General features: G+C 39.5%; 2 protein-coding genes and 1 pseudogene across 3 annotated transcripts; 1 reads left to right on the top strand and 2 right to left on the bottom strand.

The window, feature by feature from the left end:
- Positions 1–18,903: 18,903 nt before the first annotated feature.
- Positions 18,904–20,532, bottom strand: Cartpt (CART prepropeptide). Its single transcript, XM_077109392.1, has 3 exons — positions 20,374–20,532; positions 19,865–19,948; positions 18,904–19,011 (listed from the first exon to the last, which is right to left on the bottom strand). The coding sequence occupies exons 1-3, from the start codon at positions 20,530–20,532 to the stop codon at positions 18,904–18,906; spliced, it is 351 nt and encodes a 116-aa protein (XP_076965507.1).
- Positions 20,533–28,652: 8,120 nt separating this feature from the next.
- Positions 28,653–29,229, top strand: LOC143641677 (large ribosomal subunit protein eL19 pseudogene; annotated as a pseudogene).
- A 31,041-nt stretch (positions 29,230–60,270) lies between these two features.
- Mccc2 (methylcrotonyl-CoA carboxylase subunit 2) lies at positions 60,271–143,906 on the bottom strand. 2 transcript variants are annotated; one of them, XM_076857129.2, is made up of 17 exons: positions 143,641–143,906; positions 132,811–132,877; positions 124,551–124,635; positions 123,220–123,321; positions 117,950–118,077; positions 116,080–116,192; positions 100,336–100,449; positions 93,608–93,672; positions 90,364–90,463; positions 90,174–90,269; positions 78,193–78,265; positions 75,184–75,260; positions 73,085–73,151; positions 70,454–70,610; positions 69,443–69,557; positions 65,260–65,345; positions 60,271–62,431 (listed from the first exon to the last, which is right to left on the bottom strand). In XM_076857129.2, the coding sequence occupies exons 1-17, from the start codon at positions 143,767–143,769 to the stop codon at positions 62,314–62,316; spliced, it is 1,692 nt and encodes a 563-aa protein (XP_076713244.1). In that variant the 5' UTR covers positions 143,770–143,906; the 3' UTR covers positions 60,271–62,313. The 2 variants fall into 2 exon arrangements, with proteins under 2 accessions (XP_076713244.1, XP_076713245.1); XM_076857130.2 differs by lacking the exon at positions 60,271–62,431 and adding an exon at positions 63,699–63,762.
- Positions 143,907–144,179: the final 273 nt, after the last annotated feature.

Raw genomic sequence — 144,179 nt, 5'->3', positions numbered from 1 at the left:
AAAACTTGTATAATTTACGGGCAGCATAAAAAGAGCAAATGTTCCAGTGTGTGGAATTAAAAAGATAGATGAAATAATAAAGGGGTAAAAAGCTTATTGAGGGCTGGGGATGTGGCTCAAGCAGTAACGTGCTTGCCTGGCATGCGCTGGGCACTGGGTTCCATCCCCAGCAACACATAAAATAAAATAAATATGTTGTGTCCACTGAAAACTAAAAATAAATATTTAATAATTCCCTCTCCCTCTCTCCCTCTCTCTCTCTCTCTCTCTCTCTCTCTCTCTCTCTCTCTCCCCCCGCAATCAATCTTAAAAAAAAAAAAAAAAAGCTTATTGAAACAAATAATAGCAGAATTTTTTCCAAAACCTCAAGAAAGATATAAATACACAAATATGGGAAGATCAAATGTCTCCAGTCAAACTCAATGTAAATAAGACTACCCCAAGACATAGTCTAATCAAACTGTCAAAAATAAAAGACAAAGAGAAGATACTGGAAATAGCAAGAGAAACAAAATAACATATAAAAGAGCTTCAATTCACCTAACGGCAGACTTCTCCATAGAAACCCTGCAGGCCAGCAGAGTGGGATGGCATATTCAATACACAGAAGGAAAAATACTGCCAATCAAGAATAGGGTACCCAGCAAAGCCATCCCTCAGAACTGAAGGAGAGATAAAGACGTTCGCAGACAGATAAAAGCTGAGGGAATTAATCAGTACCAGGCCTGTCTTACAAAAAATGCTAATGGGAATTCTTCAAGCTGAAAGAAAGGGACAGTAAGAAGTAAACAAAATTTCTGAAAGTATAAAACTTATCGGTAAAATTAAGTACACAGTCAAATATACAAAACTGTAATGTTGTAATGGTAGTGAATAAATTACTCACATCTTTAGTATGAAGATTAAAGGACAAAACTACATTTAAAATTATAATAATTTTTAAAATAATATATAATATAAAAAGATGTAAATTGTAACCATTCAAAATGGGGGGAGTGGAGTAAAAGTGAAGAGGATTTTTTTGTATAGGGGATCAAAGTTAAGTTCACATCAACTTAAAATAACCAATTATAAATGATTTTTGTAAGCCTCACAGTAATGGCAAAGCCTATAAATATCTATTGTAGATACACACACAAAAAAAGGAATCACAACATGCCAACAGAGAAAATAGCCTTAATGAAGAAGAAAATAATAAGAGAGAAGGAAAGGAACAAATGATCAAGAGAATAACTAGAAAACTATGAGCAAAACAGCAGTAATAGCTGGCCTTTAGGTAGGGATTGAGTATACTCAATTCCCAGGTGGACCCAATGTAATCACAAAGGTCATCAAAAGCAGAAGAGAAACTGAAAGGGGTAACCAGAGACATGGCAGCATGAGACAGATTCTGCCTGATGTTGCTGGCTTTAAAGATGGAAGAAGGAGACCATGAGCCAAAAAAAAAAAAAAAAAGTGGATAGCTTCTAGAAGCTGGAAAGGTAAGGAAACATCCTCCACACAGCCTCCAGAAGGGGAACCAGCCTGCCAACACTTTCTTCTTAGCACAGTGAAACCCATTTCAGAATTCTGATTTTCAGAACTGTAACTTGTTTTGGTTTTGTCACTAAGTTTTTGTTAATTTTATGGCAGAATAGAAAACTAATGTGTAGGGCTGGGGATGTGGCTCAAGTGGTAGCGCGCTCACCTGACATGCGTGCAGCCCGGGTTCGATTCTCAGCACCACGTACAAAGAAAGATGTTGTGTCCGCCAATAACTAAAAAATAAATATTAAAATTCTCTCTCTCTCTCTCTCTCTCTCTCTTCTCTCACTCTCTCTTTAAAAAAAAAAAAAAAAAGAAAACTAATGTGTAGACCTAATTGTAAGAACTAAAATATAAAACTCTTAGAAGAAAACGGAGTAATATTTTTGTGGTTATAAATTATGATTTTTTTAAAATATGACACTAAAAGCATAAACAATAAAAACACAGACAAATAAAAACTTTGATGCTACAAAGATACCACCCAGGAACCCAAATGACACAAAAGTACTTGCTAATTATGTATATGATAAAGAACTAGTATCCAGAATTTTTAAAAAAAATCCTTCCCACTTGACAATAAAATCAAATATATCACAGTGAACCTCACCATCATATAAATCCACACAGAATTATTTTTTAAAAAATAATCATGGATAAATAGCAAAAAGATCAATAGGGAGCCGGAAGTGGGAAGAGGGAAGGAGAAAGGGAAGGAGAGGTACTGGGACCTGAATTGGAAAAAAACATATCCCGTGCGTGTACAATGATGTCAAGATGAGTTCCACTGGGCGGTGGCCGTGGCTCATCGGTCGAGCACTTGCCTAGCATGTGTGAGGCCCTGGGTGCAATCTCCAGTACCACAAACACAAAATGAATAAACAAGACAAATGATCTAATTTTAAAATGAAAAAAGAATCTTAATAGATGTTTCTCAAAAAAAAGATACACAACCAATCAGCATATAAAAGATGTTCAACATCACTAGTCATTGAGAAGACACAAACCAAAGCCACAATGGGATACCACTCACACTCACTAGGATAGCTATAGTTAAAAAAAAAAAAAAAAAAAAAAAGATAGACAATAAGAAGTTTTGACAAAGATATGGAGAAATTGGAAACCTCGTACATGGCTGGTGGGATTTAAAAGAGTGCAGCCACTTTGGAAAACTGGCAATTCCTCAAGAAAGTTACACACACACATATGACCCAGAACTTCCACTCTAATTCTACATCCACAAAAACTCGTATGAATATTCACAGCAGCACTTTTCATAGTAGCCAAAATGGAAACAACACAAGTGTTTGTTAACTGAAGAATAAATTATACATGGTAATAGCCACATAATGGAATATTATTCAGCAATAAAAGTAATAAAGTATCAATACATGAGAGGACACGGGTTAACCTTAAAACCATTATACTAAGTGAAAGAAACCAGAAAAAAAGAACCACATATTATATGATTCCATTTATACATGAAATATTCAGAACAGGCAAATCTGTAGACCCTGAAAGTAGAAAGTTGTTGCCTAAGGCTGGGGAGCAGGAATGGGGAGTGACTGCTAATGGGTATAAGTTGTTGTTTTTTTTGGAGGTGATAAAATCTTTCTTTGGGGATGATAAAAATTGATCATGGTGATGGTTGCGCAGATCTGTGATTATTCTAAAAACCATTGAATTTTGCACTTCAAATGTGAATTGCATAGTGCTACAGTCAGCCTGAATGTGTCCCCCAAAATTCGTGTGTTGAAACTTATTTGACAATGCAACAGAATTAAGTGAGGCTTTTAGGAGATGACTAAGTCACAAGGGCCCCGTCCTCATGAATGGGAACAGTGCCCTTACAAAAGGGTGGAGGGCACTAGCCAGGTTCATTTCCACTTAGACCTTTCTGCCACATTAGGACAGAGCAGTCATCCCCTCCAGAGGACACAACAGTAAGCTGCCATCTCGGAAACAGAAACCAAGGCTCTCATCAGACACTGAGCTTGCTGGTGCCTTGATCTTAGACTACCTCCAAAATAGTGAGAAATAAGTTTCTATTGTTTATAAATTACTCAGTCTCAGTTATTTTTTAATTGTACCAAAACACTCTAAGATACATAGTATTTGAATTATCTCTCAAAGGTGTTTGAAAATTAAACTTACCAAAGAAATATCTCTTCACCTATTTTCTTCTAATTCAGCCCACTTTATGCCCAAATGAACATCAGATGCCTGGTCCTTTCTTTAGAAGTTACAACCCAAGGTATCTTCCCAAATGTAGTTCATTTTGCTCTGCCCAAGCCAGGTTACTCTAAACCTCAGCCTTTCTTGAATCTATTTTTTCTAAATTTCCCAATAATGGCCAGATTCAGCCTGTTATTCATGGGATTTGGCAAAGAAGGCAATTCATGAACCAGTACACAGTTTAAAACCCAAGGATACTTTTCCCAGAATAATGTTCTCCAGTAACCATTTGTATGCTACTGTCTAGAGTCTAGACCCACATGACTGTCACCATGTTCTGGAACAGAGAATTAATGTTGCCTAGAGGAAGAGTGTGGATAAATAAAATGTGGGGGTGTGGGGGATGAGTCAGAGAGAATCATTCTCTGGAATATCAGTTAATCCATGCTTACTGTCTGGAGTCCAGCAGGTGCAATCAAAAAGCTCCCTTGGGAGACATTGCTGACAAATTTTGTGACACTACGATTCCCAGGGGTGGAAAGATCCATTCTTCATATAGGCAGTGTGCTCCCTGAGGGAGCCATCCTAACCAGTCCAGTAAAAATGTATAAGGATGATGCCTCCGTTCCTGAGGTCCCTTGTTTCCTGTATGCCCATCTCATTTATTCAAAGTCTCCAGTGTCATTTCCATTTCCCTCTAAAACTTTATTTTGTAAATTGTCAGACTCTGCCTAGAAACATAACACATTCTCTAGTAAGCCCTGCGCACAGCCACTCATAACAAGAATCTCCCACAATTTCATTTCCTGTGCTTTTCTGCTTTTCTATTTCTCCAAACAGAGCAGAACACAAAGGCATGGTTGTGGTGGTTGGTACATTCCAAACTTGTCCCTCAGGGACTGACGCACACCTTATCCTGAGTCAGGGCTTAACTCCAACCCCTGCACTTCCTAACTACGTGTTTTATTCCTCTAACTTTGAAGAACATTGAGCCACTTAAAAGTATTCTGTCATGCAACAAATATCTATTTCACTTCTGTTATGTTCCAGGCATTGTATAGATGTTGTCCTTGTCCTTGAGAAGCTATTGAGGGAACGAAGCATAAACCATCAGTAAAGTATCCTTGACATAAATGTTTCATTTTCCAAAAAATCCTAAAGGTTATTATTTATATCTCAGTTTTATAGACGAGGAAAATTAAGCTCTGAAGGGTTTTATATAACTTGGCCAAGGTCACCTACCTAAATTATAATGAAGCTAGGATTCAAGTCATCAGGTACCAGATTTTGTGTTATCAGCCTTTTCAATGTATTATAGAGATAATATGAACACAGATATTTTTGGTACTGTGCTTTTTTTTATTTTTCAGTATTAGAGATGGAACTCAGGACTTCATACATGCTAGGCAAGTGCTCTATCACTGTGCTACATCTCCAGCCTTGTACTCTGCATTTTTATTTTGAAGAAACAATCATTTTATCTAGAGTAATTGACCATAAGGAAAATTGCTGAAAAACAGGACAAAGAAAAAAAAATTCAACTGAATCAATTCCCTGGCACCAAGCTCAGTCTAGATTCAGACTGAGTGGTAGTTCTAGAAATGAATAGCAGCATTATAGCCCACTAATCAGAGATAGTCCTAAAAACCCTCTACCATTTTCCATGGTCTTGTCCCAAGGAAGGGTACTTGACCTGTAGAGTACAGATCTAGATACATCTACTCTGGTTCTCAAATGGATCCCTGTTTTTGCCTAAACCAGATCCCAGATACCACCTATGTCATTTTCTGCTAGCATAAGAGCTTTGATCTCTATGACTTTACCTACAAGGAAATGCAACTACACAAAATCATTAATAACCCACACCTAGAAACCTTATCATCTTCTCTCAAAACCCAGATGTGACCAGCTCTATGTTGGGCTTTGCCCAACAACCATCCAGCTCCAGGTATGGCTTGAAATGTCACCATGAGAAGTCTCTCCCAGTGTAATCCTTGTGTAGCACTTTTTTTCCTGAGGATATTCCCAGCTCAGTCCATAGAGGGATACTTGTGTATGTCTAAGAAAGAAATAGATTAGGTTCTTTAGAACTTGCCTACTGAGGCCTATAGGGAACCAGGTCCCTGTGAGAGAAAGGAATGGTAAGATAAAGTCCAAGCACTATTACTAGAGCTTTGGTTCCAAACTTCTCCGAGGAAACCTGGATGAGTAGACCGAGTCAGATTCCAGAAGGTCTTACTTTGGCTGGTCTCCTGAGTCAAAAACTATTTGACTAGCTTTCTTGTTTCCCTGTTTCTATTCCTACAGTCCTCAATATCTCTCCTGATGAAAGGAGAAAAGGAAAAATAAATCTGTGGGAAAACATCAACAAAGAAAAGAGTCTAAGGTTCTCAGTATCCGTCTAGAGTGACCTACTCTGAGATCTTCCTCAAGATGAGAAGAGGGGGGAGCCTCCTAAAAGACAAAGGGTCCCAGCCTATCTCAATGCATTTTGGGAAGAAAGCTACCAACAAGGCTACTGTAGCAAGAATATAAAGAAGGACATGGATTCTTAGCAGTATTATTCACAATAGCCAACAGATGGAAACAAGTGTCTATACACAAATGGGTGAATAACCAATTATGATACATACACCACACACACACACACACACACACACACACACACACACACACCCATAGGAATGTGTATGTATAGACAGATATTGTATAATTCTTCTTGCATGAAGTATATGGAATAAGCAAATCTATAAAGACAAAGTACAATAGCGGTTAGAGGATGGGGAAGACAGGCAGGGAGTCATTTTTTAAAGTGTACAGAGGTTTTGTTGAGCTGATAAAAGTTTTGAGTGGAGATAATGGTGATGAAGCACAACACTGTGATATATTTGATATCACTGAATTATACACTTATAAATGATAAATATTACATACATTTTACTACAATAAAAAGGAGGGAGGGTAGGTTGTGGCTGAGTGGTAGGGCACCTGCCTAGCATGTGTGAGGCACTGGGTTCGATTTTCAGCACTACATATAAATAAATTAATTAAATAAAAGTTCATCAACAACTAAAAATATATATTAAAAAAAAGATGTGTGCATGCCTTTAAAAAAAGGGGACCAAGGAGGCTGGGGCTGTAGCTCAGTGGTAGAGCACTTGCCTCGCATGTGTGAGGTACACAAAAAAATAAAGAAAGATACTGTGTCCATCTATAACTAAAAAATATTTTTAAAAAAGGGGGGGATCAATCCTCAGCACCAAATAGGTGGGGTTGGGGGGAAAACATACAGGGAACACCCAAGATTCCCCCTCATACAGGAAATTTAGGAAGGAAAAATCTCCCCCAAGACCTGACCAGTGAACAGAAGTAATGATTTTCTTCTCATTTTCTCTTTTATTTAATTTTTGTGAAAACAGTCATAAAGTTACGACTGAACTAAACAGGGAAGAAATTTTCAGCATCTAGGACAATGATTTTTACTCAAATATTCATTGAATGCATACTTCTCTCTCACTACCTACTAAAACTGTCAGACTTCCTGAACAAATTTAGGACCAATAATAACTACAGAGCAGAACCAAGGCCCGGTAACACTTTCTGTGCACTTAGCGTCAAGCTCCTGCCTATCTCTATGTGGACCCTCCCATTTGGGCATCTACCCTACACCTCTCTGCTTCTTCTTCGGAAGAGAGTGGGAACAGTCAAAGAGTTGCTCAGATGTGTTAGTAAAACCCTCTGTTCCAACCCACAATGTCTGCAAGAGACAAAACGAATCCCATACAAGCCGTTCACAAACACAGCCCAGAAAATGCTGCAGAACATTCCTTTATGTGGGGGGATGACTCACTTTTATTGAGTACTTACGGTGCTCAGGTACTGTTCATGAGTATCAACCCAGTCCTGAGTCAACAAGATCAGATCAAATGGAGAAAAATCTGCCCCCTTAGGTAAGAAGTGCAGTGATTTGAGCAAAGCATCAGTCTTGTTTTAGGGGACTGACTAGACCTCAGTGCCACATTTTAAGGAAGTCTCTGCCTCTACTGAGAATGCATTCCAGTAAGGGTGACCCCCTCCCCTAGCTGAAAGAATAGCCAAACTAAATGGCAGCCGCAGCAGTAGCCCACTGACACTAATAGTTTAAGCACTTTTCCAGCTTCATTCAGTCCCATTATCACCTCCTTGAACTCTGCAAAGGAAGAATTCAAAGGAATTCAAGGCAAAACACCCACACCTGATTAATTATGAAATATGATCTGTCTCCACAGAGCTGGCATGGGTGGGGGACTTATATTTTTTCCTTTTCCTCAGGGACATCATTAACATAGTGATAGTTAATGAAAGGCAGCAGCTGGAGTTGGGTAAAATATTAATGGTTTCAATCATCCAGAGAGCAGACTGTACTGTGTGGGGTTGTCCTTGGTGACAGTGGAAGTGCTCTGGGGAAATGGGGATGGCGGACAGAGCAGCAGAATCAGGTGTGTGTGTGTGTGTGTGTGTGTGTGTGTGTGTGTGTGTAGCTCTGCCTTCTGGAGTCTGCATACACAAGTTCACCCATTCTCATCCAAATGAATTTGGTTTTCATGCAGAAGTGCTGATAGATTAAACCTGGCAGCGGATCCCTCTTTCAAAGAGTAGATCCCATCAGATTTTCCCATAGAATGGTCATGTGGGAATCAGGATGATTTCAAGGACTTGTAGGTACATTGAGGGCAGGACTGGTCTCTTAAAGTAACCCCAGAGTTTAGAAACCAGAGGATAAATTTGAGAACTGCATCGGGAGATCAATGCTGAAGTAGCTGGAAAGTATATCCCAAATTAATTTTCAAAGGTTTGGAAACAAATATCAAAGGCTGATATACTCAAAGGAATCGCAGGCAAGCTGGGAAAATGGAAGTGAATAGTGTCTTGTCACAGGAACAGGTAAAAGAAGCAATGAACTGGACAAATTCCCAGGGAAGAGAGATCAATGGCACAGCAGGACTCTTTCGCCCTCCCTGGGTTTATCTTCATGTATTACACCTAAGCAGAGCCTTCTTGTTGTGCAAGATCACAAGCACCTTGAGGGTGGAAGCTTAACTGATTTCCTCTCTGCTGTACCCCTGGAGCCTACCTCAGTACCAGACACAAGTTAGCACTCTGAAATCTTTGTTGAATAGTGAAAAAAAAAGGGATGAATGAATGGATAGAGCCATCTTACCATCCTGGATATTGGCCTAAGGAATAAAATCATATCAAGGGTATGAGGTAGAGTGCTTGCCTCACATGCACAAGGCGCTGGGTTCAATCCCCAGCACCACACATACACACACACACAATTATATCAATTTCTACTTACAGTTACAAAGAAATTACCAAAGAATTCATTGGAGAACATGAAAAGAATTTATCAATGTACAGCACACAGCAAATAACTGAATGAATGCTCATTAGGAGTTTATATTTTCCCCCAATTTCCTTCTCTACATGCAACCTATCTCAACATGCAACCCAGGCTCATGCTCTATCTCCATTTCTCCCTCCTCCTCCTCCTCCTCCTCCTCCTCCTCCTCCTCCTCCTCCTTCTCCTCGTTCTCTTCCTCCTCCTCCTTCTCCCCCTCCTCCTCCTCCTCCTCTGCTCTCTCCCCCTTTCCCTTGCTCAATAAGTGTAAAGTAAAAAGAGAAAAAACAAATAATACCGCTCTTCTAACCATGATGTGATTCCCACTTGCCATCTCAGAGCTCTTGGCACCATTATCTCCCATTGGGGGCCTATGCTGAGCCTTTGAGAGCTCCAGCCAGAGACAGACCTTAGCAAAGTGTGAAGCAGGTAAAGCTGGTCCCAGTGTTTCCCTGTGCATCCTGGTACCCCATCTTCTCTGCAGTCCCTGAAAAAGAGGCTGTGGAAAACTCTCCCTAACTGAAGTCTGAATGAGTTATCTGTGCCTCTCAGAGGTATTTGCTTTCTGACTCTAGAACTACAAGAAAAGGGGGTTTGAGGAAACAATTACGGGGACTATTCCAGTGAGTGGGAGATTAGGTGCCAAATAAAACCAAGTCTATAAGTTAGAGAATAATTTCAAGATTTCCCCTCTGGACAGGAAAAAAGTTTGAGATAAAAAAAAGGAAAAAACATAGTTCACATGGAGTGTCTATGATTAAATGAATCACATATATGATTCATGGAATCTCTGTGGAATATCTATGATAAGGTGAATCTCAGAAAAAGAACCAAACATACAGAAGAGAAATAATAATAAAAAATGAGGGAAATATCTTCTGCTTAAATCTTGAATCTTTCCATTGAATGACTCAATAATACATAGGCAAGATTTATAGAGCCAGAGCTACATAAAGATACTTTGAGCAACGTTTCTGAAGTTCAAATACAGGGGGAAAAAAGCAACTACTCAGAGACTATATAGAGAGACAAGATACTTGCACAAAAAAAGGTAATTACAGTGAAAGATTTTCCTTACCTCAATGCCAGAAAACAGTGGACCAACAATGTGGAAAGAGGTTTCTAGATATCCATCTTAAAAAATGTGTTGTTTAAAAGAGCAAAACAAATATAAAGTAAAGCACACAAGGACTCAGAAACATAATACCCAAGTAGCAGTCTCAAAAAAAAATCACTTGAAGAAAGATGCTAATGAATTAGAATAAAGAACTCAAGAATTGAGATATTGTTTCAGAAGAATCAATGGTGCACAATAAATCACTAAAACTTAAAGTCAATAAAATTGTTGTTGTGTTGTTGAGAAGTTTGTGTTGTTGAGAAGATGAATGTTCAAACATTCATCCAAAAGGGAAACTTTAAATACTATATTAAGGGGCTGGGGATGTGGCTCAAGCGGTAGCGTGCTTGCCTGGCATGCGTGCGGCCCGGGTTCGATCCTCAGCACCACATACAAACAAAGATGTTGTGTCCACCGAAAACTGAAAAATAAATATATTAAAAATCTGGATATGAACTACCAAATTATTTTAAAAGGGAATAGAAAGTAAAGAGAAGTTACAAGTTTCAAGATTCTTTCTACAGGGCTGGGGACAAAGCTCAGTAGTAGATCACTCACATAGCATGCTCCAAGCCTGGGTTTGATCCCCAGCAACACACACACACAAACACACACACACACACACACACACAATTCCTGCTGCACATCCACTCAGAGCTGCCATAAGGAGTCAAGGAGAAGAATTAGTCAGGCACAGTGAAGAAAAATCTTAAGATAGTAACAAAACATATTTCAAGAAATAGGAAATGATCGATCAACTATGTTCAATGTTTCCGATAAGCAAAATTATAGGAGAATAGAAATATATCCACTTGACTTATATGCATGAATTTGGTTCAGACCATGATAAAAAGAAAATTTTAATGGAATGTTAGAAGTTAAATTGTAGTGAGTGTGAGAGTAAATAGCAGCAAGCACTTCTAATCTTGCTGATGTACTACGTAATTTCATCACAAGGACAGAAGAAAACATTAAAAATAGAAAACTCAAAATATGTAAACAGCCTTGAAAGATAAATGTTCCAGTGGACCAGAAACTCAATGTCAAGAACATACTGAAGCAGAGGGGTTGCAGGATTCTGGGTTCAGTGATGGGCAGTGGCAGTTAAGAGTCTGGCTCTCATGGAGTACAGAGGTCTCAACCGCTCCAAAATGGTTGGAGTGGGCCTCTTCCAGAAAGAATATAAACAAGTTTAAATTTGTTTTAACTTCTATAGACAACTCTCTGGGCTACTGCTTATAAATGACAGTACACCCAAGGAAGGAGAAAGACAGTTCCAGGGTGCTGGAACCAGGTGCTGAACATGACACACACTGACTGACCTGAGTGGTCAGTTGGCAAAAAAGTCAACCAACCATCTGACTGTCCCTGACATTCTGTGATCAGTCCCCAAATGAGAAAGTTGATGAACTAAGTAGGAAACTACACAGCAAGAACCACAGCAAACTCCTCCTAAACCCACAAACATCAACTCTTCAGAACCTTCGTGTAGAGACTGTAAATTGAGAAAGGCCACAGAATATGCCAAGAAGGGCCTGAACACCCAAAACTGCTGTGGAGACATAGGACTTCATTCCATCAGAAGTGTGGCTTTAGGACCTCAGGGCCATAAAAAGCATTTTCTAGTATAAAATTTTCCAGGCTAGAAACACTCCCTAGTTTTATCTTCACAGAGTTTTTCAGTCCTTAAGAAGTGAGTTCACCTACCTAGGTGAGCTCTACATGACAATCAACAACAATTAGGAGACGGGAATACAAAAGGAAATTAATTACATTGTATGTAGAAGCAATTTATATATATATATATATATATATATATATATATATATATATGTAATACATTATATATGTAATAAATTATATATGTATATAGATTTTATATATACATATATACACACATATATATAAAATGTATATATATAATGTATTACATGCATAATATATATAATTTATATATATCTAATTTATAACAAATAATCATATTTATATAAATAAGATATATCTTAAATATAAGAAATCATATAGAATATTATAAGTTTTTTAAAATTTTCTTCAAGTTCCAAATGCCTAAAACGATTCACAAGATTATTTAGCATTTGAAAACCCAAACTTACGAATTGAGGTGATTTGAGGTTCATTCTTTCGTTTTCAAGCCTGCAGTTCAAATAAAGTCAAAACCAATTTAGGCCAGGGCTTATTTGCTTGATTTCCCGGGTGCTCAAACATAGGATATTAGATATGATCAAACAAAGTCAAATACAGACTTGAAATATTTCAGCCAGAAAGAGAACCTAAGATATCTGCCTGTCTGAGGCTGAGGCCCTGCAAAACCATGAGCCTTGCTGGAGGTCACCCAGCTAATGAGTGGCAGAGCCGTGACTGGAAACCAGGATTCCTGCTTCCAGGACAGGCCTGCCCTATGCTCAAGACAACATCAAGATGGAAATCCAGATATGCGGGTCCCTCAGAAATTCAAAACTTCGGGTCTCTCCTCACTCTAAGTGTCCCCTCCTGAATCTCATTTCTTCAACATAAATCATCCTTCCAGTCATCCAGACTCCTTGTTTTCTAAGTCTGCATGAAGTCTAATCTCCTGATTTTTAAATGTCTGGATTTACACATTTGGAGGGGGCAGTACCAGGGATTGAACTCAGGGGCACTCAGCTACTGAGCCACATCCCCAGCCCTATTTTGTATTTTATTTAGAGACAGGGTCTCACTGAGTTGCTCAGCACCTCACTGTTACTGAGGCTGGCTTTGAACTCCCAATCCTCCTGTCTCAGCCTCCTGGGCTGATGGGATTATAGGCGTGGGCCACCACACCCGGCTGGATCAGCAAATTTTCCCTCCAGATTTTGGCATCACAAAACAGAGATGCCAAGAATTTTTTTGTTGTTAGTAGAAACATTAGGAAAATATCTCCTAATTTCACTGGCATTTCATCCAAAAGGATATTTAACACTGAAAATGTAGGGAGTACGCACTTCAAAAGGATGGATTTTATTAAATATAAATTATATTTCAGTAAACTTGACTTTTAAAATGTAGGTTTGTTTGGGCTGGGCATGTGGCTCAAGCGGTAACGTGATCGCCTGGCATGCGTGGGGCACTGGGTTTGATCCTCAGCACCACATAAAAATAAAATAAAGATGTTGTGTTCACCAAAACCTAAAAAATAAATATTAAAAATTCTCTCTCTCTCCAAAAAAAAAAAATGTAGGTTTAAAATTGGATGTATCTAGCTTTGCTTCCCACCCTAACCCCATGCCATTTTATTACAGACAAGGGGAAACACCACACAGACCAGAGGGCTTTGGGAATCCTCTGCTGGACAATGTCCCCTATGTCTCTGTCCACCCTCACTTTCCTCATCCATGAAACCCTCCAAAAACATTTTACACCCTATGGGCTCAACCAGCACTCAAGTTATTTCCAACAGCAACCTCTTTCCTCTGTGGCTTTAATTCACACTGTTTCCCACACCTTAAAGAAATTTTCCGCAACCTTTACATTTTGAAATATTATACATCCTTCAAAAATACTCAATTACTTTGTCTCTAAGCCTTGATAATTTATCACCTATACCTCCAAATTTCTGTCTAGTACTTCATGTCTGCTTTAGTCAGCTTTTTTGCTGCTGTGATTAAATGACCTGACCAGAACAATTATAGAGGAGGAAAAGTTTATTTGAGGGCTCATGGTTTCAGAGGTCTTAGTCCACAGAAGGCCAACTTCATTCCTCAGGACTCCAGGTGAGGCTGAACATCATGGCAGAAGAGTGTGGCAGAGGGAAGCAGCTCACATGATGATCAGAGAGCAGAGAGAAAGATCTCCACTTGCCAGATACAAATATATACTCCAAAGCCACACCTTAATTCCCACTCCTCCTGCCACACCCTAGCACTTCAGTTACTACTCAGTTCATCCCTATCAGGGGATTAATCACTGATTGGGTTAAGACTCTCATAACCCAATCATTTCTCCTCTGAACCTTCTTGCATTGTCTCACAGGTGAGCTTTTGGGAGACACCTCACATCCAAACTATAACAATGTCTTTAAATGGTAAATCTGTCATTCTGTGGTAGAAACTTGGCTGTGATCAACATTTATATTGTATATAATAACGAGTAAATGGATAATTTGCTCTGTCTCCTTCTCAGCAAATTTTATATCCTATTTTTCTGGGAAACCAGAAGTCATAAAATGATTACCCCCATTTCTTTCCACCCACCTACAAAGTACTTATATCTCTACATATCATGTACCTCCCTGACTCCCCGAAATGAATCTCTTTCTAACTCTGAAACTCCTCTCACCCCTGACAAAAGCCCTACTCCATCAATCACCTCCTTTCTTCTAAATTGGTAACCTCTGGATTTCTGCTGATTTCTCAGATCAGGGAAGGTCCGTGAGAAATATCAACATCGATTATCCTCAAGCTGAGGCCCTAACGGTTGTGCTGATAACTCCTCAAGAGAAGAAACGCTGAGGAGCCCAAGCATGCTTTGGAAGGGAAATAAGTCACAAACACATTAATCAGGTAACAGAGAATCCTACCCACCCGTCAGTGAGACACAGAGGGCTGAAAGTTGACTCCAAGGCAGCCACCCTGCTCACTGTCGGTGGCTCCCCCTGGAGATGCTCCTGACCTATGAACACCTGCTCATTCCACCTGGCCTCTGGTCAAGGCAACAGTGTACACCTGAGCGGGGGCTGAAGACCAAGCCACGTGTACCTCGCCCAACGTGGTATTCCTTTTCTGAGTCCAGGTCATCTTTCAGTTCCTTCAGCTCATCAGCCTCTCCCCGGCCTTTGAGCTGTCTGCAGCCCTCTCCCTGTCTTCCCGCTCCCTCCAATCCTCTCCTCATCATGGCTGGCTCCTGCTTCTTCACCTTCCATCAACACTTGTTTCTACAGGGTCCTTCAAAAAATTTCTCAAGTCTCATTGTTTTCACTTGTTTGTTCTTATTGTCTATTCTCCCCACTGCGTTCGGAACTCCATGAGGACCATGATCATGGATCTTATTTGCTATTAGGTTCTCAACATCTGGTACATGGAAAGCACTCAGAAAAGTGTGGAATGAATGAATGAAATACACACACACACACACACACACACACACACACACACACACACTAGCTCAGTGTTCCAGAGGCTCTGAGAGAAGAAGCTTAACAGAACCACCCAAGGGTCTTATTTAAATACCCCAATCCTAAACCCCTTCCCTAACTACATTTTCCATATTCAAATTCAGATGCACCATTGTCAAGATTGCAAGGGGATGTAGATACATGGGCCTATCATGTGCCCCTCACAGCCCTCCAGACTCTGGCCTAGGGTGAAAGGCATGATATCAGTAATTACTGTGAGAGAGGCGTGGTCATGAGTAATTGAGAGAAGTCATCAAGTAACTGTCATACATCATCTCCAGGCTGCTATGAGAATCACTGCTCTAGGTACATCATTCTCAAGCCTTATGATATTCCTCAGATCTTTAGATATAGCTGCTTGTCAGCTCTCAGAGCCCTGACCGTTCAGCCAATCTCAAATAGTCTTACCCTACTATTTAATGAGACTACTTTTCTCATTAAAACTTTCTTAATCTTTAACAATCTTTTCCCTTAGCACAGGGACCTTTCATCATTAAGCATAGCGAAGCATTCCATTTGAAGAAGAGCTCTAATAACGATAAAATGAAAAGCAAAGCTATTAAATGTCGTCATCATTAGTGTAAAATATCATTCAAACCATTCACTTAAAATCTGAAACGTGTCAGAGTAGATTGGGTAGAAAGAGGTGATGGGAGGAGAGGGGAGGGGAGGGGGGATAGGAAAGGCAGCAGAATACAATAGACACTGGTATGGCCCTGTGTATAAACATGTCTGTATAGCTAATGTGATCCAGCAATCTGTACACGTGGAAAAATAAGATTACGCACCCCATTTGAATCAAATGTATGATATGTCAAGATCATTGTAATGTTTTAAGCAACTAATAAAAAATTTTAAAAAATTAAAAAAATAAAATCTAAGCCCCCAGATAAAATTTTTGGGAAAAGCCTTTTTATACCCATTCCACAGATTCCCCATCATAAATCTCCCATAACTAGTTTTCCACACTCTTCAGTGTTATTAAACAAGAAAGGAAGGATGATATAGTACAGGTAGAGGTGAGGGGGACAAGTCCAGAGGGGTTAAAGCAGGGTTTGTATTATTTTCTTTGAATTATAAATTTTTCCAATAGCTTAATTTGGGGGAAACATTCCAGGTCGAGATAGGGAACAGTTATCCCCGAGGGTCCTGCCTGTGCACTAATGGATGACTAAAGCAATTTCCTGGTCTTGTCTATTTAGGACCAACACAGATAGGAAAAAAATAAGAGGTTCAATACGTTTATGATTTTTAACTGAAATGATTTCTGGAAAAGTAGCACACAGTTAAAATATTAAATAATTCTGTACAGTTTTTCAAAACTGAAACAACATTTTAATCACAAATAAATCTATCATGATCCCCTCCCTCTGTCCCAGAAAAAAAAAAAATGCATATTAGTCTCCACTGAGCTAATTTTTTATTAAAGAAAGAAGTTCTTTCCTGGGAATCAACAGCCTGTTGACATGGAGAGTAAAGACAAAGAGAGTAAAGGATTAACACTGAAACCATGATTAGGACTGGGTGATTTAAGCAAATTGCATAATCTCCCCTGGCTTCTGTTTCCTATTTAGAAAAATGGAAATAATATCTATCTTGCAAGATCAGAAAGAGTAAGTGTGCTAATAGTAATAATAAGAATACTGCAACTGGTTCTGGTGTGTGAAGTGTTTTCGATCAGCACGCTCCCTCTCCCCATGAATCAGTGAGGGGCTTTATTTTTGAATCTACTGTTATTCAGGTGCCTCTTGTGTTTGGATTAGGAAGCCATCAGCATCTGTTCCTCTCATGATGCTGCTTCTTAAATGTTACTTAATCTGGTTTAAGCCTTTGGAAATGTGACCTCAGGTGAGCATCCAGAAACACTTAAAAGTATAACTAAACATTGAATGTATTTTTATTTCTTGGATTGAATTCACCCCCACCAATTTTTGTTTGTTCCTTTCAAAATTATTATTTTGAGAAAGTTACATGACTGTTTTTCCTGGGATAGAGAAATTCTTCAAGATTGTGTATTTGCTAGTGGAAACAAACAGGTCTCATACTCTTAAAGCACCTGATAAAACAATTTTCCTTTCTTTGTACAGACAACCCCCAAAGAGTCTATCTTTAAAATCAATGTATATCTTCTTACTAAGGGCTTGACTTGAGTACTGATTCTTCAAATTGCTCTTAATGTGGCTAAAATATGAAACAATTGACCTTTTATTGGCCTGATCTGCTAAAGTTCTCCAGAGAAGCCACATCTATTTTAAAGCTCCTGCAGTTTTTTGACTTCAGTTGTATAGAATCATGTGATTGTGGAGAAACGAAATGTTCCATTTTCAAAGTCAAAATTATCTTGGACTATCTTAAGCCCTTTAGAAAAATGCCTTTTACTGTTAACCTTTGTGCCTGACCTAATATTATCATGATTATTAGGTAACCTCCCAGAATGCATTGTTAGGCTTAGAAGACCTCTAACCTCCACGAACCTTAAGGCTAAGAAGGCTGTAAGATAAAATCTAAAACTTCTAGAAAATATTTCACCATTTTATTGTAGCCAAGCTACCTGATGCCCCCACTGATTTATTTGTTTGTTGAATGTATTGATTTATGTCTTTCTTTGTTTTATGGCTAAAAAAGTTCAAATAACCTCTTCCACTTCAGAGCATCTCATTCAAGGCAACTTGAATCGATTTTCCCAGGACATGGACACTCATGTTTGGTGTAGAATAAACCATTTTTTGTTTCCTTTAAAGCAGAGTTGTTATTTTATATTGGCAGACCTTAAGGCTAAAATTAAGGAATCTAGCTAAAGATTTCAGTAAACAAAATAATATCACCTCAAGTTCAGCCATCTCCATCTTATAGTCTCTCCTTTCACACACACGTCTCTCTCTCTCTCTCTCTCTCTCTCACACACACACACGCACACACACACACAGCTCAAACCACAGCAATCAAAGAACACTGGAGTACACTAAAGCTGGTGTGGCAAACTCCTAATTAATGATCAAAACTCCTTGGAGCTAAGGTGCCTTTCTCCCAATAGACTGCTATTTTTAAAATATTTCTCTTTGAAAACAACAGCATGATTGATCTCATCATTCCTACTTAAATTACTAACATAGAAGAAACAAAAATGCACTGTGCACAATTATTAAAAACACTTTATTATGTATAATTTGTACATGCTTAAATTCATGTTGCTTAGAGTGATTTATTTTCCAGGTTTTGAGGTTCTCTACCAAGATTAACTAGATCTAATTTTCATTCTGCCATGCCACTTACAAAAATACAATTTTCAAAGCAAAGTTCCTCTTCTTTACACAAAGGTACACAAGAGTTTGTCAGACAAAAAAAAAAAATGAGAGAAGAATACTTTGCACACATGTCAACACCATACAAGGCATTATCCTTCACACAGTAACATCAAATGTGTTCTTTTATTTTGGAATAGCAGGAAAAGAGCCCCTTCACCCTCAGAGGGGAATGCAAACTTTATGGATGAAGGCATGATCCTCTTGGGGACAGTAGGGGAAAGGAGACATATGGTGAAGGATGGACACTCCTTCATAAGCACTTCAAGAGGAAGGAATTGCAGGAGGTTCCTCGGGGGCAGTCACACAGCTTCCCGATCCTGGCTCCTTTTCGAACTGCACACTGCTCTCCAGCGTCACACTGCAAACAACACAAATGTGGTCATTGGGGTCCCAACAGGCAAGTGCATGTGGGACCCAACCAGCAAGTCTCCCAGTCAACGCAATTTCTGCCTCTAGAGAGGACTGACTGAACCCCCATCTCCATCACCAGAGGTTTAAGTATAGTCAGGCCTGAAACACAGGGAAACTTGTTCTTAGAATTTCAATGAGAGGAAGGAAATTTCTTTTAAAGAAGTTTAAATGATTGGTCCCCTCCTACTTTCTTCCACCTTTTAAAGGGATCCCATTTCCTGGCCCTTTTTCTTGTTTATTCAGAGGAAGAAACAATCAGACCATTTTCTTTTCTGAGAAATAAACAATAAACCTGTAATTTCTCACAACCTTTATTCCTTCCCCCCCCCATTTCCTTATCCCAAAAAGGAAGACAGTAGGAGGGTGGGGTTACCCTGAGCTATCCATGGGAGATGACCAGCTTGAGTGTTTGACCCCAGAACTTAAATTTTAAAAGAAAAACTGCTTGTGCTCTGGAAGACAAGAAGAAATTAGGGTAGCAGGAACTGGGTAGATTCAAGGGCTCTTCCAACTCAGGGAATTCTTCTCTAGGTGAAGAGTTCATCTTCAGTTAATACTCCTTCCCACACAGATTATTGGACTGTTCCTGCCAACACTGTTCCCTTTCTGTAATAGCCTACCTTTGCCCTTAAAGACCAAGGGACAAGGGCTGGTGGGGAAACCAAAGGGGACCTCACAGAATAATGCACACCCATTACCTGTGTTATTCGGCCACATCCTCCTGTGAGGTTGTGATTAAGATTCAAGGCGCTGTGTTTTCTCTTGGAAAAACATGGGGAGGGGTGACCCCAGAGCCTTACCATAGGGACTTGCCCGTACTTCTTCTCATAGATGGGAATACGTTTACTCTTCAGCTTCTTCAAGACTTCCTGCAGCGCTTCAATCTGCAACACACCGCCCCAGAGCCCAAAGTTGTCGCCTTGGCTGTGAGCCCAGCCCAGGTGCTCACTTTCAGCCCCGGTTACAAGGAGCCCGGGACCCACGAATACTCTGTGGGTTGGGACTCTGGGGACAAAAGGATCTTCTGGGGCGGGAGCTGAGTGGGCGCTGTCTTAGGTACTGACCTCAGGTCCCGGAGCCGCCGGGGCTCGCGTTGCTCTAAGAGACAACGAGGGGTTCGCTCGACAGATTGCCTACAGCCTGTGAGCTCGAGACGATGTTCGGATGGCAGAGGGCGCCCGGGCTTTGCGCCCAGATCTCGGTGCTCTGACTCTGGGAATGGGACTGAGAGGTCCGAAGAGGAGGGATGCGTGCAAAAGAAGGGACCTCGCGGCAGCCCAAGGGGGTCCGGGGCGAGGGGAATACTGACCAGCTCCTTCTCGTGGGAGGCATCCTCCACGGCGGAGTAGATGTCCAGGGCTCGGGGCTGGAGCTCAGCGTCCTCCTGGGCACGGGCGCCCAGCAGAGGTAGCATCAGTAGCAGGGCGGCGCCCAGGAGGGACAGCAGCCGCAGGCGGGGGCTCTCCATGGTGCTGAAACTCTCCGCTGCTGGGGCACCCCGCGCTCCCGCCTTTTATAGCGAGCCAGAGCCCGGGTGCAGGGGAAAGGGAGGGGGCGAGGAAGGAAGGGGGTGTGGAGGAGGACCCGGGTCAACCGTCTGTCGGCAGCGCTCCGCCACCGCTTGACGTCAATGCCCGCCGGGCTCCAGGCTCCCGGGAACGAGGCTCTGCGCTCAGATGGGCTAGAGCAGAGAACAAGACCCCGTGCCCTCAAACGCTGTCTGCTCAGTGGCAAGGAACGCTCCCCAAGGGGACTGAGCTGCCGCTAAGGGGAAAGGGGTAAAAGATGGAGAGCGGGAGGGACCTGGGTAATAGAAAAAGCCTTCGGGGCAATGCACAGGAAGAAGAGTCCCTTCTGGTCACCTGGTCACCTAGCACTGGTGGAAGCTGAACAATCCACCTTGTCAGCCCTGCCTTGCCTCTCACCTGACCCTTAGTGTGGCAGCAAGAAGCAGGTGTTGCTCCACACAGGCATGTTGGCTGGGCAACTGACTGGGCACTCTGTGTGGCAGAAGAGGCAAACCGTGCATAAAAGAAAGAGAAATGGTGCCCTCCCCCACGATGTGTTCTTTGATGGAATCTGTGCAGTAATAATGAAAACAAGAGAGAGAAACAGACTAACTCCAATTCACCAACAGTGTGAGTAGTTCAGACAATAAGGCTCTGGTTCCAGTCCCCTCCTCTACGACTTATAAATTCCATGACTTGGAACAGAATAAAGAACCTCTCTGAGATTTTTCTTTTCTTTCATAAAACAGATTTAAAAGATAGACCTCACAAAGTTATCAGGAGGATGAAATGGAAGATAAGTGTGTAAAACTCCTGGCCCTTAAGCACAACTCTAAGCCTCCCTTTGAACTTGAAGACTGCCCATGTATTGTGCAATATCTCAGCTTTTCCCAAGAACAAATTTCTCCATCAGAGAACCTCTCTTACTCTCCACCCCTGGTTCCCATGAAGCCTGTCCAGAAAGAAAGTGAAGGGGTGAAAAAAACACCTTCCTGATTATAGAAATATCTCAAGAGATCAGAAACCAATGGTGAACCAAGTCCTTGGTGACTTATGAAGACAGTGGTTTTTTTTTTTTTTTTTTAAGTTTAGGATCTTTATAGCCAGAATGAAAATGAAACTTCATGTAGGAGAAGTGAGGTTTTCCCTCTTAGACCTAGACACCTATCCCACCTGTTTGCCCACCTGGCTTCTTCTTTTACCACACCCTCTTTCCCTCAAAAACTCCTGAACTCATTCACTCTCTCCAGCCCCGTCACTCCAGCCCTACTCATCTGCCCAGCCCACTTAACATCTACTGTGTAGTCCCCGCTCCATCTTCACTTACCTTGCTCCATCCATATTTCACCATCATCCAGAGTGTTTTCCCCCTTACTATGCACTAATGATTTCTCTTCATACTAAGTGTTGAATCTAAATTCATCTCCCTGTCATATGCAATACCACTCTGCTGCAGCCTTCATTCCAATCTCACTGGCCTTCATTTGGGTTCTCTACTAGGTCAATCTCATTCCTACTGTGATGCCTCTGCACCTTTCTAACCTGGAACTCTCTTCCTGCATCTCTAAATGGCTCACTGCTTATTGTAACTTAAATCTTACTTTAAATGTTCATGAGTATTTATTCTGAAGTATTATCAATTTAATCTTCCACAAATGTATTGTTTAACTGAGTATGTGGGTCATTGACAGAATTAATACATGTGCTTCAATTATCAAGTATTTGTTACCCAAATGAACAGTAGGAAGCAAATCAAGAAATAATCTCTCTTCTGTTAAACAGAACACATATTAACAGCATCAATATATTTTCTTTCAGCTAAATCCATCCTGAAATGTATCTAGCCCCCCCATCACTGCCTTTCACATTTACCTTTTGATTTTACACAATAAAACTTCAGTGGCAGCACATTTTACCATTTAAACCTCACACAGGAAGAAATATTTGCACTCACTGCAAAACTATCTCCAGTGATCTTAAAAGTAATCAATGCTACAGAAAAAAAAATAACTTTAAATAAAATTTTAGCCTATCCTTCCACAAAGGAAGTGGATATCTTCAATACAATACTTCTCTCAAGTTTCTTCCCAGACACACACAAGTAGTGATTTTTCTCTTGTACCACTTTTATTGGAAAAGCAACTCGAAAGTTCAAATCCTTGGGCTAGGGTTGGGGTTCAGTGGTAGAGCACTTGCCTTGCATGGGTGAGGCCCTGGGTTCGATCTTCAGTACCACATAAAAATAAATAAATAAATAATAAAGATATTTTAAAAATAAAGTTCAAATCCTGCTGATATTCTGTTGGTGTAATTATCTTCACGTAAGAAGACTATGTTTAATTGAGGGATTGGGTAAAGGACTCCAGGACAATCCTGTGAAGCAAGGATTGAGCCTTTACATATGACAATTTTTTTCCCTCTTGAACAGAATAAATTTATAAACAGTCTTGAGGAAGCGTGGTACAGTAAAGCTGCTTTGGCCATTTTCTTCCCAAAGACAATTTATGTAAGTTATAACTTTAGTCAAAAGTATGAGATGCATCACAGTCTACATCATGTCCTGTCAGGAGAATTTCTATATTCTTGCTATTTTGTCATGATTCCATTAGAGGGAAAATCGCACTTTTGATGCCCCATGCTAAAATAAGTCAAAATTGAATTTAATCACTTGCTTCTCATCCCAGATATAGGAAAGGAAAGCAGGTCACCTCACAAGAGAAGCAAAAACCAACATATGTCTATAGAGATTTACTGTGGGCAAACCTCTCTTAATCACTCCTCCTAAGATAGAGTAGGCCTCCAGTTCTGCTCTTTGAAATAGCTCAAGTAGAGAAATCTCATCATCTGAGAGCCAAGAAATTGGCGCCAGTAAGATCTACTTATAACATTCTGCTCTCTGAGAAGAAAATTTAAAAGGTTGAGAAAACCTCTTCTTACTCATGTCTATCTCTTGGAACTTTAAAACTTTCACTATAAAAATAACCCATTAATTGATCTGTAACTTGGCAAGAGTGCAGAGACTACCTTGGCTTTGGTCAAAACTCCCTGAAAAGAGGTTAGTCTATATTTCACCAAGAGCATTAGAAGGACATGGCAATAAGACACCAAAATTATGTCTTTCCCAAGCTTCAGTATTTCTCTCTCCCTCTCTTCTTCAATTTTGAATAATTTTTTTCCTAAACAGCCCAAAATAGCACTGACCTTTTAGATTGTCAGAGTGTTCAAATGTTCACTCCCAACCACGTCTTGTCCAACAGTAAAATTCAATTTCATTGAACTCTTAAATATTTGTATTTAAGACTGTCTCTTTACTTGTGTTAGCTGCACTTTCCTCCAAGTTAAACATCACTCTGTTCTCGTTGGTACACATCTGTAAGCTCTTAGGTGGCACTCTTTTCATTTCTACGTGATCTGCTTTCCACCCTCCTTGCTTCTGGAAGAGAGATTAATTCCCTTTGACATTCATCTTCTGTTTACCAACTTTGAATTCATAGTTTCCCAAAGGAACTGCTCTTTGCTGTGTTCTAGCTAAACATCTTCATTATTATCTGGAAAATAGTGATCTGCAAGTAAAGGAGACTTGGAATTGGGGCTAATTGATGGGATGTTAGAGATGTAGTAGTGAAGAACATGTGCTTTGCAGGCAGTCTTTTGAAGAAGCAAAGCAAGGGAAATTAAGTAAACCTTTTCATTAAGTGTTTTAAGCTTTCAGTTAAACGCTTGAATTTTTTTTTAGAGAGAGAGAGAGAGAGAGAATTTTAATATTTATTTATTTTTTTAGTTTTCGGTGGACACAACATCTTTGTTTGTATGTGGTGCTGAGGATCAAACCCGGGCCGCACGCATGCCAGGCGAGCGCGCTACTGCTTGAGCCACATCCCCAGCCCCAAACGCTTGAATTTTTAAAAGTCACTGAAGCTTCAAAATTGTTTTCTGTAAAGCCATATGGCTAATTTCTTGAGGTGTCCTAATTGACTGCTTTCCTGCTAATACTGTTTCAGGAGTGCTCTGGATAGCTAGGTTGTAGGGATGAGGAAGTGTCATGGGAAACAAGATCAGTAAAATATAAAAAGTTGAGAGTGGCAACAGATAGTTTCAAAACTTCAATTCACTGAAAACAGGAGGTAGAAACATAGATGAAGCCAAAGAATTCCATTTTTCAAATACTAACACTGAAAGCAAGCTTTTTTTTTTTTTTACCTACAAAGTCTAGCCTGAGAAAAGTGTCCCCTGTCAGAATAAAGAAGCATCACTAGGCAAGAGAAACTTACCTCAGGGCAAGGAAAACCTTCCCTGGATCCCAGCATAGCATACTTGCTGTAGCAGTGCAGATGGAGGGGCACATTTAACACACCCTTCCTATGCCATGGTTATCCCCAACTTCTCCTCTAACCTACCTTGATCCAGAGGTCCCAAGCTTGTAGAAATAGAGTATTAGCAGTAAAGCAGCCAATGGGATACCCCCAAAATTAACCATACGGCTTAATAGAGAGCAATTTTGAAGCTTCAATGACTATTTATTGCCTGTAGGTTCAAGTCAACTTCTAAGTGTGATGTCAAAGTTTCTTTTTTGTTTGTTTGTTTTGTTTTTTTTTTTGGTTTTTTTTTTGTTTTTGTTTTTTGTTTTGTTTGTTTTTGTTTTGTTTTGTTTTTTCAAAGTTTCTTATAATATGGCCCTGAATATGTTTCCAAGCTCATTCTTCTTCACTCCCAACTCCCAAGTCTCATCACATCTTATATTTTATTTTACAGGTATGCTATAATTATTTCTTGATTTTTTTCATTGAATTGGAGGGATAGACTAGGTTCTGCTGCTGTAACAAACAACTCCCAAATCTCAGGGGCTTGGGAAAAACACAAGTCTATTATCTCACTCATATTACACGTGTATCAAGAGTTGATGGGGTGTTCTGTTCTTCGCAGCCACACAGAGACCCAGACTGACAGAACAGCCACATCTAAAGTAGCTGGCTTTGTTCCCAAAGGAAAAAGGAGCGCTGGACAGTCTTGAATGAGCAAGACTGGACCCAATAGTGATCCTTCCCTTTGCTACCAACTCAGGAGCCTGAACTAGTCATGTGGACCTAACAAAGTCAAAGGACTAAGAAGTGCAATGTTAACATGTGCCTGCTGGAATACAAATATTACAGAATAGCACTGTCAGTCACATAATCTGCCTTGCTCTATGCTTCTTCCCTGTGCCTTAAATGTTCTTGCCATATTTTGAACATCTAAAAATCTTGTTTGTCAAACTCACGAGGAAACCTAAATCTTTCCTCATCCACAGTTCTGTCCTGCCACCAAGTCTGCCTTGCTTTTGTTTCCAAAGGTCTTTATACATATATTTATAAACACACCTCATGTATTATATGATTGCATATCTAACTCACTTGCTGGACAAGGAAATCCTTAAGGCAAAAAATGTATCTAGTCCCTTTTGTACTCCCAGCACTTAGTATAGTGCCTGATACAAGACATATCAAGGAAAGTTTATTGCTGTGAAATCAAAGGTAACCTATAAATGCCACCTAAATGACTATTCAATAAAGTGAACAATTAGCTTAACTGAACAGCTTAGGAGCACTGCCTATTTACTACCTAGAAACACCATTATCATCCTCAAATCAGGAAAAGAAATGTGCCAGAGAGGGGTAAACTTGTTGAACATATAATCAATTTCAGAAGTGGAATTTCTGAAGTACAGATGATGGACTCTCTTAATGGTTCCTTTGATATTTTAATGCATTTCAGTTGCAAGATGAAAAAACATTCCCAATTACAAAACTTGCTGTGTCACTCGGAAGAGGTAATGTCTCTACAGCCTTGTCACAGACTTCTACTGTGCTGCCTTTCCCTCACATTCTTCATGGTACAGTATGGAAAGAAAACCAGAAGAGGATCAGAGCTAAAGAATTCAGAAAGCTTAAAAAATCTCTCTCTGATTACCAAACCCCAGGACATTCTGATGGTAGAGAAGTGATTTCTGAGCTGGGCAGGAGTTCAGCTTGGGTGGCGTCCGAGGTCACTTTAAAACCAGAATTCTGGTCTCTTTCATGCTGCCTTCAGAACTAATCTAGATGAAGTCTATTTCTTTTGACATAAACTATAGCCTCAAGAGAAACAGAATACCATCTGGCATGATCCAAAGATCACGTAGGGCCTGCAGGCAAGAGTATATTTTATAGGAAGAAGGATCATCAACTAGTCTCTCCTTTATCTTTTAGGGAATCTCTAGTCCTGACATTTTTCTGCTGTGTGTCAGCTGAAGTTTCATATGGCTCTCATTTTAACAGTGGATCTATCATGGGGACTTAGTGAGCCAGCTAAGTCAGGTCCCGCCCTCTCCTGCTCTGCCAGTTAGATGTATTGGCTTTCACGTCTCTGAACTTCCCATCTTGCTACCTCTCTAAAGCCTCCTAGTAAGGCCTTTGAGATAGATGGGCTAGTGACCATTCCTTAAGCTCCTCCAACATTTGCAGAAATCCCACAGGAACTGTGTTTATTACTCAGGATTAGAGTGGGATTTTGAGAAGACTAAAGATGAGAATGGCGGGTTTGTCCAAGGTCATTTAACAAAATTTCCTCTTCTGTTAATTGATTGCTGCAAAATAGTTGTTTGAAAATCCAGGTTAGCTTTATGAACAGGATTGTAGAGAAGGGAAGTGCTTAAATTTCTATACAGACAAGCTTCACTAAGCTTAAAGGCCTTAGTGAAGGCAATTCAACCAATCAGAAGAGGGGTTCCAGGGGACATGTCTTGAAGCTGCCCTTGTCATATTGAATGCACTGTTTTGCGGGGAAAGAGATTAGCAAAGTGACAGTGGAGATTATGGGGATGGTATAAAAAAAAAAAAAAAAAACCTTCCATTTCTCTTATTGTATCATTCCCCCTTAATTTTCTACCCATCTCTAGGAAAGATAGCTCTTCGATCATGTTCTGTTCTCTTAGGCTCTGGGGCCGCTACACTCCTATGAGGATGAGAGCTATTTCTTCTCTTTTCTGTATGTCATGGCAGTCAGTGACTACTAGACCCGCTGGCCCAAAATATGGTGCATTGTGTTCCCAAATATTCTGAGACCCTCTCTGGAGGAGTACTATACTTTTGCAAACCCTGTTAAACTTATATGTGACTATATGATTAGCTTTTTTTAGCCCATGAAATATAAGTGGACATTTGAGGTGTCCTTTCCAGCTCCAAAAGCCAAAGCATACTTTGTCCTGCCTTTTTAAAAAATTTCTGCCAGGATGATTAGCAGATAGAAGCAGCTCTGTCAGCCTGGGTTCTAGAGGGAAAACATGGTGGACATTTTCAACCAACTTTTGATAGACAGATGGTTTAAGTAAAGAATAGACTCTTGTGGATGTAAGCCATTGAGATTTTGCAGACATTCATTGCTGGAGACTAATTTCATTGAATCTGACTAATTAAAGACATCTGTGTTTCCATCAACCCATCTCATAGATAGTATTAATTATCTTTGTTGCATAACAAATTACCCCAAAACTTTGTGGTTTGAAATAGCACACATTTAGTATCTCACTATTTCTGTGAGTCACAAATTTAGGCGTGGCTGAGCTGGGTCCTCTGCTTTAGAATCTGTCATGAGGCTACAGTTAAGGTGCCAGCCCAGGGTCTCTCACAAGATTGCAATCACAAGGTGTCAATGACTGGGGCTTCAGGCATCTCAGGAGTCAACTGGGGCAAGATTCACTTTCATGATAACCCAGTTATCACGGGCTGTTAGACTGAGGCCTCAGTTATTTGCTGACTCTTGACCAGGGGTCATCCTTTTCCAAATTGCTTCCTCCATTGAAGTGAGCAGGTAAGAAGAGACTGGAGAAAATAATAGCAAAAGAGAAGTCACAATCTCTTCTAACCTAATCACTGACATTCCATCACTTTTGGCATATTCTGTTCACTAGGTTTAGCCTGCAGTCAAGGGTAGGGGAGACACAAGAGTATGAGTACCAGGGGACAGAGGTCATTGGAAACCATGCTACCAACTGCCTACCACAGTGATTCTATCAACAAATAAAATAGAATTCTTTCCTTTTAATGCCACAGACACAGGCACAAGTATGCTCAGGCTTCAAAAGAGGCTCACCTCCAGTGTCCTGTACTTCAGCAAACTGAAGTTCTGCTGGGACCCCAATAAGCCCAAAGAAATTGCCAATGGCAACTCCCATCAGCAGATCCAGAGGCTGACCAAAGCTAGGCTGATCATTTGCAAGCCTGTGACTGCCCATTCCCAGGCTCCATGCCGGAGAAATACCTTGTTTCTTTGGAAGGACAGGCATATGGGCATAGCTAAGCAAAAGAAAAGCCAATGCTCAAATACCAGAGAAGGTGACCTTGGGGGAGGAGGATGCAGATTCTGCACAGGTTGCTCAGGAGATAGCAGGAATCTAAGATTGATAGCCACATGTATCACAGCCTGTACCTGAAGGCAAAGAGGAATGTGTCCAGAAATAAGAGAATTCTCAGGGAACACCTTCACGAACTGAAGGCAGACAAAGCCCACAGGAAGTTCCCAGCTGATCAAGCCACGATCAGAGGCCCACAGGTGTAAGTCCTGCAAGCATTGTGAGGAGCACCTCCAGGCCAAGACGGAGAAGGTTGTTAAGACTGTCCAAAGAGGAAGAGACCAAGAAATAAAGCTCCCCTCCCATGTCTCTACATAGCAGCCTCAGTGATTACACAGATCAGTCATTGAAATAAAATAAGACTTTATCTGCCCAAAAAAATAAATGAGAATAATATAAAAAACTAAGTTTAAGTGGTAAGGTGAAAAAAAGAATTATGGAATTTTATAACTAGAGTTTTGAAGCTCAGAAAGGTTAAATACTTTGCCTAGCATACACAGTTAGCAATAACTTCAGAACTAAAATTCATATCACTGCTATTTCCACTCGACAGAGATAAGTGAAAAATTAAATAGCAATACAAGACAAATTGCTTTCAACTGAAACAGAAGCTAGGACATCGATCGCTAATTGAATTGTTAAATAAATCATCCAGACAGTGAATGAATTAAAAGTGCAGAGAAGGCAAGCTTTTTGGTCTGGGGCAGTCAAAAAGGTAGGTCATGATATGAACTAGGCTTTGATGGGTAGAATTCTTGGAGCAGAGAAGAGAAAGGTGTTACTGGCAAGGGACTGCCAAGATAAAGTCTCTTTTTTCAGGGTCACTCCAGGCATCCTACAGAGTACTGAAGCCACTACTCATCCACCTAAAATCATCAGTTGACATTAAGACCAGACATCTCTGACACATTGTGCATCAAATGGGAGGCCAGATAGAAAGACTCTTAAATTTACCCTTAGGGACAAAATTTCAGGTTCCCAGCCTGAAGTGGAAATATCTAAATCAGCAGAAATCTTTGTGCAACAAAGTACATATGCTTCTACCCCACTCCTAAAATTTGAGGTACCAGAAGGGCAGTCCAGCTCAAGTGGTTAAAAAGCAGACCCAAGTGATTCTGATATAAGCCCACTGATAAAACCTCCTGGTTAAGCATTACTGCTGAGGGGACCTTTCCATTGCCTAGTGAGGTGCCAGGGAGCATAGTTTGCCCTACAAGGATCTCTAAGTCCAAGTTTTTTGAGGCTCCCAATATCTTTTCCTTGTAAACAGCTCCAAGAGCTCCAAGGCTGGACCAGGATGGTTTAAGTGGTTCATTTAAAATGGTCACAAACATACTCCAAGGGGCTCTCCAAGAGTGCCCGGCATGCAGTGAAATAAGTCCTCCAAATAGTAATAAGTCCTCAAACCTTGATGAAAGACTCATTTATACTGACCTTGAGAAGGTATTGTGTTCCCACTTCCGTAGGTGATAAAACTGATCACTTAAGCAACTGGATCCAGATCCTACTGCAGATGAGAAGATTGGATCTAGATCATTTGAAAACCAAGTGCTTTTCTGATTTACATTCTTCCTGCATTTTATTGATCTTACCATTGTTAACAGAAAGTGGAAAAAAGAGGGAGCAAAAGAGAAGTAAATAAACTTTTTTAGATATTATTTTTTAAATTCCCTAATAATCAAGATACTCCTAATTCCTTGAAAAACAAGTTGTTTTTTACTGGAAGCTGAAAAAAAAAAAAAAAAAAGGTTAAGTGCAAGCATTGACTTTCCAAATGTGTGACAAGACTGGCCAAATTGTGATGAAGACCTTAAACTTTGAACTGAGCGTCCCCTGAGTGCCCCATGGGAGATCTGCTCCCTAGAAAGACAGAAGAGGCACTTCTAGGCCTTTTGACTGATGAAAGAGCAAAGGTCTCGCTCTTCGCTGACACAAAATCCTCCATGCCTGACTAAGAAGAGACCCTGGAGGAGCCACAGCTGTAAACATTTATGAAGTTTTCTCCCCAGATGCAAATACCATTTTCTGCCATTTGCACTCTTGGCCAGGGGAGCCCTGGGTAAAGGCATCACTGATGGGCATGGCCTTTGCCCAACACCCTGCAGCAGAGGTTGGCATGGACTCTAACTATATTTCTGCCCACAGCAGCCATCAGATACCCACAGAGAACCAATGTCTCCCCATGTTTGCTAATGACATTTCTCCTCAGGGAATGAAAAAGACTTTAAAGAAAAATGTCAGATTTGATTTTTTTTTATTATGTGTTTTATATCTGAAACGAGTGTGCACATAAAACAAGCAAGTCACTTCTATATGTCATTATCTGTTTCCTAGCAATCTGAAGATTTGTCGTAAGACAGTCTTGTACTCAAATCATTGCTAAGGAAAATTTAATGCTCTGTTCCTTTCTCATCTTCTCTCCTTGCCCACTCTGAATTCAGTAAAAACATGCCTTAGCTCTCCAGGCATAGACCTGAAAGTTATAAAGACTCCATTACACTTGAGCAAGTCAGGATGAGGTGAATGGAGACACTCCAGAGGGGCTGGGAGATGAATAAAATAGCAATTTTGCATGTAAGACCTCAGGAACCCATTTTTCTGACAAAAGGGTGTTATTTAGGGAAACCCCTAAAGCAGAGGTTCCTAGCTTGGCTGCCGATTATAACCACCTGGGGAGCTTTTCAAACAACACTGGTACAGGCCCCACCCTCCAAAATACTGATTCACTTGGCCCAGGTGGTGCTCGGGGTAAAGCAGGTGGAAACGCTCCCCAAGAGGAAGCTGGGAGTATCCACTCCTGCAGTGACCAGCAGGATCCTTCAGGTGCCTGGACATGGAGCATTGGTCAGGGCCTTTGGTCCGTTAGCTTTATTCTAGCCTAGGAGTTACAAACTCAGGTGTCTATGGGGCCAGAAAATAAGGTAAGAATGAAGAGGGCCAGACACAAGGCAATGGAGCAAGGAAGAATTTCTGGTTTTTCAAAAGAAGACAGATATTTGGATTTTTATGAGAAAATTCCAAATTTTGTAAAATGTTGATAACAAATTTAAAAGGATTTTTTTTTTTTTAAAGATGCACAAGACAAACAACCTTCATTCTCACCCACAGCTTCTCCTATGCTGGGTCCCAAGATAACCCGGGTATCTCTTTCCAGGACAAACCAGCAAGAGGAAGAGCGTAGCTTCAGAGCTTAAGTGTATGACCAGCAAACACTTCCACCTCCATCTCATTTCTACAAGTCTTTAGTTTACCTTGTGTCTGGCCCTCTTCATTCAACCAGTCAATAAGACTGGTTGCAGGGAGGGGAGAGGAATAGCCCGTGGCCACCATAGATGATCTTGACTCTAAGAAGCTTCACCAGACCTTCTTGGGGATACTCCACTGGGTCCAAGACCTTAAAGGAGACTCAACAAAAATAAGGAGGGGAATAACTAAACCCCCCCAAAGATCATTGTTGAGCCTTTTTGTTAAAAATCACCAATAAAAGAGTGTGGTATATGAAAAAGAGTGCAGCCATTGAAGTCAGACCCTAATTACGGTGTGGCACCAAGCAAACCAAACCATCCCATGAACTCAGACTTCACATCCATAAAATGGCCACAAAAATACCTGTCCATGGTGTTGCAGGGATAGATACAATGAATGCAGCTCCTAGCACACAGACCACACTCCATAAAAGACCAACATTTTATTCCCTTGGTAATCTAATTAAAGCCTCTTGGAACCCTTACAGCTTGAGAGTTTATCCAAACCTCTGACGTAATTCTAAGTTCCTTATCTGCAACAGCTGACAAAGGTGACAAAGGCCACCTTCGTCACAGCTGTTGTCCCTCTGTCCTTTGACCAAGGCTCTTGTGATTCCTGCCACCCTCTGAATTCTGCCCACCTGTCCACGAACCTCAAGTATATCACAGTATTCACCTGCTGCTCAGCACACCAGGATAAGAAAAGTGCTTCTCTTGGCACTGAGAATAAATTCCTTAACTCCCTGTGGCCACACCTCCAGGGTGAACTGTCCTTGCTGACCTCATCTACTGAGTCACTGATCTTTTTTTGAGCACCTACTATAGGCCTCTCTTAACCCTACTTCATACTATTCCTCTTGACTCCACCTACTCTGGAATGTTTTTCTCCTACCCTCTAGGGCTTTTGTCTGATGTCACCTCGAAGATGCATTTTCTAGCTCCTCAAAATCATTGCCCTTTGTTATTCTCTATCCCTGGATTCCATTTCCTTCCAAGTAACTGTCACTATCTATCACTGACTCTTGGATGAATTGTTAAATGTTGGTCTTCTTCCTTGGACTGAAAGCTCAAGGAGGGCAAGGATCTGGTGGTGTGAGTAGACCAGGGCCAGGCACAGGCCCAGAGGACATGGGATGAGCAGGCAGGCCTTTGGGGCCAGGGCACCCCTCCCCTGACATGCTGAGTTTTGCTGTCTGCAGCCAACCCCTCACCTGGTCATGGCGCAGCAGGTGACAGATGGCCCCATGGACCTCTAGCCCATTCAGCAATAGCTCAGGGCAACTTTGAAACAACATTCCTGGTTTCCCTCTCCTTCCTAGGAAAGACTGTGGGGGCTCTCCATCCCTCCTTGTCCCACCTGCCACGTGGGCAGTCTCATACTTTCTGGAGGAGCTCACCTAGGATTCCCCAGAGAGGAACACAAACCTACCCAAGATCATTTCCTGAGAGATACAACTGGGGCACATTCTAAGATCTTGAACTCCGGGTCCTCCACTCCCAAGCTATTTCCCAAGGCAGATGATGCTGGTTTTGCACTGGGATCCTGCATAAGCCCCCAGCAAGTCAGCCCTGGGATGGCCTTGCTCCCACCCAGGGCATTGAGTCTGACCAGAGCTTTCGCTGGTGCCAATGAGTGACGGTGGGCAGCTGGATGACATCATGCATGACCCAAGCACCTGACTTTCAATACAGCATGGCCCAGGCTTCATTGTAAGATCCAGGAAATGTTGATCTGAAGCCCCAGAATGAAATAGCTGCAATCTTTTTTCCTAGGGATCAGTCAGATTGAGCTGAAATGGGCGTTGCTAATACCCTCTGATTGCATCTCAAGGACCATTTCCCCGAACTAGCCTGGGCCTTGCTGTCATGGCATTAGAGAAATGGACAGGAAAACTCTTAAAATTGTATAGAAAAGAGGAAAGGGGGGGCAATAAATTAGTTTTTAGGACAGCATAGAGCTTTTTATTAAGCAACAGCCCTGAAGGAAAGATGCATCACCGCTATTACAGAATGTACTCAGCAGATTTTGACTTCAGAACCCCACGTATGCCAATAACAGGTAGTGCCAAAGGAGCTCTGGGCCGGGCAGCTAGCAGCACTGCACAGGCACTCGGAGGAGTAGGAATAACCTTTTTCAGATAAGGAAACTAAGGCTTGGCTTATGAGTAGGACAGCCTGAACCCTGTGCCACATGGTTTTAGCAGTTCTTCTTGTGACTGTATCTGTGCTTCTGAACCAGGGGGTCAGCGAGAAAGCCAGCGGAGATGACGGCTTGAATCCTCCATCCACTGCCATCCTGCCCCCTGCCCCATCCCGGTGGCCTCATCACTAGCTGCCCTGGACAGATGGATCTCAAGACTGCTACTCTGCTGTGCAGTAGGACCCAAGGGAGGAGAACAGAGGGCAGGGCCACACAGACCCCTAGACCTCTGCCCACCAACTCGCTCCACTCCAATCACCCACATCCAGTGGCTCACACCATGCAGGGACACCTGATGACCTGGCTTTGAAAAATTAATAGTACTCAGCATTAGTCACCACAAGTTCACCGAACCCAAAACCATGTGCTTTTGAAAAACTGCTCTTTTAAAACTGCATAGACAGAGCTGAATCTAACAGGTGCCTTTTAAATATAATCTGGCAGATGTTTGGGTTTTTTTCCTGATAGCTATAATAATACTAATAACAAATACCTACTTGTGATTGAGTATCTATTATTTCAGACATTTACATAGATATTTCTCTTAAATAGCTGTATCAGGAATAATATACAATGTACTAATGTTTAATAGCTGCTAATTTAATAGTTATTACTTGCATCTTAATAGTTATGTATACGGTAATGAAATATTTAATTTATCCATTTTTTAATCACTGGCCAAGTTAATAATTTTATTCTTTTATAGCAATTAAAGTTTAGGCCAGGGCCAGATCCTAAATAAATTAACTTATTTAATTCTCCTAACAATACCATATAACTATGCCATTTTGCAGATGAGAACACTGAGGCTCAAAGACAATAAGTAACTTGCTCAGAGTCACATAGCTTACATGTTTCAGTCTGTTTTCAGAGTCCAACTTTGTGACATCTACACTGCTTCATTCCCATGGGCTGAACTCTTGAGAAAGCAAATAATAAGAATATAACAATTATACAATTGTGAAAAGAAAAAAAAAGACTATCAGATTTGGGGGTATAGTTAGTCCTATGGCAAAGTCAGAACCACATACAATTCATAGACACACTTTTATACACTGTTGAGATCAAAACAAATAAGCATTTAATGTTACATGTTCTAGGGATTCTAACATTTTAAGATTTAGTAAAGACAGAAATGTTTATGGCACTTATAAGCATTCCTAACTAGAATTTATTGTGTCACCACTTATAAATGAACAAGAATAGATTGTATTTAGTGGATGTTTGTGTAGCTAATGGGTGACCTCTAAAACACACATGCAGCTGAATCTTGGGAAACATCCCTGAATAGCTTGTTATATGTGTGATATGTGTGGGTGTGTATGAGGGTGTATGTGCAGTATATAACACACAGCAGCCCTCAAGGTTTGATAGAGGGAAATGGGACTCTTGGATGGAACACACGGCAAATCCTCTGTCACACAGTCACAGGATTTAAGCAGACCTAGCCAAAGCCCACATTGTTCTACTCACTCTCTTGTCTTTCTAAAAGAACAGGATAAGGAGGAATCCCAACTGCATTTTCATAGAAAATCCTGAATTTTTTATGTTAAAAGCTATTCATGAAAAATGGATAAACAGACTTAAGACTCAGAAAGTATACTTTATTTGCTATTCTTTGACCTATTCATTTTCTATCATTCATGAATTTTGTATTTCCCAGATCTTTCATAAATCATATGGGTTATCATTAAAAGGATTATATATTTAATAACTTCCAGTGTGAAATTCTGTGAAGTTTGGTATAAGCCTAGAATTCACATTTTTCAGTATTCCCTTTTAGTTTACCATATACTAATTGCTTTCTCTCTTCCCTGTCTTAAGTGGGCTATTTTAAACTAAAATAGGTAGCAATAGAAACCAAGTAGATCTGTGGGAAATATAACTGTGGATATTTTATTTTATTGGAGTTGGGGAGGGGTGAACTCAGGGACACTGGACCACTGAGCCAAATCCCCAGCCCTAATTTGTATGTATGTGTATATATATATATATATATATATATATATATATATATATATTTTTTTTTTTTTTTTTTTTTAGAGACTGGCCTTTCTGTGTTGCTTAGTGCCTCACTTTTGCTGAAGCTGGCTTTAAACTTGTGATCCTCCTGCCTCAGCCTCCTAAGCCTCTGGGATTACAGGTTAGTGCCGCCACGCCCAACAACTGTGGATATTATTATTAATTTATTGTCAGTTGTTAATCATAGAAATCATAATCCTTATCACAACAGTGACTGACAGGATATTTCTGGATACAGAATAGACAAAAAGAAGGAGGAAAATTATTAGACTTAATTAAAAAGCACAATTTGGGGGTAGGGGGTCATAGATGGATGGTGGAACACTTGCCTAGCATGCACAAGACCTTGGGTTCCATTCCCAGGTGTCTTTCAAACTATTCCAGAGACTAGGGATTCAGGTGGAAGTTAAGAATTGCACTAAGTGTTTACAGGCTGAGGCTACTTCCCTTTCCTTTTTGATCATATAGCAAATGCTCTTCTTGCCTCCCAAGGCATCACACCGCCATAGCGTTAGCCTGGCAGGGTGCTGCAGAGCCCTTAACCCACAATACCCAGCATTACAAGGAAAATCTGGAATGAGTGCTACTATTTGCACCCTTTTCAAGATGAGGAAAAGCAAGCTCAGGTTGGGACTACAAAGCCAACCAGGTGAGCTGACTCCAAAGCCCAGGACCAAGGACATACTTCTACCAGCAGAGTGCCCAGCGCCACTTCAATGCTTTGGGTAGAACTGGGGTAGGAAGACCAAGAACTCAAGTGGGGGTAAGGAAAAGTCTCCCATATGAACCACACCCTCTACCCTCTGGGCCTTGGAAGTGAAGCATAGAGTCCAGACCTGCCATAAGGGATGCCATCTTGGTCCCCAGTAACCCACCTGAAAAAGAAATGGGCCTAAGTCTGAATCTCCATATTCCATCCTTTAGGCTCCCAAAAGCTGAAAACATATATAGGGAGATTATTGAGCCTGCCCTGGAGGAGGACTTTAACATCAGACTGTCCTCATTCTTGGTGCTAAACGCATTTCCATCAAACCAGGACTTTCTGCTGTTGCCTCACCCCACCCCCAGTGAAGTCCTCTTTGCTTCTACCTGTCCCTTTTTTCTTCTCCTCTGATTCTTCACAAACTTGACATTTTTATATACTTCACCATTTATCTAAAACTTAATTGTGCCATCCAATAATTCCTTGAGCTCTTTGATATATAGACAATTAAATAGTTCTTGGCTCAGTAATAAGACTCACTATGTCAGACTGAAAAAGAAATACTGTTTCAACACTTCTTGTACCCACAAATCACAACCCTTTCAAGTCTGCAGCAAATGTCCATGGTTAAATGTCCATTGAATAAAAGCAATTTTTAATTTCTTCTAATAAACCTTAATTCTTAGCACAAGAAAAACTGCTCATGTTGAGACTTTTTCCTGTTTGTCTCCATATGTATCACATAAAGTGAAATGCTCAATGTGCATTCATTGACAGAGTGAGGAGGCTTTTAATGAACCCTCTGAAAGCCAAAGACCCTCTGAATAACTCTCTTAGGGACAATGTGCATCTCTGAGGAATTTTTCCATTAGCCATAGATCACCACCACCCTCAAAATTTATTGTTTTTCTCTACATATGACTCTATGTGGGTGAAGCATAACATGGTGTTTTGGCATTAAACAGGCCTGGATTCCATCCCAATCCATTTCACACCCCAATGTGTGCAGAAAGAGCCATGTGTATGAAAAAAGATTGCAGCAGTGTTTTAAATAGAAAAACATAGGAAAATCCTAAACATCCATCCCTGCAGAAATATATGAATACAGTGGGATAGTGCAGAAGTGTCAAAAGTAGTGATCTAGATAATGACTACAGCTCACAGTTTTTAAGTGCTCACAATGAAAGAAGCAGACAAATTTCTGTTCTACAGCTAATGATTTCAAGTTCACCCTTGCAGCCAGGTTGATCATGCTTTCTTGAGAACACAAGAGGAATTTCAGTGGAAATGTGCACCACCAATGGATATAAACAATTCACAAAGTATTTGTCTTAGAGATGGACCGCCAGGGGCATCTTTAGTAACAAGAACAAATACCAGTTATTGAGTACATCCTTTGCCAGCACGGTCCTAAGGGCTTTATGTGTTTTAACCTAATTAATGAGTCAATAAAGTGGACACTATTAGAATCCACATTTCACAAATAAAGAAATTAAGGCACAGAGAAGACAAAAAATTTGCTCAGGTCACACAACTAGTAATGGTATAGCCAGATTCAACTCAGGCAGTCTGGCTCCTGATCTTGTGATCTTAACCAATATGGATAGACGTCAAATAAAGAAAGTGGGGGAAAAAAAGCAGGATGGATAATTTTATGTAAGCCATCATCTGTACAAACTTTAAAAGCACATGTAAGCCTGGAGTTGTGGCTCAGAAGTGGAGCACTTGCCTAGCATGTGTGAGGCACTGGGTTTGATTCTCTTTTATATAAATAAATTAATTAAATTAAAGTCCATCAACAACTAAAAAGTATGTTTTAAAAAAAGCACATGTACATTAGGATAAAAACATGTATTGGCTACTAATATATAAATATATTATTTAAAAGTATTTTTCAGTGGACTGGAAAGAGCTATATCTAATTCCTGAGGGTAGTTCATTGATGAAAAGAGATAAAGGAAGTAATAAAAGAGATTTAATTTTCCCTCTAATGTTTTATGTCTTTACAAAAAAAAAAAAAGCTAGCCAGGCTTGGTGGCACATGCCTGTAGTCATGGCTACTCAGAAGGCTGAGTTGGGAGGATCATTTGATACCAGAAATTTGAGACCAAACTGGGCAATATAGCAAGACACTGTCTGAAGAAAGTAATTAAAAAGCTGTAAAGCAAATAAAAAATTTCTAACATAGTTAATTCTTGTTGCTTGAAATATAAGTGTTCATTGTATTATTCCTTGGATTTTTCTAAATTTTTTAAATTTCTCAAAATTTAAAAAATAAAAATTAAACAAAATGAAAAAAATGCCTTAAATTTTACCTGCATTGTTGAATAGTTAGGATCTTTTTTTTTTAAGAGAGAGAGAGAGAGAGAAAGAGAATTTTTGATATTTATTTTTCAGTTTTCGGCGGACACAACATCTTTGTTTGTATGTGGTGCTGAGGATCCAACCTGGGCCACACGCGTGCCAGGCGAGCGCGCTACCGCTTGAGCCACATCCCCAGGCCAAATAGTTAGGATCTTGAGTGAACTCTGATCTGAGTCTCAGGATCTGAGTTTATAAAAGAGAGACACTAAGGATGTTAATGCCCACACCTCCCAGGGTTATTACAAACAATCAACCAGGTCCTACACCTAAAGTACCTTGCTGGTGCTATAGAAATGGTAGGTATTATTTTTGAGACTGAGTCAGCCCAGACCTAACATAATAGGGACAAAATTGGCTGAACAAATGAGAGGACCTTGGAATTATGGGATTGATTTCTTACCATTTTGCAACATGAGAGGTGCTTTTAAAAAATGAGAGAAGCGATAGAAGTGTTCTGACTTTATCAGAAAAGAAGAAAATCAACCTAAAAATCAAAGTCTTTCTCCTCCTGTAAATCCATAAGAGAAGCTAATTTCAAACTGAGCAGTCATTCCACAAATACATATGGTCCTCTGAATGCCATTTATTGTTCTTTCAGCACACCCTTCCTGCGCTGGAAAACCCACCCTTCTAGAAGTCGTGATGCAGGCAAGAGCCCAGTTCTCTCCCTAGGAACTTCTTCCATGTGCTCCCTGGCCTCTGAGCCACAGGAAGACAACCTAGGGGGACATTTGCTCTAGACCTAGAGTGGAAGAGAAGCTGGGAAATTCAGAGTTTTCTCTGGCAGCCGCTGCCATGGCACTCAGTGTGCAAGGGACTGCACTAATCACGCATGCAGGTGGCAGCACCCTGATCCAAATGCTCCAGGAGCAGGATCCTTGGTGCCAGTTCTGTCACCCAACTGCCTTTGGTTCCTGCCCATCCTTGAGGCTTATTCTACTGGCTTTGTCAATTGTAGGAACAAACAAGTCTATTTGGTTTTCATTTATTTGCAATCAAGAATACCAATGGTACATTTTGGTGACTATGATTAATGACAATATATTATGTGTTTGAAAATTGCCAAGAGAGTAAATTTTCATTTTTCTCACCACACACACAAAAAAATAGGTGAGGTAATGAATATGTTAATTAGCTTGATTTAACCATTCCACAATATAGACATATATCAAAATATCATATTGTACACTATATATATTTATATAATTTTGTTAATTAGAAAAGAATGAATGGGGTTGTGGCTCAGTGAAAAAATGTTTGCCTGGCACAGATGAGGTACTGGGTTCCATCCTTGGCACCATGTAGAAATAATAAATAAATAAAAGCTACTTTGTCCATCTACAACTAAAACCAAAAATTTTCAAAAGAATGAATGAATTTTTATTTTTTCATTTGTTCTTTTTAGATATACATAACAGTAGAGTGAATCGTGACATATTATACATACATGGAGTATAACTTATTCTAATGAGGATCCCATTCTTGCGGTTGAACATGAGGTAGAGTTTCCCTGGTGGTATATTCATAGATGAACATAGGAAAGTTATGTCTTCTTCATCCTACTGTCTTTTCTATTCCTATCCCCACTCCCTTCCCTTCATTCCCCTTTGTCTAATCCACTGAACTTCTCTTCTTCCCTCCTCTCTCCCTTATTGTGTGTTGTTAGCATCCACGTATCAGAGAGAATATTCAACCTTTGGTTTTTTGGGATTGGCTTTTTTCACTTAGCATGATAGTCTCCATCTATTTACCAACAAAAGTCATAAAGTCTGAATGAATTATTTTTAAAAGAACCCTAAGGTTACATCTTATGATGCGTAATATCCTGTGGTCCATGTAGAAGAACTACTAATATATCTGTTAAGGTTTGGGAATCTAAAGTTATAGGTCTGACTTTCATCTCTGCTACATATTGCAATTAGACCTAAGTAAGTTATTTAGCATATTTGATCCTTGGGTCCTTTATCTATAAAAGAGTACTCACCTTGTAGAAATGTTTCGAGAACTAAGCAAACTAATGCATGCAGCAGTGGCTACTTTGCAGAAAGAGTGCCATCAATGGTAACTGTGAAGAGGATAATGAAAAAGATGGAAAAGAAGGAGAAGTAGAAAAAGGAGGAGAGGAATGGGATTCTGTCCTCATGAAGCCACAGGAGGACTATTTTAAAATAAGAATATAAAATTAATGCTATAAGGGGCTGGGGTTATGGCTCAGTGGTAGAGTGTTCACTTAGCATGCATGAGGCACTGGGTTCAATCCTTAGCACCACATAAAAATAAAATAAGGATACTGTGTCTGTGATAGTAGGAGCAAATGTGACTCCATTTTGTTTTATGACTTCATCCTGTAAAACAACCATGCCAAGTAGAAGAGTCATGACTGAGGCAAAATGTTCTTTTCCTTTTGCTATAGAAACCTTTAAGAACACAAAAGTACCTAACGGGATATTGTCTCTGTAACTAGGGTAACGGGGCTCTGTTTCTGTAACTGGGGTGACTGGGCTAACTGTGATTGGTTAGGCTTCCCTCTGCTTGACTGCACTCTTACGCTTCTGTAACATGACTGGCTTGCATTGGCTAGATCCCCCGAACATCCCTTTTGCGGTTTTCAGGCTTATAAGGAGTGCCCTTGCAATTGTTTGGGGCTAATCATGGGAACAGCTTTATGTTCTGGTCAGCTGCCACTGGTGTGCTTCAATAAAGGCTTGATTCGATTATACGTGAGTGGTCTGGAAGTCAGTTTATGAAACCCTGGGATGAAACTTTAACTATAACATGTCCACCTAAAACTAAAAAATATTTTTTAAAAAAAAATTGATGCCATAAGGACTTTTCAAGAGAGGCACTAATACTAGATTGTGCTTACTGGAAATAACTAAAATACTTGACAAAAAGTATTTTGAATATTAGGCAGTACAGGGTTATGATCTTAGGAGAAAATGTGCAAGCAAGTCTTCTGACCAGAGCCAGAACAGGAAGGGGAGACCAATCAGAATACAGAGGTCACCCTGAGCTGAAGATAAGAGCTCAGAATATGACAGCATGATGTACCTGAAATCTGTGGTACAGATTCCTGAGAGAGAGGAGCCACGAAAAGAAAGAGTCCCCGAAATGGGCCTAAGGGACCCCTTAAGTCTTTGTCTGAGTCCTATGAGTACACAGGATAAAATTCTACAAAGCCAGGGAAATGACAAATACCAATGAGCAAAAATCAAATAGCACAAATACACAAAAAGATACTTATTGAATGATTCTACTTATAAGCAGTATCTACAGTAGTCAAATTCAGAGAAGCAAATATAAAAAATATAATATTGGTTACCAGAAGCAGGAAGAGGGGAAGTGGGAAGTTGCTGTTTAACGGGTATAAAGCTTCAGCTTCGCAAGATAAAAAAGCTGTAGAGATTGGTTGCGCAATAAGGTCAATATACTTAGTACTACTGAACTGTACCCTTAAAAGGGTTAAAGTGGTCAACTTTAAAGTTCTCTCTATTTTAACACATTTTTTTTAATTGAACAAATAAAAGTGTTTGCATGAAATTGGGGGAAAAATTGAGTTTCAATTCACCTAAAGGGAAGATCTTGATGAGAATCCAGGTTAATTAGCAAGATACCAACAAGGCCATACAGATAAAAAATAGGCTAGAGTAGCCCAAGATAACTACAGGTTGATCCTAATAACAGTTAAGGACAAGCCTCAAAAGGATAATACTGATGAACAAGCAAATTAACTGCCTATAGAACAAAATTCAACATTCTCTACAGAATTTTTAAAATCCAGGCAGGTACCAATACACCATTAACAATGCCTAGCATCCAATCAAAAATTACTGCACATGTGAAAAAAAAAATTGATTCATAGTCAGAGGAAAATTCAACAGAAATGAACCTAAAACTGACATTTAGCTATTTTTATTTTTAATTTTTTTTAGTTGTAGATGGACATAATATCTTTATTTATTTATTTTTTTTTAATGTGATGCTGAGGCTGAAATCCAGTACCCCACACATTCGAATAAGCACTCAACCACTGAGCTACAACCTCGGCCCAATACTTTTATATTTATTTATTTATTTTTATGTGGTGCTGAGGATGGAACCCAGTGCCTCACACGTGCTAGGCAAGTGCTCTACCACTGAATTACCCAGCCCCTGGCGTTTAATTTTAAGTTAAACTATGCATTTAAACTGTATGAAAAGATTAGAAGGAAAAGGCAAATAGGTCAAAAGAAACAAATTAGACTCATGACAATAGTGATACCAGATCATTTTTTAAATTTCAGAAAATTCCAACTGGGTATAGTGGCACATACCTACAATCTCAGCAACTTAGGAGGCTGAGACAGGAGGACTGCAACTTCAAGGTCAGACTGGGCAATAGTGAGAACCTGTCTCAAAATAAAAAACTGTAAAAAAAAATTTTAAAGCCTGAGTATGGCTGGGATATAGCTCAGTGGTAAAATGCTGGCCTAGTATGTGTGAGGCCCTGGGTTCAATCCCCAACACCACAAAACAGTAATAATAAAGGACTGAAAGAGCTCTGTAGCTCAGTGGTAGAGCATCCCTGGGTTCAATCCCCAGTACAAAAAAAACATTTTTCTGAAATTCCAGTAAGCAAAATGAAGTACACTTCACTATTGTGCCACTGCTCATATTCCCATGTATATTGTTCCAGGGTCTATCTATGATTAAATATATATGTCTAGCCAGGCGGCATGGTGGCACATGCTTATAATCCCAGTGGCTCGGGAGGCTGAGACAGGAGAATTGCAAGTTCAAAGCAGCCTCAGCAACTTAGTGAGATCCTTAGCAACTCGGTGAGACCCTGTCTCTAAATAAAATACAAAATATGGCTGGATATGTGGCTCAATGTAGGAGTGCCCCTGAGTTCAATCCCCAGTACCAAAAAAAGAAGTATATGTATAATTTTTATAGAAAAAAATGATATTAAATTGCATATGATTCCTTAAACTAACTTTCACTTAATGTACAACAAATATATTTAAATATACTTCTGCATTATTTCAAACAGTTGCACATATGGTATTTTATTCTAGGGATGTACATATTTAACCAACCGTTTCTTTCTTTCCCCAAAAAGGAAGGTGAAATGGAAGCATTTTCAGAAAAGTAAAAGCTGAGAACTTGTTGCTAGCAGATTTACACTACCAAAAAATACTTAAGAAATTTCTTCTGACTGAAAGAAAATTATTCCAGATCTCAGATCTACACAAAGGAAAGAAAAATCATCAGACAGTAAATATTTGCATAAAAATAAATACTTTTTTTGTTGTAATTTCACACTTTTTATCATTCACAGTAGTAATAAAATAATAAAGCAAATAATAATAATGTATTATGTGGGGCTTATAATAAATGTAAGACTATGATGAGAAAGCACAAAAGATGATAGAAAATGGAAGAAAACCTTTAAGGTACTTACATTATTCATTAAGGGGCATAATACTTGAAGGAGAATGTGGTAAAATGTACATTATTACAACTAAATAATATAAACAAAAGAAACCTAGAGCAAACACTAAATATTTTTTTAATATAAAAGAAAACAATAAACACCTGATTCAGCACAATAACTAGTATTTAAAGAAAGGAAGAATCATTGAGAGATGCAGCCATGCTTCCCCAGTATTTCACCTCCCGCTATTCCAAAAATAAAATGACCTCTAACAATTTGACTCTGGTCTAGTGCCTTGGTCCCACCCTTGAACTCAAAGTATGAAAGTAAACAAACCCACCTGAGGAAGCTCCTAAAGAAGCTAGACATAGGCAAATAATTCAGAGGGTCCAAAGAGAGACTGGTTGAAATCCAAGTACTCTCATGATAAAAGGCCCACGGCCTAACCCGAAAGAGCGCAGCCTGCAGATTTGATGCCAATCAACTTTCTTACCACTTAAACAACTTGAAACCAGTGAAGAGATATTTTTAGATTCACTTTTTACTATGGTAACGGAGGGAATTGTGCTAACATTTTCCAAGGGATCAGTTCTTCCAAGGTTCAGATCCTTCACACATCCGTGTGTCCATAGAGAACAAAAAACAGTGGCTTAGGCTTCAGAGAGCTCTCAGGGATATGCAGCTGTTGATGCCAAAAACACATCAGAGCTCCAGTGACGGAAATTACACAGACTTTGTGAATCCTGTTCCTCAGATCCAGGCAGAGCACTCACAAGCCTTCATGCTCAGCGAGGTGCAGCTAGTCACTCATGTCTCTGCTGCTAGGATTTTTTAAATGGTCCTTGAGTCTCTCAAGACATAGATTATTACTTTAGGCACACTATAGATTCCCCTGGTGGCTTTGGGCGAGATACCTGACTTCATAAAAAAATCTTGCATGAATCACATAGTAATTATTAATAGCTAATGTTTACATAGGGCTTAGTATGTGTCCTGCATAGGTTCAGTTAGATTATTATATATAACATGTACATAAATATATAATAAATTTAAAATATAATAGTATATGATATATATTCTCTTAATCCTCCCAACAGATAAAGAATCTGGGACAAAGAGACTTTAACTAACTTGCTCTAAAATTGCAAAACTAGCAAGTGACAGAGCTGGGTATTCAAACCCAAGACACATTCCACCTCTTCACCTGCACACTGGATGGCCTGTGGTAAAGGAATGATTGGAAAAAAAATGAATGACACAAAAGCAGCTCGCTTCTAACAACAATTTCAAGGTAACAATAGATAAAAACTGGAGCATGATACAGGAATCCATTTTTCTTGCTCACATCCCTACTATTATGTCTGTTGACATCATAGCCTCCCCTTGACTGTCCAAATGTTCATCTGGTAAGCACTTTCCCTAAAAAGTGGTTACAGATAGCTCCCCTACAATCACTCTGGGGGTGTCCATTGGTACCAGATCTGTCCTAGATGCTGACAGTCTATCTAAATTGGCGTTCTTACCCCCTAAGCCATGCATTCATTTGCTACTGGTGATCCCAAATATTTGTTGAGCATCTATTATGTGTCAGTGACTGAGAGTACACTGATAAATAGGTAGAGACTCTGTCATTGCAGAACCTACAAGCAAGCAGAAGAGAGAGATGTGGAACTCATAATTATTAACTGCTTGAAGAGAGAGTAGAACATTAGGGGAAATTTAATCGAGCAGAATTTTGAGGGAAAAGTGGGAATTTCTCTGTCAGATGAAGAGAATGAATTCCAGGCAGTACAGGGCCACATACTAAGACTTGAAGAAGGGAAATGGATTTGAGTGTTCTGTGATTGTGGGATTGTAGACAAAAGATGGAAGAACAAGTTAATTAGGTTAAAAAGATAAGGTGGGCTTTGGCTTATAAGATAAGACCAAATAAGTCACTCACAACAACAAAATGACAGAAAGTAACACAAAGGCATAATCCAGCAAAACAAAAAGTAGAGGAAGGAGGTCAACCAGGGAGGTGCAGAGGAATTCATCAGGCTGGAGAGCACTGGAAAGGGTGTTGATGTATCCAGCGGGTAAAGGAAGTCACAGTCTACACACAGAGCTCTTGACAGGCCACTAAGCTTGGGGTGTCCCAAAAGCAGAAACCAAAACAAAGATCTGATTGCAGATAGTTTATTTGGGAAGTGATTTTTTAAGAAGCCATAATGAGGAAGGGAACAAATTAAAATAGGAAAGAAAGAAGACAAAAGCCAACAATTGGCGGTGGGCCACAAGAGCTCAATTCCACCTGGGGATGCAGAACACGCCTCAGTAGTCTCACAACCAGACCCTGGAGTTGGAATATTCATCCAATGGCTTCTAGCTCTCTCTGGCTGAAGGATCCTCTAGGGGCATGAAATCCCTAAGACTAGCAGATGGCCCCAATATACTGAGCAAAGCTCCCAGGGCACAGGAGAAGCCTCCAAGCACAGAGGCAGGGAGAGGCAGGGACCTGAGGTAGGGAACTGTCAGAATGTACCGGAGCTCTGACAGTGGGCACACTTGAAGGTGGGCTGCAGGGCTGTGGTGCCAGGCATCATAATCTCTGCTCCAACAGGCTCCCAGCTCAGTGTCTGGAGTGGGCAAGGCGCAGCAAGGAGATGTGGGGCACGAATCCACCAAAGTTCAGCTCACAAGCGAACACTCCCCCATAGCCCACTGTGCAGAGCCCCAGACACCGCAATCAGATGACCATCTTTCTGCTGTTACCCACCCCAGACTGAAAGGCTGGAAAGTAAAAGAGTAGAAATAGCACATTCAAATATGTTCCCTCCAAAATCCAAAAAGGCCTGCCAAGTGTTGTGCATCCTTTTATTGGTAAAGAATGAAATGTACAGCAACATTTTACTTAGACATGATCTGTCAGGACTGAATCCCCAGAAACTTCAGATGAAAAAGGCCCCTAAATTTTCATGGGATTTATCTCCTACCCTCTGGTTCACATAGGTCTTATTAAGCTATCACAAGTACTTGTTTGTTCCCGCTCATCGGGTCTTATTAACATCATCACTAAAACAGTGGTCAATGATGATGTTGTGTGTAATGTCAAAATGTCCAAGCTTTGATGGATTGTATTTCAACAAAGTGGTTTAGTCCTGAGGCAGGAAGGAAAATATATCGTTGGTTTTACCAGGTAAAAGCAAATTGCTACTGGTGATCCTTAAAAACTGAAAAAAGAAAATGTTTTCTGGGTCAATATCTGCATATTAGGTACTAGCCGCTCTAGTATATACACCATACCTTGAGGACAGGTGAGATGGGAGTCATTCTCCAACCAACATTCTTTTGCTTTTGCCAAAGCCAGAGAGGCAAGTTAAATGCAGGTGTGGTAAGCATTGGCACCTTGCATTTTTTAAGTCGTCAATTGCAGAAGAATTGGCACACTAGAGTTGGAGAAATAAAAGATGCAAGGTGTCACCTTCTTTGTTCTATTTGTCCTTTAACCATTTCTATGGATGTCGTGGTTTGGATGTGAGGTGTTCTCCAAAAGCTCATGTATGAGACAGTGCAAAGTCTAAAGGGGAAATGATTGGATCATGAGAGCCTTAATCAGTGAATTCATCTCCTAATGGGATTACCTAAGTGGTAACTGAAGGCACACAGGGTGTGGCTGGAGGAGGTGGGGCATTGAGGGCATGCCTTTGTATCTGGTGAGTGAAGCCTCTTTCACTAAGATCCAAAGCATCAAGATGAATGCCTGGTGTTTAATGGGCATGGAATGAAGGTATGAACTGGACAAGGTCAGCTGAATGGCCAGCACGTTTCATGATGTCTTGGAGACTTCCAGGCACACTTCCCTGCTGGCAGCATGGGTGAGACGTGGAGGGAGATGTAGTTAAGGGTTAACACACTCAAGTCTTGGAAATTATCCTGAATTTACAGGCCATATTTTAAAATATTCCCCATCAAATTTGATCCCAAAATTTTTATGACAAAAGAAAGGTTTGATGAATGGAGAAGAGAGAAGTATTTGCCAAGAAAAAAATCCTGAAATGAATCAGTTTCCTGAGTCAGTGTGTCCCCAATTGTGTTATGCTTACCAAGTACAATCCTCACATCTCTCTCCATAAAAGTAGATAGAGAGAGGCGGGAGAGACAGACCAATAAACAACACAGGCTGAATAAGCACGGAAATCTTGCTCTCAAATGCATGGGGATTGCAAACCCAGGGATCATATTTTTCAATAGTCAGAGGCTAAGCATGTCAAATATAATATAGGCATGTGAGTATTTCTTACTTCAAAAGGGGTTTTAGAGAAGTTTATAAAAATAGATTTTGAAGAATTTTTGAGGAAGTAATTCATTCTTAAAAGAAAAGTCTCTCCTCAATCCATTGTGATTATAGAACATTTTAAAATTCTCCCACTGCTTACAGGATATACTGAAGACGGCAGGAGACACTAGTAAGACATTAGTAATGGTACTTTCAGCTAAACTAAAAGAAAGTGCAATAAAAATGGCTGAAGTATTAAATAAATTTACTATCTGATACTGTATGAAGTCCAGAAGGGCAACCCAAGGACAGTGGTTCTGTGGGTCAGTGATGTGACCCAGGAGTCAGCTCCTTCAACATAATCTGACCCCGAAATGTCAGCTCCATCCTCCTGCGAGTGGCAATGGGTTCCACCCATCCCAGAGTCATGTCCCCCTGCCACAAGATCCAAAGGAAGAGAGAGAAAGGTTTCTGGCTCTTCCTTGGGACAAGGAAGTGTCTTCTAGAATTGCCCCTTAATAGAATTCCCTCCATGCCAGTTCTGGACCAATCACTGGGAAAGAGAATGGGAAACTTAAAAACCTATCAGGTCCACCTGCACCTGTGGCTTGACTGGCTTCTCCAAAGCACATGGATTCATTTGTAGGCACATATAACTGAAGAAAAACCGACTGGGCCTGTAGGAGGGAAACAGAGAAATGGATGCTGGGTTGACCCAAGTTTCTGTTGTAACATCTGCACTGGAAAAAATGGCTATGGTTCAGGAAACTAAGTTACATAAATAAATCATCGTGGTCAAAATAGGTAGAGAACAATATCTAACTCCAAATTTGGGAAGAAGATGATAAGAAAATGCCAAGACCTTACACCTACCCAAAAAAAAAAAAAATGTCCAGTGATTGTATAGGAAAGAAGAGGGCCTGGCCTCTAAGAATTTCCTGGAAGGCTCCATGAAATTTATAGAACTTTAAAGAATTCTTCCTGAAGCTGGGTGCAATAGCACACACCTGTAATCCCAATGACTCAGGAGGCCGAGGCAGGAGGATTACGCTTTATATACAGCAACGTGAACATTCATAAAAACCCACTGAAGGGTTAATAAAATGAGAAAAATGAGGCTCAGATAGGTTGATATTTGCCCAACTCCCAATCTTAGTAACAGTGAAGGCAAAAATCTTTGTTTTGTTTATTTATTTTTATGTGGTGCTGAGGATGGAACTCGGGGCCTCACATTCGCAAGGCAAGTCCTCTGCCACTGAGCCACAATTAAGAATTGTAACGCAAAAAAATAAAAATAAGAGAGCTCATGTATAAAGGCATAATTTGGCGTGAACATACTTTATATACAGAGTTACGAAAAATTGTGCTGTGAATGGATAATTATGAATGTAATTCATTCCACTATTGTCATGTATGTAAGAAATAATATATATATATATATAGTGAAAGCAAGGTACACACCCAAGTTTATTTGATTTGAAAGTTTGTGCTCTTGGGTCACTCAATCTCTAGTACCTAGATTCTAGAGAAATGGAAAAATTAAGCTAATTAAAGCATGTTCCAAACCAAAAGTTCTAAAGAATTCCAATGTGGTTTTGGTAGATGCTTCCTCCATCTCCAATTAGTCAACCTTTGCTATACGCTCACTCTGACCTGAGAGATCACCTAGGTTATTTGTCCGACCAGCACTGGCATCCCCTACAGCCTTCTACTAAAAGTGAGGCTCACAGACCAGCGGCATCACTGAAAGCTCTCTAGAAATGCAGAGTCTCGGGCTCTAACCCATAAACTAGAACATGCACTTTAATAAGACCCTGCCATGGTTTCAATACAATTTGTATTGTTCATGAGCTAGAAGCTTGGTTCCAGTGTGGCAATGTTGAGAGGTAGTTGGGACCTTGTCTTTAAAAGGGGCTAATGCTGGGCTGGGGCTATAGCTCAGTGGCAGAGTGCTTGCCTAGCATGTGTGAGGCACTAGGTTGGATTCTCAGCACCACACAAAAGTAAAAAACAAATAAAATAAAGGCATGCTGTCCATCTACAACTACAAAAAAAAGGGGGGGGGTTAATGCTTTTCTCCCAGGAGTATGTTCTTACACTAATGAGAAGTCCCACAGATTGTTGTGAGCAAATCTGGCAGCCCCCCTGAGTCCCCTGCTGCACACAGCCATTTCCCTTTTCTCCTCTCTTCTGTGTTGTTGTTCAGCCTGGGGGACTTCTTCAGGAAACCAACTATCTGGACACTCCATCCAAGAGAATCATGAGCCAAATAAACCTCTTTATAAATTACTCAGCTTCAGATTTTTGAAACAGACTAAGACAGATCCTCAGGTGATTCAAACATTAAAGTTTGCAGTATTTCTCTACTGCCTCCCTGACATCTGGGCTCCTCCTTAATCATTCCCAGAACCAGCTATCAACCTCACAGCCCCCATTATTGAAAAATTCTTGCTCAAACCTCCCATCATTCTGCCACCTCAATTTACAATGACAACCCTTCAGTGCTGGGAATATGATACCATTTCCCATAGTCCTTTCTCTCTAAGCTACAGGACTACTTCTTTTAACATCTAAGATCATGCTCTTTGTGTCCTCCAGATTAGTGGCACCCAACTTAAGATATACTTTATGACCACCTGAAAACATCCAGGAATGGATCCCAGGGACCTATATATTTTGCATACTCCCCAAGTACAGCCAAGACTCAGTTACCAGGCCTCAGAACCACTGCCCTGAATGCCCTCCAGTTTGTTAATATTCTTCATAGCATTGTTTTCATAGAACTGAAAACAATGGTCATCCCAAACAATAGGGATGGTCTAATCATATGGCCCACGATTAAGACTTTTTAAAATTAATATAGCCTACAGTGTAGATAGCTGCCTACTAATCCATGTCCAGCTTGTTGAGAACCAGAATTCTAGGGCCTTTCTTTCTTCCTATATCAAGTCCTACTAAAAAGCTGGTTCTACACATAAGCACTCTATTTTTTCCTGAATTTAGATGTAGGATTCTGTCTGTATTCCATACTCTCAGTTTTCATCTTGTTGTTTTGAACTCCTGGTTTAACCTACCCAGCATTTTGAATTGTATTTCATCCTTTTTGGGTAAACAGTGAGCTGGGAAAATGGGGTTCTAGTAAAGATATATGTGGGTAAAATCAGATTTGTTTGAGACAAATGGTTCAAGTGGCTATATGGAAGACTCCGCCTCACCACAAAAATGTCCCTGATATATATTTGTTGAGTTAACCAGTGATTCAATGACTGATGGCAGAAAGAGAGATTGGTTAGGAGGCTCTGATATTGATCAAATAAGCATGAAAGCCTATGTGAAGGGTAGTCCAATGATGAAGAAGGAGAATTTAGGGAACTTTGTGAGAGGTAGAATCACATTTATTGGGCAATTAGATGTCAGGGTGAGAAAGAAAAAAGAAGCTCAATGACATCCCTGTTCTGAACTAAGTAAGGAGTCACTGAGAGCAGAATTAAATGCACATCACCACGGATATATCTGATCAAAGGTAATTCCTGAAGATATTATGACCTTGAGGATATTATGTTAAGTGAAATAAACTAGAAACAAAGGGATTACTGTATGATTCCATTTATACAAGGTGCCTAGAATAGGCAAATCCACAAAAATAGAAAGAATGGTGGTTACCAGGGGCTGGAAGAAAGGGAGAAAGGGGTAGTTATTGTTTAATGGGCAAGAATTTCAGTACTCCTGGGTGGCCCAGTACCCATCCACCTTAGAGAGTCCTGGAGATGACAGGTGGTGATTGCCCAACAATGCACATGTACTTAACGCTCTGAATTGTACATTTAAGAATGGTTGCAATGATGAGTTTTGTTATGTATATTTTACAGTAAAAAAACTCAAAACATAATAATCTCAAGTTATCAACCATCCATGTGGGTGACTAATATTTCCTTTTTAAAAAGTCTAGTCATGGTTGATTGGAAATGAGGAACTAACAGGAGTCCTCAGAGACCTAAGCGTCTGTTTAGCCCACTGAGAAGTTACAGCACAGGCACCAGAGCAGAAAGAAATGACTCAGAACAATCCTGTGGAAGCAAAATGTCAGGGTTGTTATGGCCCATTACGTAAAATACTTGTTTTTCTTGTTTGTTTTTGCTCTGATCTTATTTCTGTCCATCACCACGGATAAATCTCATTAGAAATTTCTAGCTCTTAGTATCCACTTTCAGCAGTTAGCTTGAAGTGAAATAGAGAGGTAAATCAAAATAAGGCAAACTTTTATCTGAGCTAGACTTAGAAAATGTATAGACACAATATAAAATCCAAGACGTTAAGTTCATGGAAGTGTCTTGGAGGAAAGGTTTGCCCCATTTGGAAATCAACTGATAGTCTAGTCTTCCCCTGTAAAGTGACTCTCAGCTTGAGAACTGGAGTCAATTGAGAGCACTTTAAAAATGTCTGAAACTGGGCCTTACCCTGGAAAAGTCTGATTTATTTCACCTGGAGTTCAGTGAGGCATCATTATTTTTCTCAATAAAATTTATTCAGGTGATTCTCATGTGCAGCCTGGGATGCGAATCTTTGATGTTTTGAATTCTTGCTGAGAAGTTAAAATAAATTCACTCCACCCCCAAAATGAGGGAAAGATACAATTATTTTTTTAAAAAAGGTATAACAAAAGTGTTAATATTACCAAAGCAGAAATTCATCCTAAAATCAAACTTTTGGAGCTAGGAAAGAATTTAGAGATCATCTAAGACAGTGGTTCTCAAAATGTGGTCCCCAGGCCAGCAACAGCAACATCTGCCAGAAACTTGGTAGAAATGTACGTTCCAGGGCTCACTGCAAACCTATGAATCAGAAACTGGTTCACAGCCAAGCACTCTTTGTGTTATGAAGCCTTCCAGACAATTCTGATCAAGCTGAAGTCTGAGAACCAGTATTGTAGAACAGTTATGGGGACCTTTAAATAATGTCCCACCACTCCCCAGAGATTCTAATTTAAGCACAGATCTAGTCTGTACTGAGAGATGAGGAGAGGCTAACCCAAGGTGGTACAGTTAATGAGTGTCATCACCTGAACAAGAACCCAAACCCTGTGATTCCAAATTGAGCTCTTTACAGCAAGTTTTTCTGATTCTTTTACTCGGGGATGCTAAACTCCTTCCATAACAAATTATGATCCCTGTGGAAGACTCCATTGTTCCTTTACTTATAGAGCTCAGTTCTAGGGACCTGATCATGTAGTTACCCTTTCTATATTCCTTATGGTGGAAACAGAAGGCTAGAAGACAGGTTACATTAAAAAACAAGACAAAGTAAAATAATAATAATAATAATAATAATTACAATACCAATAACTACAAAAATAGGAACCTCCCAAATGTTTGCAAACATCCCAAATATTTGCAAACACATGATCAATGCAAAGTGGTAACATTTCAATTTGTTACCATTCATTAAAGACCTTCACTGTGAACTTAAGGCTAACCAAAGGTCACTGAAGGCTACCAAGAAGTATTAATGTGTTTTATATTTCAAAAAAGCCAGAAGAATTTTTTAATGTTTTCATTGAAAAGAAATGATAAATGTTCAAAGAGATATGCTTACCTTGACTTGAACATTATATAACATGTTTCAAAACATCACATTGCACTCCATAAATATGTATAATTTTTATGCTTCAATTAAAAAAATTAATAAAAATTAAAAATAACAGGGCATGTAGAAAAAAAAAGAAGTAACTTAGTTCTATCTTCTGTCTCTTGACTGTATTTAAATTATTCCCACTGGAAAATTTTCACATCTTTAACTAGATTTCCAATTAAAAATAACCTTAAAACCTTGCTCGGTGACATATTTTAGTGATCAAAGTGTTGCAATAAATCAAGTTTCCCTTGTGACAATTTAAACACTCAATCTATCTGGACTGGTGATGGTGGTAAAGTCAGAGCCCTCCTTCTCTGAATGTTCCATGTGCTAAAGGACCAATACCTCAATTTACTCTTCCCTCTACACTATCTTTTTTTACCTAGAAGAAAATTTTAAACGTAGGAAGGAGACAAAGGAAAAGAACAGAAAATACAATTTAAACTGAAAGCCTTCTGCTAAAGTTCTACACACCTTTCCTCCCAGGTTTGTCACTCCCAAATTCTGGGAAATCTGTAAATCTCAAAAGTTACTATAAATTTACTCACCTATGAAAATTACGTTGTGCACTGTTAATTAGCCTATGTAATAAATAGATTAATAAAAGGACATATTTAACACTTTAAGAAACCTGTAATCTAGGGTATTTTCCAACATTGTCTATTAACCATACAGTAGAGACCACGTCAGCCTAAGGAACCTGAGAATAACCAGACCACCAGAAATTTCTCAGATCGCCAGACTGATGTCATTCCCACATACCTTCCACCCCTCACCAAATTTCCTTTAAAAGAGTAGTCCAGGATCCCAAAGGCAAGTCTTACTCTCAAGACAGCCTGTGTTCTCCCTGAATGAGTCTCTGCTTTCCTAAATAAATTCCTGTCACTCTGACATGTCCCTAAATTCATTTCTGCAACATTTGTCAAGAACCCCATTTATTCTGGACTGAGTTCCCACTCTTCCTCTGATGACAATTTTAGTGTCCCAATGGTTTCTTTCTGAACAGTCTTTCAAAAATGTACATAGTAAATCTTTCACAAAGTTTAAAAATATAGAGGAACTTTACTGTAACCTTTGATTTGCAGAACATACTTGGAGATTAGAGTTTCTTATTACAAGAGTTGGAACCCGATTCTGGCAAATTAAATAAATACAAATGTTGGAAGGATACAAGATGTCTCAGGCTTATAGATTCTCAGTAACCCGGGGAGCAAGAATGGATGAATAGCCTCTTCGGTCCACAGGAACAGCTCTGGGCCACTCTTCCATCTTTGTCCCTCAGCTCAGCAGTCAAACCACTGGAAAGTCCTACTGATCATGTTTCCCCACACGTTCAGCTCTCAGCTGGGGGTCAGGACTCTTTACCCGCACACTCACAAGACTGCACAGGAGAGGGGCAGTTCCCAAAGAAAAAGAGTGTTCTCACCAAAAGATGGAGGGGTGCCCAGCAGTAAAATGCCCTCTCCAGTCCCTGGCTAAGTGCTGCACCCAAAGTAAGCTCTTGTAAAAGTTTGTTCATTTGAACAAAATAAACTCTACAAAAGTGAAGAATGAATCATCCCAGTGAGTGGTTCCACCATGAGTCCCACCGAGCCCTCTGGTATGCGCTGCTATGTGGAATAAAAAAGCTCTCAGCACAACCCCTGTCCCACTACTACTGACTAGCAGAGAACAGGGAGGTAGAGAAAGACCTGGGCACCTAGAAAGAGGGAAGCAAAACAACTGCTTGGCCCGAGAGGCGATTTTGGTTCCCTTTCTTCCTCAGGTTCACACAACTTTTTAGTAACAGATTGGTCTTCTCAGTCCAGTGTTGTTTCCATAACTGTGACCTCCCATACATTCATGCTGGGTCTTCACATCTTGCTAATGTGACATGGTCACTTAGATACAACTGTTATGGGCCAGGCTATATTGGCAATGACCAAACAGACTCCATTTTACCCTGAGACTCCATATCACATAAGAAATGCTTCTCCCTTGGAAAAGCCCCAACTCTGTACCCATTAATATTTACCTAGCATAGCATACTTGGCAACCCAAAATAGCAATTCTTATACAATGTAAAATTGTTCTCTTTGCTTTCCATTTTTCTTGGGCAATGTACCTTGTCAGAGATTGTCTAGACATTAGTAACCATTCTCTAACTTGTACTCCACTAGTGTCATTTTGACCCACTTCCCTTCTGCTTGCTTGCTGCTATGCCAACCTGGAAAGTCCTGTGGGAAATACCAATGTATCCATTGCATTGTCTCGCAGACTGCTCAGTCCAGCTTCTGTACCTGTTTGCTTACAGCTATGTCAACCCAGATGTAGTTTTTACCTTTAAATATCCTAAAATGCTCAGGCTTGGGGGGGACTTGGTGTGTTTTCTGAGTGACCTGCCCCACAACACAACTTTTAACCATTCAAGGAAAGAATGGTTTATTCTTAACAACTTAATTCTATCGAAAACTATTTCAGTAGTTTTAAAAGCACCAGGGTCATGATAATATCCAACAATACCTGTAGCATAAAAATACAATTATAGAATAGAATTTAGCAAAAAGTCTGTACACTTTGACCCAACTCTCCCACTTGGAGAAATTTACCCTAGGAAAATAATCACATAATCACATGTATGTAAATAAACAGGAAAGATGCTCACTGCAACATTACCTGAAATACTGTCAGTGGGGACTAAGAAATAAGCAGCCTGTAACAACAGGGGAACATGACATCTGTACAATTTAATACCATGCAATATCAAAATTGGCAGAAGAAATATTAAATGACATGGAAACATGTCAATATATTTATAATACATTAAGTGAAAATGCAGATCACAGAGTAAGTTGGAATACATCATCTTTGCAAAACAAATTCTTTTTTAAAAAATTTTATTGGTTTTAATTAGTTATACATGACAGTACAATACATTTGGAGTTGGAGAATATCATATTAAGTGAAATAAGCCAATCCTAAAAAACCACAGCCCAAAAGTTTTCTCTGATATGCGAATGCTAATTGACAATAAGGTGGGGTCTAGGGAAGAAGAGAGTGACTTTAGATTATGTACAGGGGAGTGAAGGGAGGAGGGGATATGGGGGTAGGAAGGACAGTAGAATGAAACAGACATTATTACCTTATGTACATATGACTACATGACCAATATGAACCAATATGTACAATCAGAAAAATGAGATATTATACCCATTTATATATGATATAGCAAAACAAATTCTTAAAAGTAGAAAAAAATACAAGAAAACATTAATAGCAGCAGTTCCTTCTGGGTGGTAGGATTATGAAGATTTTTGTTACTGCTATTTTTCACCTTATTTTTTTTCACTTTGTTCCCCTAAATTTTCTGTAATCATTAAATTTTTAATTATTTTAAATCAAGTTATTTTTAAGTTATTGTCTTATACAGGAATGTGATTAATAGAACTATGGTTGAAAAATGTTTAATACATTTCCTACAGAGATGTCTTGCTATTAGTCTACTTGTTTTTTTTAAGCTCACTTCTTAAATTAATACTTACTGAATTACATGTTTAAAATTATCTTTTTTCCAACTTAATTCTAACAAGTTGTTCTGGGCACATTTTCCCTTTTTGGTAACTTCTTTTTGAAATCACAGCCTTCTAAGACCTTAATGGTTCTCAAAGACACCTAAGGAACACCACAAAACTATTATCTGGGTCACTTTTGAAAGAGCTGACAAACTGAACAGCTGAGCTATTGTGGGCACAGCAGCAAATATAATCATCCCTGTCCTAGTAAGCCCTCCCCCCTACCCCATGTCAATTAGATCTCTTTCAAAAATGCTAATGTGGATTTTGTGATTGGTATCATACTGAAATCTACATTAAAAGTTACAAAGCAGATATCTTGGATACTGGCTAGTAAAAATTATCAAAAGCTGACACACTAAAAGTACTCAGTCCAAGGGCTGGGGTTGTAGCTCAGTGGTAGAGCGCTTGCCTTGCAAGCGTGAGGCCCTGGGTTCAGTCCCCAGCACCATGTAAAAATAAAAACAAATTTAAAAAAAAAAGAATAATAAAGATATTGTGTCCATCTACAACTAAAAAATAAAAAATAAAAAAAAAGTACTCAGTCCATGATAACAATGAATTCCAGATAGACTGACCATGTACTCCAATCTGCCCCGGCAGTTTCAGTGCAGACCTGACCCCCGTGAGGTCACTGGTAGATCATTTCACTCTCAGACATGTCCCAGTGTGGATGATAAATTACCTTCATTACAGGGCCCATCATCTGGAATGTACATTTGTGTAGAAAGGTAAAAGGTGGAAAGAAATTTCATTTTGCTGTTAACAACTTTATGCTTAGTATGCTGATCCCAGATATAAGGGAACTTGAAGCCCATTAGTTAAAAACAAACTAATTCTAAGTGTTTTGTGGAAAGGCTTTTTATCAAAACAATACAAACTTGGATCATTATTCCTTGCACTTATTTTATAACATATTTAAGAATATGACACTAGGCTATGATTATCTACTTCATTTTACTTAAATTATAATTTGAAAACATTTTGAAAACTGAAAACAAAAGTAATCTTGTCTCTTCATTCTTTAAGTACTGAGAGGCAAATTTAGAGACTAATTAGCTCTCTAATTAGCTGTACAGTTCTTAAAATTTTATGTAACTCATGTCCTTCTAACTAAATGCATAAGTCAAAATGCAAAAAAAAAAAACTATTTTGGTAAAAGTTGCAGTTATTATTGGATAAATTATAAAAATAATCAAATTTAAATGTGGTTTTTAGTGATGGCTGTCATACTTCTAAAAGAGAAAGGAAGAGCACGCCCCAAACAACCAAGAATCATTAACTTGATAGTTCCTACCAAATAAATATCACCTAGATTATATAAAGAAAACATTTTCATTTTCTAATGGATGGAATTTTTAATTGAAAATGTAATATAATCTTAGAACTTACTTAATGTGGTGTTTCCACCATCTTGGAGCCTGTGAAGGCCTCCTAGGAACAGGATTCCTAAAAGGCAGAAACATCTGGAACATTCTTGCTAGCTAGAATCAAGGTCTCCAGAACTAAAGGGAGCACACAGCTCTTCTTAAAATTGGAGGTGTTTATGCCTGAGATGGAACTAGATTCTACTTGGGCAAAAGATATGCTATGTCTACAAAGCAAGAACAAAACAGTGACTCCTGACAGCAAAGTGAACAAAACCAGAGTCCTCTGGGGAAAGGTGACTTATGCCGACGCTAACAGTGAGGTGGCTTGTGCCAAATCCAAAGCAGCCTTCATAACCAAGGCCACTGGACACAGAATTCTTTTGATGCTCTACCCTCAAGGATTTAAACTAATGAAAAATAGTTAAGTGAAAGTGCTTTTGTTTAAAAAAAAAAATACCATGTTCCTTCTGAAAATGAAAACTACCTTTCAATCATGATTTTCTGTCTATATATCACCCCATAAAAAGTTAAATTGACTTCCTGATATATAGGAAGCCTAAACAGAACATCATATACAGACATTTGAAATATTAATTTTATTAAGAAAACATGATAGTTGTATCAAGTTGTATAATCAAACACCTAATTTTAAAATTTTATGTCCTGAGGACATCAATTATAATATGGACATTTTCATTCATTCAACAAATATTGAGCCCCTCAAGTATCAGGCACTGTAGACACAGGATAAACAGATCCTTGCTCTCGTAGAGCTTACATTCTAGCAGTGGGCAATGTTAAAGAAACATTTATGACACAATGATGAATTTGTGATAGAGGCATATGATGTTTTACAAGAGCACACAGTAGGGAAGCCAGCCCAGTCCAGGGAAGTCACAGAAACATTCCTAAGGAAGTAGTGTTTATCAAAGAGAATCAAGAGCTTATGCTGAAGTGCTGAAGAAGCAAGGAGAAGACTTCAGGTCAAGGGAGCCTTGTATATCTTTTGGTGGAAGAACTTAGGAGGTTCAAAGACCTGGACGTCTAGAATGGCCAGAGCTATTGTCCTGTGAAAAGAGGAGTCAAAGAAATGAGGTTAAAAAAACAAAGATCAAGCAAGATCATGGAGGCTACTGGGGCCAGCTGGCACTTCACAAGAAACCACTGAATGATTTTAAGGAAGGGAGCAGTCTGACCAGATGTGTACTTTAGGGTGGCCTCTCTAACTCGAGAGGTGCACAGACAGGACGAGGTAAGAGCAGATGCAGGAGACCACTCCTAAGGCCCATGCTGGTAAGAGACAAAAATAAGTGGGGGAGTTCAGTTCAAGAGACCATCAAGGAGGCAGAGTTATAGCACCTGATGACTGAATTGAGGCTCCTCCAAGACAACCAGGTGGATGTCCAGTAGACATGTTTTATAAGAGCACACAGGTGTAGAGCCAGGGAAGAACTATGCTAGGAAGAGCCAATGCAGGAATGCATTTTAGATGGGACTGAAGCCATGAGAGGGGCAAAAAGGCCCTGCAAGAATGCAAGTGTTTTATGCCATGAGAAATATGTGCATTTAATAATATGGGCCAGGGGCTGTGGCGGGGAGGAGAAAATGGGAGCTGGGGGAAGGGGAAAATGGGAGACATTGTTTAATGGACACAAAGAATCAATGTGGGACAACGACAAGTTCTAGAGATGGATGGTGGTGATGGCTGCACAGTAATATGAAGGTACTTAATGCCAGTGAACTGTACACTTAAAATGGTTAAAAGGGTTGATTTCTTACATTAAAAAGGAGATACTTTTGTGTTATTTGTATCTTTTCAGTATAAGAATGCATTTGTGTATTTCTTAATGAAAATTAAGACAAAATAATAAAAGTGGGGGAGATCAGGAGATGAAGAGGATTCCACAAGGGAAACTTAAAAAGAAAGGCTAAAGGGATTGATGGAAAATCTAGAGGGTTAAGTATGAAAGCCAAGGATGCAGTTCAAGGGGGGAGTGTTTAATCCAACAGAATGCTACTGAAAAGGCAGATAAGGCTGGGAAACACCCCACTGACTTCAGCAACATGGAGAGCAATGATGACCGGACAGAGCTGTTGGCAATGGAAGCCAGAGAGGGGCAGAACAAGGAGAGAATAGGTTAGAAAGCAGGGCCCACAGTGCAGACAGTGAGAAATCCGATTACTATGGGAAGGAGATAGGATGGTGGCTGAAGAGAAAGGTAATATATGATTCTTTAAAATAACTTAAAATATCATCAAGCCTAATCAGCAAAACAATCATTTCAGCAAATATAAACTTTATATTAATAATCTCAACCACACTGGAATTTACAGATTAAAGAACTTTTTATATTTTTGTAGGATATAAAGGATAATTAGTCTCTTCATTTCATGGGTGATAAGATTGAGCCACAGAAAAATTTCTCTAAGAAAATTTAAAAGGAATTGATGCTCATCAAATAAATATCCTCACTGATTTTTTTTTTAAGGTAGAAAAGTACAATGCATTGTGTTAAGAACAAAAAATCACAGAAACACGTTCAAAAAATCTAAAATTTTAAGGTTACATATGATAATTTTTGGCACATGTCCAACAGAACACATTTTATATTCCAGCTACATCCTGAAAACACCAAAGTCAGTCTTCTGGATGGGGGCGTTGAGGGCTGCACTAATACTGAGACCCAGAACCAGTCTGGTGTCCACTGGATCGATAATCCCGTCATCCCACAGCCTGACAAAAGAATAAAAACATGGGTTATTATGAACCTACCACCAAGCCACCAGTTATACACACCATGAAGAGTCTTCTTCAGGTAATATACGGATCTACTGATTATCATCTTCATTACATAAATCTCACAACAGAAACCATGTTCAAGAGATGGGAAAAGGGAAAGAAAAATAATGACTTTCACCCCAGGTCACCACAGAATGTTGTACCAAGCTTAAAGTGTTAGGAACTATTTACATAAGAAATCTCAATCCCTATTTTAAATTTTTTTTACTTATTTCAGGAAAAGCCTTCCTGTCCCTTTTCTGCCCTCACAAATGTACAAACCAAGTTGGTGTGCTTCTGCTATTACGAAGGAGAGCCACATGAACCAAGTAAAAAATGTTAAGCCACTCTCTTCCCTGGGAAAGGTATAATTCTCCAAACCCCCAAACTCTTATTAAACTATGAAAGTTATGGAATAGGCTTCAATATATTTCATTAGTAAAATAAATGCCTTCAAATGTAGTGCTTTATTCTTGCTATGATAGGAAAACTAATAGCTCACTGATTTCAGAAGAAACATCTAAGTAGAAATTTTAGTTTGCTTTTCATCATCAACCTTCAAATTTATAAAGAAAAAGGAATAAAAATATTATGTTTTAAAGGTCATTAGAAGGTGGCAGTTTTGCTTTCTTTAAACAAACAGCCTTTAATACCTAGACAACACATCAATTATTAAGCCATCAACAAACAGGAATCAAATCTTTTCTCATAAAATATTCATAATATGGACCCTAAAGTATCAATGGCCAATAAAAAGTCACACTTGTAATCTGTTGACAGGTGAACTGGTCACACCCCTTCTGCAATCTGCAGCAGCATGATCCCACAGGCATGGTGACAGAGGGGCTGGTTAATCACATCCATTAAAAGATTGCTCCAGGTAGGAGGTTGTCATTGAATGCCTGATAAAGCTTGACTATAGAAACAACTGAACAGAAGTAAACTAGCAAGCTATACAGGTCACTTGGAAGAATAAGGAAAATATTGGAAGGGATGGGGATATAGCTCAGAGGTAGGGCACAAACCTGGGATGCGTGAGGCCCTGGGTTTGATTACCAAGTGCCACAAAATCAAAAACACTGGAGATTCCAATAGCAGGTGATGACTGAGCCCTCTGAAAAGCCAGATCTAACCATGTTCATGCCAAAGCAGGCCAGGGTATTGCTGTTAAATTAAGATCTACTAAATCCAAGGACAGCATCATAAGCCAGCCGGAAAGTCCTTTCATCTTTGAGAGAAAGTTCCTCTCTCTGTGCCATCAACTGTTTCAACAGAAGGGTGAGCATCTACAGATAAACAGAGGGATCTTTCTATCTTTCAACATTTATTTCCAAAACTTTCAACATTTATTTCCAAAACTAAGTCTATCTGGGCCATTTGCTCTTTTGCTTTGAATGTAGTCCATTAAAAAAAAAAATAAGGTTATTATGGAAATAATAAAGGATACAATCTTTCCCAAGAGATGACATTGCTTAGCCAGAACCAAAAAACAAGTTAATGGCTCACACAGGACTCTCTATTTTTCAAAGTTTAATATTTAAACTGTAACTGAACATTTCAGTCAAAGTCCTATGTGAAAAAAAAAAAAACTGTCAGCGAGCTTACAACATATACTTTACATTTTATCTTCTACAGTAAATATCTTCTACAGTTTTCTATTGCTTTTTTGCCTCTACTGGCTCTTATATAAATCTGCTGTGTGATGGCAAAAGGAGGAATAAGTTTGTTTCTCAAATCAATAACTATAAAATATTTTGCTCTTAATTAAGTGAACTAACAAGCCAACACAGCAAAATATACCTGTAAATCTGTTTACATATATATTTAGCAAAATTTATACATATTTAGCAAGGAGACATATAGGTTTTAAAAAAAAAAATCCAAATGTCATTATCTGAACTTTAATTATGGTCTTGAAATTCAACACGTTCATTCTTTGCACCCCAATGCTAATAGCCAGCTACAAAGAGGCACTTCAAATCGTTGAAATGGATTCTAACTTTTGGTTTTCTTTTCTCCCTTTCTCTCCAGTAAATGGCATAAATCACAGCATAACCTAATTTTAAAAGACACAAATACTTGCTTTTTTCCCCTCTGCCCATGGGATGAAAGAAAGACATGAAGCTTAAGTCTTCAGAATGCAGAACATTAAAGTTGTTGGAAAAAAAGATCTGGAAGCACACACCAGGAAGTCTCCAACTGAGACAGACTGGGATAATTTATTACCTCATTAAGTGGCATAAAAAACAAACAACCAACAGCTATAATGGTGTGAGGTATTTATGTGACACATGGACCCTGGCTGTGACTGATCACCTCTGAGTACATGAGCACACTTGTTAACAAGGGCCGATAGGTGTTCAAACCATCTCATGCTTAAAATGGGGTTAAAAACAAAACAATGAGAAAGAGGGATATGACAGGAACCCATGTTTTTAAGGAAAAATCAGCATTAACTTCTGACAGTGACAGTCAAGTTGTAACTCTTATTCCCAGCTCTCAGCATGGCCCAGCTCTGGTTACGGGGCCCCTCCAGTCTCTGGATACCCCAACCAGAGGTGACTTGGGGCAGAGGTGCAAAATCACCCAATGATAATATACCTACAATGCAGGGAAGCCTGGAGGAGGGGCAGCAGTTTAGCATAAAGAGACAACAGTACAAAATTAAGTTTGCCAGAGGTTATTTTTGATTCCTCTGAAGGCTGACCATCCTGATTGTTGGGGGTCTCTGCAAAGCTGCCAGAAGGCACCCAGCAGGGAAGGAGTGATTCTCTGGCTCCTACCTTGCACTGGAATAGTAAGGGTTCCCTTCCTCTTCAAACCGCTTAATGATTGGCTCTTTTAAAGCTGCTTCATCAGCACTGGACAACTGAAAGAAAAGGAGCCATGAATAAGTCATTGTCTTTGGAATAATTGATACCATTTAGAAAACCTCAAAAAAACAGAAAATAAATCCCATGAACAATAACGCTACAACCAACATTTTTGTGGTGAGGTATTCATTACAAGTGATACTTTAAGATGCATGATCTCTTCTGATACAGAAGTATCAAATTATTTTACCATTACTTCTTCCTTATCAGAAACAGCATCCTGAGACCATTTAATGAAAGGTTCAAACCCAGGATAGCATGTACCACTGTATTCCAGCAGGGTAAAATAATGGATGTGAATTACAGAGTAAAACAGAAGAGCTACATTATTTTTAGCAGCCTCTGGTTAAGAACATAAAGAATTCTAAGATTTTCCTTCAAAATAACCGATTTCTGTCTTATCTTTTCTTTATTTTTTTCATTTGTAGTACTGGGATTGGACAGGACCTGTCCTACATTAGGCAAGTGTTCTACCACTTTAAAATTTTTTAAAGCTTACAGGGGGGTAAAATAAATAGCTGAGAGTTGGTTTCCCTTGATGAAAATTTAATGGTTTACCTACTGGCATTAGAAGGACCAAGTGATAGTTATTAGCTCAGATGTAAAAGATATTTGGAATTTATTTTGCCATCTTAACAAATATTTTCAACTTAAAAAAACTGCATCAAAACAAATTACTTTTTTCAAATAAATTCTGCCTTCTTTTAATACTTTAATATTATTTAAATATTTTAACATAATTTTATAGGTCAAGAATTTGGAGTAAGAACCACTAGCACAATGTACTTTTCTTTCATATATACAAAGGAATGAATTTACAAATCCGTGTATCAATTAGGCAAATAACAACTATTTAACAAGGGATCACTATGCTAGGCTTCATGAAGTTTAAGACATATCATCAAAATACCAGGTAGCATTTCATACCCTACCTTCCCCACCTCCACTACCTTCCCCACTTCCCCTACCAACGCCACCATCCTTGGCCCCCTCCCAACCCCATCCTGACACACACATACAAACAAAGTTATCCTTTTGCTTTGATCCTAGTTGGTACTAAAGTGAATCTAAAACCTCAGTGTAAGTCTACATAGTTCCTGCTGCTTGGCAAAGACAATCAGGGATGTAAGGCAGGGGTGAATGCACTCAGGGAGGCAGGAACCACCTCTTTAGCTTTATATTATCCCTAACTCTGCAAACTAACAGGTAGACCAGGTGATTTCAGAAAAGCAGGATAGAGCCCAAGAAGGCAGGGCCTCCTCCATTTTATACTTTCTTTCTCTGATGAGACAACAGTTCACCTAAGCAACTTCAGAAACACACATGCCTAAACACTTGTTCCCCAGCCTTCAAAAAGGTTGGTGCCTCCACAAAACAGTTAAAAGTTATAACTAAAAAATATTAATGCCAAATTTCAGAAGAATCTGAACACAAACAAAAGAATCCAGCCAGGCACAGTGGCACACATCTGTAATCCCAGCAGCTCAGGAGGCTGAGGCAGGAGGACCACCACAAGTTCAAAGCCAGATTCAGCAATTTAGTGAAGCCTTAAGCAACTAAGTAGGACCCTGTCTCTAAATAAAATATCAAAAAAAAAAAAAAAAAAAAAAGGCTGGGGATATGGCTGAGTGGTCCAGTGCCCCTGAGTTCTATCCCCAGTACCAAAAAAATATCCATTATAAAAGCAGCCGCTTGGGTTAGGGTTGTAGCTCAGTGGCAAAGCACTCATCTAGCATGTGCAAGGCCCTGGGTTCGATCCTCAGCACCACATAAAAAATAAATAAAGGTATTATGTCCAACTACAACTAAAAAATTAAAAAATTTAAATAAATAAATAAAAGCAGCCGCTTGCTGACTTGCCCTTCATCAAGTTTCCACTACCCTTTCCATTTTTCTTTAAACTTTCCTGGAACACAAATGTTATTCAATTCTCAGTAAATGACTGATTCCGCCCACTCGAGGTATCCTTAACAACAATCTAAAGGTAAAAATAGAGAAAATAAAATTTTGCTGCTTTCAGTCATAAAATCAAAGAAGTAAATCAGATTTATTGAAATGTCACTAACTGCAAACAAATAAGAATCATCTTCATGCCTCAGGCACTCAGAGTTCTGAAAAAACTGTAAAAAGTGACCAGAGATGGAGGCGGAGTTGTGGCTCAGTGGTAGAACACTTGCCTAGCATGTGTGAGGCACTGGGTTTGATCCCAGCATCACATAAAAAACTAAATTAAATAAAGGTATTGTGTCCATCTACAACTAAAAATATTTTTTTAAAAATGTGATCAGAGATGTACCTCAGATGAAATCACTTTTAAAAAGAAAATCAGACATGTAGATCAATGGTACAGAATAGAAGACACAGAGAACAACTCACATAAATATGGTTATTTTATACCACACAAAGGTGCTAAAAACATGCTTTGCAGAAAACACAGCCCCTTCAACAAATGGGGCTGGCAAAACTGGAAATCCATCTATAGCAAAATGAAATTAAACCTCTATCTCTCACCCTGCACAAAAATCAACTCAAAGTAGATCAAAAATTTCAGCATTAGAACATAGACCCTATGCCTAATAGAAGAAAAAGTAGGACCAAATCTCCACTATGTCAGCTTAGGACCTGTCTTCCTTAACAAAACTCCTACAGTGCAAGAATTAAAATCAAAGAATCAATAAATGGGATGAATTCATGGGCTGGGGCTGTAGCTCAGTGGTAGAGCACTTGCTTAGCATGCATGAGCCACTGGGTTCGATCCTCAGCACCACATAAAAATAAACAAATAAAATAAAGGCATTCTATCCATCTACAACTACTAAATAAATAAGTAAATAAATAAATGGGATGGATTCAAATTAAAAAGCTTCTTTTCAGCAAAGGAAACAATAATACAAAGAGACAGCACAGAATGGGAGAAAATCTTTACCACATGCACCTTAGATAGAGAGAGCACTAATCCCCAGGATATATAAGAACTCAAAAAACTTAATACCAAAAAACCAAATAACCCAATCAATCAATGGGCTAAGGAACTAAACAGACACTTCACAGAAGAAGAAACACAATCGATCAATGATATATGAAAAAATGTTCATCATCTCTAGTGATTAGAGAAACGCAAATCAAAACTACTCTAAGATTTCATCTCACTCCCATCAGAATAGCAATTATGGAAAACACAAGCAATAATAAGTGTTGGCGAGGATGTGAAGAAAAAGGTTCACTTATAAATTGCTGGTGGGACTGCAAATTGGTGCAGTAAAGAGATTCCTGGAAAGTAGTAAGGAGATTCCTCAGAAAACTTGGAATGGAACCACCATTTGACCCAGCTATTCCAACCCTCAATTTATACCCAAAGGACTTAAAATCAGCATATTACAATGATGCAGTTACATCAATGTTTATAGCAGCTCAATTCACAATAGCTAAACTATGAAACCAACCTAGATGCCCTTCAACAGATGAATGGATAAAGAAAATGGGGTACTTACACACAATGGTACATTACTCAGCCTTAAAAAAAAATCAAATTATGGCATTTGCAAGTAAATGAATGGAGCTGGAGAATATCATGCTAAGTGAAATAAGCCAACCCCCCCAAAAAAACAAAGGCCAAATGTTTTCTCTGATAAATGGATGCTAATCCATAATGGGGGTGGAGGTGGAAAAGAATGAAGGAACTTTGGATTGTACAGAGGGGAGTGAGGGAGAGGAAGGAAAGAAGTGTGGGGATGGGAAGAACAGTGGAATGAGATGGACATTATTACCCTATATACATGTATGATTATACTACTGGTATGACTCTGCATGTTCAGCCAGAGGAAGGAAAAGTTGTGCTCCATTTGTGTACAATGTGTCAAGATACATTCTACAGTCATGTATAACTAATTAGAACAAATTAAAAAATAAAATAAATAATAAAAAAGTAAAGAAAAAGAAAGTCAGAAAATATGTGTGTGAGCTTAAATTGCTGAAACGACTCCTGGAACAGCATCTTCTCAACCTTCCAGAGGGATTGTGGGTACTCTGCTCCTAGACTCCAGTGTGTTCATTAGTGAAAGCCAGATCCAGAAGGAGAAGAAATGTCATTTACCTGTTTCCCCTCTCGTGCTTTTTGGTCCTTTGCTATCGTAGCTAACACATTGGCTGCTTGCTCTCCTCCCATCACTGAGATACGAGCATTTGGCCACATGTAGAGAAATCTTGGGCTGGGAGAAAAAGAATGATCTACTTAATTCAATGCACAACACAGACTTTTCAGAGGACACATTTTTTAAGAAGTGGTTCTTACTAAAAAGAACCTTCTTTTAAATAAGTGGTTCTTATTTCCAGGGGCACATTATAATCACCTGAAGAGGTTTAAAAATACATAACAATGAACAATGTCTGGAACCCCCACAGCAGACCAATCTCCAGAGGTGGGGCCTCTGTATGCATGTGATTTTTAAGTTCTCCAGGTGACTCATTATGGGTATAAAAGTATTCATAATATCTTCTTATCTGTGGTCACGTTCCATTCCTGATTTTGGCTATACATGCCTATATACAGTTTGACGGAGAGATTATCAAGTTTGTTAACTTTTCAACTTAAGTTTGTTAATCTAACAACTTTGGGCTTTACCAATTCTTCTACCTTATGTTTGTTCCTCACTATATCTTTTCCATTGTTCTTGGACTTAAGATGCTGTTCCTCCTGAGCTAGATGCTCAGCTCATTGATTTTCATCCTTATTCTTTACCCAATATATACTTTTTTTTTTGGCTAGGCAATGTAGCTCTACGACTGAGCTACGTTGTCAGCCCCCAAGTATACATATTTAAGACTGTAAACCTTCCTCAAAGCAAGATCTTAGCTGCATCACACAAGTTTTAATGTATAGACTTTTCATTATGTCAGCCATTTCAAATATTTCCTGATTGTCACTATAGATTTTTTCCAAACAGAACCCTTAGCATTAAATGTAATTTCATTCCTCTAGATGATACCAATTATATATAACTGATCAAGATTTGTGAATGCCATCATTTCAAACATAAAATGACCACTTATGATAATACCTCAAGCATGCTTCTGTCTTTCAGAGAAAATCATGACAACCACCTACCTATATGCTCTGCCACACATCCCATAATTTCCAGCCCCATACGATCCCCCAATAATGACGGTTATCTTAGGCACATTGGCACAGGCTACAGCAGCCACCATCTTGGCACCATCTTTGGCGATTCCTTCGGCTTCATATTCTCTACCAACCATGAATCCTAGGAAAGAGAACAGAAAGGAGCCTCAGGGTGATGGGCCTGATGTGGAATGCCAACTCCACCAAGGTTCTGGAAGGTCAGCTTGTTTTGCACTAATTTTCCTAAAAGTCTCACTCTAACAAAATATTTGTATGTGAAATATGTTCCCAAAAAGTGTGCTTTAAAAGGTAAAATAAATTTTTTCATCACTTTTAAAATTTTCTTAGAACAAGTCATTTGGATACACAGAGAGATCCTCAAACAACAAAAGGAAGCAATCTCTCTTCAAGAAATCACCTCCAAGTAGAGGCTTGACGATGAGAGTTTGACATGGCCACCTAAGGAAAAAGCACTGTAGCAAGCCACACTGTGAGGGCTTCCGTATCCACCGACCCAGTTTAAAATAAAGTGCTAAGAGCCACAGCCAAGTAATATGATGCATGGCATTTTTGGTTGAAAGGTGATGCCAGCAAGCCATTGAGATGATATGATTATGTTAAGATTTGCATTCATATGGATATTGGACTCCTGCTGTTCACCTTGGCGTGCTACAGGACTCCTGGAGAGTTCCCATTGGTTGGGGAAGTGCGGTAGGAGGGAATTCCGAGGAGGGACTTCCTGTTGGGGGGGGGGGGGGGGGAAGCGTGGGGGCGGTGAGAAACGCCGTGTGGGTCGGTCGGCAATCTTCCCAGGAGTGTATGGGGCATTGGTGGCAGTTTCAAAAATAAAGTTTGTTCCTGCTTGAGTGGCTCGTGATTTTGTGCCCAGCCAGACTGCGGCAATAAAGACTGTTCCTTCTGCAGGATGGCTTTAAAACTTTGATGAAATAAAGATTAATATTTCATGGAGATGCTGAGTCCCTGCCAGTGACTCAATAGCAATTTTTTTTCATTGAAATTACAAGATTCTGGGCTGGGGCTGTAGCTCAGTGGCAGAGCACTTGCCTTGCACATGTGGGGCACTGAGTTCGATCCTCGGCATCACATAAAAATTAACAAATAAAATAAAGACATGCTGTCCATCTATAACTACAAAATTTAACATAAAAAAACGAGAAAGAGTGGCTGGGGATGTGGCTCAAGCGGTAGCGCACTCGCCTGGCATGCGTGTGACCCGGGTTCGATACTCAGCACCACACACAAAACAAAGATGTTGTGTCCACCGATAACTAAAAAATAAATATTAAAATTCTCTCTCGCTCTCCCCCTCTCTCACTCTCTCTTTAAAAAAAAAAAAAAAAAAAAGAGAGAGAGAAAGAAATTACAAGATCCTCTACTTCAAGCTCCCAACTCTGCTGAAACAGCATTACAGCTTCACTGGGTCTCCTGGGACTTGGGCTCCTCCCTCTCTATCTTAGAAACACCAAGTCAGGTTCACTTGTCCCCTTCCTCAATCCAGTCTCTAGAGAAGACATTTCTTTCATCCATGAATGTAGACTCGCTTGCCTAACTGACTGCCTAACTAGCCTAACTCACTTGCCTAACTAATCTATCTCACTTGCCTAACTAGCACTATTCCTGCTGTGCACATCTCCAGCATCAGGTCATCCAATTCAATTCAACAAATCCTGATGGAGCATCTGTACTTGCTGTGGCTACCACAGGTACAACAGCACAGTCCTTGCCTTTACTGGGTGCTCTCTCTTCCTCCAGCTAACCATCTCAGCCAGAGGAGCTCCAACTCCTTCAGCCTGCATCCCAGTACTATTTAAAGCCCTACTCACTTTCAAGGGCCTGATTCCTCCTTTTTAGGAAGGCCTGCCTGATCCAACAACTAATACAGAGCATCCACCTCCTGAGCCTGAGGTGACCATATATGAATTACTTGGAAGATTGAGAGGGGAAGTTTTTTTGCTAGTCAATACATCTGAGTGCTACCTCTCTGTTAGCCACAGTGCAGCATACAAAGAAGAGCACAGAGTCACAGAATTCTAGGTAAGAGAATTTTGAAGCTGTAAGAGACTTTAAAATCACTCCACCCACCATGTGAAGATCATCTATGAAGCATGAAGTCTAGGGAGGTGACAGAACTCACTTTAGTCATGCCATTCTTTGGAGTCAAAACACAAATCCCCACACTTTGGCTCAGGATGTGCATGTACATTTTAAAAAGATATTGTTTCAGGTAGAATCAACTGCACAATAAAAGATAAATGGACAACCACAGCATGTGCTTAAAATCCTTTAGCAGAAACAAGGTACTGGGAAGGAGACAGTGGGTCAGACAATGCTCTCTGACTCCGGGCAGGTGGGTAGGGTGCATGTGTAGAAGTAAAGGGAGGCCATTGAACATTTGTGGTGCACCAAACTCAGAAACTGCTTCCCTTAGAAAATATGGGTAATCTCCTCAAAGTATTTAATATTCATAAAGGAAAATGTTAATCCTTACAGAAATTCCAGGAAAAGCAAGTCCAACAGAACTTTCTACACTGAGCCACAATGGATGGTTTGCAGCTCTAGAATAAATGTACCAAATAAACTGAGCTATTTTCTCACCAGTGATATTCTGGAGGAACAGCAGAGGAATATTTCTTTGGCAGCATAACTGGACGAAGTGAGCACCCTATAAGCAAATAATATAAAAATTCTTTTTTAAAAAAAATGCAATTAACTCCATAACTGTCATGTATCCCACAAAAATCACAATTTGGGTCAAAGAGAAGAAAGAATACCCTTTGTTTGGATAGTCTGACCTTCTATTAACCATGACAGTAAAGGAACAGTGTTGCCTCACTGTTTGTACCAAGATGACTCTGCACACTCGCCTGTGTGATCACTGGCACGTTGCTGTAAGGCAACTGCTGTGTCGCGGATGAAGTTAATCACTAACATTCCAAGCAGCAAGTAAAACTTCAGTAACAGAAACGAAAGAACTACTGTCAGTGAGAATGGCTGAGCTTTGCTATAAAATAATTCTCTAATTTTCCACTTTAGAAAAGAAAGAATGCAAAGATTTGGGGATATCCAGGATACTCTGACATCTTGGTGACCATTTGCTTCATGCATCAAGATTATTAAATATGGGCTGGGGTTGTGGCTCAGTGGTAGAGCACTTGCCTAGCATGCGTGAGGCACTGGGTTCGATCCCCAGCACCACATAAAAATAAACAAATAAATAAAGGTATTATATCCATCTACAACTAAAAAATTTTAAAATATATTATAAAATATATCTTTCTTACTCACATGCCCCAACAAAGAAATGGGATTTTAGATTAGGCTGAGTGCTAGAGATCTTCTAGCCTTCAGGTTAGGAAATTATTTACTGATCTAAAAATGTGACTATTCTATCCCTATCTTCGAAAGATTGTGTGAGCAAGAAACTTGTATAAACCATTTCCTTTATGTTTTACTGTCTGTACATCTTTTATCTCCATGGGAAATGCCTTGGCTGGTACAAAATTGCAAAGTAATTGCTCAACCTCAATATGACTATGTTTACAAGAATGAGGAAATCACACAGACCTTTGGGGCTTATTTCAACAAATGAAATGTCAGACTGGAGCCAAACATAACTCCTCCTGGGTTTATCTGTGCCAAGCTGACAGATAAACCAAGTGGTTTGTCTGGCCTCAGTCTGACATTTCCTCTACCGAGATAAGTTATAAGTCATTATTTCAGTAGTATTTAATATTTTTGAAAACATCTATACTATTTAATTAAAATAAGCAATTCTTCCATCTATATATGGGACTATCAATTTTAGTTTCTTTTTTAAAAGAAAAAACTATAGAACCATAATAAATTTTATTAAAAGTTCTTTATAATGGGATTGTGGATGATTTATATTTGCTTTATTGTTACTTTGTTTTTTTTTTTTTAAATAATTGAGCTGAGGGAATAATAATGGAAAGGAGAATATAGAAATTGGTTTTATTGATGAAACATTTTACCAAAGACAAATGCTTCCTCATTTAGGGTGCGAAAGAGTTTAACTGGCTGTTTCCTATAATAATAAGGAATACTTTACTAAAACTAAACTTTTTTCTTAAGATAACACTTTATCAAAGAAGTACATGAATTACATTTACTTAAGGTGAGGTAATTTGAGACAATGATGCATGGAATCACCCAGTAAGCCAAAAGATATTCAAGAGCTCACTCTTTAAAGCCAGAACACCAGTAACAAAAACCTATGATTTCCCATTTCCACAAAGTAAAAGCAGATGACAGAATAGAAAGGAATAAATAGCTCACAGCTCAGAAGCACACGCATAGGGTAGCCAAATCCCTCCCACACATCAACCCCAGAGGAGGAGCCCCTTTTACAAGTCTCCCCAACCTTCTCTGAACACATACTTGTGATAGCAATTGTAATTGAAGTATCTCCTAAGAATTTTCCTAAAACAGCATGTTTGACATTTTGATAGTGCTGCAGTTTTTCCATCACATCATGTTAATTTAACCAACATAACTTTCAAACACAAACATACATGCACAGGTATAAACATGTTACACAGCATTTTGTCTGCTAAGATGTCTGGTTAAACATAATAAAGCTTTTATGCACTAAATTTTTATTCATTATTTGACCTTCAAAATTAATTGGGCTACATTAAAACAGAAACTATTGAAGTCTTTTTAGCAGTACTTGCCTTTTTTGCAGATTCAGAAAACAGAACTCCATTGTTTCCAATGATACCTATGGGGTATCCAAATATTCGAGCAAATCCTCAAAAGAAAATTCAGAAAGAATTTACATTTTTCAGAGGCTTTTAATTCACACCAGAAGCACACTTACACATTCTGTAATTTCAGATCAAAGTTTAAAATGTCAAGAGATTTTTATCTATGGCATAAAATAGCTTATGTCACAATATTTTATTCCTATGGTACCAGAATCTGGTTTTGTTCTTTGCTTCTGAAAAGGGTCATGTTACATGTAAAATTGTCTGTTTGTACTGGGTTACTTGGATTAAATGATTGGTTCAGTGTGTCATCCACTCATTCATTTCACACATACCTGAGTTCCTAGTGTGTACCAGACACTATGGATATTCCGAAATACAACAAGCCAAAGGTACAGAGCTATTTAAAGGTTATTGTTCAGACCTTTTGCCCAGCTTGACCAAAAATGCCTGTGGTAACAACAGACCCTTAAAATAAAAAGGATAAACTCAGGGAAACAACTTAGAATTAAATAAATAAACAAATAAATAAAACAAGAACAGTTAAGCCTGGAAATGATCAAGGATAAAGCAAGAAAGCCAGTTAGGCTTCAAAGAATGAATCACTTCACTTTCGTTTTCAGTTTGCATCATTTTTCTTCTTTTCACAAGTGCCATCTCTCTATCACCACTTCCACTACCACTTCAAACACCCACCCTATACAAACACACACACAAGAAACAAGGGGAGGGGAAGCGGGGGCAGAGAGAGGGAGGGAGAGAGGGAAGGAGGAAAGGAGAGAGACAGCAACTGTTATTTTGTTAGGCAGGTGTTTAAGGTTATTTAAGAGGAGGCTAATTATTTGCAAACCAGAAGAACTTGACTAGAGAGACCTTCTCCAGAGAGATTTCCAACAAGCCAAGGATGGGCTAAATGTGTTAAGTATTTAACAGGGTAGAACACCTATAGGTACGTAGCTGTAGGAAGAGCATCTTACAAGTGAGTCATGTGCTATATTCCCATGAGGTGAATCCACCCATGTGAATAGGTATCAAATATTTGGAACCCAAGAATCCACACTCTGTGGACCAAAGTGGGTCAAAGACAGCTTACTACAAAAGCCTACACACACACACACACAAAAAAAAAAAAAGCCTACACACCTGGACTCTGCCTCTTCAACCTCTAGCAGCACAGGCTGTGGAGCCTGATACAAAGCAGGTGCTCAAAACATCAGAGAAGAAAAATTAACAAATAAGAGCACATCGACATATTGATAAACCAAAATGCTGAACTTTTAGAGACAGATTTTTGTTCTTTACTCTTCCTTATATTGATTTATTACCTTTCTAAATGATTATGTTTATTTAATGTGATAAAGTGGAACACTGATTTGATGGCCAATGATTTCTTTTTGTCTTACAGTCCTAAAATCCCAGCCAAAAGCCTAAGCTGCATATCCTAAATGGCCCTGCCACTTATAGAAGCTATTCAGGGAGAGCTAAGCTAGCCACTCCTAAGAGTGTCCACTCACAAAGAGATGAGACTCTAACATGATGCACTTGCAGGATGCCACTCTGCACATAAACTACCCTGTTGAGTACATAGGCATTCAATCCACCCTTGGCCCTGCCTAGGGATCTCCAGACACAATCAGACTTGCTGAATGGGGTCCATGGCCCCCCTATACTAGAGACGTCATGGAAGGAGACTCTTCACTAACCGCCTGATCCAAAATGGAATTCTGAAGAGAAGAGCAAAATGTCCAAGAAATCTCCTGGGGCCTAAGGTTGAGTGCTGAAGCAGGAGTAAACCCTGAAGAACTCCTAGACACACTTGAGCCTCTGGAGAATTCTGGTCTCCCCTCTCACCCTCTACGCCTCCCACCCTCTTCCTCTGGTCTTCCCTCTCCCCTTCTCTTCCCCCAGCCTTACTTACAGCCCAGTATAGTCAAGAAAATATGAAGGAAATTGGATGTAGCCCTGGTTTCCTAGGGGACAAGGACACCACAAGTACTGGGCAAATATATAAAAGTAGATGACAGGGACAGCCCATCCATCTTTAGAGAAAGCAGACAAGCTTTGACTTGTTTGAAACCACAATACAATGAGGGTTACATCCTGCACTATTTGGTGACAAATCCTGCCTGTATATCAAACAAAAAGCTCTTAATCACTTAAACACCTAAATACAAAAACATAAATTCCATTCCCATTGTGAATCCTCCTTCTGCTCACATATCAAGCCAGGAGAAAGTGCTGAGATTTCTCCTTAAGCCTCAATGTATATTTGCAGCTAGTTTTTATGTTCCCCTCCTCTGATACGTTATTGTCAGGATAACTACTATATTTTCAAGCTTTTTAACACCAAGTAAAATTCATAAAATGTGTTCTCCATTTGGCCAAGATATATTGAGTCTAGCAGCTGTTTGAAATATTTTTTCTTCAAAGGCCTATAAACTTAATACCTTAGACAAAAGAATTAACATGTATAATATCTTATTTGTTTTTCTAGATGCAGCATACTGTCCTGCATGCATCAGCTTAAGACCCCACAGAGGCTGTGAGAAGACTTAACTCACTCTACATTCTTCTGGAAAGCTAAAACATCACATAAAACTTCCCAGTTGAATTGGAGATTAAAGAACAAAAGAGACAATGCTGAAATTTTCAAAATAATTAGTCATCCAGAGAAACAAAAATCATTACAAATATTTTCTGCTGATTTTACTGTAAGAACATTGTTATATAATGCCACAAAGTCACAAATAAGGGCTCATATCACAGCATCCAGCCGTCATTTTAAAATCTCAGGATTCATGAAACCATTTAGCCACAAATCACCTTTATAAAATAGCTCCTTTTGAAAACTGACTCATACATTTGTAGTGCTCTAAATAACAAAGCTCTTGCCAAGTGTATCAAAGCCCTGAGAAAGGAATCACTCATTTCAAACCAGCAGAAAATGTTCACATTTTCATTCCTTCACTTGCATACCTGTAACTAATGTGTCTCCATAGAAGGCTTTGAACTCATTGAATCTGCTTCCATCCACGATCCTAGCAATGACCTAAGAGGGAAAATGACAGTGTTCCTGAGAAATTATAACACAAAATAATGTTTGCATTAAAGTTATTTATAAGGAAAACAATTCAGTGACATTTCCACTTTCACAAAATTTTGCTAGAATTTCTCTTATTGTGCACAGTGAATGCCCTAAAGTCACTCTGGGCTCTAATTTTACACCTCACTATAAAAAGGCACCATGTTGTGTACAAGAAAAGCTGCAAAGATTCTGGGGGCCAGGGGCTAGGGGCTGGGCTTAGAGAGGCTGTCAAATGCCAGTTCTGGGAACTGACCAGAGAGTAGGGCATGGACAGCCTGCAGTCAGATTGTATCACCTGACTTAGGTGTTCCAGAGTGAGTCACTTAACCCATCAGAGCCTCAGTTTTCACTTCTGGGAAGATGGAACAAAGCCAGGATGAACTAGTAGTAAAGAACCTAAGAAAATAATATTAAAATGAAGAACCAGTCCTGACTTCCAGCTCTACCACTGAGCAACAAGTCTTAAAATATTCTAAACCTGCTTCCTCATCTGTTAAAAAAAAAAAAAAAAAAAAAAAAACCATAATAACACTGAAAAAGTGCTAACTGAAGCATACTGACCGGCTTTCATACTGACCGGCTTTCATTAAAAGGTAGATATTAGGGGGCTGGGGTTATGGCTCAGTGGTAGAATGCTCACCTAGCACAGGTGAGGTACTGGGTTCGATGCTCAGCACTACATAAACACAAATAAATAAAAATAAAGGGATTGTATCCACCTGCAACTAAAAAAAAACATTTTTTTAAAAAAAGGTAGGTATTAAAAATAAAAGGAAGGGAAGCAGGATAGGAATAGGAAAGACAGTAGAATGAACCAGACATAACATATGTTTCATATGTTCCTAGTTCAGTGAAACTCCATATCATGCACAACAGCAAGAATAGGACCCTAATTAGAATAAGTTATACTCCATGTATGTATAATATGTTAAAATACACTTTACTGTCATGTATATCTAAAAAGAACAATTTTTTTTTTTTTAAAAAAGGTAGTTATTAGCTGGGCACAAGGTACACACCTGTAATTCCAGCAACTTGGGAGGCTAAGGCAGGAGATTGCAAGTTCAAAGCCAGCCTCAGAAACTTAGTGAGACCCTATCTTAAGAAAAAAAATGAAAAAAAAAAAATAGGAGGGGCTGGGGATGTAACTTAGTGGTAAAATGCTCCTGGATTCAATTTCTAGTACCCCCCCCAAAAAAGAGCTATTATTAATTATTAGTAGTATTCTCTCAATAATTGCTCATTAATTTTGACACACTTGAAAGAGATTCACATATATTGTCAATCTAAATCTAAAGGAAGAGAGGATCCAACATGGCGGCCGGCGAGGAAGCAGCACTTTCAATATCTCCACATTAACGGGATCAGAAACACCCATTAAAACAGCTGCATTCTACCTACTGAGGATCTTCTAGCAAAATTCCGTTGAAAGGAGACCTGCCGAGAATTAGTAAGTTTATTAGACGTGACAGTTTGCCCCAGACAAGTGAAACTTGACCGGCAGCGCGGGCTCAGAGTCCAATCCCGCGGCCACCGGCCGCTTCTGCAAGCGGCAGGCGGCCCAGAGCAGCGCGGCAGAAGGGTCCCCGCCCGGCCAGCAGACAGCTCCCGCCATCCCGGCTACCCTGGCGGCCCTGCTCTCGCTCGGCGAACAGCCACCCCGCCCGCCTGGTTCTTAGACACGAGGCTGCAGCCGCCCGGCTTTACAAGCGCCCCCGGCGGCCCTGCTCGTCGAGAAGGGTCCCTGCCCGGCCGACAGACAGTTTCCGCCATCCCGGCTACCCTGGCGGCCCCGCTCTTGCCCTGCAAACAGCCACCCCGCCCGCCTGGGTCTTAGCCACGCGGCTGCAGCCACCCGGCTTTACAAGCGCCCCCGGCGGCCCTACTAGGCGAGAAGGGTCCCCGCCAGGCCGGCAGACAGCTCCAGCCATCCCGCTCTTGCTCTGCAAACAGCCACCCCGCCCGCCTGGTTCTTAGCCATGAGGCTGCAGCCGCCCGACTTTACAAGCGCCCCCGGCGGCCCTGCTCGTCGAGAAGGGTCCCTGCCCGGCCGGCAGACAGCTCCCACCATCCCGGCACTCCTGGCGGCCCGCCCGCTCTGCGAAGGGTCACCCCGCCCGGCTCTTAGCCACGCGGGCGCCGTCTGCCTGGCTCTGTGGGCGCCCCCGGCGGCCCAGCGCAGCCAGAAGGGTCCCCGCCTGGCCCGACAGAAGGCCCGTGCCCTTCCGGCTCTGCTAACGGCCCTGCCCACCCGGGAAAGGGCTCCCCCCCTTGAGAGGACGGGAAGGAAATCTAACCAAGCTTCTATGAATTAGCGAACTGGGATCTAAAACCAGAGATTGTGTCAGACAAGAGACAAGTCAGTTCCACCTCTCCCTTCGGTCACTCCTGCAAGGAGCCAGGGGCCCGCCATAGCAGAGAGGGGAAGTCACCAAAGATCGGCCAAAGAGATTCCTTCGCAGCGGATTCTAAATTAGCAGGAGCGGCGAGGGAGCCGGCCGGAGCTGGCGGGAACCGCGGCAGCGGCACGGGAACCGGCGGGAGCTGAGGCGGCGCTGACGCAGGAGCCGGCCGGAGCCGCGCGGCGCGGGTCTCCCAGCTACCGCTCCCACCAGTGCTGACAACTGAGGTCTCTTGCACCAGATACGGGGGCGTGGCTACCAGAAGGTAAGCAAATTTGCTGGGGGTTCTCAGCCCCAAGCTCTACAAACTTAGGGCCTGAGGGAGGCAAACAAGGAGAGTGTGCCCAGGCACTAATGAAACAGCTGCTCCACGCGTGTGCAAGGTAGGCGGAACTGTGACCACCGACAAAACAGGCCCAGTGGACCGCCAGACACATCGCTCCAGTTGGGGGAGGGGCAGAGCCGCCGGGCGCCTGCAAGGTAGGCGGACCCACTACCCACCAGCAGAACAGGCACAGCAATACACAGAGCGGCAGAGCCACCCCCCGAACCTACAAGGTAGGCAGACCTGCGACCCACCGGCAGGTCAAGCCCAAAAACCTGCGGAGGGGCACAGCTGCCCCACATGCCTGCTAGGTAGGCTGAACTGTGACCACCAACAGAACAGGCCCAGCGGCCGGCCAGACACATCGCCCCGCCCCGGTTGGGGGAGGGGCAGAGCCACCGGGCGCCTGCAAGGTAGGCAGACCTGCGACTCACCAGCAGATCAGCCCCAGTGACCCGCGGAACGGCAGAGCCACCCCCGCGCCTGCAAGGTAGGCGCACTTGCCACCCACCGGCAGGTCAGGCCCAGCAACTCTCGGAGGGACACAGCTGCTCCACGCGCGTGCAAGGTAGGCGGAACCGTGACCACCGACAAAACAGGCCCAGTGGCCCGCCAGATACATCGCCCCGGTCGGGGGAGGGGCAGAGCCGCCACCAGCGCCTTTTAGGTAGACAGACCTGCAACCGACAGACAGAACAGGCCTAGTGGCCAGCGGAGGGGCAAAGCCGCTGCTCACGCCTGCAAGGTAGGCGGACCTGTGACCACCGAAAGAACAGGCCCATCGAAAGTACAGGTACAGCGGCCTCCTGGCGTGGTAGGCACATTGCCTCAATTGGAGGAGGGGCAGAGCCACCGCCAAAGCCTGTGAGGGAGACTTTGCAGCTATACAAGAGCAATATAAATATATAGGGGGAAAAATCAATAACACAACAGTTTCACCAAGCAGAAAGAAACGCGATCAGTATGAAAAGACAAGGAAAGAAAGGACCACAAGCAATGCAGGTCAACTCAACTTTAGAAGAGGTAATATCTGCAGCAGATGGAATGTCAGATAAAGAATTCAGGATATACATGCTTCAGATGATCTGGAGTCTCAAGGAAGACATTAGACAGCAAAATCAGACAATGAAAGACCACTTCGACCACTTTGACAATCAATTACATAAACAAATCCAAGAAGCTAAAGATCAATTATACAGGGAGATAGAGGTTATAAAAAACAAACAAACAGAAATCCTGGAAATGCAGGAAACAATAAACCAACTTAAAAACTCAATTGAGAATACTACCAGCAGAGTAGAACACTTAGAAGATAGAACATCAGACAATGAAGACAAAGTATTTCAACTGGAGAAGAACATAGACAGCTCAGCAAAGCTGTTAAGAAACCATGAGCAGAACATTCAAGAAATATGGGATAACATAAAGAGACCCAACTTAAGAGTCATGGGGATACAGGAAGGTATTGAAGTCCAAACCAAAGGAATGAGCAATCTATTCAACGAAATAATACGAGAAAACTTCCCAGACTTGAAGAATGAGACAGAATCCCAAATCCTAGAAGCCTACAGGACGCCGAATGTGCAAAATCATAAGAGATCCACACCTAGACACATTATAATGAAGATGCCCAACATACAGAATAAGGAGAGAATTTTAAAAGCTACAAGAGAAAGGAAGCAGATTACATTTAGGGGTAAACCAATCAGGATAACAGCTGATCTTTCAACACAGACTCTGAAAGCTAGAAGATCCTGGAATAACATATTTCAAACACTGAAAGAAAATGGGTTCCAACCAAGAATTGTGTATCCCGCGAAATTAAGCTTCAGGATGGAAGATGAAATTAAAACCTTCCATGATAAACAAAAGTTAAAAGAATTTGCAGCTAGAAAACCATCTCTTCAAAACATCCTCGGCAAAATATTACAGGAAGAGGAAATGGAAAATATCAATGAAAACCAACAGCGGGAGGTAGTACAGTAAAGGTGGGGGGGAATAATCAAAGAGGAAAACAAACCATGTTTAGTAACATAAATAAACAAATATGGCTGGAAGAACAACCCATATCTCAATAATAACTCTGAATGTTAATGGCTTAAACTCACCAATTAAGAGACACGGGCTAGCAGAATGGATCACTAAACAAGACCCAACAATATGCTGCCTTCAGGAGACGCATTTGATAGGAAAAGACATACATAGACTGAAGGTGAAAGGTTGGGAAAAATCATATCACTCATATGGACTTCGGAAACAAGCAGGAGTGTCCATACTCATATCAAATAAAATAGATTTCAAGCCAAAGTTAATCAAAAGGGATGAAGAGGGACACTACATACTTCTCAAGGGAACCATACACCAACAAGACATAACAATCATAAATATATATGCCCCAAACAATGGTGCAGCTATGTTCATCAAACAAACTCTTCTCAAGTTCAAGAGTCTAATAGACCACCATACAATAATCATGGGAGACTTCAACACACCTCTCTCACCACTGGACAGATCTTCCAAACAAAAGTTGAATAAGGAAACTATAGAGCCCAATAACACAATTAATAACCTAGACTTAATTGACATATATAGAATATACCACCCAACATCAAGCAGTTACACTTTTTTCTCAGCAGCACATGGATCCTTCTCAAAAACAGATCATATATTATGTCACAGGGCAACTCTTAGACAATATAAAGGAGTAGAGATAATACCATGCATCTTATCTGATCATAATGGAATGAAATTGAAAATTAACGATAAAAGAAGTAAGGAAAAATCATGCATCACTTGGAGAATGAACAATAGGTTACTGAATGATCAATGGGTTATAGAAGACATCAAGGAGGAAATTAAAAAATTCTTAGAGATAAATGAAAACACAGACACAACATATCGGAATCTATGGGACACATTGAAAGCAGTTCTAAGAGGAAAATTTATTGCTTGGAGTTCATTCCTTAAAAAAAGAAAAAACCAACAAATAAATGATCTAATACTTCAACTCAAAATCCTAGAAAAAGAAGAGCAAAACAACAGCAAAAGAAGTAGAAGACAAGAAATAATTAAAATCAGAGCTGAAATTAATGAAATCGAAACGAAAGAAACAATTGAAAAAATTGACAAAACTAAAAGTTGGTTCTTTGAAAAAATAAATAAAATCGACAGACCCTTAGCCACGCTAACAAAGAGAAGAAGAGAGAGAACTCAAATTACCAGCATACTGGATGAAAAAGGCAATATCACAACAGACACTTCAGAAATACAGATTATCAGAAATTATTTTGAATCCTTATACTCCAATAAAATAGAAGATAGTGAAGGCATCGATAAATTTCTTAAGTCATATGATTGGCCCAGATTGAGTCAGGAAGATATTGACAACCTAAACAGACCAATATCAATTGAGGAAATAGAAGATACCATCAAAAGACTACCAACTAAGAAAAGCCCAGGACCGGATGGGTATACAGCAGAGTTTTTCAAAACCTTTAAAGAGGAACTAATACCAATACTTTTCAAGCTATTTCAGGAAATAGAAAAAAAGGGAGAACTTCCAAATTCATTCTATGAGGCCAACATCACCCTGATTCCTAAACCAGACAAAGACACTTCAAAGAAAGAAAACTACAGACCAATATCTCTAATGAACCTAGATGCAAAAATCCTCAATAAACTTCTGGCGAACCGGATACAAAAACGTATCAAAAAAATTGTGCACCATGATCAGGTAGGATTTATCCCTGGGATGCAAGGTTGGTTCAATATACGGAAATCAATAAATGTTATTCACCACATCAACAGGCTTAAAAATAAGAACCATATGGTCATCTCGATAGATGCGGAAAAAGCATTCGACAAAGTACAGCATCCCTTTATGTTCAAAACTCTAGAAAAACTAGGGATAACAGGAACATACCTCAACATTGTAAAAGCAATCTATGCTAAGCCTCAGGCTAGCATCATTCTGAATGGAGAAAAACTGAAGGCATTCCCTCTAAAATCTGGAACAAGACAGGGATGCCCTCTCTCACCACTTCTGTTCAACATAGTTCTCGAATCACTGGCCAGAGCAATTAGACAGACGAAAAAAATTCAAGGCATAAAAATAGGAAAAGAAGAACTCAAATTATCACTATTTGCAGATGACATGATTCTATACCTAGCAGACCCAAAAGGGTCTACAAAGAAACTATTAGAGCTAATAAATGAATTCAGCAAAGTGGCAGGCTATAAAATCAACACGCATAAATCAAAGGCATTCCTGTATATCAGCGACAAATCCTCTGAAATGGAAATGAGGACAACCACCCCATTCACAATATCCTCAAAGAAAATAAAATACTTGGGAATCAACCTAACAAAAGAGGTGAAAGACTTATACAATGAAAACTACAGAACCCTAAAGAGAGAAATAGAAGAAGATCTTAGAAGATGGAAAAATATACCCTGTTCATGGATAGGTAGAAGTAACATCATCAAAATGGCGATATTACCAAAAGTTCTCTATAGGTTTAATGCAATGCCAATCAAAATCCCAACGGCATTTCTTGTAGAAATAGAGAAAGCAATCATGAAATTCATATGGAAAAATAAAAGACCCAGAATAGCAAAAACAATTCTAAGCAGGAAATGTGAATCAGGCGGTATAGCAATACCAGACTTCAAACTATACTACAGAGCAATAGTAACAAAAACAGCATGGTACTGGTACCAAAACAGGCAGGTGGACCAATGGTACAGAATAGAGGACACAGAAACCAATCCACAAAACTACAACTATCTTATATTTGATAAAGGGGCTAAAAACATGCAATGGAAGAAGGATAGCATCTTCAACAAATGGTGTTGGGAAAACTGGAAATCCATATGCAACAAAATGAAACTGAATCCCTTTCTCTCGCCATGCACAAAAGTTAACTCAAAGTGGATCAAGGAACTTGATATCAAATCAGAGACATGGCGTCTGATAGAAGAAAAAGTTGGCTATGATCTACATACTGTGGGGTCGGGCTCCAAATTCCTCAATAGGACACCCATAGCACAACAGTTAATAACTAGAATCAACAAATGGGACTTACTCAAACTAAAAAGTTTTTTCTCAGCAAAAGAAACAATAAGACAGGTAAATAGGGAGCCTACGTCCTGGGAACAAATCTTTACTCCTCACACTTCAGACAGAGCCCTAATATCCAGAATATACAAAGAACTAAAAAAATTAGACAATGAGATAACGAATAACCCAATCAACAAATGGGCCAAGGACCTGAACAGACACTTCTCAGAGGAGGACATACAATCAATCAACAAGTATATGAAAAAATGCTCACCATCTCTAGCAGTCAGAGAAATGCAAATCAAAACCACCCTAAGATACCATCTCACTCCAGTAAGATTGGCAGCCATTAGGAAGTCAAACAGCAACAAGTGCTGGCGAGGATGTGGGGAAAAGGGTACTCTTGTACATTGCTGGTGGGACTGCAAATTGGTGCGGCCAATTTGGAAAGCAGTATGGAGATTTCTTGGAAAGCTGGGAATGGAACCACCATTTGATCCAGCTATTCCACTACTCGGTCTATTCCCCAAAGACCTAAAAAGAGCACACTATAGGGACACTGCTACATCCATGTTCTGGCAGCACAATTCACAATAGCAAGACTGTGGAACCAACCTAGATGCCCTTCAATAGACGAATGGATAAAAAAAATGTGGCATTTATACACAATGGAGTATTACTCTGCATTAAGAAATGACAAAATCATAGAATTTGGAGGGAAATGGATGGCATTAGAGCAGATTATGCTAAGTGAAGCTAGCCAATCCCTTAAAAACAAATGCCAAATGTCTTCTTTGATATAAGGAGAGTAACTAAGAACAGAGTAGGGACGAAGAGCATGAGAAGAAGATTAACATTAATCAGGGATGAGGGGTGGGAGGGAAAGGAAGAGAGAAGGGAAATTGCATGTAAATGGAAGGAGACCCTCAGGGGTATACAAAATTACATACAAGAGGAAGTGAGGGGAAAGGAGGGAAAATATAAGGGGGAGAAATGAATTACTGTAAATGAATTACAGTAGAGGGGGTAGAGAGAGAAGAGGGGAGGGGAGGGGGGAGGGGGGATAGTAGAGGATAGGAAAGGCACAGAATACAACAAACTTCAGAATGGCAATATGTAAATCAATGGTTGTGCAACTGAAGTGATTCTGCAATCTGTATATGGGGTAAAAATGGGAGCTCATATCCCACTTGAATCAAAGTGTGAAATATGATATATCAAGAACTATGTAATGTTTTGAACAACCTACAATAAAAATTAATTAAAAAAAAAAAAAAAAAAGATGATCAACAAGGAGGGGAGGGAGAAGGGGAGGTTCACCGGATTGGACAGGGAAGAATTGGGGGGAAGGGAGGGGGAATGGGAATAGGAAAGACAGTAGAATGAATTGGACATCATTTTCCTATGTTCATATATGAACGAATACATGACCAGTGTAACCCCACATCATGTAAAACCACAAGAATGGGAAGTTATACTCCATGTATATATGATATGTCAAAATACATTCTACTGTCATGTATAACTAAAAAGAACAAATAAAAAAAATTTAAAAACTCAAAAAAAAAAAATAAAAATAAAAATAAATAAATCTAAAGGAAGCAGAAATTACTAAGGAGTTGATCCTTGAAGCTCATCAGGACTATTTCAGTAGAGCACATGCTTAGTACTTGTGAGGCCCCGAATTTAATCCCCAGCAGCAAACACACACACACACAAGCACACCCACAAGAGTCCTAAACATGAAGCATACCCGAACTTCTTCAGAAACTGTTTTAGATGATATATTATTTTCTATATAGTTCATACTTCCCTTTTCTGGCTTACCACATCAATCAAAGCTTTTTCTAATAAGATGCAAGGGTTGAAAAATGAGGGAATGCTTCCTAACATCTTTTTCTGCATAAGGTAAGAGCTTACTTTAAACTGTTTTTTAGTTCTTTTCCTAAATATGGGAATATAACAGTTATCTGTTTTAGGTTCTATGACCTCCAAAACTGAAACTTTTAACAAGCCATCAACACATAACTACCGCCCACACGAAGATGAAGCTGCTCAAAGGGCACAGCAATTTAGGGTCACTTAGTATAACACTACCTCATATTTACTTTACAATTAACAATATCCTCTCATATAAAATATATTATCTTCATAAGAATTGAAACTTTAGGAATAGACAACGTGGTACTATCACATTTCTAGAAGCAGAAACTGATACTCAGGTTAAATCCCACTACTTCTAACTAGGGGAACATGAGCTAGAAGTCAGGTCTTTAGACTTAGATTCCAGTGCCATCCATGGCTCCATACACTGCCAAAACCTCTGAACAAGGCTTGTTAATATAGAAAAATGTGATAAATTATGACGAGCATGTAGCAGCAAAATCTAGAAACCCAGGTCATTTAAGAAGGCAAGAGTTTATCTTTTTTTATAAGATTTCCATTAAAATGAAGCCTCACAAAAGCATGACTCTTCTTTTGTTCACTTCTGAATCCTGATGTCTGAAACAACATGTGCACAGAACACATACTGAATAAAGGAAGAAAAGGTTGTGCTAAAAAAGGATAACTTCTCAGTCATCTAGAAACTTGGTTGTCTGGAACAACTGGGTTCTCAAGCACATTAGATTCCAAGTACTATGTTCTCTGTGCCTAGGCATAATTAAAAGTCAAACTAAAGACCTAATTCTAAAACTTACAGTTAACAAAGCTACCTTGCTAAAGAGAAGTGCCAGTTGAAGCTTTATAAAATTCCAAAATGTAAGGCCCTTTAGTAATAGTAAGGCTTTGCTCAAATAAAATAGTCTATACAATGGAATATTACACTCATCAACTCATTCAAAAAACATTGGCTGAATGCCTACCATGTTGCCAAGTACTATTATAGGGATTAGGACCTAACCACAGAAAATGCTTGATGAAGAACTTTTAAGGTCAAGAGGAAGTGCTTACAATCTAAACTGGAAAAGCAGAATTTAAAAAATTAAACACATACACAAATAAATTTCAACCATATAAAAATGTATACAGCCATCCCTCATAATCCATGAGGGGCTAGTTCTAGGCCCTCTTATCAAAATCCACAGATGCTCAAGTTCCTATGTAAAATGTCACAGTATTTGCATATAACCTACACATACCCTCCCATATACTTTAAATCATCTCTAGATTACTTATAAAACTTAATACAATGCAAATGCTATGTAAATAGTTATTATGCTAAGAAATCTGTACGTGTACAAAACAGATGTTATTTTTTAAAATATTTTCAGTCTGAAGTTGGTTGAATACAAGGATGCAGAACCACAAATACAGAATCCATGGATACAGGGAGCCAACTGTATACACACATGAAGTCAAAACATCAAAATATTGGCTGTTTTCTCTGGATGGTGGAATTATAAGCAAATTTATTTTCTTCTTTTCTACATTTTTTATAGCTAGTACATGACTGTTGTTTTATAGTCAAGGGGAAAAAGTAACTTAAAATACTAAATTTCCTAACATAGAATATGATAGTAAGATAATTTCCTAGCTTAAAAATGATTTTGCTAGCTACAGATATTGAACAACATAAAAGCTTATGTGCTCATGCAAATACTAAAATTGTCAATCTAGATTACAGAACACTATGTTGGCAATCTGCAACCACAGCAACATCTTCCACTGTAATCAAGTTTACTACTCACTAATGTCATATTGCTTTAAAAGGGTACCTTTTCCTTCCAACAACTTACTGACATTTTGTCCATATCCTAAAATAAGAACACCAAAAAGAAACAGTTGGAAATTGTGACACTGTCCCAACCTAGTTCCTAATATCCACATGAATACGGAGTTCTATGAACAAACCAAGCCTTGTTTTCCTGCAAGGAAAACTTCCCAATCATTAAGAGACTTTCCCCCCTCTCTCTTTGAGTATGCACCAGTGAAACCTACCACATGGAAAGACATCTTTCCTGTATACTACTCCTCATTAAGAGCCACATCAGTCCTGGTGCATGAATACCCTGTAACAAAACTTCAGCTCTGAAGACACAGAGACTGCCAGCATGGCTTACAGCTTACAGTTCCGCTTTCTCATACCTCTCGGATATCAAAATTCCGCTTGAGGTTAGCACCAACTATTCCATACATCTCATCAGCAGGAAATAAAGGCTCTTCAGAAGGTTCAATGGTAACCTATAGAAATCAAGAAAAATTGTGAAAACATGATTCAGGCGGCATACGCCAAAATTTTTTTCAGGAAAATGAAAGAAAAACACATCCTACTCACATCTAATTTCTTCTGATAATTCAGACTCCTCACAACCTTTCTAGTCAAGTGAAGGGCATGATGATCATTCAAAGCATAGTGGTCAGTGACTCCAGATTTTCTATAGAGTAAAGCACATGAAAATAACCAGAATGCAAAGTAACAGAATTAAATATCTTCCACCCCAAATGCCTTCTGTTATCTAAGCCCATAATTGCACTTTTACTTCCAAAACATTTTAATAAATGTAATCTTGTTCTATTCTTATAATGTCCCTGGAAAAAGTGCATTATCTTGTTTTACAGAGATAAAAAAATCTGACGTATAACTTGCCTGAGGACGGGGGAAGCTGTGTCAGAAACCCAGGCCTCCCATTTCCCAATCTTGACTTTTTGCAAGACCCTGGAGCCTTGCTTGCTGGCCAGGGCCTCTGTTAAGTGTTCATTCCGTGTACCTCAAACCAACTGTATGGGACATACACACTTTCACATGCAGGCGGTGACAGCATTAAATGTTTGTAACTAGCTCAGCTTCTAATGAGGACACCAACTATTGTCTTTCATTTCTGGGAGACTACTGAGCCCCTTCTTACCAAGCGACCCCTGAGAGTAAGTGTCACAGGTAACAAAAAGGTTTGGATACACTATCCCTCAGAAGATGGATAAAATGAAAATTGATGGAATAGCTCTGTGGTAAGAGCCATGGAAGTTTCTGCTCAATTTCAAGTGCAGTGAATGACGTCTGGGCTTGCTCTGGTAGTTAGTCCTGTCCCAACTAGATGCCTTGCTTTTTCAGATGCAGATGTACAATGACTTTCTAATAAAGTATTTTTAAAATTCTGTAAAGTCAGACAAAAAAATATATCCCTGAAAATAGAATTTAGGTTCACTTTATGATTAAGGACTATGCTGCTGCACTGTTTTAACATCCTGCCTAAGGACACCGTCCAACCTTTGGGAGACCTTCTCAGAGCTGGGCTCTCATGGTGGGTTACATTACTCTACCTCTGGATTGGATACTCCTAAACAAGAGTAGAGACCAAATTTACTCTCTTTATAGCCTTCCAATGCTCTTCAAGTGGCAGACCCTTCAGTTTCTTTAATATACAGTTTACAGGTGACCTTTTATTTATTTATTTTTTGATGCTAACTATCAACCTCAGGACCTCATATATGCTAGGCAAGTGCTCCACTGATGAGCAAACCCTTAATCCTATCATTTTAAATACTTCATGCATGATACCAGTTATAACTGCTGACTGCTAACTGCTATAATTCAGTAAGAAACAGAAACAGAAGGAACCACTTACTCAAAATACAATGATTTCTAATAAAAACTGCTTAATATTTACCAAAACAGCAGGAAAAGAAAATCTTTGATGAGTTACTTATAAGTCCCTTTTTTTAAATCAAATTAGCTCTTATGGATAAGTAATCAGAATGGTATAAATATGTATTTATGGGCTGGGGTTGTGGCTCAGCGGTAGAGTGCTCGCCTCGCACGTGCAAGATCCTGGATTCGATCCTCAGCACCACATAAAAATAAATAAGTGAAATAAAGGTATTGTGTCCAACTACAACTAAAAAAAAAATGTATTTACAATGACAAAGAGACTAGGCAATTTGTGACTAATAATTTTATGTGATTTTTTAAATGTGATCAGCATCTATTCATTTCCAAATATTTTAAATGAATTATTATGAACAACAATAATTATAGTAATAGAAACTGCTATAAGGTAGGTACCGTTCAAATCTTCGTCTTACACATAAGTAAATGAGGCTCAAGGAGGCTAGGTAGTTTGTCTAAGTCACAAGGTTGTAACAGATGAATACAAGACAAGGGCAGAATCTTCATCCCTAATTTGATACACTGCCTAGAGCTTTGCTTTTTAAAATTTATAAAAACGAATGGTCCTCAAATACCATCTCTCTCTCCTTCCTTTCATTAAGTACCTACAAACATTAGTCCATTCTGTACTATGCTTCTAACTCGCCCTTTTCTATCTGCATCCCAGTCTCTCGGATTGGCACAGGCACCACAGCCAGGGAAATCGCGTGCTGATCTCCTTGCAAGGGTGGGTAAATGGACAGAGGCACGGTCACACTGCACCTATGCTCACACAGCTGCTTACCTAATAAACAAGGATTCTGTTCCCATTTGACAACACTCACCTCACCTGCCAAGCTTTTCTCAAAGACTGTCAACTCCACCCTAGTCATTCCTTTAATCATTCTTCCTAAAACTGTAAGCATGTTAGTATACTTATTTTGTAATTTTTAATTAATTCATTCATTTCTCTTATGTACCTAATTAAATTATAAATCATGAAGGGTAAGGACTAGAGATGGAATTTTTTTTATTACTCATAACAATACAATCAATCTATCCGCAATAAATGCTTCATGTGAAAGGAATGAATAAAAAACTAAAACAAAGGTCCTTTAACCAGCTATTCAAAGGCACAGCAGGTGTCTGAAAGGAAAGGGGAATCTTACCACCATTGCCCTCTTCTCACCTGGCCTCTTCCCACAGCCTCCTGGGTCTATGATATGGCAGAGCAAAGGGAAGCTTACTACACCTGCCAGGCCAGTCAACTTGGTGATCAGATCTGCTTGCCATTGAGGACATGGTGCTGGGCCTTCTTCTCTGTTTGCATTCATGATGAGGTGAGCTCGCCTAATCCAAAGGTTTTAAATTCCACCTCTGTGCAGATGATCCCCAAATAAAAATCTCCAGTCCTGATCTCGCCTCCAGACTCTTACAGCCAACTGCCTGCCCAGCAATCTCTATGTGGATGTCTCCAAGTATCTCTAACTTCTCAGATCCTAAAGGAGAACTTGATCCTGCTATCCTAGCCCCTGATATGGTCCTCTTACACTTATCTTTATCACCCCACTTTCCTGTCCTGTATCACCAACCCCCTCAATCTCACCTGTAAAATAAAGGCACTCTGAGGGTGTTTGTTAAAATACACAAGAAACCTGTCTCTACAACCCTTCTCAGCTATAATGAAAAAGCTGATGCTCAACTTGCATTCAATGCAATGTATGTAGAATTGCATTCCAAAATGCAACTGTAATCCAAAGAATTGATCCCAGAACAGTTGACTGGGAACAATTAAATTAGTTTGGTCTGGCAAGCTTAATACTGGTAAATAATGATAATAATAAATTAATTAATAATAACAATAATAATGTAAAAGCTCTGTTAAATAAACAAAATGACAATCAATCCTAAAAGGAAACAACCATTCCTGTTTCACCTGCAATGAAGATCAGCACCTCCAAGATCCTCAGCAGACACCTCTTCACCAGTAGCCGCTTTAACCTACAAGGATAAAAATCAACAGTGACTGATCCACTGGAGATACAAAATGCTTTCCTAATGAGTTCATCTCCTAACCTGACCACATTTACACTCTTCCACAGAGATGAAGAACTAAGTGTTCTCATTTCATTTACTAGCAAACCAAGAGGTCATCTCTAATTTCCAGATGAAAACTCAGAACCCAACCTCATCAAGAACATTCCCACAGCCCCTGTGAAAGCAATGGAGTCTGACTTGGGCCCAGGGGATTCTGATGGAAGGCTCATACCTCCCCCTCCATGATGCTCGCTGCCTCAACACACTGGAAAGCCTGAGTCTGTGCACACTCCTCCCACTGCCTGGGATCCCTTCTCCTCTCACCTATTGTGTTAATTTCCTTAGCCTGTGAGACCCACCTCCAGTTGCTTGCTCCATACCTCTTCCCTGACCCACGCAGACCTCCACAAGGTGAATGACACCCATGGACTTAACAGAGTAATGCCTGTCTCTCTGTGGTCCACAGAATTAAACGTCAGACTCTTGCCAGACTGGGTTTCAGAAATTTGCACAAATCTGTCATCATTGAGTATTCTTTGGGGGCAGGACCATGATTTTTTTGTCTTCAAATACTTGATTACTAGGCTGTAAAATTCCAGTTATTACCACCAATTCTGTATTCTACATTTAAGGCAGGGAGAAAAAGTCTCCAAAAGTACCTAAATCTAAGCTCTAGTAGATGTGACCAAAAAGAAAGAAACCTCAAGTAATAAATCAAGAATGACTCAATTAAGCCTAAGAAATTGCAACAGGAAAAAGAGAGAAAAATTGTTTAATGCTAAATGCCAAGCTGATCCCTCAGGAATTATATATTGATTCCTACGTCTTTGGGTTGATTAATTTGTTTCTTCTTTTTCACATAGGAAAGGTTTTTATTAGAATAATGAACGTTAACCTAAAATACAGCATAGAAATGACTTATCTATCATTCACCACATCAAAAGTTCTGTCTTAAATATCTTTCCACAGGGAGAAATAATTAAAATTTCCAACTCCAATTATTCCACCCCCAGAAACCAATTATTGGTTCTCTTCTTTCCAAAAATTTCAGTGTACAATAGCATTCAGTCCAGACAATAACTAATTATAAGAGGTGTCTGGATATTTAAAGTTGTAAAAAGGAATAAACAACAGATATACTATATTTATTTTTAAATATCTGACTAATATCAACTGAAAAAAAAACAAGGATTTGTCATCAGTTAATATTCATTGAACACCCACAACATGTTTGATACTGTGGTAAGTGCAAAGATGATAAAAGTTGGAGAAAATTAAAACAGCTTGTTCTACTAAATAACAAGTTCAGAAAAGAAACAAGACAGGAGAACAAAAAGCTCCTTCTAAAGCTCATTACTATCCCCTTGTTCCAATCACTCTCAGCTACTCAAAGTAACAGCACCTGAATGTCACACCGTGAAACTGCAGAGCCTTTTTTCCACAGTCTGCAGGGGTCAGAATTGAGAACTCTCGAGTGGATGGGGTGCCTGCTTTTTTTTTTTTTTTTTTCCCTCCCCTAACCATGGGCTTCCAAAGGCAGTCAGACCACCGAGGGAGGTTCAGTTTTAGAGGACTTGAGGCTTCTCTGGCTGTTTGAGCTGCTTCTTTCTGACACAAAAATCTGAATCCAAAGAACAGACACTTTACTCCAGTTATTAAGATGCTGCCTATATTTCCAGTAGACGTTTTCAAATTTCTTTACTCATTTTCTAATGAAAAGTAATAACTATTAATAGAAAGTAAATGATACAGAACAACTCTACAGAGATAAACTTTGCATTTTCTTCTTCTGTTAATCCATGACAGCTATTACATTCAGCATGAGAGTGTTAAGGAATAATAATTGCCAGCATTTTGAATAAAACCTTGAGACTTTAATTACTTTTAAAATGGCAATCATTCAGCTTACCTTATCTTCCATAATTTTATAAAAAATAATTTTTATAAAATTTTTTATAATTTTATAAAAAATTAACACTATCACTTGGGAAATACACTAGATCAAAGCATGAACTTTTTTAAAAAAACTTTTTTCTAGTTGTAGATGGACAGCATGCATTTTTTTTTTTTTTTGAGAGAGAGAGAGAGAGAGAGAGAGAGAATGAATATCTTTTTTGTAGATGGACACAACACAACGTCTTTATTTTTTATGTGGTGCTGAGAATCAAACCCAGGTCCTGCCCGTGCTAGGCAAGCGCTCTACCACTGAGCCACATTCCCAGCTCTGCATGCCTTTATTTTATTTGCTTATTTTTGCATGTGATGCCTCACACATGCTAGGCAAGCACTCTACCACTGAGTTAAAACCCCAGCCCCCAAAAGCATAAACTTTTTTTGTGTGTGTGTGTGCCAGGAATTGAATTCAGGGACATTCAACCACTGAGCCACATCCCCAGCCCTATTCTGTATTTTATTTAGAGACAGGGTCTGAGTTGCTTAGTGCCTTGCTTTCGCTGAGGCTGGCTTTGAACTCATAATCCTCCTGCCTCAGCCTCCCGAGCCAATGGGATTACAGGCATGTGCCACCATGCCCAGCAAGCATGAACTCCTTAACATACTCTTTTTAATAAATTTGTATTCATATTCCAAAACCAAAGATGATTCTTTGACTTTTTGAAGTGATAAACTTACTTTTTAAAATATAATACACATATCATAAAATTCAGCATTTTGCACAAAAGCATTCAATTCAGTAGCTTTGCACATATTCCCAAGATTCTGCAACTGTCCCCAATATCTAGTTCCAGATCATTTCATCAATCCATCCACATCAGTAGTCTCTCCCCCTCCCACCCTGCTCCCAGTCCTTGGCAACACTGATCCTTCTTGTGTCTATGAATTTACCTATTCTAAATATTTCACACAAGTAGCATCATTTAATATGTGCCCTTTTTTGTCTAACATGATGTTTACGAGAACCAGCTATGTTGTAATATGTCAAAACTTCACTTTTTTATGTGTGCCTGAATAATATTCCACCGTGTGTATAATATAGTTTTATAACTTGCTTGACAACATTCCTCTTTTTACCTATCGCATAGCATTGGATTTTTCTTATATTGTGGGGTATTTTGTTAGAAGGTGTACTAATCATTCAAGTCTAGGATCACTATGTGACTGAAATACGACAAAGCAAAGAATGCACCACCAAGTCACTGATGTGCAGTCAGCCCAAGCAGAGGTGAGGAAAAGCATCAGAGACAAAATCCAGTCATCCTGGGTGGATGGCCAGTAAGGCTGAACAGGGCTTCACTCTCAGCAGGGTCCTGTGATTGGGGTTTAATGCTCTATGGTCACCCTCTTGAAATTCTTAATTTCTGCATTCTTAATCTTGCAAATTCTTGTTCTGATTTGTTTTGAAACAGAATCTTGCTAACTTGCTCAGGCTGGTCTAGAATTTTGGGCTTAAGAGAGCCTCCTGCTTCAGCCTCCCAAGTGCTGGGACAATAGGTACATGCCACCACCCAGCAATCTTTAAAATTCTTAATCTTTGAATATGTGTTTTGTAAGTGACATCTGAGAGGACAATGGGGCACATATGTTGGGGTTTGGAGTCTCAGTTCTTTCCTGATCTGCCTTTGCCATCTTCCTGAGATGAGTTTAGCTCTGTGCTTCCTCCTGACCTGTACCTGGGCCCACCTCCTCTTCCCCATGCCCACCTAACAATTGTTGCGGCATGTGCCTCAAGTGGGTGCAGAGAAGGTGCAGGGAGAATCTGTGTCTCAAGATGAAGCACCACAAGACAGTCACTGTCCTGAGCTGCATTATGGAGGTGTGGTCTACAGCAGGGAACAGGGTGGGAGGTGGAAGCTAACCTCCTATCCTCTCTTGATCTAGGCAACAAGCACATCCTGGGCATGGAGGCTGCACATCTGTTGAGAATAGTGTCTTCTGTGGGATGGGATGGCCCACTGGAAGCAGAGAAGCATGGGAAAGGAAGTTCTTATGCCAGAGGGAGCATAATATTAGAAAGTAAATTGAGGCTGGGCACAGTGGAGCATGCCTATAAACCCAGCAGCTCAGGAGGCTGAGACAGGAGGATTGCAAGTTCAAAGCCAGCCTCAGCAACTTAGCAAGGCCCTGAGCAATTTAGCAAGACCCTGTCTCAAAATAAAAAATAAAAAGGGGGATGTGACCCAATGATTGAGAGCCCATGGGTTTAATCCCTGGTACCAAGAAGGGAAAAAAAAAGTAAATTTAAAGAAAAAACCATGACTATAATTTAGGACCACAGAAGAAAGGGAACATAGAAGAAAGGGAAATGGTTCATACTTTAGTACCCTTAATGTTTGGTTTTTTTTTCCTACTTTTGAAAAAGCAGTCCCATATTTTTCATTTTGTACCAGTGTCTACAAATTATATAGCTGGCTCCACCAGTAGTTCATAAAGGTTGCTAGCAATAAAAATTAAGACCTCTCACGGGTATTCTAACTTGCTCTTATTTTTTTTTAATCTTTGAAAAACCTTTCTAATAGGTCATAAATTCAAAAGTCAAAGGCCATTCTCCCATCCTGTTTCCTCTACTCTATACTTATTGTATCTTTTACAGAATTTTAATGCTTGTGTAAGCATATAATGTATATTTCCCCCATTTTATACAAAAGTTAATATACTGTATGTGAGCACCTTGCTTAACTTAACAATTCTCAATTTGTTACTGAATTGAAAAATAGTAAAGATGAGCTAGAAGAAAGAATCAGTTCATTTCTTCAGCCATGATCACTAAATGCAGAGAAAAGGACAGTCCTATCTACAAGTGATGCTGGGACAACTGCATATCCACTTGTAAAGCACTGCTGGACCCCTTCCTTAAGCCTTACCTCACACTATCCCTAAAGGGATCAGGACCTAAATGTATGAACTAAAATTATAAAACTCTCAAAAGAAAACAAAAGAATAAATCTTCATGACCTTGGGTTAGGCAAAGCTTTTTTGGATATGAAACCAAAAATATAAGTGACAAAAGGAAAAAAACATAAGTTGAACTTCATCAAAATTTAAAAATTTTGTGTTTCAAAGAAGGACATCATCAAGACAGCAAAAGGCCCACAGAATGAGAAAAACTATTTGCAAATCATATATCTGATAAGGGAATTGTATCAAGAGAATGTAGGAATTTTTACAGCCCAATAAAGACAAATAGCCCAATTATAAAATGAGCAAAATATCTGAATAGACATGTCTCCAAATATACAAACTGGACAATAAGTACATGAAAAGATGCTCAATATCATGAGCCATTAGGCAAACGCTAATCAAAACCAAAATGAGGTACTACTTTACTCCCTCCAGGATGGCTACAATCAGACCGACACACAAATACAAATGTTGGTGAGGATGTGGAGAAATCAGAACCCTCATGCACTGCTGGTGGGAAGGTAAAACATGTTTTGGATAGGTTGGCAGTTCCTCAAAATGTCAAACATGATTATCAAATGACCCAGCAATTCTGCTACGTATATGCCAAGAAAATGAAAACATGCCCAATAAAAATGTGTACATGAATGTTCCCAGCACCCTTATTCATAATGTCCAAAAAAAAAAAAGAGACAACCTAAATGTCCATCAACTGATAAATGAATAAACAAAGTGCAGCATAACCATACACTGGAATGTCATTCAGTCAAAAAAAAAAAAAAAGAAGTGGGGCTGAGATTGTGGCTCAGTGGTAGAGCACTTGCCTAGCACCTGTAAGGCACTGGGTTCAATCCTCACCACCATATAAATAAATAAATAAAATAAAGTTACAAAAAAAAAAAAAAGAATGAAGTGATTCTTAAAAAGAGTGAATACAGAATACCATATAACCCAGCAATCCACTTCCAGTTATATATACACAAAAGAAATGAAGGCAAGAACTCAGATATGTGTATACCCATCTTCATAGTAGTATTAGTCATAATAGTCCAAAATTGTATCCCAAATGTCAACAGGTGATGGATAAACAAAATATGGTATACACATACAATGAAATGTTTTTCAGCCTTTAAAAGAAATGTAATACTGACATTTGCTACAACAGAGATATTATGCAAAGTGAACTATTCATAAAAGGACATTATGCAAAGTGAACTTTTCATAAAAGGACAAATACTGTATGATTCTACTTACATGTAAGGTACCTAGAGTAGCTACATCCAGAGACAGATAGGAAAGTGGTGGTTGCCAAGGAGGTAGAGCTGGGAAGAATAGGAGTTAGTGTCTGATGGCTTTCAGTGGGGAAGATAAAAAAGTTCTAGAGATGGGTAGGCTGATGGCTGCACAATAATATGAATATACTTAATGCCACAGAATTGTACACTTAAGATGATATATTTTATGAAATATATATATATTACCATAATATTTTTTAAACCATCAAAATATATTTAAGTCAGATGCAGTGACACATGCCTATATTCCCAGCAACTCAGGAGGCTGAAGCAGAAGGATCACAAGTTCAAAGTTGTGCTCAGTAACTTAATGGGACCCTGTCTCAATAATTAAACATTTTAAAAAGGGCCAGGGATGTGGCTCAATGGTAAAGATCCTTTGGGTTCAGTCTCCAGTACCAAAAAACAAACCAAAAAACACAGTTAAGTGGTATATTTTATGTCATATATACTTCAGTCGAGTTCATATTCTTACCAAAGGGGGTCCTGCCAAGAAAATTGTACCCTGCTTGCGTACAATGATGTTTTCATCTGCCATTGCAGGCACATAAGCACCTCCTGCTGTACAGGAACCCATGACCACTGCTATCTGGAATGGAAGCATAAAACCATCGTGAGATGCAGCGCAAGCACTGAATTATGTGGTGTTTGACCTACAGTCTCACAAACCAGGGGATATTACTAGCTAATCCCTGAACTTTGTTTGAAAAATTAAATCCTCTCAATGTTTGGAATAGTTTCCAGACTTTTTATCAAAACATCTTGAAGGTCAGGCTAGCCTGAGCAACTTAGCAAGACCCTATCTCAAAATAAAAAATAAAAGGGATAGAGATATAGCTCAGTGGTAAAGAGCCCTTAGTTCAATCCCTAGTATCACCAATCAATCAATAAAACATTTTAAAGGGCTTATATCATACTTCTCAAAATATATGGACAATCTCCTGGTCAGAGAGAAGAATGGACTAAACAATTAATGAAAACAAGAAACCCATGTGACACCCAGTTTAAATAAATCCTCTATATAACCATCACTTATCTCACAGGAATACTGAAACAATTCTTCAAATGAGTGTTATTAATATTGTGTCACCCCAAAAATGATATTTTCTAAATATAAAACTGATGTTACCATTGTTTTCAAAATCTTGCTTAAAAGCCAAATATGGTGATGCATGCCTGTATTCCCAGCCACTTAGGAGGCTAAGGTAAGAAGATCACTGATCCCAGAAGTTCAGGGCCCACCTGGGGATCATGGCTGGACCTTGCACGTGCTAGGCGAGTCCCCTACCGCTGAGCCATAACTCCAGGCCCTCTTATATGTTTTTTCAATGGAAAATTTAAAAGGGATGTAAAAAATTCTTGCTTGAATTTTAGTATGACACAAATAATAATAAGTTCTGGTTTGGCATTATCCCTGCACAGAAATAGAAATATCACCAAAGAAAAGAGCTCTTTGCGGCTGGGGTTGTAGCTTAGTGGCAGAGTGCTTGCCTCACACACGTGAGACACTGGGTTCAATTCTCAGCACCACATAAAAATAAATAAACAAAGATATTGTGTCCATTTATAACTAAGAAACATTTTAAAAAACGATGTCTATAACAGATTGTTTCAAAATTATAGTATAAAAACAATTTTTGCTACTAATTCCAGTATTCCATTATTTTGCCTTATAGTCATGCAAGTATGTTTTGAAACAGTATGCCATATTATTACTAAACCAAAAATGAAAGTAGGACAATTTAACGTTTTTCATCTAAATGGCCATCACAAAAATAAAGCATTTTTCCTTAACTAAAGCTTTTCCTGTATGTTATTAAAAGAGGCTGTAAGACTCACTTCTCAACATATTATAGAGGAGTTTATCACTTATTGTTTTGCTTGTCACCACCCAGAAGTTTGTTTTAAAGTCTATCTCTGTTACATACCAAGCACACAAGGAAATATTCATTTTACCCATGTTTATAAATAGCAAAAAGATACAAATAATCAACATGCCCATCAGTACAACATTTTGAGTAGTAAGTGAATTATGGATAAATACATTTTTAAAATGCATTTTAAAAATACATTTGCTAAATACTTGTTAAAATCTGAAGCAAAAATAACAAAATGAAATGTCAACACAATAAATTGGGGTGGTGCACACATGAGTGTTCTGTTTTATTATTTTCTGTACTTTCTTTTTTAAAATTTTTTTTTGTAGTTGTAGATGGACAGAATACCTTTATTTTATTTGTTTATTTTTATGTGGTGCTGAGGATCGAAACAGTGCCTCATGCATGCTAGGCAAACACTCTACCACTGAGCTACAGCCCCAGCCCTCTGTACACTTTCTGAATGTTTGAAATGTTATGGGCTTTTTCATTTTTAAGGTTCTGCAGAAAGTAAAGGACACAATTTCACCTTATCACGTTGTTCTTTGTACTAAAACACCAGGTTCAGTTCAAACTACTTTAGCATGCAAAAGAAAAAAATGCAGGAACTTAGAGAAGAGTCATAATGATGTAAGGATCTAAAAGGGAACAGTTTTCAAAAATAAGACCTAAAGAACTAAACAGGCGTAGCAGATTCCATGAAAACAACTAGAGAGCAAAGGAGAGGAAAGAATAGCAACTGTCAGCAAGTATTCAAAGACAAGGACGGGGGTGGAGGAGAAAAGGAGGGATTCCTTTGTCAAAATGCCACCACACCATCTGCTACAGAATGGATATTTGTGCCCCCCAAATTCATAAGTTGAAGTTTCATCCATGGTTCAGAAAAACCAAAAGCAAGACATGGATAAATCTTAAGTGAAAAAACCAGTCACACCACTTTATTCTCTGATTTCATTTATATGAAATGTTCAGAATAGTCAAATTCACAGAGCAAAGTAGATTAGAGGCTGCCTAGGGCTGGGGGACTCGGCAGAAGTGGGGAGTGACTACTAATATGGAGATAAAAATATTCTAAACTTAATTCAATTCCATGATAGCCTAAAAATGACTGAATTTTAACATGCTAAATGGATGAATTATATGGTATCTTAATAGAGCTGCTATAAAATATTTAAAAATAAGAGCTAGAGTTACTAAGTACACAGGAATCAAAATTATCAAATGTTTTCATCAATAAGAGAGGCCATTCTAGTTACAAGTATTTAATAGGCAAAATTTTAATATTGTTTGGGCAAATGCTGATAGAAGAAATAAAACTTAAATAAGAGAACACAGATAAAAAGAAGTCACCAGCCAATGACTAGTCACTGTTACACAATCTTTTCTTATCATTTAATTTTAATTCACTCACCACAAAAGAGGACAGAATGGATGTGCACAAGAAGAATTCCAGCTTATCCAGCTCACAGAGCACAGGGGTCCCAGGCCTAGACAATACTGACAACTTCTCATGGCCCAAATTCACTGTGGTCCAACAACGAGCTTCCATGAGGCCACAATGGACAAAGCTCCCTGGATAAAGGGTCTGGAACCCCAGAAATAAATGCTGCTGCATTCTCCACTAAGAATTAAAAGGATATAACCCGAGTGACCATAAACTTCTCTGACCACACTCAGAGCTAAATAGTTGGCTCTACTGGAGGTACAACCCAGGCATTGTGCCAATGTGTATCAGGGCAAAGGCAAACTCCAAAGAATCCAACTCAGAGGATATAGTCTTTCCAGTCACCAGAGAAGGAGGCCTGCTCTGCCACAGGGACAAACCAAGAGATCCTAAGATCTCTTGGGCAAAAAGGTCCAAGGTGATTCCAATATCTGAATCATAAGCAAGAAAGCAGAAGGAAGCTGAGAAAATTGATAAGAACAAACCTTGTGATCACTTCCACAAGCAAAATTTCTGAGTAGAAGGAAATGAGATGCTACAAAACAGAGGCAATCATCTGGGAAAACTTCAAACAAAATTTTGTTACCCTTCCAGGTCTTGCCTCAACAAACAGACACTGGTTCTCATTGCACCAAATGAATTAAATACTGCACATCAGCAGGATGCCCTGTGGCAAGGGTCTTGACAGGAGTCAAGAGGTTTTATACCTGATTCTGAAAAGCTGTGTGAACTCTGGACCTCTATTCTCCCACAGCAAAATTGTAGATGACTCTCTAGTTCAAGAAATACTGTGATAAATGTAATATAACTTGGCAGGGGGGAGAGGGTTCCAACTGCTTTACAGAAAAGCTATTAAAAATGTAACAATGTTGTTTTCCTATCTCTTATCTGTGATGTGTAGAAAGGAAAAAAGAATAAAAGCAATGATATATTTTCTTTTAAATCTCTTGTCTTAACTTCTTTTTCAATTAAAAGTAATTGTAGAAAGCAAATACTACCTGAATCACATTTTCCCCTGCCTCTACCTAAAGAAAGACCATGAAAAATAAAAGTCACAAAATGCATATCTCAATGCAACAGTTGTTCAGAATAAAAACATTAACAACTATCCTAACCCAACACTGCCAGTTCTGCAGGACTCAAGCTTATCTGTTCCAAATGGATAGGTTTGAAATGTAGACAGAATGCAAAAAGTCCATCCGACCCAGAACATTCTGTTTATCCCTCAGTCTTTTTATTACAGAGCCTCAATGTAATCTGACTGATTTCCTCTCTCTCAAACTCTACCCATCTTTAAAATAGGTTAAAATGCTATTTTTTTCTCTTGTTTTTGGTTGTCCCAGGGATGGAACCCAGGGCCTCAGACATTGTGGGCAGGCTCTTTATCACTAAGCCACATCCCCAGCCACCCTTCCCACCCACCCCCCCCCTTTTTTTTTTTTGAGACAGAGTTTAAGTTGCCCATTATAGCCTCCAACTTGCAATCCTCCTGCCTGGGATTACCAGCATGTGCCATTAAACCTGGTTGGAAAATAATGAGATCATATTAAGTCCCTCAAAACGATTACTCAGGTCTGAAACAAAATAAAAAAAGAAGATATGGGAGGCTGAGATAGGGGACCACAAGTTGGAGGCTAGCCTCAACAACTTAGACCTTATCTCAAAATAAAAACTAAGCTGGGTACAGTGGCAAATGCCTGTAATTCCAGCAGCTTGGGAGACCGAGGTAGGTGGATCATGAATTCAAACCCAGCCTCAACAACTTTGTAAGGCCCTAAGCAACTTAGCAAGAGCCTATCTCAAAATAAAAATTATAAAGGGCTGGGAATATAGCTTAGAGGTTAAGCACTCCTGAGTTCCATCCCTGGTACAAAATGATAATAGATAGATAGATACATACATACATACATACATACATACATACATACTAAAAGGACATATAGCTCAGTGGTAAAGTGTCTCTGGGTTAAATATCCAATCCAAAAAAAAAAAAAAAAGAAATCTGAACTTCAAAACTAATGAGCTAAGCCAAGAGGAAAGGAAGAAGGAAGAGAGGAAGGTAAGATAACAAGGAAGGAGGAGCCCATTAGAATAATTTTAAGTATATCTCCAAGAAGAGAAAATACACAGAAACACAAAGAAAACAAAAAAATGAAAGGCCCGAGAAACTGCAAATGTGGCTAAACAAAGAAGGCCTATTTCAGAAGAAACGATTTGTTAGCAAAAGCAAAAATACCTGCTGCTGATGTAATGTGGTAAGTCTTACAGTAAAACAAGGATCAGAACAGCTATGCCATAACCAAGATCAATCTACAGCAAACTGGACTATCAGTTAGTTATAAAGATTCATTATAACATGAGGTCTCAAGAAAGCAAATATGAAGATCCCACTCCTGAAGGAGATTATAAATTTTCTGCTTCAAAAGCTAGCAACATGGAAACCACACTGGGAAAACAAAAGCAGCACATTCAGAAAACCACTAGGGCACTGGGTCATGATGTGGAGAAGGCCCCCCAAAGGAGCCTCAGGAAGATGTGAGACTCCATGAGAGACCAACACAAGCATCCCAGGTCTTTAAATCCCAAGAGCAGACAGGGTCTGAAGACTCACCCTGCAAGAAGAAAACACGAAAGGAGAGGGAGTACTTCACATGTGAGTACTTAGGGCAACTGTTTTTTCTCCTTGAGAGCAAAAATAAAGTGATAACCTGGAAGGTCTGCAGAAAACTGCCCACATTTTTAGACTGCAAAGATACAGGAAATAACAGAAACATGACTGCATCACTATAGTAATGCTATTTTAAGTTCTTGGGGTATAAATCAAGGAGTGGGATAGGTGGGTCAAATGGTGGTTCCATTTTTTGGTTCCAAGTTTTCTGAGGAATCTCCACACAGTTTTCTAGAGTGATTTCACCAATCTGCAGTGCCACTGGTAATGTATGAGTGAACTTTTCCCCCCACATCCTGGTCAACATTTATTATTACTTGTGTTCTTGATAATTGCCATTCTGACTGGAGTGAGATGAAATCTCAGTGTAGTTTTGATTTGCATTTCTCTAATTGCTACTGATGTTGAACATTTTTTCCTATATTTGTTGACCATTCATATTTCTTCTTCTGTGAAGTGTTTGTTCAGTTCCTTAGCCCATTTACTGATTGGGTTATTTGGGGTTTTTGTGTGTGTTAAGTTTTTTGAGTTCTTTATATATCCTGGAGATTAGTGCTCTATCTAAAGTGCAGGTGGTAAAGATTTTCTTCTATTCTATAGGCTCTCTCTTCACATTCTTGATTGCTTCCTTTGCTGTGAAGTAGCTTTTTGGTTTAATACCATCCCATTTATTGGTTCTTTATTTTACTTCTTGCACTTTAGGAGTCTTGTTGAGTAATTCAGTTCCTAAGCTGACATGATGGAGATTTGGGCCTACTTTTTCTTCTTAGAAATAAATGGATAAATGGATTTACAATAGGCAAGGTTAATAAAATTAAATAAAAAAACCAATCTTAGGGAGGAAACAAAATGGAATTTGACTACTGAAGTTCATTATCACTATCAAAATATATATATAACATAACTGGAATCATGTATTAGTCTGTTTTGTGTTATTACAACACAATACCTGAGGCTGGGTACTTTTTACAGAAAAGATGATTATCTGGCTTACAGTTTTCAGACTGAAAGTCCAAGATGAGGCAGTACCATCTGTTTGACCTCTGAAAAGCACCTTCTAAATGTACCACAAGACAGCAGATGTCATCATGGCAGAAGTATGTGCAAGATGAAGAGGGTCCTGGTTCACTCTTTTTTAAATTTTATTTATTTATTTATTTGTTTGTTTGTTTATTTGTTTATTGTAGTTATAGATTAATACAATTTCTTTCTTTCTTTATCTTTATCTTTATGTGGTGGTGAGGATCGAACCCAGGGCCTCACACATGCTAGGCAAGTGCTCTACCAATGAGCTAACACCAGCTCCCTGGTTCACTCTTTTACAACCAACTATTCTCACAGGAATCAACCCACTCCAAATACCAACATCAATCCTTTCCAATGGCAGTGCTTTCATGACCTAACTACCTGTAGGCCCCACCTCTTAAAGATCTACCACCTCAGTACATTACACTGGGGACAAGCTTCAGCACATGAACTTTTGGGGGACAAACTGTATCCAAGCCTTAGTGAGTTACAAATAATTGATTTATATAATAAGGTATTTTTAAATGTTTTTTATCAGTCCATGTAAGTCAAAGTTAATAACAAAACAAACACTAAATATAAGAAAGAGAATCACTCAATATGTCCAATACCACTTTAACAATTATACAGATTCATCTTTTAATAAATATCAAGTAGGCACTAGCTTAAGAAAATGGATGAGGCTATAAAAATTAATTTGATATTGTTCTAATTTCAAGAAATTAGTAGGAGAAATTATTCAGGATCTATCTAGATAGAAGAGATAAATGAAACTGCTGGGGATTAGAAAAATCAGAAAAATATTTTGAACCAAAAAAGTGTAAGTAGGAGGGGAAAGCAGAGGAAAGAGTCAAAGATGACAAGTTGCAATCGTAGGGAAAACTCAAGAAGTTGGTACCTACCACAGACAGGCGCAGGACACAGGGAAAGAACAAATTAATAGGGGAACTTGATGTGTTTAATGTTTAGTTTGAGCACAAGTCTGAAAAGATATAGGAAAAAACAAACCCTTGCTCTCTTACACAGTCACTCAACACTTCTGTCACTAGATTGGGGGCTCGGTCCTCATGCACCCAGCAATCAGTTCTCCCATGGACACCAGCTGGGTATCTTCTACTTCAATTCAGTTCTGACACTCTGGAGAGAGGATCAAATTCCACAGGTTAAAGGCTTAGTACCACAAGAGAGCCACCACTTGGGACTCCAATGACAAGTACCAGGAGGTCAACTATACTTCTGACCAAATGACTATAAATTGGGGTTCCTACTACTCCCTCCTTGGTTTCAGTTGATTTGCTAGAGTGGCTCACAGCACTTAGAGAAACAAGTATGAATGGCCAGATGAAGATACATATCGAGGTTTGGAAGGGTCTCAGGCTTAGGAGTTCCTATTCCCGTGCAGTCAGGCACACTACTCTCCAAAACTTGGAAACGTTCACCAACTCAGAAGCTCACCAAACCTCTTGGGTCAGGGATTTTTGTGGAGGCTTCATCATTCAAGTATGATCAGTCTTTAACTCTGCTATCAGTCCCTGTCTCCTCTTCAGAGAACGGAAGTTAAAGCAGAAATTTCCAAGCTTATGATCACGACTGGGGGCATTTGGTGACCAGACTCCACCAAGAGTCCATCTCATTAGAACAAAAGATGTTCCTATTACTCAGGAAATCCCAGAGCACGTAGAAGCTCTGCATCAGGAATTAGGACCAAAGACCAAATGTTAGAATGAAAGATTCTCCTGCACCCTTATCTAAGGAGTCCTGCCTTTAGAAGAGGGCAGGGGGCAGAGGCCAAACAAGGGAACAAGAGGTTCTCCTACCACCCGGGCAATTACACGGATTTTAGGAGCTCTGTGCCAAGGACTGGGGACAGAGCCCATATTACATCATTTTACAATAAGGCATTAGTGGGAAATCTACAGGGACTGCGGAACCCCTGAGGTTTAGAGATGCAGAGGGAGGCAGGACCAGAGGAAGGTCATGGAGATGACAGGTAAAACTTGAGAGTTTATTAAATTGTGAGGATGAGGACAGGTTCTTAGGGGAGGTTGGAAGAATTAAGTAGAGACGGTGGGAAAATAAGGGAACCCCAGTGGCATGAAGTCAGAGGAGATTTTTAGGAAAGGAACAAAGGACAGTATCAAGAGACGGTGTTGTGAGGATGAGGTCTCTAGCTCAGTGGGCCCCTCTGAGGGCACTGAGGTTGAAGGGGAGAGCAAGTCATCAGGCATGAAAACACTGGCCCATGGCCCCTGCTTAACAAGGCTAGTGATCCAGGGAGGGAGAGAAGCTCTAAGAACAGCAACAGCTAAAAAAGGTCTTTTGTCCTCATGTTTGGTGCTCTTTCTTTTTCCTTTAAAGAAAGAGTATATCAACATGACTGCTAGCAGTGAGAAAAAGATTAAGCAGATGAGAACATATTAAAGTAACAGAGAGAAGGGGGATAAACAATGAAGCCAACAGGAGGGGCTGGTATGAAAATTCTAAGTGGCAAGGCTGGGATTATACCTCAGTGGTACAATGTGTGCCCAGCCCCTCAGTTCAATTCCCAATCCTATTTTTAATTTTTATTTTTTGATACCAGAGGCACTTAATCACAGAGCCATAACCCCAGCCCTTTTTTATTTTTTTGATACAGGGTCTCACTAAGTTGTGTAGGGTCTTGCTACGTTGCTGAAGTTGGCCTCGAACTTGCAATCCTCCTGCCTCAGCCTCCCAAGTCACTAGAATTATAGGCATCCACCATTACACCCAGCCTTCCCAATGCCATTTTAAAAGAAGATTATAAATGAAAGTCTTAGCCTTGGAGAAGAGGAAGGACAACTCTTTCTAGAATAAAAGAAGGAAGACAGGTCATGTAAGTGGTGCACATTGGTCATCCTAGCTACTCTAGAGGCTGAGGCAGGGGGATCAATAGCTTGAGGCCAGCCTGGGCAACCTAGCAAGAGTATGTAGTTCAGTGTTAGAGTACTTGGGCAAGGCCATAGATTCAATCTCCTGTATCATAAAAGAAAAAAGTAAAGAAGGAAGACAGAATAACTAGAAGTCATTTCAATAGGATAGGAAGTATACATAGCCTGACTTTAGTGAAGTACAAAGCAATATCTACAGTGCAGATAACAAGTTTAGAGTTTATACAATGAGGAAAGAATCAGAATGGATACTATGAAAATTAGCTCTTTTCTTTTTTTTTTTTTATTGGTTGTTCAAAACCCTACAAAGCTCTTGACATATCATATTTCATACATTAGCATACATTAGCTTCAAGTGAGTTATGAACTCCCTTTTTTACCCCAAGTACAGATTGCAGAATCACATGGGTTACACATCCACATTTTTACATAATGCCATACTAGTAACTGTTGTATTCTGCTACCTTTCCTATCCTCTACTATCCCCCCTCCCCTCCCCTCCCATCTTCTCTCTCTACCCCTGCTACTGTAATTCATTTCTCACCTTGTTTATTTTCCCATTCCACTCACAACCTCTTATATGTAATTTAGTATAACAATGAAGGTCTCCCTCCGTTTCCATGCAATTCCCCTTTTCTCTCCCTTTCCCTCCCACCTCATGTCTCTGTTTAATGTTAATCTTTTCTTCCTGCTCTTCCTCCCTGCTCTATTCTTAGTTGCTCTCATTATATCAAAGAAGACATTTGGTATTTGTTTTTTAGGGATTGGCTAGCTTCACTAAGCATAATCTGCTCTAGTGCCATCCATTTCCCTGCAAATTCCATGATTTTGTCATTTTTTAGTGCTGCGTAATACTCCATGGTGTATAGATGCCACATTTTTTTAATCCATTCATCCATTGAAGGGCATCTGGGTTGGTTCCACAGTCTAGCTATTGTGAATTGTGCTGCTATGAACATCGATGTGGCAGTATCCCTGTAATACACTCTTTTAAGGTCTTCAGGGAATAGTCCGAGAAGAGCAATAGCTGGATCAAATGGTGGTTCCATTCCCAACTTTCCCAGGAATCTCCATACTGCTTTCCAAATTGGCCGCACCAATTTGGAGTCCCACCAGCAATGTACAAGAGAACCCTTTTCCCCACATCCTCGCCAGCACTTGTTGCTGTTTGACTTCATAATGGCTGCCAATCTTACTGGAGTGAGATGGTATCTTAGGGTGGTTTTGATTTGCATTTCTCTGACTGCTAGAGATGGTGAGCATTTTTTCATATACTTGTTGATTGATTGTATGTCCTCCTCTGAGAAGTGTCTGTTCAGGTCCTTGGCCCATTTGTTGATTGGGTTATTTGTTATCTTATTGTCTAATTTTTTGAGTTCTTTGTATATTCTGGATATTAGGGCTCTATCTGAAGTGTGAGGAGTAAAAATTTGTTCCCATGATGTAGGTTCCCTATTTACCTCTCTTATTGTTTCTCTTGCTGTGAAAAAACTTTTTAGTTTAAGTAAGTCCCATTTGTTGATTCTTGCTATTAACTCTTGTGCTAGATGCAGAGTCTCTGATTTGATATCAAGGTCCTTGATCCATTTTGAGTTAACTTTTGTGCATGGTGAGAGGAGGGGGTTCAGTTTCATTTTGTTGCATATGGATTTCCAGTTTTCCCAACACCATTTGTTGAAGATGCTATCCTTCCTCCAGTGCATGCTTTTAGCCCCTTTATCAAATATAAGATAGTTGTAACTTTGTGGATTGATCTCTGTGTCCTCTATTCTGTACCATTGGTTCACCCGCCTGTTTTGGTACCAGTACCATGCTGTCTTTGTTACTATTGTTCTGTAATATAGTTTGAAATCCGGTATCGCTATACCGCCTGATTCGCACTTCCTGCTTAGAATTGCTTTTGCTATTCTGGGTCTTTTATTTTTCCATATGAATTTCATGATTGCTTTCTCTATTTCTACAAGCAATGCCTTTGGGATTTTGATTGGCATTGCATTAAACCTATATAGAACTTTTGGTAATATCGCCATTTTGATGATGTTAGTTCTGCCTATCCATGAACAGGGTATATTTTTCCATCTTCTAAGATCTTCTTCTACTTCTCTCTTTAGGGTTCTGTAGTTTTCATTGTATAAATCTTTCACCTCTTTTGTTAGGTTGATTCCCAAGTATTTTATTTTTTTTTGAGGATATTGTGAATGGAGTGTTTTTCCTCATTTCCGTTTCAGAAGTTTTGTCGCTGATATACAGGAATGCCTTTGATTTATGCGTGTTGATTTTATATCCTGCCACTTTGCTGAATTCATTTATTAGTTCTAGTAGTTTTTTTGTAGACCCTTTTGGGTCTTCTAGGTATAAAATCATGTCGTCCGCAAACAGTGATAATTTAAGTTCTTCTTTTCCAATTTTTATGCCTTTAATTTCTTTCGTCTGTCTAATTGCTCTGGCCAGTGTTTCGAGAACTATATTGAATAGAAGTGGTGATAGAGGGCATCCCTGTCTTGTTCCAGATTTTAGAGGGAATGCCTTCAATTTTTCTCCATTCAGAATGATGCTAGCCTGAGGCTTAGCATAGATAGCTTTTACAATGTCAAGGTAATTTCCTGTTATCCCTAGTTTTTCTAATGTTTTGAACATAAAGGGATGCTGTACTTTGTCAAATGCTTTTTCTGCGTCTATCGAGATGATCATATGGTTCTTATCTTTAAGTCTATTGATGTGGTGAATAACATTTATTGATTTCCGTATATTGAACCATCCTTGCATCCCAGGGATGAATCCTACTTGATCATGGTGCACAATTTTTTTATGTGCCTTTGTATCCGATTCGCCAGAATTTTATTGAGGATTTTTGCATCTAGGTTCATCAGGGATATTGGTCTGTAGTTTTCTTTCTTTGAGGTGACTTTGTCTGGTTTCGGAATCAACGTGATGTTGGCCTCATAGAATGAATTTGGAAGAGCTCCCTCTTTTTCTATTTCCTGAAATCACTTGAAAAGTATTGGTATTAATTCTTCTTTAAAGGTTTTGTAAAACTCTGCTGTATACCCATCCGGTCCTGAGCTTTTCTTGGTTGGTAGTCTTTTGATTGCTTCTTCAATTTCATCCATTGATATTGGTCTGTTCAAATTGTGTGTATCCTCCTGACTCAGTCTGGGCAAATCATATGTCTTAAGAAATTTATCGATGTCTTCACTATCTTCTATTTTATTGGAATATAGGTTTTCAAAATAATTTCTAATTGTCTTCTGTATTTCTGTAGCATCTGTTGTGATATTGCCTTTTTCATCCCGTATGTTAGTAATTTGAGTTCTCTCTCTTCTTCTCTTCGTTAGCATGGCTAAGGGTCTGTCAATCTTGTTTATTTTTTCGAAGAACCAACTTTTAGTTTTGTTAATTTTTTCAATAGTTTCTTTTGTTTCAAATTCGTTGATTTCCGCTCTGATTTTAATTATTTCTTGCCTTCTGCTGCATTTGCTGTTGTTTTGTTCTTCCTTTTCTAGGGCTTTGAGATGAAATGTGAGCTCATTTATTTGTTGGTTTTTCTTTTTTTTGAGGAATGACCTCCAGGCGATGAATTTCCCTCTTAAAACTGCTTTCATTGTGTCCCATAGATTCCGATAAGTTATGTCTGTATTTTCATTTATCTCTAAGAATTTTTTGATTTCCTCCTTTATGTCTTCTGTAACTCCTTGATCATTCAGTAACATATTGTTCATCTTCCATGTGATATAGGATTTTCCCATCCTTCTTTTATCATTGATTTCCAGTTTCATTCCATTATGATCCGATAAAATGCATGGTATTATCTCCACCCCTTTATATTTACTGAGGGTTGCCCTATGGCATAATATATGGTCTATTTTTGAGAAGGATTCATGTGCTGCTGAGAAAAAAGTATATCCACTTGATGATGGTTGATATATTCTATATATGTCAGTTAAGTCTAGGTTATTGATTGTGATATTGAGATCTATAGTTTCTTTATTCAACTTTTGTTTGGAGGATATGTCCAATGGTGAGAGAGGTGTGTTGAAGTCACCCATAATTATTGTGTTGTGGTCTATTTGATTCTTGAACTTGAGGAGAATTTGTTTTATGAACGTCGCAGCACCATTATTTGGTGCATAAATATTGATAATTGTTATATCTCTATGAAAATTAGTATAGAGTAACAATTAGAAATTTTTTTTAATTCCAGGAAGTTCTGAAGAATATGGAAAGGCAACTGTTAACTATGAACTTAACTATTTAATTAATTAACTTAAACTTCCTATTTAATTAAGTGAAGTAGAAAAAATAAACAGTAAGTGCTGGAGGTATAAGGTGTTTGCCTTGCATGCACAACACCCTGGGTTTGATTCTTAGCACCAAAGAAAATAAACAAACAAACAAGAGTGAAAGAAATACTGATGTTAAAATTTTTAGAAAACAAAATAAGCAATAAAATACTTTTTATCTTCAATCAAAAGCCTATTAGACTGGGCTGGAGTTGTGGCTCAGTGGTAGAGCGCTTGCCTAGCATGCATGAGGCACTGGGTTTGATCCCCAGCACCACATAAAAAAACTAAATAAACAAAAGTATAAATCACAAATTTTAAAAAGCCTAATAGACACTTTGGATTTTTTTATCTATCACTTACTCAAAAAATATGTTCATGGTTTCCAGTGCCTTGGGAGGCTTAGGTAGGAGGATTGCAAGTTCAAAGCCAGACTTAGCAATGGTAAAGTGCTAAGCAAATCAGTGAGACCCTGTCTCTAAATACAAAATAGGGCTGGAGATGTGGCTATGTGATTGAGTGACCCTAAGTTCAATCCCTGGTACACCACCGCCCCAGAAAAAAATGTTCATTGTTCATAGTTTTTTAAATCTCATCTTTTTCTCAGTATGGGGAGTTGAAACCAGAGCCTCACACATACTAGGCAAGCACTCTATCTACTGAGCTACATTCTCGGTTCTTTCAGTCCTTTTTAAAATCTTATTTTGAAACAGGGTCTAGCTAAGTTCCTATGTTAGTCTCAAATTCAAGATCCTCCTGAATCAGCCTTCCAAGCAGCTGGGACGCCACACTTAGTTAAAATGATCTAAGTGTGGTGAAATTTCCATTTTAAGCCACTTACTCTGGCTCCTGTTATGCCAGTTCTAGGAAATTAATACAAAGTCAAACATAAATTACAATACCATATTGAAGGGGTTCGTAACATGGTCTGAAATAAACATCCATTCACCTCATGTCCACTCTTAATAAATATTGACATTTGCCTAAATTCACTTCAGGTCTTTTTTTCAAAGGAATAAAATATTTCAAATATACTGCAATCCTATATTATCTTTTTTAAAATAAATATTTATTTTTTAGTTATAGGTGGACACAATATTTTATTTTTATGTGGTTCTGAGGATTGAACCCAGTCCCATAACCCCAGCCCTCCTATATTCTCTTTGCCAGACTCTTTTCTCCTTCTTCCTCCTCAGACACAGGCACTGATAAAAGAAGAGTATATCATGTCCAAATGTTTATGTTTAAATGCCAGTTTATACACAAACAATATGCAGTAACACTTGATGTCCTTAACTTTTTCATCCATAGGAAATGGTTATACATCTATTTTACTTTTTTTTTTACTTACCATATTTTTATGACTTGTTTACATTGATAGATGCAATTTTAGTTCATTGGTTTTAAGAGCTAAAAACAATTTTTAATTTTCCACTAATGCCTATAAGTAGACATGCAGGTTATTCTTCAACTTGTACTCTAATAAATGATGCTACTACCATTAACTTATCTTGCACATATCCCCTACACATAACCTAAAGTTTTCTTAATACTAGTTTTTTGAGTATAGTCCTTAAAAAGGAAATACTGGGTGTTCTATCTTTCCAATGCCTATTTCCTTAGGTAAATAACCTTTGTTATAGTATAAGAATATTCCCATAATTAACTAAAGGTTCTAAGTGAAGACAACTTATACTTATACCTTATACTTTCCATAGGAAAGAATTATATTCTATATTAGATTGTTTTATTTATTTATTTATTTGGTACTAGGGGTTGAACATTCAGCAACACTTTACTACTGAGCTATCACCCCAGTTCTTTTAATTTTTTATTTTGACATAGTATAAGCTCCTGAGACTGGCCTCAAACTTGTGAATCCTCCTATGTCACTAAGATTACAGGCATGCACTACTATACCCAGCTCCTGTTTTATTTTTAAACTCATCCTGGAATGTGTAATTCTCAAAGACATTTGGAATAAAAAGCAATATACTTCATTAATGAGAAATTACCTGGGTAATACCTTTAGACGACATAATTGCCTGATTGTAGAATATGCGGCCAAAGTGGTCTCGGTCTGGAAACGCATCAGCTTGTCGGGGTAAGTTGGCTCCTCCTGAGTCCACTGAACAAGGAAAATAAGATCAATAAGTGCATCTCCATCAGCAAAATATCTATGCACAGCAGATTTGTATGAATGATAGCATCACTTCTTAATCACAAAAAAACTCTTTCCCTATCTTTCCAAACTGTCCTAGAATCTTTATCACCAATCTCCCAACACAGCCAAAATGATTCAGTATTCCCCAAACCCATTAGACTTTCCTACTGCTGTGCAAAATTCTACACAAATCGTTTAGCATTCTCTCCTTGAGGACCCAGAAACTCTTAACCAGCTGAGCTAAAAAAGTACCTCTCCCTCTTCTAAACCAATACAGAAACCATCTACAGAATTCATGTGATAATTTATCACATATTGCCTTCTGATATTGATTCCATTGCAGACTGAAGTGGTAGATAAGAATGTCAGCCAAGTTCAAAATGGAGCTTGCTGCTTCATAGCTCTGTGATTACAGGCATGTTTCCTGGCCATTCTCTGATTTCTTACCCATGAAATGAAAACAATAGTAGCTACTAATTATAGTTGTTTTCAGGATTACATGAGAATGTACGCAAAGTGTTTGGTTCAGCACTTACTCTGAGTGCACACAGAGAAAAAAAAAAGTTAGCTAGTCCTATACACATTATTATTGCCTATAACCATTAAGTCTTATATGGTGATTTAACACATTACATTCTGTCTTCAATTAATTATGAACTTGCTAAAGCCAGAGATCACACAATACTCTGTGTCCTCTATGGTGTCTGGCCCAACACATTCAATTAACTGGGTCTCATATGCTACTTTCTTTTTAATATTTTTTAGTTGTTCATAGACCTTTATTTATTTATACGAAGTGCTGAGAATCGAACCCAGTGCCTCACACATGGCAGGCAAGTGCACTACCACTGAGCCACAGCCACAGCCCATCATTTGCTACTTTCTATATGTGCAAAGCAATTCATATTGCAAATCTATCAGGTAAATTAACTCCCCCCGCAAAAAAGATAAATATATCAGTACCTGTTCAAAGGCCTGCATAAACCAAAACTATGTGCTGGAGTTTTATTGGACTAAACTAATATCCAGGAAGTGCCTGTTTTAAACTGAAATACCCTTTGATTTATTTTATTTAATTTATTTATTTATTTTTGTACTAGGGATTGAACCCAGAGGTGCTTAACCACTGAGCCATATCCACAGCCCTCAGGGATTCACTAAGTTGCTAAGGGTCTCCCTAAGTTTCTGAGGCTGGCCTTGACCTTGCAATCCTCCTGCCTGAACCTCCCAAATCACTGGGATTACAGACATGCGTCATCACACCTCACCCCTTTGATTTAAATGTATTTTAATTTCAAATATGAATTTACTTTCGTGGGAAATTAAGTTTATCTTAAATTATATCTGTTCACATTATATAATACTCAAGCATTTAATATAACACCTGGCACTCGAGCTATCCATAAATACCAACCAGCTTTTTTTTTTATTTAAACCCTTTATGGTTAACAGAAAAACAATATGTATATGAAAAAAATCCAAACATATAGAGAAAAAACTGGCATGCACTAAAATGTTAGCAGAACTATTCCTCAGTAATATTATCATGGTAGTAGTTCTTATTTACTTTTTCTCCCAGAGTTCTGAGCAAAGAACATGCATTCTCTTGTTAATTATGGTAGAAATACTTCAGTATTTTTAAGTACCCATTGATGGTGTCATATATACAGTCTTGCCTTTTACCAACTAACAGTAGTGTTTTTACAACTCTTGTGACTTGCCCAGGTAGATGCAGGGGAGCCTGTTTTGCAGCGCAATTTCTTGTGCCCGCAGGTGTTTTTTCACTGTCACTGGGTAGTAGGAACCTCCTTTCACGGTGGCATCATTAGCAACAATCATGCACTCTACTCTGAAAGGCAAAAATTTTCATTGGAAAGAGAATACGAGATATGTCTTCAAAATCAAAGGCCAATTACAGCTCACTACAAGACACTCTGATGTAACCTTCAACTTCTATGACCACTAATAATTACTGAACAATCTTATGCCAAAAAGTAAGCTTCATTAGGGTTCACATATTCATTTATAAAATATGAGTACTTCTAACAAGTTCATACACTCATACTTGACTTTTAAAATGTCACCAGTCCCTACATAATTAGTAAAAAATTAAAACCTGAAACACATTTTCTTTCTTTTTTTTTTTTTTTTTTTTTTTTTTTTAACCAGGGATTGAACTCAGGGACACTCAACCACTGAGCCACATCCTCAGCCCTATTTTGTATTTAGATACAGGGTCTCTCTGATTTGCTTAGTGCCTCACCATTGCTGAGTGTTGAGAGCCACAGCCGAAGGGGCCCCAGCAAACTTTCAGACTGCCAGATGATGATTGGCTCACAGCAGCCCCAGCAACATCTAGCTGATTGGCTCCTCTACGGTGAAGCACATTGGGCTGTTTCCCTGCCCTTTCAGGCCACGGAGCTGCTCATTGGGGGACTTTTTGGCTCCACCCATGCGACCCAGCCAATCGGCCTCAAGAGGAAGAGGATTGTGGGAGGTGTGGAGGCTGGTGGTTGGGGAGTGTGGCTTGTGGGAAGCCGGTGGTGGCAGTTGGGCTCTGAGGGTTTTTTCCTGAGGAGCTGTTTTGTTTGGCGTGTGTGGTTCTAAAAATAAAGTTAGTTTCTTTTGACAAGTGGCTCCTGAATTGTGCCCAGCCAGACTGCAGCAGCTGAGGCTGGCTTTGAACTTGTGATTCTCCTGCCTCAGCTTCCAAATTGCTGGGATTTACAGGCTCACACCTACAATCTGTGCCCGGCCTAAAACACATGTTCTAATGGTTCTTCAATGAAAGGGTTCTAACAAGATAATCATAATACCAATCATAATACTATTAATCCAAGTCTCAAGGGCAAAGAATTCCCTCACAATAAAGCTTCAAATTTTCCTTTTGATAATTTGCAAAAAATAAAAACTGACCCACCAAGAGTACTAAGATTTTTGTGTGTGTGTTTTCAGAAGTTCCTCAATGTTACAGCCATTTTTTTTTTTAAAGCTAAAAGAAGTCTAAAATATACTTATCTTGCTTGAAGACACAATGGATGCAAACTTTAAAACAGTACACAAGTGACAAAAATCTGGGGGGCAAGGGAAGATTGACCTGCCTGGCATTGCCACAGAACCTTAAGATCAGAGGTTCGCTTGAAATCTGAGACAGCAACAGCATGTTTTTTACAAAATTCTACTTTTTAAATATTTAGTGTTGGTTGTTATTTTATGTTCCCTAGAATTCTAAAGATAATTCATTGACTCCCTATTGAAAATCAAGAAAAGCAACTGAACATCCAACATATAGTAGGGTTATGCTTTTCCTATTAGTTAGCAGGGCTCCATACAAGATAAACAAGTCTCTTCTCTGAGCATCAGTTTTATTCACTAGATCACATAAAACCTTTTTCTACATTACAAGTAGCATTTTATTTAGAGTGGAATGCAAATTTTTAATAACTTTACCATTAAACATATAAAACTTTTCTCTTTTTTTGGTACCAGGGATTGAACCCAGGGGCACTTTACCACTAAGACACCCCAGCCCTTTACATATTGTATTTAGAAACAGGGTTTCACTGAGTTGCTTAGGTCTCACTAAGTTGCTGAGGCTGGTTTGAACTCACAATCCTCCTGCCTCAGTCTCCCGAGCCGCTGGGATTACAGGCATGTACCACTCCAAACATATAAAACTCTGAAGGAAATTTAGGCTTATGGCAGGTTGCTGAGCCATGACTCCACACTGATAGAAAATGTGTTCACACGTCCCAGCTCATGGGTGACACACCCAGAAAAGCTTAAGAAGCTCTGGTACTACAAGGAAGCCAGGCTGTGAAGTCAGAAAAAGCTCAACTGGCTCTGCCATTTTCTAGATATGTGACTTTGAACAAGAGACATAGTCCACTTTTGCAAATGTATTAAAAGATCACAGACAGGAGCTGGGGTTGTAGCTCAGTGGTAGAGTGCTTGCCTAGCATGCGCAAGGCCCTGGGTTTGAACCTCAGCACCACATAAAAATAAATAAATAAAATAAAGGTATTATGTACAACTTCAACTAAAAAAAATACTTAAAAAATTAATAATTTTAGATTTTTAAGTACTATGAACATATAATAAAATAAGGCAATGTTGTTTAATTATTATAATAAGATATCACAAAACAAGGTAAAAGATGCAATCAAACATAGGGCTGGGGACATAGCTCAGTGGTAGAGCTCTTGCCTCAAATGCATGAGGCCCTGGATTCAGTCCCCAGTACCAGAAAAAAAATAATAAAATCAAAACATAAAAACACCAACCAAAAAAAAAATAACAAAGATGCAATCAAATATGGTAAATAATATAATAAAACAAGTTAATTGTGGTGGGGGCTATGATAAGATAAAATGGTTGAGGAATAAAAATAACAGCTACCACCCATATGCACTAGTACTGTCCTAAGGCACATGAGATATCTCATCTTACAGAAACAGGCACAGAGAAATTGGACAACACTAGGCAACTAAAGTGTTATAATAAAAGACTGAGGTGAGAAAAGTAGGGAGGGATCATATCTGACATGGACTTTATAAGCCATAAAAAGGCTTATAAAGTCCAGAAAGATGGGATGCTGTACAATTACTCTTTGACTAGTCACTATCTCAGGCAAGCAGTCCTTGAATGAAACTGGCTTATAAATAAATTCCATATAAGTTTCCTCATTAAATGTCTTAGTATCTACTTCAGAAATTATAAAGGAACCTGTGATAATGAGAAATACATACTTTGGTGCTCCCCCACTCCATTCCTGCCACAGAACTCTTAAAACCCTTGCAATTTCTGGGTGCCAGGAACAACTTTTGGTGTTCCTAAGTGCCTTTCAATCACACCTGAGTTTATGCTAATGCTATGAACTATGATTTGGATGAGAGTTCCCCAAAGGTCCATGTGTTAAAAGTTTGGTCCCTGAGTGGTAGCACTATTGAGAGGTGATGGAATCTTTGGGAGATAGGACCTTGTGGGAGGTCCTTATGTCTTTGAGGGTGTGCCCCAAAGGGTCTTGTGAAACCCGATCCATCCTCTCTCTTCCTGCTCCAATTAAAGATGTGAGCAGTTTGCTCTAGCACATGCTCCCCACCACTGCTATCCATAGCCCTCATCAGAACTGAGCTGATGCAGGTGCCATGCTTTGGAACCTCCAGAAATGTGAACGAAAATAAACCTGTCTTTAATTCATAAATAGCCTCTCTCTGATAACCTCATTGTAGTAACATGAAGCAGGCTACTAAAGTTAGCATTTTTAGTGCACATGCATTTGACTACATAAGGTCAGATGTGGAATTTTCCATCTGTGGCATGGAAAATATCATATAAAATTACCTTTGAATTATGTGTATAAGGTGTGGTGTACATGAAACATAAGTGAATCTCACATTTAGACTTGGTTCCCACCCCAAAAATATCTCATTAAATATGCAAATATCCCAAAATCTGGAAAAAAAAATCTGCAATCAGAAACACCTCTGTTCCCAAGCATTTCAGAAAGGGAACACTCAATCTTTAATAAAATATAAATACAGTCATGCACCACATAATAATTTCTCAGTTAACAACAGACCACATACACAATGGTGATCCTTTAGGATTACACTGTCTAGCAGCATCATAGAGCCATAGCTCTATGATGTTCACATAACACATTTCTCAAATCATCTCATAGTTTTTAAGCAACGCATGACTGTATACACAAGGGGAACAAAATGGAAGAGCATGTTCTAAGGTATTGACAGTCATTACAACAAGAGATATGATAAAGGGCAATTATTCTACTTAATTATGTATTTCCATAACATAGGAATTATTTTAATTTTGCATTAAAAATGTCTCCATTCTGGGTGAATATTAAGCAAAGAGTCATGGGGGAAACTTGGGAGTAAAAATCAAGGAAGAAGCAACAATGGTAAATGTCTATAGCTGCAGGCATGGATCATGGGGAGAAGGTGGAGGAACACACCATAAAGCAACATCTGTGTCAAAGTCAAGTGTGCCAGGCTGAGTCAGACTGAGATCAAAACCATGTTACTCTCTAAGCCTGCATCCTCTGCACAATGGTGAGGACTATGATAGCATCCATGCTCACACAGCTGCCGTGAGGATGAAGACAGGCAATCACTACAATGCCTGGCATAATACCTACGTGGTAAATAGGACCACATTCAGAAACATATACAAATAAATTTAACATTGAGGAATCTAGAGTCCCTGAGCCTACAGTGGTTCTCAAACTTAAGCATCCAAGAACTATTAAGCAACATATGTTGCAGGACTTGTTAAAATGCAGACTGCAGGGCCTCACCCCAAGCATTTCTGAATTAGTACTTCCAGGAAGACTGGAGAATCTGCTTTTTTTCTAATAAGTTCCCAAGTGATGCTGATGCTGCCTGGGGACCAAACCTGAAAAAATATTCCTCTAACAAAATGGTTATCACCCCAGGTGAGCAAGAGATTGCCTAGGGAGCCTTTGAAACTACACGTCAATCCCACACATAGGAATGCTGATTCAGTGGGAGGTCTGAATTGGATCTCAGGAACTTTTGCTGGGGGTTTTTCCCTTCAATTTTTGTTTCTAAAGCTCCACAAATGAATCTAGTGCAGATCTGAGTAGGATAATCAGGTCCTAAATTATATAAATAGCACAAAGCTTGCATGCTAATATGCAAAGTAAGTGCTGGATGCCTGCATCTCGTCAAAGTCCTCTTCTTCCTGGGTACCATTATTATTGTTGTTGTTGTTGTTGTTGTTACAGCCAGGGATTGAACCCAGGGGCGCTCAACAATTGAATCACATCCACATCCCTTATTATTTTTAACTTTGAGACAGGATCTTGTTAAGTTGCTTAGGGCCTTGTTAAGTTGCTAAGGCTGGCTTTGAACTCCTCCTGCCTCAGCCTCCCAAGATGCTAGGATTACAGGTATGTGCCACCGTGCCCAGGTGACCCTCATTACTGAGCTTTAGGTAGAATACTCACCCTGATACTCTTCCAATGCCTGTAATGATGCCACCTGCGGGGACTTCCTCATTACCATATAACTGGTAACCTGCAAACTGGGATAATTCCAGAAACGGAGACCTGAAAGGAAAAAGAACATTTTTTAATTAGTGTCTATATATATATATATATATATATATATATATAACATATGTGTGTGTGTGACTATATAGATATAGTCATAATATACATTTTTAAGAAAAGGAAAACTGTTTTTTCAAATATGCATACTATACATAAAATCTATAAAAAGAGTTGGGCACAGTGAAACATGACTATAATTCCAGCTACTTCAAAGGTTAAGGCAGGAGGATCACAGTTCAAGGCCAGCCTGGGCAAATTAATTAGATTCTGTCTAAAAAATAAAAAGGGCTCGGAAAGTACCTTAGTGGTAGAATACCCCTGGGTTCAATCCCAAGTATCACAGGAAAAAAAAAATTCTACAATAGCCCCCCATTTCTCTTAAAGAAAGAGCCAAAACCTTTACAATGGCCTACAAGGCCCTCTTAACTCCAACCCCATCTCCTATTAGTCTCCCCTTCATTCCCTCAATGCCAAACACAATGATCTCCTGGACATCAGCATACCTAGCATACATCCCACCTCTGGGCCTTTGCCCTGCTTGCTTCCTCTGCCTGCAACATTTGTCCCAGCTATTTATAGGGCTATCTCTTGTCCCTCCTTTAAATCTTTGCTCAAATGTCAACTTCTCAAAGAGGTCTACCCTAACCATCCCACTTAAAACTACAACTTGTCCATCATGGTCTCTCCCTTACTCTGGTCTATCTTTTCTTTTCCCCACAATACTTGTTACCTTCTAGCATAATGTATAACTTAAAACATATATTATTTATCTTCTGTCTCCCTCTACCATAATATAAACTCCAGTAGGGCAAAACTCTTCATTTGTCTTGTTCATTGACGTTTTATTAACGTCAAAAACAGTGCCTGACACACAGTAGACTCCCAATAAACCTTTGCTGTTTGAATTTTATAAGAATCAAAATTCAAACTGGGCGTGGTGGCATATGCCTGTAATCCCAGCAGCTTGGGAAGCTGAGGCAGGAGGATGGTGATTTCAAAGTCAGCCTCAGCAACTTGGTGAGGCCTTAAGCAACTCAGTGAGACCCTGTCACTAAATAAAATACAAAAAAAAAAAAAAAGGTCTAGGATGTGGCTCAGTGACAGTTTCCCTGAATTTAATCCCAGATACCAAAGCAAAAAAAAAAAAAAAAAAAAATATTTATAACACCATCTAATAAAGTACCACAGAACAGAAAACACTGTGTCAGCACTGGGTAGGTACCAACCCTGGGTCTATAAGGGTGTCGACTCTTTCTCTGGGTAACAGTTTTCCTCTTGCTGTGTGCAGTGCTCGGGCTTTCTCACTACCTCCTAGAATAAAAACATGATTAGATAGATCAGACCTATAATATATAATCCTCAAGGAAAAATATAATCCTCAAGACAAAGCAAGGCACTCTTATTTATTTTTTTAATATTTATTTTTCAGTGGTAGTTGGACACAATACCTTTATTTTATTTACTTATTTTTATGTGGTGCTGAGGATTGAACCAAGGCCTCCAACGTGCTAGGCAAGCGCTCTACCACTGAGCCACAACCCCAGTCCCCAGCCCCAAAGCAAGGCACTTTTAAAAAGTTCAATATATCTTATAAGAAACAGCTAATTTTTCAGTTCAGTCACTCAACTTGCCAGCTACCAATTTTCTGAAGTAATTAAAGAAACAGGATTTTGTTTTGTTTTGTTTTCAAATCAATCTATCTCTGATCCTAGAGTATATCTTTTACATGTTCTGAATTCACTAGTAATTATAAAAAGTTACTCAGTATTTTCTTTGCAACTCATTCATTGCAAAAACTGCCTCATTGCCACTCTGTTAAATATTTACCACATGTATCTAGCATTATACTAAGTCCTAGAAAAAATATGAAAATTCCTGTTTTCATTTGGATGAGGTAAAAGCATCATTGAGAAATTACTTGCCCAAAAGGCAAGTGAAGACTTATGTAAAAGTGACATTAGTGACCCACAACACTTTAAGTCTGCAAATGGGAGAACTAAACACCTTTACAGCAATTAGAAAATCCCCTTTTGTTAGTCTCTTGACTCAGAAATGGTCTTTGGTATTTCACAACATTACTTACATCTTAATAGACAAAATCACAGTAATTAAAGAGATGCTAGGGTAACCTGACCAGACTACTTAAGGCCAAAGGGCCCCAACCTCACATACCCCTCCTGGGCTGAGGCCTTAATGTCTTGGGAGTATCTATGACCCACTCTCTGTGAACCAAAGTATCAAGCAGTACCTTAAAATGTTCATTTTCTTTATTTAATATTTATTTTTTAGGTATAGATGGACACAATGCCTTTATTTTATTTTATTTATTTATTTTTTTTTTTAAAGAGAGAGTGGAGAGAGAGAGAGAGTGAGAGAGAATTTTTTTTTTAATATTTATTTTTTTTAGTTTTTCGGCAGGCACAACATCTTTGTTTGTATGTGGTGCTGAGGATCTAACCCGGGCCACACGCATGCCAGGCAAGCGCGCTACCGCTTGAGCCACATCCCCAGCCCCGCCTTTATTTTATTTACTTATTTTTATGTGGTGCTGAAGATGGAACAGGGCCCCGCCCATGTTAGGCGAGGGCTCTACCGCTGAGCCACAACCCCAGCCCCTTAAAATGTTCGTTTTCATTGCTGCCCCCAAAATGGTCTCAATATAGTCTCTGTATAATGCAAAACTCAACTATTTAAGAAAGCCATTTCTTTGTTTACTTGGGTAAGAAAATAAGTTTCTATCTATTTCAAACAGGCTTCCAAATACAACCTTTTTTCCAAACAAGGACTCTTTGATGTACCTAAAGGATTTTTTTTTTTCCTGAAGAGGTACATGGCATATTTTTAAGACCAAATCTATCTTCAAGTTACCAAGAAAATTACATCATACATCTAATCTTCTTCTTCTTTTTTTTTTTAAAGAGAGAGAGAGAGAAAAAATTTTTTTAATATTTATTTCTTAGTTTTTGGCGGACACAACATCTTTGTTTGTATGTGGTGCTGAGGATTGAACCCGGGGCCGCACGCATGCCAGGCGAGTGCGCTACCGCTTGAACCACATCCCCAGCCCTAATCTTCTTTTAAAATGAAATAATCCTGGGAAGGAAAGACTTAGTGCTGCCCCCGACCAGCAAGGGCAGCTAAACTAAGGGTCACTCGAGTGAATTTCCTAAGGTATCAAATAAAACACAGACACACAATTTCCTTTAATTCAAGCCCCGGGACCACTCCTCTGCCCTTGGCCTCAAGCTCCCCAAATGGGAGATCGAGGAATGTAATGAGAGGCTGGTGGGAGAGAGCAAGATCGTTTGGGAGTGGACTTTTATTGGGGGACTCTGATTCTTTAGAAATTTCCATTCAATAGAGATCAAGAGGGGCAGGGTTACAAGGACAGGTAAGGTAACTTGACCCCTGGGGATGTAGGAAGGCAGGCCCAAGAATGAAGACACATTTGGCGATGGGGGCCATTGTCTACAGAATCACTTTGATGTAGCCAGATCATGGGAAGTGACCGACAGAGCCTCACCAATCAGGAAAGGAAAATGCTGGTCACATAATGTGGTGTCCTCCCACAACTTAGTTACAAAATATTGTGATTAAGTCAAATGGCTTTTCTCTTTTCTCCCAAGCACTGGTCAAGACCTTAAGGGATCATGTTTAGGGGTCAGGGAGAAAGAGACAAAGGGTCTCAAGACACTGAGGCCTCAGCCACGGGATGGGTACATGAGGTTGGAGCACTTGGGCCTTCCAAAAGGCAAAGGGGGAAAAAAAAGAAAGAAAAGGCAGAGGAAATTCTACAGAATATGGACACATTTAATATCTTGATTGTAGTTATGGTTTCCTGAGTAAACATACATGTCAAAATGGCTTTAAATTGCATACTCTAATGTAGTACTGTAGGTCAACTATACTTCAATTAAGTGTTTAAAAATAAATATTTAAAAAAGATAAACTCAGACACTGCAAGGAAACCAGGTTAGGGTGAGAAGCAGTGACATAAGAGCCCTTTCAGAGACATAAGAGAGGAAATGGAAGGCAGAAGTGGGTGACAAAAAGGTGCTAAGATATGCTTTAAAAAAAAAAAAAAGTACTTAAGCCAATATCATTTTCTTAATTCTGCCTAGAATTTGACCTTTTAATTTAGAGCAGCTGGTGAATTTTGGTTTCATTAGGAAGAACCAAAGTTTGGGTTAATCTTGATACAGACTTACAGAGCACAGAATGAAGCCCCTCTGCATTTAAACACGCATAGTAAACTGGGTTTGGTGGCGCACACTATAATCCCAGCAGCTTAGGAGGCTGAAGCAAGAGGATCATAAGTTTGAGGCCAGCCTCAGCAACTCAGCAAGAACCTGTCTCAAAATAAAAAATATAAAAGGGGGTGGGGATGTGACCAGGTTCAATTCCCAGTGCCAAAATTAATTAATTAAAATAAACAGGCATAGTATATTTGGACCACGGGACTGCACAACACAGGACCTCAGTTTTCCAAAGATTCTTTTTTAAACATTTTGTGTTAATTATCTCCATTCCCATAGACTTGGTGTCAGAAAACATGCTTTCATTAACCCCTCATTTAGATCAAACTCCCACTGCATGTAATTTACTGTTTTGCATTGATTCTCAGATAGGTAATCTGCTCACATTTTAACATCCCTGAGATCAGAAAGCATTTTACAATTTACAGCATCTTTCTATTGCTGTCTGACAAGGGGCAGTCATGACCTAGCTGTCTGCCTTTGCATGCACTAATGTCTAACTGTTGTCACTTCAACTGTACTGCACACACTGCTAGAACTCCACAAGTGGAATTTAACTTCCATTTTTAAACATCTTCAAAAAATTATGCAAGTCTTATCCTTAGATCATTAAAGGCCCCCTCTCCACTTCAACCATTAAGACCATTTGTGTTTTTCTACAGTCAAAAAGTTATGAGCCAGTGTAAAAACAAAGCACTTCTGATTTTATCAAAACACTTACTTCAATTAACTTGAATTAAGAAAAAAGCTTAGTTCTGGCTATTCTGAGTAACACCACAGGGGTAATCCTTTTCCCACCTACAGAAATGACTAAGTTACTCTTCATGCGTCCTACACGTTCCAACAACGATGAAGGGGGAGATCAAAGACAGAAGAGCCCTGAGAAACCTGAAACAAAGGCAGAGGTGAGAAAACAATAATGAACAAAAAAGAGGGCAAGAGTCAGCTATTTTGTCAACTTTATCTATCACAAGTTCTCTCTATTGAAAAACGTCAAGTGTTATTTATGAAACAACCTGAAACACCTGCTCCTTTATCCTGCCTGAAAACTATTTAGGAAATTGCATGAAATAAAAAATTAGGATGACTACAGAAACAGGAGAGGAAGGAAAATAAACAACATTCCCTAACTCTCGATCAATACCATCATTGCTAAACTAGCCTACGACCATTCACAGAACAAAATTAGAGAAGAAAATGCCCAGAGCAAGGTGCACAAAATCCCTTTAAACAACAAAACATACAAACATATACACACATGTTTTTCTGTTTAGGTTATTTTGAAACTGCCCAGAGGCCTATCAAAAACGTATGTTTGGGCTGGGGTTATAACTCAGTGGGTAGAGCACTCACCTCGCACGTGTAAGGCGTGCGAGGTGAGTGCTCTACATAAAAATAAAATAAAGGTACTGTATCCACCTACTATAAAAAAAATTTTTTTTAAAAAAAAATGTATGTTTAAGGTGTGCATGATGGTGCACGCCTGAAATCCCAGCAGCTCAGGAGGCTGAGGCAGGAGATCAGCAAAAGTGAGGTGCTAAGGCAACTCAGTGTCTCTAAAAAATACAGGGCTGGGGATGTGGCCCATGGTGGAGTGCCCCTAAAATCAATCCCTGATACACACCTCCCCTCAAAAAAATGTATGTTTAGAAATACACTGAAGTCAGGCACAGTGGCACATACCTGTAATTGCAGCGGCTTGGGAGGCTGAGGCAGGAGTATCATGAGTTCAAAATCAGCCTCAGAAACTTAGCAAGGACCTAAGCAATTTATTAAGACCCTATCTCAAAACTTTAAAAGCAAAAATTTAAAAAGGGGTCAGGGTGTGGCTCAGTGGTTAAGTGCCCCTGGGTTCAATCTCTGGTACTGCCCCCTCCTCCCAAAAAAGTATGTTTAGAGCAAGGGATGTAGTAGCACAGTGGCAAAGTAGTTCCCTCGCATACACTAGGCTCTGGGCTAAAACCCCAGTTCCGTTAAAAAAAAAAAAAATGTTTGGAAGGATTATTTATGGATGAATAGAGGCATCTTTTCAATGCCTGTTTTCAAGTTTCTATGAGAATATATTATTTTAAAATGTGTGTGTGCACATATGTCAAATATCTATCTGAATAGTTCAATTCTAGGTAAAACTGTGAAGTCCTAAGTCATCCTTTCTCCTGTCTCCCTATGTCACCTCCCCAGAGGGCCCTGCTCAGCCTTCAGGCAACCAGCCTTCACCTAGGCACATTAGAATCCACAGTCCTCAGCAGGAAGCGAATGGTGTCTGACCCCTCCCTGATTCAACCCACCTATCTTAATGTTCCAGGGCAATACTCATTCATCAAATCAAACTGGGTAACAGTTAGAACTATGGAAATACCACTCCCAACAAAACATGTTTTTATTTCAGTTAGAGTTTTGGCTTTTTTTCTGGAAACAAAGCCTTAATCTAAATGGCTTCAAGAGTATAAATTCCACTATGAATCAGCCTCCTTATATCAAAGAAAACATTCAGCATTTGGTTTTTTGGGACTGGTTAACTTCACTTAGCACTATCCTCTCTAGCTTCATCCATTTACCTGCAAATGCCATGATTTTATTCTCTTTTATTGCTGAGTAATATTCCATTGTGTATATATGCTACATTTTTAATCCATTCATCTATTGAAGGGATAGGGAGCAGGAGCATTGGAGGAACAGAAGAACTCTAGATAGGGCAGAGGGGTTGGAGAGAAAGGGAGGGGGCATGGGGTAATTAATGATGGTGAAATGCGATGATCATTACTATCCAAAGTACATGTATGAAGACACAAATTGGTGTGAATATGCTATGTATACAACCAGAGATATGAAAAATTGTGCTCTTTATATGTAATAAGAATTATAATGCATTCTGCTGTCACATATAAATTAAAAAAATTTATATTAAAAAGTATGAATTCCAGTCATCCTTCAGAAAAGCATACATAAAATACAGGATATTTTGCCTCTCAAATCATACCCCGAATGACAAAATCTGTATCATTCTTTAATACCATTTTCCCCACACTAGGGCAGGGATTCAAGAGCTACCTGGTCAAAAAGAATGATTAATGTCAGCTACCCCATTTTGTAAGTAACCCTCCATTTATTTGCACACACCTAGATAGGGTAGCCTAGGCCAGTATAACTGACAATCACTGCTTCTGCCTGTTTTTCTTTCTCCCTTTTCCTGAAAGCAGTACTGCCACCACCATGAGGTTCCAGGAGTTACCTGCCCAGTCTCCTAAAGCCCTACATGACATGGGTTCTGATGGCATAGTTACAAATTCCCCTGACACAGTGATTGGGCCACAGGGTAAACATGTGACCCAAAGTGGGCCAATCAGAACTTCCCAAACTGGTGATGAAAGGATAGCTATCACTTCCTCAGTCTGAACTTTATGGATGTAATCCCTGGCCTACCAGCAACCTAGCTCCCCACCTCATGGAGAAGCCTAGAGAGATAGGATCCACACCATACATAAGAAGTGGTAAAGTCTTGGAGATTCTGGAGCCCCTGATCCAGTCAATACTGCCTTCCCATTGGGTACAAGAAACAATAAATGGTGCTTTCCACCTTAAACACTTTTGATTTGGATTTCTGTGACTTGAAATCAAAAATACTGGACACAGGTCATTTTTAATATTCTTTTTTAAAAAACTATGCTCAGCAACTTAGCAAGACCCTAAGCACTTAGCAAGACCCTGTCTCAAAATTAAAAATTAAAAAAAAAAAAATAGCTGGAGATATAGTTCAGTGGTTAAGTGAATCTGGGTTAAATCTCCAGTACCAAAAAAAATAAAAAAAAAAAAAATGTGTGTATGTGTGTGTATAATAAAGGACAAAAACACTGAGTTTATTTCTTCCGTAATGTACAAAACAAATAAATAACCAACTTCAGATGGTCTCTCTATTCACCCACCATTAATCAATTACCTTGCATCCATAAAGTCCTCAGAGAAAAAAATATAAATATTATTATTTTCATTTCCCTAATTACTTCTATAGGGGGAGTCTGTCCTCTAAATTTGGTAAATCATACCTAAGAATACAACAGTACTCGTAAGTCAAAAGTAAAACAGTTCTCTATCTGTAAAGATACTGGGGAAAATTTTTTTAATGAAGACTATAAAAATAATATAGCAGCTCCTAAATTAGGCACCAGTCATATATTAAGAATTTATTTTGAGCTGGATGCGGTTGGTGGCACACACCAGTAGCTCAGGAGGCTGAGGCACAGGATCTTGAGTTCAAAGCCAGCCTCATAGCAACTTAGCAAGGCCCTAAGCAACTCAGTGAGACCCTGTCTCTAAACAAAAATATAAAAAAGGGCTAGGATGTAGCTCAGTGGTTAAGCCCCCCGGGTTCATCCCCAGTACAAAAAAAAAAAGAGAGAGAGAGAATTTATTTTGAAAATCACCTGTAGTTTTAAGTTACATGGCTTTCTAAACTAAAAATGTCATATAGACCCATAACAGTACAACAGAATCATCAATCATCAAATGTGTAGTATGTTCCTCTCCATGATGCAATTACTTCCAAGCAAAAGAATTTCTTTTATGTAAAATTAAGAAACAGAGGAGCTAGGGTTGTGGCTCAGTGGTAGCGTGCTTGCCTAGCATGCGTGAGGCACTGGGTTCAATTCTCAGCACCACATACAAATAAATACAATAAAGGTTCACCAACAACTAAAAAAAAAAAAAATATATATATATATATATATATATTTTTTTTTTTTTTTAAAGAAAGAAACAGGGATGTGAGCCAGGTATGGTGGGACCCATCTATAATCCCAACAACTCAGGAAGCTGAGGGAGGAAGATCACAAGTTCAAAACCAGTCACCAGTCTCAACAACTTAGCGAGACCATGTCTCAAAAAAAAAAAAAAAAAAAAAGGCTGGATGTGGCTCACTGGTTAAGTGCCCCTGGATTCAATAAATAAATAAAGTATATGGGAGGATGTGTTAGGTTAGGTGCAAATACTGTACTATTTTATAAAAGGGATTCAAGCAGCCACAGATTTTGGTATCTTCTGGGGTTCTGGAACCAAACTCCTATAGATACCAAAGGTTGACTATTTATAGGAAAAAAATAAAACATCTGCATACCAAAAACAAAATGCATAATTTTAAGAGTCAAAGGCTTAATGCTATTAGTTTTTCCTAAAAGCAATAGTGTAAAAGGACATCTTAATTTAAAGCATAAACTGAAGAGTAAGTGCAGTTTACCTAATCTTATATACTGTGCTCGTTCATGGAGTTGATCCACTAGTGCTTTCATCTGCTCATAGTTCTCCTAAAAGAGAAACAGAGGAGGAGGGCAGGAACATTAGAAAACAACTGTTTACCAAAATAAGGGTTAACACATCAATCTGTCCCACCTCTGTGTGAACTCCACTAGGGGCCACCCACCCCTGCAATTTGGTCTCCACTTGAGTCATCCCACGGAAAAGATTAATTGCTGCCCATTTCTGTTCAGCTCTTCTTCATGGCCACCACCCTGCAGGGCCATCTCTCTAAACCTTACCACTCTTCTGAAGCCTAACTCATCTTTCTCAATTCTAACCCTACTGCTGGTTACTCCTACTCATTTGAATGTCTTTCTTCCTTAAATATCTACTGAAATTAACTGATTTTTGTTTTCCTGTTTTTAAGAAATATAAAGGAACATAAGCTTCCTCCCTTCCCCATCCAACTGGGTACTGAACCCAGGGGCTCTCTACTATTGAACTATATCCTCGGCCTCTTTTTTTGAGACCTTGTTTCACTAAATTGCCCAGGCTGGCCTTGAATTTGTGATCCCACGTCAGTCTCCCAAGTTGCTAGGATTATAGGCATGTACCACAGCCAAACAGTTTATTTCCTGTTTTCAGGGGCTGTGAGAGTTCCTGAGGTCATAGTTTCTTCTACAATCTCTTGTATTGCAAAATCCAGTAAATAAAAAGAGCAAAGCAGCATCAAGTTAGGGAAAGACCCTGTGCCTGGATAGGAAGGTCCCAGATCCTGAGCCACCTCTGTGAGCCTAGTGCACTACTTCCCATCTAATGCCACCTAGCCCCACATCGTAGGGAAAAGAGCCTGCTGGAAATCCAGCTCAAAGAGATGCCTAGAACAATGTTCCCCTCTCTTGACTCTACCATGAATTTACCAGGGAACTTTAAAAAAATAATAATAATAATAATGATTCCTGGTCCTATCTTCAGGCTGAGGTCCCTGGCTGCAGGTGTGGCCTAGGAAATAGGAACTTTAAAAGCTCCTCAGGTGATTCTAACCTATGACAAAGAGAAACAGGGGCCTAAAATCTCCACTTCTGAGGGCCCATTCAGGGCAAACAGGACCTACCAAAGATGAGGAGGTGGTAAGAGACAAAGATGCCTTCTTTCTGCAGGAACTTTTCCAGGTTCTTTGTTGATACCAACAAAAGGCAGGGGAAGTCAAGAACTCCTATTATTATTATTACACCCAGGAGATGAGATCACTCTTCACATATAGCAAACACAGAAACTCAGTTTATGAACTACCTCTGAAATAAAGCTCCAGTGCCAGGACATGTCTGTTCAGTGAGTCACCAAGAGGTGGCATTATAGCAGTGTGAATGTCACTTGATTTGCATGAAAAAACTTGGAGCTGTTTTTCAGAACCTCTGAAACAAGCCTCCTGGGTAGAAACTGTTCCTTGTAAGCAAGGGCTGTGTCCTGAACGTGGACATCTGAGATGCCCCAACAGAAGGACAAGACAGTGTTTAAGGATTTCCTCATGTAGCATAAACCAAAGTGGCAGAGAAGGGCTCTGTGAAACAGCAGCCACCTCCACGTCGTTCACCAAGTGACCTCTTTGGGGCTTTCAACCTAATCCTGGGCTACAGCCACCTTGCCATGGCTGAAGAACAGGTACGGGCTCTGACCTATTCTGATTGATATAATGTTTCTAAGTAGAAAGGAAAGTAGATTCTTTTTCACTGCCTAGGAAACTAATATTCTTTGGGTTTGTTTTGTGCTTAAAGGTCCTCCTCTTGTCATTCATTGCTACACTGATTCCAATATTAAAAACCCAACTAGTTAAGTGTCTAAAGGTTTGGGACTGGGGATGCAACTCAATGGTAGAGTGCACTCAAAAGAAAAAGGGGAGATTATATATATAATTAATTTATATATATATATATATATCTCGTATCTAAGTGTTTCCAAAACCTTGTTTCCAAAAGTGTGGATTGGGTGGAGGGGGGACAGCCACGACTATACTTGCTCAACAATTCAACAATACTAGGAAAGGACTAAACAGTGTTGCATTAGGGCAAATTACAGAATCAAGGGCTTCACCAACAGTTTCAGCTCCCCTGGGATTTGTTGTTATTGTCATGAACTTTCTTTATGGAAATCTTCAGAAATATATAAAAGTAAAACAACTAGTTTAATGAACCAAATGTACCCAAACGTACTTCAATGATTATCCCAATATGGCCAAAGTTGTTTTCTTCATGCCCCACCCTGAAATATTTTGAAGAAAATTCTAGACATAACACTTCATTTATAAGCATTTCTGTATCTCCAAAAGATAAGGACCATCATCACGTATCAATCTGTTAGTATCATCAAATATCCAATCAGTGAAGACACTTTCCCAACTGTCAGATTTGGGTTTTTTATAGTTTATTTAAATAAGATTCTACCTGGTAAGCTCTATACAGTCATAATTAGCCAATGTGTTTCTTGAGTCTTTTCTAACAGAAGTTCTCCCATCTCTTTTTTCCTAAAATGTTCTGTTGTCCTACCAGTGTTTCCCATAGTTCTAAATACATCCCCATAGTGTCCTTTAACAAGTTCTTCCTCTATAGACCCTGAAGCTGATGAGATTCTGGAATATCTTCAGTTTTTTCATTTTTACCCCATCCTATCAAGATAAAGCTGACCTTCCTCCACCTGTATTCCACCTCCTGGTCTCCTGCCATCTTTGTACACCACAAGCACCAAAGTTCAGAGCTGATTTAAAAAAAAAAAAAAAAAAAAAAAAACAGCTTGTATACATACAGAGAAACCAAGGGACTCTTTGAGAGTATCCAAGGTCCAAGGTCCAAGGTCCAATCACTGCAGCCAACAACAATACCCCATTAAGAAAAGCATCCATCAAAACTACAGTTAGTTACACAAGGGATTTTTTTTTTTTTTTTTTTTTTGGTATAGGGGTTGAACCCAGGGGCACTTAACACCTAAACCACATTTCCAGACCTTTTTTTGTATTTTATTTAGATATAGGGTCTCACTAAATTAGCTGAGGTCGGCTTTGAACTTGCGATCCTCCTGTCTCAGCCTCCCAAACTGCTGGGATTATAGGTGTTTGCCACCATGCCTAGCTATACACAGGATCTTCACCTAGCTAAGACAACCTCACAGTTAAGAAATAAGGAGGACAGTCACTCACTGCCAAGGTTTGCTGAAGTGCACAGTGGTGGAAGTGAGAGTGGGCAGAACACACTACTGCTCTAATGTAAAGGAAGTACAGCAGAGACAACTGGGACTGAGGCCAGGCTAAACAGAACTTCCATATGTCATCTCTCACACTTGGCATGACTTTATCTTTTCTCCTCCTCCCCCCACTTTTTTCTTTTTTGGTTCCAGAAACTGAACCAAGAAGTGCTTAACCACTGAGCCACATCCCCAACCCTTTTTATTTTTTGAGAAAGGATCTCACTAAGTTACGTAAGGCCTCACTAAGTTGCTGAAGCTGGCTTTCAACTTGCAATCCTCCTACCTCCATCTCCTGAGTTGCTGGGATTATAGGCATACACCTCTGCACCTGGCTTTTGGTCCCCCTTTTATAGGTATGCTTGCTTCAAAGTTTATTGCAAGTGGCTGGAAGTCCCAAGACATAAGGGTATAACTAAGAGATCTTTCAACATACAATATATCTAAAGGATACACATCAACTCTCTCCATGCTTATTATGTGAGACAGAAATTATTGGCTGTTCATCCATATCCATTCCTCCCATAGTCCTCAATGATTAAATCCAAATTTTTTTGGGGGGGGCGGTTACTGGGGATTGAACCAGGGGCACTTAACCACCACCCACATCCCCAGTCCTTTTTATTTTTTATTTTGAAATAGGGTCTCACTAAATTGCATAGGGCCTTGCTAAATTTCTGAGTCTGTCTTTGAACTTGCGAACTTTCTGCCTCAGCCTCCAAGGTCACTATGATTACAGCAAGTAAGCACCCCTGAGGCCAGCTTAAATCCCAATTTTATTCAAGGTGGCAATATGTCCAACTGTTAAAAGCAACACTATTCCAGCCTTCTTCTATAGATAGGCATGGCCAATCACTCTAACCAATAAAGTATAGGCAGAAGTTATTAGGTAGGACTTTAAATATAGCTCCTTAAGAAAGGAAAAGCAGAGGTTGAGGATGTAGAGTGCTTTGTCTACCATGTGCAAGGGCCTGGCTTCTATCCCCAGTGTCACAGCAGTGAAAAATGACAGAGGGGAGAGGGGCTGGGAAGAAAACAAGCAGATGAGGTTGCTCCCTTGCATACTCATTCTTTCCTCTACTTTGGAACTCAGGTATAACAGTTTGAGCAGATATCATGGGCCATAAGATAGGCTGAAGTACTTGTTTAAAATTCTTCCTTCCTGGGCTGGGGTTGTAGTTCTGTGGTACAGTGCTTGCCTGGCATGTGTGAGGCACTGGGTTCGACCCCCACATTAACTAAGTAATTAACTAATTAATTAATTAATTAAGGTACTGTGTCCATCTACAATTAAAAAATATATTTTTAAAAATTCTTCCTTCCTTCCATCTTTCCATGGTTTACTCTGAGAAAACCAGGCCTCCCCACCCCAGTCTCTGAATGTGCCAGTAGAATGTGGACAAAGTCACTGCACAATTCCAAATAGGGTTTCAGAAGGAACACGTTTCCAAACTCTCCTCATGTGGCCTTGACCCCCACGAGAAGACTCGCATATCCTCCATGAGGAGAGGAGCATCCCCCACAGTCCCCTTGATCTGGTTCCTAGAATAAGAAGCAAATAAAGCAGAATTGTTATGTTCTCAAGTAGAACTGCCACTACCAACTCAAAGATCCAGGAGCAAAAGACAAATATTTCTTCTTTTAGACCCCGAGATCCTGGGATTGAATGGGACATATTAGTGAGGCAAAAGTTGGCTAATACAGATGATAAGATGACCTTGAATAGAGAAAGAAGAGCAGCAACAGTTATTTTTCCCCCCAGTACTTGGGATTGAACTCTAGGAGGCTCCAAGGTATATCCCCAAACCTTTTTATTTTTTTACTTTTAAGTGGGGTCTAGGTAAATTGCCAAGGCTGGCCTTGAATTTGTAATCCTCCTGCCTCAGCCTCCCAAGTGTCTGGGTTTACAGGCATATACCACCACACCTGGCTAATATTTTTTTTTAAGGTAAATAAACCATTTATAACAGACAAGGCTACACACTTATTTCTCCTTGGACACATACCACAGTTGAATGGGCCCTGGCGGCCAGTGATCTTTGTGTGCTAACCTTGAAGATGAAGACCCCAGAAGTGGCATAGCCCTCTATGAGCCAGGATATTTTTCAGTTACTCCAGGTCTTTACAGAGCTTGTTGTTCAGACCTCTGACCTGGCTGTGTTTTACACCCTTTACCCTTTGGTCTATCCAAGAACCAGTCTGGAGTCTTCACTGGTGTGGATTCTGCACAACCATGATTACACATTCCATCTTACTTGTGGTGAGATCTATGGCTCCATTGGGAGGTCAGTGTCTGTTTTCTCAGCAGCACAGGACAATGCTCAACACATTCCATGAACAGCTAAGAGAGCCAAGGCTATCTTCCACCACTCACTGATGCTGGTGTTGCATACTTACAAACGTGCTGGGACCTCTCAGACACCACTAGGGACAAGGCAGGGGCACCAGTGGCAGCGTGCACGCCTGCTGTGGAGGAAAAGTTAATATTTCTTTACATTTTAGGCATTGTTCTAAGAAGCCATTAACTGTTCTTAAATCAACAAACTACACCACCTCTTCCTCCACTGTTAGGGTTATATTAACATCCTGGCATATTTCCCTCCAGTTATTTTCCCCCACACAAATATGCTTTGTTAGTTTTGAAACATACATGAAATACTAGGCCAGTGCTTTTTTCATCATGTCTCAGCTACTTCCCTGCTCTAATTACTGGTGCACATAACAGGCAAGAGCTTTACACATTTTACATGGAGGAAAAAAGTTACATTCCCAAGGTCACAGCAACTCCTAGCTAACAATCACCATTAAAAACAACAGCATGCCTGTAATCTCAGTGGCTTGGAAGGCTGAGACAGGAGAATCACGAGTTCAAAGCCAGCCTCAGCAATGGTGAAGTGCTAAGCAACTCAGTGAGACCCCGTCTCTAAATTTGGGAAAAAAAAAGCTCAAACTTGAGATGTCAGCAATATGGTGGACTAGGAAGCTTTAGGCCCTCTCTTTTCCCCTGGAGGAGAGAGAGGAGAGAGAGAGAGAGAGAGAGAGAGAGAGAGAGAGAGAGAGAGAGGAGACTGACTCTGTAACAGTCAAAGACCTACAGCAACTAATAGAGATCATCCAATCAAGAAAAGGCCCCATTCAAAATGTAGGAAACCTCCTGGGGCTTTTGCTCATTTTTACCATCTTTTCCCACCCAGTGAGCACAGCCTTGGTCTGGAGGAGTTAGCACCTTAGTTCTCAGTTTTCTTTCCCAAACTGAAGGAAGCAGAGCTCACCTTCTCAGGCAGAAAGAAGCAACAAGGTCTGCTTAAGGAAGCAGCAGGGATATCTAGATTGAAAAATGTATGAGAAGGTTCTTTGGGAAATTAAGACTTTTAAAGGAAACTGTTAGAGACTGAGGGTCTAGCTCGGTGGTAAGGTGCTTATCTAGAATGCGTGAAGCCTGAATTTGATACCTAACACTGCCCCCCCAACACACATACACAAAAAGACAGCTGTGAGTCAGTCAAGGTGGCACATACCTGGAAGCCCAACTGCTGGGAAGGCTGATGCAGGAGGACTGCAAGTTTGAGGTCAGCCTGGGCAATAGTCAGACTTTATCTTAAAATAAAATAAAACGGTATAGGAAGCCAAGCACAGTGACACACACCTTTAATCCTAGCAATTCAAAGGGCTGAGGCAGGAATGTCTCAAATTCAAAGACAGCCTCAGCAACTTAGTGAGGCCCTAAGCAACTTAGCAAGATCCTGTCTCCTGTCTCAAAATAATCATAAGAAGGGCTGGGGAGGGCTAGAGTTGTAGCTCAGTGGTAGAGCCCTTGCCTAGCATGAGTGAGGCACTGGGTTTGATTCTCAGCACCACATACAAATAAATAAAAATAAAGATCCATTGACCAAAAAAAAAAAATGCTGGAGTATGCAGCAGTGGTTAAGCATCCCTGGGTTCAATTTCTGGTACCAGAAAAAAAAAAAAAAAAAGGCTAGGGATGTAGCTCAGAGGGACAGCACTTGTCTAGCACACACCAGGCCTGGAATTCAATCCCCAGAACCCCCACACACAAAAAAAAAGCAACTACATGTCAAGATGATTGAACAGCCACACACAGGCCCAAACCACGAGCATGCTCAGGAAAGTCCTGGAATGATCATTCCAAAGCTCAGAACATGCCTAACTAGTTAGTGAAGGACTGCTCTGATACAAAGCAAGTCTGTAAAAATGAGGAGAGGTGGCTATTCTTTCAAATACTCAATTATCAACAAAACCAACAACAGAAAAAAAAAAAAAAATCACAAGGCATACAAACCTGAAAACACAGCCCATTCAAAGAAAGAAAGTGACACAAACTATCCCCAAAGAAACATAGGCATGAGACTTATTAGACAAAGACTTTAAAACTTTAAAGACTTTAAAACAAACTATCTTTTGTTGTTGTTGTTGTTTTGTACTGGGGACTGAACAAAGGGGCAGTTTACCACTGAGTCAGATCCTCAGCCAGTTTATTTTTATTTTGTGAGGCTAAGTTACTGAGGTTGGCCTTGAACTTGCAATCCACCTGCCTCAGCCTCAAATTATTATTGTAATTTTGGTTTGTAGTTCCACTTTTTATTTTCTACAGGATTTCAAGAGAGAGCAGGGGTGCTTATACTAATAACAGATGCAATTAACTTTTAATCAAAAACTGTCATAAAAGACAAAGGAGGGGGCTGGTATTGTGGCACAGCGGTAGAGCACTCGCCTCACACATGGGAGGACCTAGGTTTAATCCTCAGTACCACAAATCCTAATCTATAAGGATCTCAATTGTGTCACTTGCAAAATAACAACAGTAACTACCTAGTAAGATTCTTGTGAGGCTAAGCAACCATAGACCTGATAGTCATAATGAATTTGAGCTGAGCCACTGACACATTATTTGACTTCTATGTACCTCAGTATCCCCATTTACAAAACAGAAATAACAACAGTACCAACCACACAGCTTTGCTATGATAAATTACATGAGTGAATCTACATAACATTTTCAGAAAAACAGTTGGCACCCTATGTATTTTCAGCTATTATTATCATTATTTATTTATTATTTGTAATCAGAAAACACTACCAAACTGGGCCATTTATACTATGCTTCCTTCCCCCATGGGCATTGGGCTTTGGACACATTACTTGTTTTAACTAATGGGATGTGAAGTTCATCACATCCCAGCAGAAACTGTAAACCCAATTTGTGTTCGGGTTCTTGCTCCTGTGCCTTCTGCCACAAGAAGGGCATGTCTAAATCAGAGCAGCCTCAGTCCAGGAATGGGAAGACCCATGGAACAGACCTGAACCCACCCTGCAGTGGAACAGTCTATTAAAAAAGAAATTGCAGAAAGCCACTCCTTTGGACTAAGCTCCTGCACCAGATCACAAAGACCAGTCTAAAAGTCAAAATGGAGTCATTTATAATAAAGTTCCCGTCACCAAACCCAAACTGAGTTGTTATCTAAACTTCGGAGAAAGTATTATTTCCCAAACAGGCCAGCTTCAGTGAACATGATAAGATACTTAAACTAAACTGCTATGATTTTGTCCTTTGACAAGTCACAGCAGCTGACCCAACGTCACCAACTGTTGAGGGCCACAGCCAAGTAGGGATGACGCATGGCATTTTGCCAGAAGGGAGTGGTTGAGAAGTGATGCCAGCAAGCCATTGAGATGATGATGGTTAAGTTAAGCTGTGTATTCAATTGTATATAGACCCCTGCTGTCTGCCTGGGGCGCCCGATACTTTGGAGTTCTCCTGGGGATTCCTGGGGAGTTCCTGGGGAGTTCGTGTTGGTTGGTGAAGTTCTGGGGAAAGGAGTTCTGTTGGTGTGTGGTGTCCCTGAGAGGGCCATGTGGGTGGCCTTCAGAGGAGTTCGGAAATAAAGTTGGTTCCTGCCAGAGTGGCTCGTGATTTGTGCCCAGCCAGACTGCGGCAACCAACCCATAATGTGAGCAAGAAATTGAGATTTGCTGTTGTGGGCTACTGAAATGTTTAGATTGTTATACAGCACGACTGAAAAAAAGATGATTCAAACAAAACCCATCACAAATATCTTTTATCATCAAACTTATTCCTGGTCCTATAAGCCTTCTTTGAACTAATGGCACCATCATTTACCTATATACCCAGGCCCCATTAGAAACTCCACTGTCATCAATGATTCCTCACTCACTTCTTCCCATTCTACTCCATCATTAATTCTAAAATCTGCTCCTCAGGTATACATACCCTTCCTCCTACTTAGAACCATAGCTCTGACCCCCCATCATCATCTCAAGACTCAACTCTTAACTGTCACCTAACTTTAGGTACCAATCCATCCTCCACATTGCCACCACACTGATGATTCCACTGAATCCATAGGATCATGTCACTTCTCTACTTAAATATTCTAGTGGATAGCCTGCAAAATGAAATCTAAATGTGGCATTCTAAATCTAAATAGGCAGGGACCTCCTTTGTCTTCCAAGTCCTCACAACCATTATATACTTTTCTTGAGATGTAGATCTTACTATGTTGCCCAGGCTGGTCTCAAATGATCCTCCATGTCAACCTTCTGAATGCTGGGAGGCAAGTGTCACTACACCCAGTTTACACACTTTAATAACCTAAGTTTAATACCTATATTCTTGAAACTCTCTTGGTATAGTCTGAACTCCATTCTCCACTCTGAATTTGGCTAGCTCTTTTCCAACAAAGATCCATCTCACTCATTACTTCCTATTATACCTAGCTTTTAAAAAAAATTTTAGTTGTAGATGTACACAATACCTTCGCTTTATTTATTTTTAGGTGGTGTTAGGGATCCAACCCAGCGCCTCACATGTGGTAGGCATGCGCTCTACGGATGAGTTACAATCCCAGCCACTGTGACTACTTTTTTAAGCTTTAGAGACCATTTATCACACTGAGGAGCTTTCTTGTCCATCCTCCCCCCAGAATCAAGTTCTATTTCTACATATTTAGACCAAATACCTAAAATAATGCCTAGACCACAGTAATCACTTAATGTTTCTGATTAAACATTCTACCTAGACAAATAATTTTGTTATTTGCACAATTTACATATTATTCGTTTAAGCTTAGAAATCGCAGACAGACGATTTTCCAGCCCTAATATTTCACAGGCTGTGAGTTGTTTCTTTGACGTCTGAAACCTCCCAATTCCAAGAAAAGCCATTCCAAAGACAATGTGAGAGATGTATTTTCTATTAATATAATTATTAAAATCAGGTAAGCATAGTTCAGCGCTAGCTGTGCTAGGCCGGTGGCTCCAACCTAGCTGCCATTATTCTCCTAACGACTCCACAACAATGCAAACTCTAGGACCTCACCCTAGAAAACTCAGAAGGTACCGAGTGGGGATTAGGCAGCTGCATTTTCAACAAACTCCCCAAGTAACAATGCTACAACGAGTTTCCTTCTTCAAAACTTCACAGCACCCTAGTGCGTCCCCTCATCACTAGAGCTCTAGAGAAAAGAAGAGCAGCTGTTAAAGTATGCCCAACCTCCACTCGCTGCCTAGTCCCGTGGGTCCGGCACTGACAGGCCACTAGGGCACTCACACACCCTACCTGGTAGATGGCAGAGCCGGAGTCCAGCTGGGTGCCCAACGCCGCCACGGAGTCCCCGTGATAGGCGCGCAGCCCCGGGGCAGCGGCGCGGAAGCAGGGCCGCAGAGCTAACCGCAGGGGGGCCCACATAGCTGTGGTGTACCAAGCAAGGGCGGCCCGCGCCCGTCGGAAACAGGCTCTTTCCCGGGGTTTGCGACCAAGGTTCGGCTAGCGTCCTTTAGGCTCCAGCCGCAGACCCTCAGGTTCTCAGGCAAGCCCCCGCACGTGCCTGCCTATGCCATCCCCCATTGGCCGGTGCCGCGCACCACGCCTCCCAATCCAGCCAATAAGGAACAAGAGCGCAGCCCCGCGAGGTTCTGTCCCATCGCGATCCCAGGAGCGCTGGCGCTGGGACGAGGCGTGTCCAGCCGCGCTGAGCAGAGAGAACCGCGGTTGGGTTTGTGTCGTTGGGGTGTTGGTACAACAACCCACACAGCGCGATAACTACCGGAGTGCAGCACTGGGGAATCTCATCTGATCTAGTCCTTTCGCTGGAGATC

Source organism: Callospermophilus lateralis, chromosome 5, assembly GCF_048772815.1.
Source record: "Callospermophilus lateralis isolate mCalLat2 chromosome 5, mCalLat2.hap1, whole genome shotgun sequence".
NCBI lineage: Eukaryota > Metazoa > Chordata > Mammalia > Rodentia > Sciuridae > Callospermophilus > Callospermophilus lateralis.
The sequence above is the reverse complement of the archived record's forward strand: the minus strand, read 5'-3'. Positions and strand labels throughout refer to the sequence as shown.

Coding starts and splice junctions, on each gene's coding strand:
- Mccc2 (XM_076857129.2), bottom strand. CDS start 143,769: ATGTGGGCCCCCCTGCGGTTAGCTCTGCGGCCCTGCTTCCGCGCCGCT. Junction 118,078..123,219: donor GGCATTGGAAGAGTATCAGG/GTGAGTATTCTA, acceptor TTTGCCTTTCAG/AGTAGAGTGCATGATTGTTG. Junction 90,270..90,363: donor ATTATCAGAAGAAATTAGAT/GTGAGTAGGATG, acceptor TGATTTCTATAG/GTTACCATTGAACCTTCTGA.
- Cartpt (XM_077109392.1), bottom strand. CDS start 20,532: ATGGAGAGCCCCCGCCTGCGGCTGCTGTCCCTCCTGGGCGCCGCCCTG. Junction 19,949..20,373: donor CCTCCCACGAGAAGGAGCTG/GTCAGTATTCCC, acceptor GGTGTGTTGCAG/ATTGAAGCGCTGCAGGAAGT. Junction 19,012..19,864: donor AGTACGGGCAAGTCCCTATG/GTAAGGCTCTGG, acceptor TGTTGTTTGCAG/TGTGACGCTGGAGAGCAGTG.